The following is a 144,179-nucleotide window of genomic DNA, read 5'->3' as shown; positions in this document are numbered from 1 at the left end:
GAATAATTCACTAAGTGTATGGATTTTGCGTAATTAATTTTCATTAAGTGAATCAACAGGAAAAAATCAATAACATATGGTTAAGTATCTGGCTTCTGTATAATCCATTTCCCAAATAAATAAAATCTCATTTCTTTGTTAGTATCTATTTTTAATTAGTAACAATTTCTCTCAAAAAAATCATTTTTTAGTTATTCATATTCACCTTTTATTGTCCAAATATGCAATTTATTTTATATACATTATTCTATATAGGACATTTTTCTATACAGTCTCCAAATTCACTGGTTAAAATTTAAAATAACTAGAGAGGAAAAAAGAGTACAAATATTTCCAAATCCTAAAAAAATTAAAAGATATATTAAGGGCACTCATAACACTTCAAAGCTAGCTAAAGTTTGAAAGCATTAGGACATATTATAAGTCTTGAATAATAGTTTTTTGTTCTTTGAAACTTTCTCAAAAGTCCCTTAGAACTTTTCCAAAACTGATTCTTTATTCCTCAGGTGTCAAGATGTCTGCTACAGATTTTAGCTCCAAAGCTTTCCTAGTTTTAGGCTGTATTAAGATTTATATTTTTTTATCCTGGCTCTGCTACTTATTCACTGTTTGACTTGGGGATAGTCAATGCCTCAGTTTTCTCATTTTTAAAATGTAAATAACAATTCCTACCTCATAGGGTGGTTGTAAGGATTTGAAGAAGCATATTTATAAAGTGCCTAGCACAGGGCCTGGCCCACTGTGGCAGCTGTGGTGGAGGTAGAGTTGATGGTGGTGTTGGCTGCTGATTGCCCACAAAGGAAAACATAGACAGTATTTCCTAGGCTTCACTAATTGAATGTGGGAAAGGGCTTTAAGTGGTAGTGTACTGCTGTTTGCTTGGTCTGGCTTGGAGTGCCCACTGGAAATATTCATTAATTTTTCAAGCTTGGCAGTTGTAGAAGCATTTACACCATGGGGAATTGTCAAACTCCACACCAGGGCTGCCTCCCATCCCCCTCAACCCCTGGTACTACCCCAGCAAGTTGCCTGCATAATGCCAGCTCTAAGCCTTGTTTTATGGAGTTTATTTATTAAAGAAACTTGCCTAAGCTCAGATTGTTCTTTCTTTTTTAATATTTATTTATTTATTTATTTATTTTGGTTGTGCCAGGTCTTAGTTGTGACAGGTGGAATCCTTAGTTGTGGCTCCAGGGTTCCTTAGTTGTGGCTTGCAATCTCCTTAGTTGCAGCAGGCAGGCTCCTTAGTTGTGGCATGTGAACTTTTAGTTGTAGCATGTGTGTGGGATCTAGCTCCCTGACCAAGGATCGAACACGGACCCCCTGCATTGGGAGTGTGGAGTCTTATCCACTGTGCCACCAGAGAAGTCCCCCTCAGATTGTGTTTATGGCCACATATTTCAATAGATCCTTTATTATTCATGATTTAAGCTTAATTTATGGGTTGCCCCAAGGAATAAATGCAAACCTTTTAACCCTTGTTTTTCTTTTCTATCTTTTCCCTTTTTTTTTTTTGGCTGCACCACACAGCTTGTGAGATCTTAGTTCCCCGACCAGGGATTGAACCTGGGCCCTCGACAGTGAGACGGCAGAGTCCTAACAACTGGACCACTAGGAAATTTCCCAAATCCTGTTTTTCAATATTCTGCTCTGCTTCTTCAGCCTGCTTAATAATGAACTGCTCTTCATTTCTCTGCGTCTTTACTCTCTATTTCATGGTTTTCTGTACCAGGAATCTATAGGTTAACACTCAAGGAAGCAGAAAGGAAGAGAAAAATGAAAAACAAAACAACCCTCTGCAACTTCCTTTTTAAGCCTGTATTTCTTTGTGTTCATACACTGTGGCAAAGACAATACTATGTGTACACCAAACTATTTGCATTTTCCTCCTGGACACACAGGAAGGTTACATTTCCCAGCGCTCTGGCATCTGGGTGGGCCCATATGACTAGTTCTGGCCTAATGAATGTGAGTAGAAGTGATGTACAGCACTTCTAAATCTGGTCCTTGACAAAGTTCTCACACCTTTTCTTCTCTCTCTCAATCTCTCTCCCTCTCTGTCTTCCTCTGTTTCCCCATGTACCAGCCTAGACATAGGACTCCAAAATGGCAGAATCACACAAAAATAGCTCAGATAATTGAGGCCCCTCTGAGAAGAGGTGCCTGATCTGCCCCAAACACAAGTGAAAATAAACTTACACTGTGTTTGTCACTGAGAGTTCAAAGACATCTTATTACAACAAAAAGAAACACATAAATACTATCAACCCTCCTTGTTTATACACAAAGTCTTCAGAAAGAAGGGGAGGGCAGAAGGTCTACATTCAGGGAAGACTAGACTAGTGTTATTTCCGTTCTCTATACTTGGCTTGTGTTTTAAGAATGTTCAGTAGAATAATTTTAATGCCTAGTTTACTGTAGAACTCTATTGTTTAACCATAGTCATTTACCCTTTCTGAATCTCAGTTCTTCACCTAATAAACTGAGAAAGTTTGGAGTAGATGATTCTGTGTGATTCTTCCCAACCTCAAAATGCTATATAACCAATAGTATATTTAGAGTCTGAAAAATAACTCTTGAGAAATATTGAATTTATGGGCTTGCTTTTTTTTTAACATATCTTTTTAACTTGCTTTGGTAAAAGTATACCAAAGTCCTTGATCAGGCACATATGGAGTCTGAGAATTATATTGCTCCCATGCAGAATACAATCTAGTTTGTAATAATTCGTTTTATAATATGGTTTCCTGAACTATTGATATAATGTGTTGAAAAACAGTCTTTAAAATCACCCCATATTAATAAGAAAGTAATGCCAAAACATTTTATTTCTGATTGTGCTATGAATGAAAGTAAAAGCACTGCCTAAAAAGTCTGTTTTTTTAAATTAATTAAAATACATTTTTAAAATTGAAGTATAGTTGATTTACAATGTTTCAGGTATACAGCAAAGTGATCCAGATATATATTTTTTTCTTTTTCAGATTCCTTTCCATTATAGTTGTTACAAGATATTGAATATAGTTCCCTGTGCTATACAGTAGCCCCTTGTCATTTATTTATTTTATATATAATAGTGTGTATCCATTAATCCCAAATTCTCAATTTATCCCTCCCCCCACCTTTCCCCTTTGGTAATCATAAATTTGATTTCTATGTCTGTGAGTCTATTACTGTTTTGTAAATAAGTTCAGTTATATCATTTATTTAGATTCCACATGTAAGTAATATCATATATTTGTCTTTCTGTCTGACTTACTTCACTTAGTATGATAATCTCTAGGTCCATCCATGTTGTTGCAAGTGGCATTATTTTCTTCTTTTTCATGGCTGAGTAATTTTCCATTGTATATATGTACCACATCTTCTTTACCCATTCATCTGTCAGTGGACATTTAGGGTGCTTCCATGTCTTAGCTATTGTAAATAGTGCTGCAATGAACACTGGGGTGCATGTAACTTTTTGAATTATAGTTTGTCTGTATATATGCCTAGGAGTGGGATTGCTGGATCATATGGCAACTCTATTTTTAGTTTTTTTTAAGGAATATCCATACTGTTATCCACAGAGGCTGCCCCAATTTACATTCCCACCAACAGTGTACAAGGGTTCACTTTACTCCACACCCTCTCCAGCATTTATTATTTGCAGTTTTTGAGGATGACTATTCTGACTGGTGAGTGTTGTTACCTCATTGTAGTTTTGATTTGCATTTCTCTAGTAATTAGTGATATTGAGCAACTTTTCATGTGCCTCTTGGCCATCTGTATGTCTTCTTTGTTGAAATGTCTATTTAGGTCTTCTGCCCATTTTTGGATTGGGTTGTTTGGTTTTTTTTATATTGAGCTGTATAAGCTGTTTGTAAATATTTGAAAATTAAGCCCTTGTCAGTCGCATCATTTGCAAATATTTTCTCCCAGTCCGTAGGTTGTCTTTTCATTTTGTTTATGGTTTCCTTTACTATACAAAAGCTTTTAAGTTTAGTTAGGTCCCATTTGTTTATTTTTACTTTTGTTTCCATTACTATAGGAGTAATTTTTGAAGAGTTAATTAATTAAAATACACATTTTTAAAAATATGCCTACTTTTCAGGTAATTCATGTGTAATTTCACATAATTTCCATTATTCTGAAGCTCTACTAAATGGGAAATGAGCCAGTAGAAAGTTCAAGGATAGACCTGGGAGTTACCCCAATTCAACAAATATTTGTTAAGAACCTGCTATGAGTCAAGTCCTGTTTTGGACACTGTATGAAAAGATAAAACTATGGATAAGATACTCCTGTCCTCAAACACAGAATATAAAACAAATATATAATAACTATAATATAAGGCAGGTCATAAGACCTGGCAAAGCCATAAGCTAAAGGTGTAATTCAGAAAAAGGAGGGGTCACATCCAAACAAGAACAGGGAGGGCTTAATCAAGAATTTGGTACTTGGATGCTTCATGAAGACAGATAGAATTTTGGCAGATGGAAATGGAAAGAGAGTATTCCTAGTAAAGGGAACAGCAAGAGCAAATGTGCAAAGGTGAGAAAATGTGGCATAATTTTAGAAAAAAGCAAATTGATAGGTTTGACTGAAGTATAGAAAACTGCATAAGAACTCATGAGAGGTTATATTGGGAAAGTAAATTATGGAGGGCCCTAAATACCAGGCTGAAGAATATGTATGTACTCAATTTGAAACAGGCTTGTGGGTCACGAAAGATTTTGGGTGAGAAGAGTTCAAGATAATGTCAGTAGCTTAAGAAGAAGTCAAAATATGGGGGCTGTCAAATATCAACGGAAGCAATTAGACATGGACCACAGGATTTCTGGTAGGTTAGATTCAAGTTTCTTGAACTTTTTCAAGGTCCCAAATGCTCTTAATGGATTCTGTGGGAGAAGCTGCCCTGCTGGCCTCATAGTGTTACCCTAAATGCCTTATTTTCTCTGGTAGCTATCAGAACTAGGAGTTGCCCAGTATATTATAAAGATTAAAATTTTAAAATTGTTCCAGATATGCCTCATTCCCAAAGTAGATATAATTCCCCGCAAAATGTGGATAAATAAACGTTTGAAAGATCAAATTGTATTCTGTATGCTGCAAAACAAAAGATCATTTTGTACGAAGAAACACTGTTCACAGTTTGTTTCTCAAACTTCTTTTAAACCTGTTGCCCCTTTCTAATAGACCTAAAAATCTCAGGCCCTTTAAATTTAAAACCATTTAAATTTAAATGTTATTTGAAAGTTCAGTGTAAATAAGTATTAAGAATACACCAAAATAATTATACAATTAAATACTTTTTAAAAACTAAATATGTTTGTTTGCATTCTGATGTCACCACCCACTACCTCCCAGAATATACCTCCCCCCACACACACCAAAAACATCTAAAATATTTGAAAAAACAAAACACTCACTCTAAAACAGTGCCATTGCTTACAAAAACAGCACTTTGCTGTCTCAGAGCTAATTACACACTCAAAGGAGGGCAAATTTATTAGTTAAACTTCCAAATTATCTACACTAAAGGAGGTAACTAAAGACAGAAAGAAAAAATAACAATGAATAATCCAAAAGTCATATATTTCTTACTTTGGAATGCTAACTGGTATACTTTTCTAATACTGTTTAACCTAATCTATTATTGTATCTCCTATTCCCATACTAATTTATAACGTAAGAGAGACTTAAAACAGTGCTGATTTGAAGAAGCCACTGGAAGTTCCAGAACATGTCTGAGTAATCCATAAAACATATAACCCATATACAGAAAGTTGAGAACCAAGATATTATAAGGTTAGTGACTTAAAATAGATGCAAATGCTTTCCTTTGTAATTTTTTTCTCATCTTTTAGGTTGGTAGTATTACATTACAATACAGTTGAAAACATCATTCTTACAGTTTTGTAATTTTCCCTTATTTGACATAATTTCCCCTTGCTCTTACCTTTCTTGTTCCTCAGCTGCTCAGATGCTCTCCCACCTTCTGATGTGCCCAGACACTATCCATCAACTAGATCGTCATTTCTCAGGGAAGCACTGAAGCAAAAAAGGAGGGGAGACACTAAATGAGCCATCTCCATTTTTACAGATGAAAACACTGAGCTTATAAAGGACACCTTCTTGCACTTTATACTTTTTAAAGTGTATTATTTTATATGTATTATTTCAATTTGTTTAACTTTCATTAGAGTCTTCCTTGATCTGAAAAAGTGAGTTCCTAAAGGCAGGGGTGGGATATGTTAAGATTCATGTTTATGATACTTGGATTAAAATTTTTTCTTCACAGGTAAATACAAAAATTAGGGGTAAAAATGCTAAGAAAATGTTTGTTTTCTTGGATTTTGTTAAGCCATGCATTTTTATAAAGTTACCTATCTATGAAATTGTTTGTATGATTTTACATATTACAGTCTTAAATCAAGCAAATGTTTAGCCTTATGTCCAGACTAAAATAAATGTATACAAAGGAAATTGAGGCTAAAAGAAATTGCTGTTTCTTTCAGCCATCTCCATAGTAAAAGTTCATGAGGACTTGTACGGAGTCTCAAATTATTTGAGCACATTTTGCTGTGGCCTACACACAATATTTTGAGAATTGCAATACCCAACACAATACTTATGCATAGAGAATGTGTCCAAAAAAAGAGGTGAATTTGTAAATGAATAAGTTAAATTGTATAGGGCGCAAGAGAATTGGTAACTATAATAAGAACAACTGAAATGGAAATAAAAGTGGGACAATTTCAGTGATATTTTATAATAAAGTGACAACTGTGTAATATTTAGATTCATTTAACTCATTTATGTTACTTCTACTTCATAATTCATTTTTGTATTTTTAAATTCCAAGAGCATTTAAATAAAGGTAAGTCTAAAGTTATGTCAAATTTGTTTTTCTATGCTAGAAATTCTAAAAACGATATTTTGTATTACTTGTTAATACAATATGTTAAATTGTTATATTTTAAGAGAAACTGTCACATTAAAATTAAAGATTTGTTTCTATTATAACCTCAGTGTATATTGGATATTCTTGCACCCTGTGGCCCACTCATCCATTTTTGTTTTTATTTTTGTTTGTTTGTTTTAGTATTCAGTGATACACTGACATAATTTAGAAAATGAGAATTTTCATATTTTATTTCTCAAGCATATGAACAAATTGCATTGGAAAGTATAAAAACAAAGTGTACAAATGTCTTTGAACAGAGCAATGAATGCCCTCTAGTGTTTCTTGCTAGAATATCAGTTTAACAATAGCAAAAGTGAATATGTATATGATATTTTCATAGCTATTTAAAAAATTAAACTCATAAACAATAGACTCTGAATGTGTATGTTTTAAATGTTACCAAAATACGGAATAGCAAGGCATTTCATTAAATGTTGTCCTACCTAAATAATAGATATTATTATAATGTATACACAAAGGTAATAGAAATCAGAGCTGTTAGTTTTTCAGATATGGGGCAGCTGACACCCCTGAAAAACACATACTGTCTTTCTAGTACTACCTTTCTAGCAAACTGCAAACTAAAGTAGTTACAGGAGGCCTTCTTAAAGCATCAATATACAAGTAATAGTCACCAAAGCCACACTTTTTCCCTGTCCACTGGTATACATATACAGAGATTCTACCTCTAGAAGACAAAACACTATTTCCGAACTAGTTCCGGGAAGATGGCGGAAGAGTAAGATGCGGAGATCACCTTCTTCCCCACAGATACACCAGAAATACAACTACACGTGGAACAACTCCTACAGAACACCTACTGAACGCAGGCAGAAGACCTCAGACCTCCCAAAAGGCAAGAAACCCCTCACGTAGGGGTAGGGCAAAAGAAAAAAGAATAAACAGAGACAAAATGATAGGCATGGGACCTGCACCAGTGGGAGGGAGCTGTGAAAGAGGAAAGGTTTCCATATACTAGGAAGCCCCTTCGCGGGCGGAGACTGCGGGTGGCGGAGGGGGAAAGCTTCGGAGCCGCGGAGGAAAGCACAGCAACAGAGGTGCGGAGGGCAAAGCGGGGAGATTCCTGCACAGAGGATCGGTGCCGACAGGCACTCACCAGCCCGAGAGGCTTGTCTGCTCACCCGCCGGGGCGGGCGGTGCTGGGAGCTGAGGCTCGGGCTTCGGTCGGAGCGCAGGAAGAGGACAGGGGTTGGCGGCATGAACACAGCCTGAAGGGGTTAGTGCGCCACGCCTGGCCGGGAGGGAGTCCGGGGAAAGGTCTGGAGCTGCTGAAGAGGCAAGAGACTTTTTCTTCCCTCTTTGTCTCCTACTGCGCGAGGAGGGGGGATTAAGAGCGATGCTTAAAGGAGCTCCAGAGACGGGCGCGAGCCGCGGCTAAAAGCACGGACCCCAGAGACGAGCATAAGACGCTAAGGCTGCTGCTGCCGCCACCAAGAAGCCTGTGTGAGAGCACTGGTCACTATCCACACACCCCTTCTGGGAAGCCTGTGCAGCCCACCACTGCCAGGATCCTGGGATCCAGCGACAACTTCCCCGGGAGAACGAACGGCGCGCCTCAGGCAGGTGCAACGTCACACCAGCCTCTGCCGCCGCAGGTTTGCCCCACACTCCATACCCCTCCCTCCCCCCGGCCTGAGTGAGCCAGAGTCCCCGAAGCAGCTGCTCCTTTAACCCCATCCTCTCTGAGCGAAGAACAGACAGCCTCCGGTGACCTACACGCAGAGGCGGGGCCAAATTCAAAGCTGAGCCCCGGGAGCTGTGAGAACAAAGAAGAGAAAGGGAAATCTCTCTCAGCAGCCTCAGAAAAAGCGGATTAAAGCTCCACAACCAACTTGATGTACCCTGCATCTGTGGAATACATGAATAGACAACGAATCATCCCAAATTGAGGAGGTGGACTTTCAGAGCAAGATTTGTGATTTTTTTCCCCTTTTCCTCTTTTTGTGAGTATGTGTATGCTTCTGTGTGAGATTTTGTCTGTATAGCTTTGCTTCCACCATTTGTCCTAGGGTTCTGTCTTTTTTTATTTTAATTTTTTTTCTTAATAATTATTTTTTATTTTAATAACTTTATTTTATTTTATCTTTATTTTATTTTACTTTATCTTCTTTCTTTCTTTTTTTCTTCCATCCCTCCTTCCTTCCTCCCTCCCTCCCTCCTTTCTTTCCTTCTTTCTTTCTTTCTTCTTCTACTAATTCTTTCTTTCTACTTCTTTTCCCTTTTATTCTGAGCCGTGTGGATGAAAGGCTCTTGGTGCTGCAGCCAGGCGTCAGTGCTGTGCCTCTGAGGTGGGAGAGCCAACTTCAGGACACTGGTCCACAAGAGACCTCCCAGCTCCACATAATATCAAATGGCGAAAATCTCCCAGAGATCTCCATCTCAACACCAGCACCCAGCTTCACTCAACAACGAGCAAGCTACAGTGCTGGACACCCTATGCCAAACAACTAGCAAGACAGGAACACAACCCCACCCATTAGCAGAGGCTGCCTAAAGTCATAATAAGGACACAGACACCCCAAAACACACCAATAGACGTGGACTTGCCCACCAGAAAGACAAGATCCAGCCTCATCCACCAGAACACAGGCCCTAGTCCCCTCCACCAGGAAGCCTACACAACCCGCTGAACCAACCGTAGCCACTGAGGACAGACACCAAAAACAGCAGGAACTACAAACCTGCAGCCTGCAAAAAGGAAACCCCAAACACAGTAAGATAAGCAAAATGAGAAGACAGAAAAACACACAGCAGTTGAAGGAGCAAGATAAAAACACACCAGACCTAACAAATGAAGAGGAAATAGGCAGTCTACCTGAAAAAGAATACAGAATAATGATAGTAAAGATGATCCAAAATCTTGGAAATAGACTAGACAAAATGCAAGAAACATTTAACAAGGACCTAGAAGAACTAAAGATGAAACAAGCAATGATGAACAACACAATAAGTGAAATTAAAAATACTCTAGATGGCATCAATAGCAGAATAACTGAGGCAGAAGAACGGATAAGTGACCTGGAAGATAAAAGAGTGGAAATAACTACTGCAGAGCAGAATAAAGAAAAAAGAATGAAAAGACCTGATGACAGTCTCAGAGACCTCTGGGACAACATTAAATGCACCAGCATTCTAATTATAGGGGTTCCAGAAGAAGAAGAGAAAAAGAAAGGGACTGAGAAAATATTTGAAGAGATTATAGTTGAAAACTTCCCTAATATGGGAAAGGAAATAGTTAATCAAGTCCAGGAAGCACAGAGAGTCCCATACGGGATAAATCCAAGGAGAAATATGCCAAGACACATATTAATCACTCTTATTCAACATAGGTTTGGAAGTTTTAGCCACAGCAATCAGAGAAGAAAAGGAAATAAAAGGAATCCAAATCGGAAAAGAAGAAGTAAAGCTGTCACTGTTTGCAGATGACATGATACTATACATAGAGAATCCTAAAGATGCTACCAGAAAACTACTAGAGCTAATCAATGAATTTGGTAAAGTAGCAGGATACAAAATTAATGCACGGAAATCTCTGGCATTCCTATACACTAATGATGAAAAATCTGAAAGTGACATCAAGAAAACACTCCCATTTACCACTGCAACAAAAAGAATAAAATACCTAGGAATAAACCTACCTAAGGAGACAAAAGACCTGTATGCAGAAAATTATAAGACACTGATGAAAGAAATTAAAGATGATAGAAATAGATGGAGAGACATACCATGTTCTTGGATTGGAAGAATCAACACTGTGAAAATGACTCTACTACCCAAAGCAATCTACAGATTCAATGCAATCCCTATCAAACTACCACTGGCATTTTTCACAGAGCTAGAACAAAAAATTTCACAATTTGTATGGAAACACAAAAGACCCCGAATAGCCAAAGCAACCTTGAGAATGAAAAACCAAGCTGGAGGAATCAGGCTCCCTGACGTCAGACTATACTACAAAGCTACAGTAATCAAGACAGTATGATACTGGCACAAAAACAGAAAGAGATCAATGGAACAGGATAGAAAGCCCAGAGATAAACCTACGCACATATGGTCACCTTATCTTTGATAAAGGAGGCCGGAATGTACAGTGGAGAAAGAAAAGCCTCTTCAATAAGTGGTGCTGGGAAAACTGGGCAGGTACATATAAAAGTATGAGATTAGATCACTCCCTAACACCATACACAAAAATAAGCTCAAAATGGATTAAACACCTAAATGTAAGGCCAGAAACTATCAAACTCTTAGAGGAAAACATAGGCAGAACACTCTATGACATAAATCACAGCAAGATCCTTTTTGACCCACTTCTTAGAGAAATGGAAATAAAAACAAAAGTAAACAAATGGGACCTATTGAAACTTAAAAGCTTTTGCACAGCAAAGGAAACCATAAACAAGACGAAAAGACCACCCTCAGAATGGGAGAAAATATTTGCAAATGAAACAACTGACAAAGGATTAATCTCCAAAATTTATAAGCAGCTCATGCAGCTCAATAACAAGAAAACAAACAACCCAATCCAAAAATGGGCAGAAGACCTAAATAGACATTTCTCCAAAGAAGATATACAGACTGCCAACAAACACATGAAAGAATGCTCCACTTCATTAATCATTAGAGAAATGCAAATCAAAACTACAATGAGATATCATCTCACACCAGTCAGAATGGCCATCATCAAAAAATCTAGAAACAATAAATGCTGGAAAGGGTGTGGAGAAAAGGGAACACTCTTGCACCGCTGGTGGGAATGTGAATTGGTACAGCCACTATGGAGAATAGTACGGAGGTTCCTTAAAAAACTACAAATAGAACTACCATATGACCCAGCAATCTCACTACTGGGCATATACCCTGAGAAAACCATAATTCAAATAGAGTCATGTACTAAAATGTTCATTGCAGCTCTATTTACAATAGCCTGGAGATGGAAACAACCTAAGTGTCCATCATCGGATGAATGGATAAAGAAGATGTGGCACATATATACAATAGAATTTTACTCAGCCATAAAAAGAAACGAAATTGAGCTATTTGTAATGAGGTGGATAGACCTAGAGTCTGTCATACAGAGTGAAGTAAGTCAGAAAGAGAAAGACAAATACCGTATGCTAACACATATATATGGAATTTAAGGAAAAAAAAATGTCATGAAGAACCTAGGGGTAAGACAGGAATAAAGACACAGACCTGCTAGAGAATGGACTTGAGGATATGGGGAGTGGGAAGGGTAAGCTGTGACAAAGCAAGAGAGAGGCATGGACATATATACACTACCAAACGTAAGGTAGATAGCTAGTGGGAAGCAGCCCCATAGCACAGGGAGATCTGCTCCGTGCTTTGTGACCACCTGGAGGGGTGGGATAGGGAGGGTGGGAGGGAGGGAGACGCAAGAGGGAAGAGATATTGGAACATATGTATATGTATAACTGATTCATTTTGTTATAAAGCAGAAACTAACACACCATTGTAAAGCAATTATACTCCAATAAAGATGAAAAAAAAAAAAAAGCACTATTTCCATGGGCATCTTCTGCCTCTGTTGCTATTAGCCATGATGAAAATAGAAAGCAATAAAGGAACACAATTTATTTGGACGTGTCAAAACTGTGATGTACCAGTATGCCTTGCCTTAACTTTACACAATGGCAATCACACCAAGAATAAAAAATGTCAGTGCCTCAGTGGTCAAGAACGAGTGCCTGGTCTATCTACCGGTCTTTCCTTAGAGAGAAGCAAGGGCACTAAAAAGCATGTTCGTGAATATCTGAGCTTGTCACAACTTAACAGATCATCTCAGTAACTATGGAAAATGATTGTAACTATCACACACACAAAAAAGCATTAGAAAATATTTGAGTTGAATACATCAAGTAGCAGATATTTGTTATCTTTTCTTGCCCAGTATCCTTTCACTTTCTTTTAGGGCACCTTCCCTCTTCTAGTGCATGGAATTGGTATTGAATGGAGGGCACTTTACCTTCTCAAGACCACAGCGTGGGCATGGAATGCAACCTTGGCCAGACTTTGAGGAATATAAATCTTGAACAGAGTGGAGAAGATGAAAAGTTGCTCCCTAGGGCCCCAGAGCTGCCTGTTCCTGCACATCCCAAGGCACAGACATTCAACTTTTCCTTGGAATCTGTGTGATATACCAGTTGTCTTATTATTTTCCCTTTTTGCTTAAGCTAACCAAAATAAGAATGCCTAACTGAACTACTTTATAACAATGACATTACACTGATTACATTTTGCAGTTGCATAAAATATGGAGAATAAAAGGAAAAAAAATGAAGAATAAAGTTAAATGATATGATTATGTTGTCTTTTAATTATAAATGAATAATTTATGGACAATATTTTGTTATCTTAGAATAACATTGTTAGCTACCATTTTAAAGCAGAATTTGTGGAGATAAGTTATATTATTAATATACTTTCATAAAAACCTCCAAAAGAGCACAATTTTTAAAAGTATTAGAGCAAAAATATTTTTTACTTCTTATGGTTACAGATAAATAAAAATGCCTTCTTTCATTCTTTGCTCTAATTGTCAGGTAGGTATAAGTAGGTTTCCCATCCGCCACGACCATCCAAAATTGAAGGGAGAAAATTGCATTTCTATCTCATCCAAATCTTTCATTCAATTTAAATTTATACTCATTTTTGTTTCCATTTTTAATCTTTCAAAGCATAGTTAAATGATAAAATCTTTCTCTTTATTATTAAACAATTCATATATTTTATATGAAAGATACAAAGTAAAATAAGGCCAATTTTGTTTATGTAAATAGTTGTTTCAGAACATCTTTATTTAAGAAATGTCTTAGCATGGACTATGAAATCCATAACTCCTGTAAAAGGTCAGAACACCTACTTGCTTCTTTAGCAGATAATTGCATTAGAAATGCAATTAAACAATGACAATGTAACCTGAATATGCTATGTGCTTTAGTTAACAGAAATGTTTTTATGTGGATTATTTCCTTTAACCCTAATGATTGTGTGAAAGAGTCAAAGATTTGTATCCGCATCTTACATATAGGGGAACTGAGGCTAAAAGAGTGTAAGTGGGTTACCCAAGGCCTTGCGGTTTATTACGTAGTGAAGCCAACTCAAATTCAGGTAGTTTATCTTCCAGGTTATGGTTCTTTCCAATATACCACACTACAAAGTAGTGTGAAGTTTTATTTTCCTAGAGTTGTATTACCTTTCAGTGTAAGTATCAGTGAGACAGAAGTAAACTAAGAACATAGCCATGGTGCAAGACCCCTGGGCAGTTTCCAGGACTTGTAAGTTACTGGAGCTCAAGGTCCTTCTATCAGGAACTGCAAAGTGTCTTTTACTCCACGACATTGATCATTTTCTAGAATATTCCAATGTACATCCCATTTCAATGATAAAGCCAAACAAATCTGAACCTGCATTTGACTCATCAGCAACACTTAATATTTAAATGTAATACTGAATATAATTTATTGTGTTTGTACAAATATGACACTAAAGTCCCTCCCTCCATACATTAAAAAAAAAAAAAAATCCACAGAGGTATTTTTCTCGAAGAGGCATTGGATTTGCCTTGATTCATCATCACTCTTGCCAAATGCTCTTTTGACTGGTACAAACAATAAGATGGTTAGCTAAGTTAGGAGTCCAACCTCTGGCCACGGAGCATCAGAGCCCAGTGGCCTCACAGGACACATGTACTCTTCCACACATGCACTAATTAGCCAAGCTAGGAGAGACCCAGACCTGAGTTTAAGATGTCAAAATCTAATTTAATGCGTACGAACCAGATATTAGTTAACCCAAATATTAGAAAATAAGACGGATGTCTCCACTTTCACATTTTCCATAAAACTTCCGGAACGGTTACTGTCGTTAGTCTGAGATTTCTAAAAAGCAGGATCTCTACCAAGACAGGATTAAAAATGCAAGGATTCTATTAGAAGAAAATGCCTGTGTAAAAAGAAATGGGTGGGGGGAGGGTGATGGGAAGGGCTGGGAGAGCTGTCAGACTGCATACAAGTCTAATTTGCAAGAATAAGAGATTGAGAGACAAAATGAATGGACGCATCTGAGACTGCTGTGCAGTCTAAGGAAGGTTTGGCAAAACAGTGGGGGAAGGCCTGGAGCCAAACTGGGCCAACAAAGGAGTCCCACCTGTCTTCCAGGGCAGGGTCGGCCTCAGTACATCACTGCACTCAGTCCCTGGTGGGAGCCGCCAATAGGAGGTACGGCCTGGGCCAAATCAAGGGGTGGATGGATTTCAAATCACAGCAGCTGTGGCCCTCGGTCTCTGAAGAGTGTTCTTACTGCTCCACTGCATGGTATGAAGGGAAGGTGTAGGGGAAAAACTTTTCCAAAACCCTTTAAAACGTTAAAGAGGCCTGTTTTTATCAGAAATGCGTTAATTATTTCATAAAAGAACCAATTGCACATAATTTGGGCACAATATCAACAGCATTACTATAAACAGAATACTGAGAAAAAGCATTCTGAATTACACCTTTTATGAAATGAACAATTCTAAATCATCAAATAAAAATCATTCAATAGTTTTGCTCAACACCAGGTGGAGCTCTTTTGCTTTTTAAAACAGTGAAAGAGAATATAATTTTCTTAATTTAACACAGGTTTAGGCTGATTATTTCATAGCTCTTAAGTCATCTTTTGAAATCACTTTAGTGCGTTCCCACCATATTTGTCACCATTGTAAACCTGATATTTTTTCCAGATACCACGAACTAGATCAAACTGCAATGTTAAAATAAAACCAAGACTAAAAATATTGTTCAATCTTTAAAAGTTGTAAATGTCTACATTCTTCTAAAGGAAAGCGCAAAGAACCTAATTTAAATCTCATAGTCAATCATAAAACAAATCAACAACTACAGAAAATGCTCTCCCAAATCTCTAATTTGCTCTATAATCATTCTCTTTTTATCCAAAATACCTTCCCTATAGGAAAGATATTGTTGTAAAAACAGCTCTCAGGTTATAAAGTATAATGCTTTTGACAATTTTTCTGTGCCAGTTTTCAAAAGAAGCTAAAGGATTAAATTTAAGAATGTGTATAATGTAGACATGCTTTTCTACAAGTAAGTCGTGACTATGGGAGTCGTATATTCTGTGCCTCTGCTTCAGTGTTCTTTCATTCTCTTTGCAAGGAGACACATACAGATACAAATACATAAATTTTTATAATCGAAAAAACATTTTTTTAAATGATAGGGTTGACATACACTTAAAGGAACATATTTAATGGAATAGTTTGAATACCTATTTATTCTTTCATTCATTCGAGAAATACTTACAGAGAGCTTGCTTTTGCTGAAGAGATAGGAATGAATAAGGCAAACACTGCCTGCCCCCCTGGAGCTTGAGAGTTCAGAAAGCATACAATGATGCAATCAATTATAATAAAGGCTATTGTAATTAAGGAAATACAGGGTACTGTGGGAGCACAGCAAGGAAACCTAATAGCTGTCCTAATCTAGGAGACAGAGAAGACCTTCCCAAAGAAGTGAATTTTTAGCTGAGACGTCACAGTAGGAGAGAATGAGGTGAAAAACAAAAAGCAGGGTGTTTAAGGTGAAGAAACAGCTTTTATAAAGGCCTGGGGGTGAGATAGAGTAGGCCAAATTCTAGAAAGCAAAAACATTTCAACATAGCTAAAATACAGGGTTCTAGTGGAAGGGAAAGAAATGAAAGATCAGGAGATATTTGTGACCACCAGAAAGCAGAGGATCTTTTGACTGAATTTAGAAAATTGAATTTTATCCAACAACAATAGGAAGCAGAAATCAAGGTTCTGAGTTAAAAACTGAAAGGCTGTGGTAACCAGCTTAAGAAACGTTCAGTGTCTATGGATGAATCATCAATGTCTCTACTAAAATAAACTGCTTAGACGTGGTAATTTCAGTTTTCTTATCCATTAGAACAATAACATTGAAACATAGACTCAATTTGTATAATTACTATTGACTTTGATGACTTTGAAGAGTTATACTGTCTTTCAGATTCTCTCTTTTTCTCTTGGTGTAATTATATTTATACCCCAAGCACCCGAATTAAATTCACTGTTAAAGTGAAATTTCAACATTACAGTTTCAGAAAAGGTTAGTCACCAATGTACCCAATATATTTCTGGGCAGGAAATTTCTAATGAGGAAATTTGAATTGAGCTCCAAGATTAGATGATCCAAAATATTTTGCTAAGCAGACCTATCTATGCCAAGAGATCTAGGCTCTGCAGGTTGTGGTGCGCATTGGCTATTTCCATGTGTTTATCTTTTATTTTGCTCTAAAGGTGTTTTTAATTGCTCTGTCTTCTTAAGTGCAAAATAATCATGAGCCTCCTTAAGGTTAAAAACTGGTAAAGATCATGCAGAAGGAAGACTGAACCTTCCAAAGAGCGACTCCTTGCACCCTCTTCCACCACCCACTACCAATCATCTCTTTCTCCTTTGGAAAATATAAGAAATCTTCATTATGTTACATTTTACGTACAATCTGAATTTACTTCCTTTCACATTTTGTTTATTACATTAGTTACATCATTCAATTGCTGTATGTTTTTCCCTGTGAAAAGTGTTTGGTTATCTTGAGTTGAGACGGAATACATTGTCATCTTCCCCTTTAAATTCACAGAAATATTTTTAAATTTATGGCATGTTTTTAATGCGATGGTATGGTTTTCAGGAATGAAATAATGTCACCAGTCAAGGAATAGGTGTCCATCAAAGGACAGAGTTGAAATAAAATATTTGAGACATGTCAATAAATGTAAATAAGCTTGCACAAAATAAGAAATTATAGGGACTTCCCTGGCGGTCCAGTGGTTAAGATTCCACACTTCCACTGCAGGAGATGCAGGTTCGATCCCTAGTCAGTGAACCAAGATCCCACATGCCATGTGGCGCAGCCAAAAAGTAAAAAAAAAAAAAAAAAAGAAAAAAGAAAAGAAATTATAAAAGAGAAATAACCATTAAAACAGGATATTTTTAAGTCATAAGAGATTACTTTGTAAATAAATGAACTGGATAATTTCCCAGGAAAAAGCAATTTACTAAACTGATTCCAGTAAAGACAGAAAGTTTAAAAAGATGTATAGAAAAAAACAGAGTTATTAAGAAAACAAACAGACATACTACTCAGATAAGAAGAAGTAAAACAATTTCTACATGCAGATACCATGATAGTATACCTGCTAGCCCAGGAGAATCACTAATAAAGCTAACCCAAACAATAAAAGTACTCAATAATATAGCAAAAATCAATGGCCTTTATATAGTCAAACGATAGCCAGTTAAAAGAGCAACCTTGGGCTTCCCTGGTGGTGCAGCAGTTATGAATCCACCTGCCGGTGCAGGGAACACAGGTTCGAGCCCTGGTCTGGGAAGATCCCACATGCCGCGGAGCAACTGGGCCGTGCGCCACAACTGCTGAGGCTGTGTGCCTAGAGCCCGTGCTCCACAGCAGGAGAGGCCACCACAATGAGAAGCCCACGCATCGTCACGAAGAGTAGCCCCCGCTCTCTGCAACTTGAGAAAGCCCGCGTAGTGCAGCAGCAAATACCGAACGCAGCCAAAAATAAATAATTTTTTTAAAAAATGATAAAAAAAAAAAGAAAAGGGCATCCTTGCTTTGTTCCAAGTCTTTGTGGGAATGACTCTGGTATTCTTCTATAAGTAAGAGGCCAGTTTTAAGACTAAAGTGTGTAAAATTAGATTTATTTATTTTAGAGATGAGAAGGTCAGGTATGAATATAAAATTTTGTTGAGGCCTTTTTAAGCTTTAATGGGAGGGGAAATTCCAGTTAAAAAAGCAATTAAAAAAATATACAAAGTACCTAGGAATAAACTTACATAAGGAAAACTTTTAAACACTCCTAAAGAACACAAAAATAGACCTGAACTAATAGAAAGACTTGTCTTTCTATTGGATAAGATAAATAAGATGATTCAACATAATAATGATATCAATTCTTTCCACGTTAATACATAAATGTAATGTGAACTCAATAAAAATGCCCAAAGTTTTCTTTCTTTTTTTTTTTAGCACTCAGATATTTGATGCTAAAGCTTATATGGAAATATAAACATGGAAGAATAGCTAGGAAACCCTGAAAAGTAAGAGCAATAAGGAGAGAATAGCCCTAACAGAAACTGAAACTTTCAGAAACCAAAAGCTCTAGAATGAAAAGAACATGGTGAGAGTGACAAGTAGACCAGTGGAATAGAACAGAAATTCCAGAGATAGATCCAAGTACACATGGTAATTACTTTGTTACTGTAACAAAGGTGGCATCTCAAATCACTAGAGAAGGATGAGATTCTTAATAAATGGTGGCCTGGATAATCATTTGGAAGAAGATAAAATTAGATCCACACTTCTCACCATACACCAGAATAAAGTCCAAATGGTTAAAGACCTATCAAATGTGAAAAAAAGAAAGAAAGAAAGAAAGAATGAAAGGAAGGAAGGAAGAAAGAAAGAAATGAGAAAGAAAAGGAAAAAGAAACCATAAAAATAGTAGAAAAGGGCTTCCCTGGTGGTGCAGTGGTTGAGAATCTGCCTGCTGATGCAGGGGACACGGGTTCGAGCCCTGGTCTGGGAGGATCCTACATACCACGAAGCAAATAGGCCCGTGAGCCACAACTACTGACCCTGTGCGTCTGGAGTCTGTGCTCCCCAACGAGAGGCCGCGATAGTGAGAGGCCCACACACCGCGATGAAGAGTGGCCCCTGCTTGTCACAACTAGAGAAAGCCCTTGCACAGAAACGAAGACCCAACACAGCAAAAATATATTAATTAATTAATAAACTCCTACCCCCAACATCTTCTTAAAATAATAAAAAATAGTAGAAAAATTAGGTAAATCCCTTTATAATCTGAGCATAGGAAAAGCTTTCTAAAAATGATTTGAAATCCAGATGCAACAAATGATGTTAAATAAATTTGATTGCACAAAGAGAAAAATATTTTGCATGAACAAAAAAGCAAAACACCATAAGCAAAGTCAAAGGATAAATGACAAACTAGAAGAAAATATTTGAACAGATATCATACATAAAGGGCAGATCTAACATGTAAAATAATCATAAAAACTAAGGGGGGGGAAGTCCCCATCATGAAAACCATGACCATAACGGAGTAGCAGAGACTAGATTACTCTCCCATCTTAAACAACTGAAAAAGCAAACAAAACACATGAAAGAATTGTTTTTAGACACTGGATCACAGGCAGCTCGGCATAATCCTTGAGAGAAGCAAAACAAATGAAGCCATGCCTTTGATGGCCCCAGATTACTGCCTGGAGAGAGTTTACAGGCCACAGCAGAAGGACGGAAGAACTCAAAGCCAGGCTGTCTCCACTGAGTTGAGGAGACAGAGTTAGAATTTGGGGGAGGTTAGAGTGCAGCAGAGCACAAGAGAGAGGAAAGATGCTCAGAGAGGAGAGAGCTAGAGAGCTAAAGAGGACTCCTCTCGAGTCAGCTAAGCACTGGTAAGAACACGCATGTGAAGGAAGCTCCTGAGGCCAGAGAAAGAACCACTGGAAAGGAGCAGACGGAACAAATCTCAGAGTGTACACAGTACTGGAAAGAGTTTATTTCCCTCAGCCAAAGTGGGGAAACCTCAAAATATTGAATAAATGGGAAATCTGGTAGAATATGTATCTGTAACGACAGAAAAGAGGTCAGTGTTTGCTTAGGGATGGGAGTGAGGGAGGAAAAAGAGATGGATTACAAAGGATTCAAGGAAAACTGGAAGGAATCAGTATGTTCATTACATATGTTAAAGCTCAAAAATTGTGTATTTTTAATGTGTGCTATTTTTTATATGTTGATTATTCCTCAGTATAAAACTGTAAGGGCAAAAACTCTTTGAAAAAGTAAGAGGGAGAGAAAAGAAACCAAAATCCCAATAGAGAAATGGGAAGACAGGAGCAGACAGTTTAAAAAAAGATAAATACCCTTACATATACAAAAAGATGAAAAATTTCACTTATAATAAGAGAAATACAAGATACTTGCCATTGTTTTTACCTCTCATACTGGCTAAAATTCAGGAGCTTTTCACCACACACTTGGAACTATGGAGAAACAGGCATTCTCAAACTTTCCAGGTAGTTGGTAGTGCAAAATGGTGTAATCCATTCAGTGGAGACTGGCAATATCTACCAGAACTGTACATGCATTTATTCTTTGTTCCAGCATTCTCACTTCTTGGAATTTACCCTGAAGATAAACCTACAAACAAAAGTTTATACAATGTGGCATTACTGATAATAGCAAAAATAAGGAATGATCTAATTGGCCATCCATAGAAGCCGGTTGAATAAGTTATCGAACATCCACACAACTGAGTATTCTGTAGCTCTAAAGTTGGATTTTAATAAAAACAAAAGGACCTAACTATGTATCGAATTGATAACATAATTACAGAAAAAGAATTAAAGTATCTTTAAAGTACAGTAATCTGACTGTATCCTTAGTGTGACATACTCAAAGGACAAAAAGAACTGCATACAAATATTGAACTTTACTTAGAAGATTTGGCTTTGGTAGTGGCCTTGGCATAATAATTCTAATTAAAATTTATGTGAATTATAAGAAAGAGCAAAGGAATGAATATGTTGATATTTTGGGAACTGAGGTTCTCTGTGGGAGAAAAGAGATGTAAATAATGGAGAGGAAGAACCTTGTTGGGAGGGAGGGAGACTCAAGAGGGAAGAGATATGGGAACATATGTATATGTATAACTGATTCACTTTGTTATAAAGCAGAAACCAACACACCATTGTAAAGCAATTATACTCCAATAAAGATGTAAAAAAAAAAAGAACCTTGGGGCATTGTTCTGGAATAGGAGATATTAGTATATCAAAACATGTTTTTAAAAAGTATGTTTTCTAGTTCTCTCCACTGTAAGGGCATAGAATAAGTGAACACACCTATTTCTCAGTGTCAAAAACTGTTCGGGGTCTGAGATTTTATTCCACTTGCAACCCAACAAGCCAGAGTTTCATGAATGCTAGCAGAACACAAGGAACTTCTGGGTCAGCAACAAAGAACTTTATTATTCATGGAAATAGCAGTCACCAGAGTATTATTATTTGTGCCAGCTCCCAAACCCCAGTTCCCCAGGGCAGTGTGAAAAGGGCCAGGTGACGTCTGGACATGCAGTGGGTTCTGTAACAGAAGGATCCTGAACTTAGGGAACCGGAATCTTGTAGAATGGGAAGGCTGTCTGACATTTGCCCCAGAGGGAGACATTGTCTTTATTATACTGGATGGTAAACAAACCTGTCCTTGGCTCTGGAGGGAGACATTTTCTCTATCTTCTAAGGCTGTTCACTAACTACGCAAACATCTTTGAAAAGACAGTCCAAAACAAAGGGCAGTTACTGCATCACTCATAAGATGTACAGAAACATGAGAGAACCAGCACCTAGATCTACGTGTCTAAATACTATTTCCCTAGTAAAAAAAAAAAAAAAAAAAAAAAAGACTCCTTTGATAAATGGCTGATTATAAATTTGGAGCAGGGAAAGTACAGGTGAAACTGGCATAACTTATGATGTCAGAAAACAAGGGAATCCTTAAAAACTGATGAAGACATTCAAAGGCACACAGGAGCTAGAAAAATTTGAGCATCAAAAAGAATAGCTATGGAATGGATTATAACACATTAAATATAAAAAGAATCCACAATACCACAGTAATCCTTTAAAAGGGTGAGGGAGGGAGTTCGTCTTTACAGAAGAATGCCAGCTAATACGTGAAGAAGCAATGAAAGAATGAGAAAATAAATACGGATCATCAATGAATGCCAAAACTCTTAGTTAAAAAGTTGTTGGGGAATACAACCTTGACATCACTCCAGAGATTGTTTATTGATTGCAAATGAAAAGAGTTACTTTTATAGAGGAGAAATCTGACAAGCTTCACCTTAACGAAATGTTTAAACTTTACATCAGCAATGATGAGGCAAATGGACATTATCAGGCTCCCAATGCCATGCACTGAAAGCAATAAGTATTCATATCAAATGCTTAGTCTGAAATCAGTCATAAGGAAATTAAGATAAATCCAAATTGTGGACCATTCTACAAAACAACTGACTTGGACTCTTCATAAATGTAAAGTCAAGACCCCCACCAAAAAAGACTGATAGTGCGTTCAAGATCAAATATTAAAGAGACATGATAACTAAATGCAGCAAATAATAATTGATTAGCTCCTTTTTTTTTACAAAGCTATTGAAATATTATTGAACAATTTGGAAATTTGAAAATATAACTTTTTTTAATAGATAATGCTTGTTGGTATATCAATAATGGTATTGAAGTTATGTAAGAAAATGTCCTAAAGTATTAGGAATAAAGCAACATCTGTCTGCAACTTATTTTCAAATGATTTGGGAAAACAGAGTATGAATGTGGAAAAATGCTAATTGATTAATTCTAAGTGAAAAGCATATGAGTGTTCATTGTACTGGTCTTCCAACATTTCTGTAGGTTTGGCATTTTTCAAAATAAAAAAAATCAAAAAACAATTAATAAATCACATTCCTTGGCCATTCTTTCCAAACTGTAATCCTAATTCTAAACCCAAACTGTAAACCCTAATCCAATTTTTTTTGTCCATTCATATAGTTATCAAGTTCTTCTTATAGTTTATCCCACAGTAATTAGAATTCCCAAGATAGTTTAGTGACAAGTGATATCTTCAAGTATAAAAATGACATTGCCCATGCCTGCTTTCCATTATTTATAAATTGTTAAACCTATCCAGCCCTAGCTTTGGTTTTGGAGGCCCCTACTGTTCACAATTCTCTTCCCAGAGACTTTTTGTTTTATGTTTCTAATATTATTCTTTACACCTTTTAAGTAGTCTACCCTCCTCATCACTTTACCCCATTGTAACACTGGAAACCTCATGAAAGACTTTTTGAATGATAAAAGATTATGCATCATTTCTGTATGTCCTCATTCATATATGTCCCCCAAATAAATATGAGCCAGACGTAATAACCTTAAATTGTGCTGTCTTTCCCTTATAGGAAACATCTGTTTAAGTGTTCTAAATTCCATTTAGTCCACTGAGGTCAGAACACGGACGTTCTGTGCAGCCGTTGCCTTATTTCCTTTCAGGTTTCATCTCATGCCCTTAATGCTCATTTATGTGGACGCATCATCCTTATTTTTACCACTGCATTATGTCATTGTTTATATTTGGACCACGTCAGACTGAAAGGTACTTAACAAAGGCACAGGGGCTTTGTAGCTCTTCTGTCTATTCCCACCTCTCACACACGTTCTTACACATGCTTATGGCTTGCCTCACTTTTATCTCTGTGATGCCCTCAAAGGTTCAGTGAAGGTGATACAGTCCATTATTAAACTGCATTATTATCAGCAGCTCACACAATCACACAGAATCTAGGAGAGTGTTCAAAACATGTTCCTGTATTCTATGATTGAGTTGTATCTTCCAACTCAAAAATTTAGGGGTGTTACCAGTGGTCTCTATGCCACTCAACTGATCCCGGCTCCTGAAGAAGCTGGTACATGCCAGGGAGAGGAGTTGGTGGAAGAGCCCTTTCCCCCTATTTTGTTCTAAGGATTTACACACAGAAAGAATTTAGATCCAGGCAAATAAAAGTTTATCCACCTCTCTGCCTATCATTCTATCTATCTATCATCTATTTACCTATGTATCCATCACTCTACACATTTATTAAATAGTAGGATGAAAAAGCCTGAATGTAGGTTCAGTGGCCTGGGTAATGACAAGGGTGTATCAATAAGATATCAGATCATGGGGGTATTAGACGCTCATGTTAAGTGTCAGTGGGACAGCAGTGGGAAGATCCTGAGACAGGGCAGAACCTAGAGGGTCAGAGCTGAGAGCCAATTCCTGAGGAAGTGACCAGCGTCCCTGGCCTTATGCAAGGCTTAAAATCAAACAAGATGCCCCCACTGGTTAGGAAGATGGAACAGGAACCAAGTGATAGAGGGTTTTAAAAGCTCTTTTAATGATAACACAGGAATGCATTTAAGAGTACTCATTAAATCATTGTTAAATAAATATACATGAGAAAAACTCAGAAGTGCTAAATTGTTATAACCTTGTCATTGTGCCCCTTCAGTGTCTGGAAGAGCATACAAACAGGCATAGATCATTAGCAGAAAGAAAACAATCTTACCAGAATTCAATCTTAAACATATTTAGAGTCCATAGGGTCCAAAATATTTATTTACTACCTATATTACATAGGCTGGTGTGTACTCAGAAGTCCTATTTCTCTTCCTCAATCCTCTCAGCCTCCCTCACTCCTCCCACTTATTACAACTTGCCCCTGCTGGGGAACCCATCGCTCTGGTGTCTTTTGTGGTCAAGGCTGTTCGAGGTCTGTTTTTGGTTCCATTTGCTGGTGCAATGGTGGATCCTCAAATTCTTCGCAAAGGAGCACCTTAACAAATGAAATCCTCCAGATTATTGATAATAACTTTAATCTACCTTTAGGCTAAAAGAACCCCCCTAAAAGATAAGAAACTGAAAGAAAACTGAAGGATTACCTCTCTAGGTGTTGAGTAAAGACTAGATCAAGATACTTCTATAATTTAAAAAAATGTAGGGCTTCCCTGGTGGCGCAGTGGTTGAGAGTCCGCCTGCCGATGCAGGGGACACGGGTTCGTGCCCCGGTCCGGGAAGATCCCACATGCCGCGGATGGGCCCGTGAGCCATGGCCGCTGAGCCTGCGCGTCCGGAGCCTGTGCTCCGCAACGGGAGAGGCCACAGCAGTGAGAGGCCCGCGTAACGTGCAAAAAAAAAAAAAAAAAAAAGTAGACATCCTATATATGTATTGTCCTGGGAGGTAGAAGGACAAAATCAGGTCTGATGTGTGAAGGGCAGTAAATTATTAAGACTCCACTCCATGTTTTCACATTGTTACCTTTTTCCTAAAGCAGAGAGTCCACGAACGGTCACCACCTCAAAGCTGCAAGGGTAGAGCAGTGCTGAAGCAACCAGAAATGTTAGAGAAGGAAAAGCGTTTTGGAAATTCTCCAGACACTCACACTCCACTTCATTTTTCTGTTCAATACTGGATTCCACTGTGCAGCATCCTTGCCAGGTCCTGAAACCTCTGTTGATAAACTCCTTCAATGACGGAGAGCCTCAGCAGGCTGGTGAGTCTTCTTTTGTATTGCGTTAAACGCCATGATGTACCACTCCAATCCCTCTTCGCCGCACCCTCCCTGCCCCTTTTATGAGGGAGGCATCCCTTCTCCATCCTGCTGGGAATGTTGACAGGTGAGGCTTTCAGCTGAGTCTCTCTCCAGGAACTGTCCTCAGCTGAAGAGAGTCAGTTTGCCCAACATTACACCTCTTTTCTAGGTTGAATTGATAAGAAGATACAAAGGCCTGTCCTTCTTGCCTCAACTCAGGACAGCTCTGCAGGGTCATCCCATATCAAGCCCATGGGATTGGCTGAGGCCTTTGTTGAGACTGCACTACCATTCAGCTTTTCACTCTGCTCAATCCTGGTCCCTTCACTCTCCCCACAGTTGTTGACTCCAACAGCACTTCCTGATAAACTTCCTTAAAGTCAGTTTCCCAAGGAACCCAAGTTGTGGTATAAAGTATAAATCTGCCTTCGTATAAAAAAGTCCACTTGTCCTAATTTTGACCTCAGAAGCTGTACTGGGTAAAGCAATTTCTGTTCTACGTGATGGCCTTTCGGATGTTTGAAGGCAGTTATTATGTGCCTGGGGGAGTTTGTGAGAAGGAAGAGGCACCAGACAATGCAATATGACTTTAGAGCCAGAAGAGTGTGGTGTCTTGGAAACCATGCCTGCATCAGAGCTGCCAAGCACAGTTAGAGATATTCCCACCCACAGGACCAGCTGTTTCCATAAACAGTTTCCCATAACCAAACTTGAAGACAGTCTGTATTAGTTTTCTATTATGCAAACAGTTCCTGCATAAAAAATACCACAAATGTAGCGGCCTTAAACAACACCCACTTATTAGCTTACCATACCATAGGTCACAAGTCCAGGAGGGCTCCACTAGATTCTCTGCTTAGGGTCTCATAAAGGCAAAATCAATGTTTCAGTGGGGCTAAGGTCTTAACTGAAGGGTCTGAGGAAAAACACTCTCCCAAGCTTGTTCATGTTGTTGGCAGAATTTAGCTTTTTGCAGTTGTAGAACTGAGCTCTCCATTTCTTTGCAGACAGGCAGTCATGGACCACTTTCTGCTTTTCGAGGCCCTTCACACATAGCCCTCTCCATCTCCAAACCAGTGATGTCCTGTATGTTTTTCTCATGCAGCTCTCTCTAACTTCCTCTTCTTCCATCAGCCAGAGTAGGCTTTTTGCTTTTAAGGGCAAACAAGTAGCTATAGATACATCTCACTTTATGAAAATATGACACATGTAAAATCCAGATTTATTATGAAAACACAACTGAATAGTGATCTATAATATCATGGGTTTTCACAAAATTTAAAGTCAGAAGGAAAAGTTATCTAATCATTTCAAACAAAAGATAAATTATGAAAACTTAAGGTGAAATAGTAATTACCTGAAATAGTTACAAAATAACTTCTGTATATAAAATATTTGTAATGGGCTTTCTTTAAAAAGCAGGCTACCCATGTATCCTTAAATGATACAATATGTTGCAAAACCACTTATGTACATCTGAGAATGGAAATTATAATGGATAATAATTGAAAGTTTTCATGTGCAGAATGCCAACTTCAAATTATTCTTTTTACATATTTATATTTGAATACATCCTGATTCTAAAAGTAATATATATTGTTTTAAGTTTTGAAAAAAAATACATAAAGGAATAAAGGAGAAGATAAAAATCACTCATTTCTACTTCCAGATGCAGTCATTTTTAAGATTTGGTGAATATGCATCCAGTTTCCTAACTGAACGCCATTAAGCTTTCTATTTAAACTTCATTTTAATAAATACATATTAGTTCACTGTATGAGTGGACTTTAACCTACTTAAGTATTACACTAATTTTGGATATTTATACTTTTAATATATTTGCTATGATAACATACTGGGATAAACATCATGATCTACATTTTTTACCATTTCCCTGGGATTAATTTCGGTTTCTTGAAACTCTTGGACTCAAGGACACCAGGCAGAATGTAGGGCAGTGGTGAGGTACCTTACTGAAAACAGAAGTGTTAGGTAAGGGGCTTCCCTGGTGGCACAGTGGTTGAGAATCCGCCTGCCAATGCACAGGACACGGGTTTGAGCCCTGGTCCGGGAAGATCGCACATGCCATGGAGCAACTAAGCCCGCACACCACAACTACTGAAGCCCGCGTGCCTAGAGCCCGTGCTCCGCAACAAGAGAAGCCGCCTCAATGAGAAGCCCACGCACTGCAACAGAGTAGTCCCCGCTTGCCGCAACTAGAGAAAAGCCCGCACAGAGCAACGAAGACCCAATGCAGCCAAAAATAAATAAATAAATAGATTTATTTTTTTAAAAAAAGAAAAGAAGTAATAGGTCAAAGTCTATGTATATTAAGAGATGAGACCCTCATTAATCACCCTCTTCACCCGCTTGGCTCCCAGAACACTGGCAGCCAGGATTCAAGAAACTGACCCAAGAGAAATGTCCTACAACAATGACATTTGGAAATCCTACAATGAATAGCTAAATCCCATCTAATAATCCTACATTTTAAAATTAATCTATTACTCTTTATATCTGTCATCTACAACCAGTAGTACCTTACAACTCAAACTACATTTTCCAGTCTGCTCTCCATTTGTCCACCATTATAGTATCCTACAGAATACTTTTCACTGCCCTAAAAATCCTCTGTGCTCTGCCTATTCATTCCCTCCGCAGGCAAACACCAATCTTTTTACTGTCTGCATAGTTTTGCCTTTTCCAGAATGCTGTATAGTTGGAATTATAAATTATGTTACCTTTTCATATTGGCTTCTTTCACTTAATGTTCCTCTATGTCTTTTCATGGCTTGACAGCTCATTTATTTTTAGCAGTAGATAATATTCCATTGTCTGCATGTACACAGTTTATTTATCTATTCACCTACCGAAGAAGAACACCTTGGTTGCTTCCCAGTTTTGGCAATTATGAATAAAGCATCTATGAACATCTTTGTGCAGGCTTTTGTGTGAACATAAATTTTCAACTCATTTGATAAATACCAAGGAATGTGACTGCTGGATTGTATGGTAAAAGTATGTTTAATTCTGTACGAAACTGCCAAGCTGTCTTCCAAAGTGGCTGTACCATTTTGCATTCCCATCAGCAGTAAATGAGAGTTCCACATCCTCACCAGCATGGTGTTGCCAGTGTTTGGATTTCAGCCATTCTAACAGATGTGTAGTGGTATCTCCTTGTGTTAATTTGCAATTCCCTAATGACATATGATGTGGAGTATCCTTTCATATCTTGTTGGCCATCTGAATATCTTCTTTGGTGAGGTGTCTGTTCAGGTTTTTTGCCCATTTAAAAAAATCAGGTTGTTCCTTTTCTTATTGAATTTTAAGAGTTCTGTGTATACTTTGGATAACAGTCTTTTTTCAAATGTCTTTGGCATATATTTTCTCCCAGCCTGTGGCTTGTTTTCTCATTATCATCAAGATAATCAAGCATCTTCGCAGCGGAGTTTTTAATTTTAATGAAATCCAGTTTATCAATTATTTCTCTCGTAGACTGAGCTTTTTGGTGTCATATTTTAAAAGTCATCACCATACCCAAGGTCATCTAGATTTTCTCCTGTGTTATATTCTAGCGTCGAGTATGTTTTTAAAGCGAATAGAGCCCCAAACGAAAATAAAGGGTCCACACTAGGCAGGTGAGCCACCACTTCTTATTTATCGTTGTTATCTCCAAAGACTAAAACTCAGCTTGGCACATAGCAAGTAATCAATACGTATATGTTTACCTGGATGAATGAATGTAAATGGCCTTTTTGGTCAGCATTTAAATTCCCACCAATAACGGACGCCCAGCTCGCCTCTCTTGCTCCTTTCCTGGCCTTCCGCGGAGCGGCGGGGCCTCGGAGCCCCTCAGTACACGCTCCACTCTTGTTCGTGGCCCTCCAGGCTGCAGGTGGTAGCTTCCTTTGCTGGGGGCGGTGCCTGGACACCGGTGTCCCTCGCCTGGAACAGCCTTGCAGCCCAGAAGGAAGAGTGAAGAGCACTAGGCGGCGAAAGAGCGCGGCTTCGGGCGGCCGGGCTGGAGGCGCTCGACGGCTCGCCGCGGGCCCCCGGGACCCTGCTGAGCGCTCGACCAAGTTGGAGAGGCGGGGGGGCGCCCAGCCGTGGAAGAGGGGCACTCTGAACTGGGCCAGCCGCGGTGCGGTGGCGGCCAACAGAGCGCCCACCTGTCCCGGTCCTGCGGCGCCAAGGTAGCCGGGCCGCCGGCCGCGGGGTTTCCGAGATCCGCGCGGCTCGGACCGAGGGCGAAGGAGAGGGAGGGCGGTCGCTGACACCGCCGCCCTTCAGTCCCGGGTCTCTGCGCGACCGAAGCTGGCAGGCTTTTCCTTCAGCTCTCGGTTTCCCGGCGGCGGCCGGAGCCGTGCCGGAAGCAGGCGGCGCCACGGGCGCCGGGGGTGAGACCTCGCCGTCCTCTGCGCCTGTTACCTGTTGCGCGCCCTTGCCGCCGAGTCTCAAGTGGGCATGTTTCAGGTGGGCAGGTCCAGCATCCCCAAACCTGCCGCCCGGAACCTGGAGGACCTGGACTCTGTGCAGCGCGTCCTCTTCCACAGGTCAGTGCTGGGCCGGGGAATCCGGGAAAAGACAGACCTCAGTTCCCGGGGATGAGGGCGAGGGGAGGGGCGACCTTTCTTTCGGGCATCTTGCGGCGAAAAGTCTCGTTTGGGATTCTCCTTGGGCCGGTGCTCGCCGCGGCAGGGTAGTGGGGACCTGCCCTCCGCCCTTTCCAGAATCGGACGCTCGGGATTCACCCGCTCTGGTCGCTCCGAGGCTGGCCCCGCGCGGGACGGGGTTACCCATCCCACTGCAGAGAACACCACCTTCTCTAGAAGAGATAGAACAATTAAACAAAGCTGTGTTTTAAACACCTCTAGACTTTCTCCAGGAAAACGAACTGAGAGGTTTGTTTGGATTGGGGCTGTGATTGGAATTAGAAGGAGGCACTTTTTAACAAATCTAAATTCTATCCCCCTCCCCAAGCACACACTCAGGTACAGTCACGCGTGCGCATCCACACACGTAACTACACAAAAGAGATTTAGGAGTGCCACTCAGAAGGATGAGAATCCCAACTTGCCGTAAACTGCTACTGTATTCATTTACTCTGTCAAACCTTATACTTTATGGAAAATAACAAATATTAAACCCCATGGTAACGGTTAGAGGTTTATGGAAGAAAAAGAACTAAGAATCCACATGGAGAGCAAATTCTATTTCCATTTTAAGATTAAGAGAGGATGGTTGAAACGCCAGGCAGCTTAATGCTGCTTTGACTCTAAGAGAGCCTGGCCTTCATAATACGTGATCTGGGAAAAACTCGCTTAGAAATATGTCAAAAGTATCTCTTGAAAGAGTAAGTGGCGCTTGGTAAATATCTGTCAGGGGGAGGCTTATGTGAGTCCTCTCATCTGTAAACGTTTCAAGTGACTCTTTTAAGTCTTTGTACAAAACCATATGAGCTGTAGAAATCCTGTTCTGTTGGAAGTGTGAATAGAGAAGAAAGGCATTTCTGTATTTGAAGAAAAAGCAATATTTTGAAGGAAAAAAACAATATTCATTTTTAGCCTATAAATAAATAGTATCCTGTTTTACTTATTCTGTTAGCCAAAGATAAGGTTGGAAATGAGAAAATTGGATAATGCTTATGGATTTAAAAGTATTAGACAATGGTATTCGATTCTGAGGAAATAAAGGCATAAATGGAAAAAATGGCTTAGTACGTAAATAGAAAAAATGAACTTAGTAAAGAATGACATTTAAAGGTTTATACAATCCTGTTCTGTTGGAAGTGTGCAAGGAAGAAATCCGGTCTCTTCAGTTTAAAAACTGTCCTCTGAAACCTGCAATTTTCCACAGTTGGTTTCCTTCCCCTCTCTCCCCAAGAGAGCCCCTGCCATATACGATAAAATATTATCAAATGAGCAGCTAAAAGGGGATTCTGCTAAATTCCCAAAGACAGTTCTCCCTGCATTTGAAAAAATTACAGTCCATGAATAATCCCCCAATTTATTAACTAGAAACTCATTCACAGCATGACTTTGATAAAGCTGGGAGGGGTGTTTGTTTTAAATGCTTAAAACCCTGATGCAACAGAATTTCTTCATGTTTTAAATGTCAGGTGCCAAAAAATTCCAAACTGATTAACCCTGCAGGGTTTCACCTCCAAAGCACAAACCTGTCTGAATGAACCAGGACAAAAGAATATGTTTAAACTACAGCCATCAAAACTGAGATGATTATTTCAGAAGTAAGTAGTGGAGTGTTTCTGGAATAAACCTGCTCAGTATATGAAAAGCTACTTTATCTGAATTACAAATAACTGCACCCACATGCTGTGGGAACCAATGGAATCTGAAACTTCAGTGTCTTTGTCAGTATGATAGCTACAATTCTCTATTTTTAACAGTATGTGAAAATCTTTTTGCTTTTGCAATGCATTATTTTTATCAGTGGTTATTTACTGTTCAATGTTTTCAAACACACTTACTAAAAAATTGGAAACATCTATAGAGTTTTCTGTTTCATTTCATTAAGATAGATTTTCACACAAGTTCATATTTAATCAAATGCCTTTTGCTCATATATGTAAAGATTTGTTGAGACATAATGTAATAGAAATTAGAGAAAACAGATAACCTTTAAACTGCACTCACCTACTCATCATTGTTCTCAGGCTCTAGACCAGTGCATGGCTTATTTTTTTAATGCCAGTTTTACAACATTTTCATGTTTTTCCTTTAAAACATCCCTTGTAAGATATCCACAAAATTTTGGCAATTACATTAAAGAGACCGGTAGCCTTGAGCCACAGAACATTTATAGACAAGAAAGAATAGCAGACTATTCTATTTTTATATCTTACTTTAATGGATAACCCTCGTGAGTGTTTATTTTTTAATTACTTGTATATTTTCCATTGTAAATATGGTTTTCAAAATGTAAAGCATTAAATTGCTGTGCTCTTGAAAAAGATACTTCAGCCAAACCAAAACTGAAGCAAAGTTGCACATTTTTTTCTGCATGAGGTGTTAGCTTCAAAATATGTCAATATTAAAATAACAATAGCTAAGCTAAAAACATTCAGCTATCCTACTTCTTTTATTTTTAGATATTTTATTTATTTATTTATGGCTGTGTTGGGTTTTCGTTTCTGTGCGAGGGCTTTCTCTAGTTGCGGAGAGCGGGGGTCACTCTTCATCGTGGTGCGCAGGCCTCTCACTATTGCGGCCTCTTGTTGTGGGGCACAGGCTCCAGATGCTCAGGCTCAGTAATTGTGGCTCACGGGCCTAGCTGCTCCGCGGCATGTGGCATGTGGGATGTGGGATGTGGGGTCTTCCCAGACCAGGCCTTGTACCCGTGTCCGCTGCATTGGCAGGCAGATTCTCAACCACTGCGCCACCAGGGAAGCCCTATCCTACTTTTTGATAAAAAAGTTACATATAGGTTGTCTGAGTCAGGGAAAACTTCAGTATTGCATTTCTCAGTTATTTTTACTTAAGTAAATCAACAAATATTTGTGTCACTCTTGATTATAGGAAGTACTCAAATAATATTAGCACTCATTAGAATTTTGCAAAGAGTTTTCAAAAATTTATGCACTAGGTTACTGCAATTTAATCATTCCCTTGGCGTCCTATTCTGTTGCATACTGCATAGTTGTGGGATTTGGCAAGGTTTAACTTGTCTATATTTTCCTGTTCATTCTATAATAAAAAGGGATAATACCCACCTCACAGGATGGCGATGTGAATTTCAGGTGTTATTTAAGTGCTCTATAAAAGTAAAGTTCTCTGAAACAGAAGGGATTATATTTACAACTGTCCTAAAAAAAATTAAAACAAAACCCAAAAAGACAGCTATTCCTAAAGGCTCTGAGAAGATTCAGCTAAGTGACATTTGCCCAGAGCCTAAAGGCTAATGTATGCTTCTGGTCCAGGCTAGCGTGCCGACATTTTGACACCTAAGCCAGCAGAGAAAGTGAGCTAAAGGCGAGTCTCTTAAAATGTTTGATGACCTAAACTTCATGCTTTTGGCAACAGCAAAATAAGCATATTTTAAATACCTCAAATATCCAAAACTCTCAGGGGTAAAGGTGTGCCCCATTAGATAAAATTCCTGATGAATAAAATATCCTTTTAAACTCAAAAAGTAAGATCTAAAATAATAAAATCAAAGCTCTTTGAAAATATGGTATATATCACACACTGCTCTGTTTCCTAACGTGTAAGACATCAGATTTCAAAGGATATCTCAGGGCTTCCCTGGTGGCGCAGTGGTTGAGAGTCCACCTGCCGATGCAGGGGACACGGGTTCGTGCCCCGGTCCGGGAAGATCCCACATGCCACGAAGCGGCTGGGCCCGTGAGCCATGGCCGGTGAGCCTGCGCGTCCGGAGCCTGTGCTTCGCAAAGGGAGAGGCCACAACAGTGAGAGGCCCGCGTGCCACAAAAACAAACAAACAAACAAAAAACAAAGGTTATCTCAGTTGGTTCTTAGCAAGCCTGTAGAGTAGGCAGGGACTATCATTGCTGTCTTCAGATGAAGACACTGATCTTGTTCCCGGTCACTTGGTTATTAGTGACAGAATCAGGATGAGAACCTGGCTCCTCTGACTGGGGAATGCCTGGCACTTACAGATTATCAAGCATTTTCATAGTGGTTATCAAATTACTGTAGAGTTTGACAAACATAGTGGGGTTTTTTTTAGGTGCTTCTGAGGCCGCTTGACACTAATTTATAAACTATGGTTTTTGTAAATCTCACGTGTGTCCTACTGTTTTCTTCATCAGCAGATTGTCAGGCATCAACGATTTTTGCTGCTGTGTATTCCTGTTTTAAGGAGCCTTTCCTTCCTTTTGGTTGGCAGCTACTGATCTGTGGCAGTAGAACAGTTTACCAAATTTGTTAGAACTTGTAAATGAAAATATAAAATGAGGATAAGTAAGAGTAAATGAATTGGGTTTGGGGCTTAAGCTCTGTGCCATTTACTTTAGTTACTTTTATGTTTGCTTCTGGATTCTCATCTATATTCCGTTATTGTTCAAATGCAGCATGCATGATCTTATTAGAACAAGTTCCATACATTTTTACGAGTAATTCAATTTTTATATAGGAAAATGAGAATTTTCAATCATAATGCAGTTCTATAAACATAAGATTGCCAAAATGTTATTCTTACATATTATGACTCTATCCCAAATTTGAAAAATTCCACATAATGAAGTGTTTTTAAAATGCTATTTTGCTGAGTCTACCAAATTAATTATTCATGATTTTAAAATAACTGCAGTTGTCAGTATTACTACATAGTTCATGAATTATTATTTCCATGTGCACAATTAAGGCACTATGAATTAGTTCCTAACAAAACTCTGTGACGTGAATTTCTTACCTTGCAATTAAATTTTTCTTAATGGACATGACCTCCTGTGGCCCTGTTTTCATTTAGTTCTCATTGCTAGCTTACATTACTATTTAGGAAAGAGCTCTTGAACCTGCTAAAGGTACTAAATATTTAATTATGCTCTTATCTGGTGTATTTAATGTCAGAATTGTATTGTTTGCCTAATTGAGATGGTAATCAATGGAAATAAGGACCTTATGTCTCATATATATTAAACTAAACATATGTGGGCCTCAGAAGATGGCTGGCCATTTGTGCAGTAGAAAATAGAAAATAAGAATATACCCTGGCCTGGAAGTTCCCTGGTGGCCTAATGGTTAGGATTCTGGGCTTTCACTGCTCTGGCCCAGAGTTCAATCCCTGGTCGGGGAACTGAGATCCTACAAGCCATGCTGTGCAGCTCCCCCCCGCAAAAAAGAATATACCCTGGTCTCAATCTTTTAAATTTTCCTGCAATTGATAATTATGAAACAGACAGACAAAGTCAGTATTCTTATAAAGCTCCTGAAAATGGCATTTTATTCTTTTCCTTTCTTCATCCTCTCCAGTATATCTAAGGGTATCAAATATTAGTTTACTTAGTATAAATATGATATATAAAGTTAGAAATCTGGAAATCAGATTACCATACCCTGAAAAATTAATTACGAATTTAAAATGATTGCTATTATTTCTTCTTTTGTGAAAGATCAAGCAAAGGTGTAACTTTTTCTGGGGGCAGGGGAGGAATTTTGTTCATTAAACATATGGAAATAAAGTTGACATAACTCAGAGGCTTATCTAGTGTGAAAGGACATTTTTGTTTTTTTTTTTTTTTTTTGGCCGTACTGCGTGGCATGCGGGATCTTAGTTCTCCGATCAGGGATCAAACTGGAGCTCCCTGCAGTAGAAGAGCAGATTCTTAACCCCGGAAGTCCCAAGGACATTTCTTAAAAGATATACTTTTATGTGGCACTTCTTGCTCTGGTTCAACTTTGTGTAAGATCAAAGACTGAAAAAAAAAAAAACCACGGTCATGTCTTCTAGGAGTTGTCATTTGGTAGCGAAGATAGACACATTACTAAATAGTTTAGATACTAGGCAGACTGGCAGTTAATTATACCAGAACTTTATGGGATATGTTATGAGGGGAAGATGGAAAGAGGAATTCTTACCATAAGGTAGGAAAAGAGTCTGGGAAGACTTCTTGGAAAAGGTACAGCTTAAATTGGGACTTGAAGGAAAATGTAGTGTTTCGGATAAGCAGTGCTCCACAGACAGGGAACTGTGTGAGTAAATGATCCACAGAATAGCTAATGTTTTTTGACACTTTGTATGCTAGGTATTTTACGTGCATCAACTCACTGGATTCCAAACAGTCCCGCAGAAGAGGTACCAATATCCTAAGTCGCAGGTAGGAAAAGTGAAGCTTGCAGAGATGGGTGCTGAGGCAGGGAGAGGTCTGCCTGCCAGGCTTAAAACCAGGAGGTGGGAGTGGGTTCCAGCCTGTTTGCGAAATGGTCAGTGGGACTTATAGGTATGAAGCATAGAACTGAGGTAAGGCTAAGGGCAGTGTTTCCCAAGTTTGCCTTTGAGGATCACTGGGGTTACTTTTTAAAATAAGGATTTCCAGGCCCCTCCCCTGGAGGTTCTGATCCTGTTGAAGTGGGGCAGGACCCTAAAGTCTGTATGTTTAACAAGCACCTCAGGTAAGATATTTTGATTAGCAAGTTGGACACACTTGATTAACTTAATTAATGCATAGCAGGAAATAAGGCCTCTGATTCCTAGTTGGTGCTCAATTATTTGTAGAATTGGCAAGTTTTTTTAACAGACTACACAGTTTGGATTTTATTCTCTGTTTAATGGGGTGGCATTGAGACTTATGGGCAGGGTATGAAATTATTAGATACTTATAGAAAAAATGAAGTGTTATTTATAGTAAGAAAATGTGGAGTTTTGTTAAAATTTAAAATGTCTTTTTTCTTTTTTTACTTCCAATAAGTTGCTTTTAAAATGATGAAAGGCTAAGTATTAAAGAGGTGCCTAAAGCATTTTAATTTTAGAATGGAATCTTAGGGATTGTGGTGAGAATAAGTATGTATGTTTTAACGTGAAACATAACTATTAGTGATTCCACCTTTTAAAATAATAGTATCTCTGATTTTAAAAGTAATACGTATTTTTGGGGGGGACCTCAATACTGATGGAAATATTTGTTTCTCTTCCTTCCTGGTTCCACTGTCTTCAGGCTTCTGACCCCATTACTTTCCCCATCACTTTTAGCTGGCAAGGTTGCCTTCTACTTACCAGAGAAAATAAACACCATCACATGGAGCCTGCCTCAGCTTCCTGAGTGAAACTGGCAAGTCAGCATCCACACCGGCACCCTCCTTTGGGTATCAGCTTCAGGGAAGAGGTGTTAAGCAAGGTCATAGCCCTCCATCTGTTCCTAGGGAGCCATATCCTCCTGCCACCTCAAGAACCTCCTTTACCATTTATGAACTAGTCCCCTGTTCTCTAATTTGAGTGGTATATGGACCTCTCTTTTCAGGAAAGATTCTTGCAGATTTCCAGGGATGACAAACTTTATTATAATTTTAAATAAACAGGCATAAGCTCTGTGCTTTATAGCTCTTATATAAGATAAAAGCAATTTTATAAATTAATACAAATAAACTACAAAATAAAATTCAATAGCTAGTTTACAGTTATAAAAAAGCAAATTTAGAAATTAATACAAATAAAACCGTAAAACTTAGGATATTCAAATACGTAGTTTAATGTGACAAATGAAACTAAATTGCAGCTTGAAAGTTTAAATATTTGATGGCTACTGCCCAGGTTCTTTTGAGTTCTTCATGCATATATCTCTCTGGGCCATGGGGTGACTCATCTTCCTCATCTTCACTACTCTTCTCTGTTTGGAACATAATATCCCGTAAGTTAAGCCTTCCTCTAAGAAATCTGCTGCTGTGGCCCCACATGCCCTAGTTTGTTTCCCTTTGGGTATTACAGTAGAACTCTGTATTTATCATAGGACACTATATGTTATAAGCTGCCCATTCACCTTTCAGTCTCTACCATCTACCCATGTAGTTTAAGTTGAATCCCCAGCACCCATCCTTTGAGATCATAAAATAACATTACATCCTTCTCTTACCTGCTACAATAGGAACATTTCCCCATGCATTACTCTTTGAAAACATTTCTATTCATATCATAATATTCATCATACTTTATACATAAAGGTGTATTTAACTTTTCCCCTACTGTTGAATATTTAGATTGCTTTCAGCTTATCACTTTTACAAATTTTATAAATTTTATTTATATCCTTTAGACGCGCAGGCCCAGCGGCCATGGCTCACTGGCCCAGCCGCTCCGCGGCACGTGGGATCCTCCCGGACCGGGGCACGAATCCGCGTCCCCTGCATCGGCAGGCGTACTCCCAACCACTGCGCCACCAGGGAAGCCCCATATATCCCTTATTTTCTTAAAATAGATCTCTAATAGTTGAATTACGGGGTCCTGAGGAGTAAATATAATCTAGTGGTTAACGACTTCAGTTCTCTGTTGGCTTTGATGCCCGCTAGCCATGTGACCATTAACAAGATGAATAAACTCTCTAAGTTTCAGTTTCCTCATTTTAGTATAGGGATATTTAGTTTATATATTTATATACATATGAATAGAACAAGTAATTAGAACAATGGCGGAATCTCAATAAATGCTATTATTTTGTACTTACAAAAAATATTTGATGTAGGTATTCGCAAATGACAGGTAAATTTTATCTGTTTACACTTCCAACTTCAGTGATAACACTTCATCAAATTATAAAATTTTCAGTTAGAAAATGAACACGCAGTAGATTTCACAATATGGGCACCAGTTTGAAGCACCTCTACAACATCTGCTTGGGAGAACTGTTAAAATGTTTGCCACTGCGAAACAATAAGAAAACCAAAGAAACAATGGCGCGTATTTACATCAACACCTAGAAGGCATTGCTTAAAGGCGTCCATTCCTTGCGCGTATGCAGTAGTAAAGGGTAGCTTTCTTTACCTCAAGGGAAACTCAGGCGGAGCGCCTCTAAGGTTTTGGAGAGCTGTTCAGCGTAGAAACAAAGTGCAAACTGCAAGAAAACAAAACAGTGGGCCTCCGCCAGTTTTAATAAGTTACGCTGCTCCAAAGGAGTGTTTAGGAGAGCGGAAATGGTTAAGTTTCAGCTTCTTCCATTCCTCCAGGATACCCTCCTGGAAATTCGAGTTCATTGGCTCCTTTCAGTCGTCTCGGTTCTCTCAGGGAAGCTTCCTCGTCTCCCTGGCAACCTGAGCTGCCACCAATTGAAGCTGAGGATTGGTGGTCACGTGTCCCCTATCCTTTCCCGAGCGGAGGCAACATGGCGGCCCCGGTAAGCAGTAGCTGCGAGATTTGAATTACCCTACTTGTAGCTGCTGCGTCCCTGCTGATGGCGTCTCCGGCGTTGTGCGGTTCACGTCAGAGCCCAGAGGGACTCCCTGGAGACCCTTCCTCACAAGAAGAAGATGAGGATTGTGATCCTGAAGATCCGGTCAGCGACTCGGGTTCATACTCCTCTACAAGTACCGATTATGAGTAAGGTTCTCGAAGAGGGACAATTAAATCCATTCCTTCTGCCTCGAGAGTGTACACGTGGGCTGGGGGGAATTCGAGAGTGTTGGCGTGGTAGAGACTGAGTGTTTGAGGTTCTATAATAAGTGGGGTTTATTTGCACCACGTTTCAATTGTGTGATAATGTGAGACGAAATGACTGCCATTCTTTGTTACTTTAGGCTTTTGTGATTTTCAGCGGAGGAGGTTCTCTTCTTTGTGGTGGGTTCTGTAATATATGAGAGTGTATCTATCTGTTAGAGTGTTCATAAAATTCTGTTCTGTCGCAGTGTCTTCTTTGGTGTCATGATCTTTGTGACTTTAACCTCAGTGTTTAGAGTGAAGTGACACCCTCCACGTTTTATGTCAACTATTTAAATTATGTAGATTTTTCTGGTTATAAAAATGAATATATATATAAAAGAAAGAAAATCCACCCTAGCCTCACCATCGAGAACAACCTCTCAGCATTTTGGGGGGTATTTCTTATGTATTTTCCTATACATTCCCATGGTTTTCTTGTTTTCTATTTTATGTTATAATGTCATTTTTAAATACAGAATATCTAAGTGTTATTTTCTACTTTCTTATCCCTAAAAATAATGAAAAAGTTACTTTTATTCACAGTACCCAATGCTACTTCAGTTTTGAAGGAATTTATCCCTTACTGCTATGGACTAGAAAAGTCAAAGTAATTAGCTGTAGCTTGAAATGACTAGCATTGAAAAGATTCTGGTGCCAAAACATCAATCAGTGACTGCCATATATAGTCATTTTTAGGATGACATTTTATGTGTATTTAGAAATAACAGTTACAGGTATTTAATGTGTATTTAGGAGTATCAGTTACTTGGCAATTATTTTCACCCATAGGTATGTAAAACATTTTTATCATTATCTTTAAAAGCACAAGGGAGAAAACCATCACTAATGGCTGCTTAATTATATTCTAGAGGCTTAATGAGGACAGATTATATTCTGGAAGACTTGAACAAATTTAAGGATCAAATACTTTGTACAATCTTCTACTGTGGTCGTTTAAAAAATAATTACAAAATTCATGGTTATCAAGCAAGGCTGCTGGAAGGAAGTATGGATTATGTAGAACCTTATTTGGTCTTGCTATGGGAGCCATAGACAGTGTGAGATTCAAATTCTTGCTTTCTCTACATCTTAGAATCACACGTTTTTAACCCAGAGAGAATCTATAATATTCCCATGGTCACACAGCCGAATGTTATCAGTGGAGAAATTTAAGAGACCTGATTTCAAATAGGGTGCATTGATTTTGATGAGTGAATAAATGAGCTAGTCCTTTTTTCTAGGAAATAAGCAAGCTGAGAACTCGAGTTAGAAAACTTATTTCAAAGTATTTTGTGATTTGGAATACATGTGTGCGTATATATACATATATATATATGTATATACACACACACATATATATAATATTTTAGTTTTTAAAAAAATGGGCATTAAACTTTCTATATCAGTCATTCACTGATCACTCCACATATTCCAGTGTCTTTATCATCCTAATAATAAAAGTACAGGAAATCTCGATTGTAAACTGTTTGGCTGGTCTATATTTCAAGTCCTACCAAGATTCAGATTTTGTGGCTGTCGCTTCTTGGTGTTTAGGACATGAGAGTTGATATACAATGACCAGGTAGGCTTCTGTTCTGTTTCTTCCTTATGGTATTTACTTCCCTAAGCTGCAGTGTCACCAATGCAAAAGGTGGGCTTCCCAACATGGACAGGACACTGGAACATGTGGATCCAAGGTATAGGGAGGCGAACCTAAGCTTTCTCATCAAAGCTAAGAGATATGAATTGCCTGTTGTCTTTCATTGCCTACATGGAGGTTATTAAAGAAGTTATGCTACTTATTCACATAAAGTATCCTGAACTTTCAGGGTTCTAGTTAATTTCTGCATATTCTTTCTGGAAATTATCATTGTTTCTTGCATGCTTTGAAACTGAAAACCAGTTTGAGCTGCAAGTGATTGTCAATATAGAATTAATAAGTTTATCATTTTTTAGATAAAATGTCTTTAGGGTAATTCTGGTATAGTACTTTTAATAGGGTTGTTTAAGACTTATAAGAGAACATTTTTAGATTGGTGCAGTACATCTTAACCTGGCATATTGGCAAGTTCCTGTGGAAGCTTCAGAGGTAATACTGGAGGGTGGGTTGGGTTGAGGAAACCGTTGACTAGTTTCAGTATTAAAAAAAAAAATTATTTATTTACTTATTTGGTTGCACTGGGTCGTAGTTGAGGCAGGTGGGCTCCTTAGTTGTGGCTCTCGGGCTCCTTAGTTGCAGTGTGTGGGCTCTTTAGTTGTGGCGTGCAAACTCTTGTGGCATGCATGAGGGATCTAGTTCCTTAACCAGGGATTGAACCTGGGCCCCCTGCATTGGGAGCATGGAGTCTTATCCATGGCACCACTAGGGAAGTCCTGACTAGTTTCAATGTTGAAATAACAGAAATCATACATTTACTTGCAATAATGCCATGCTTTCTTTGCTTTGGTTTACAATTACCCAACTCATTGAAGCCACATTGGTTCATGTTGGCCAAAGTCATCCGTTTTATGACTTAAAGTTTTGATTTTTCAGAGTGAATTGTTTATTGTTGTGAGTTTTAAAGCCTTGACTGATGGAGAGAAAAAAAGGATACTTTAAAAAGAGAATTTAGCTATAAAATGCTAAGGAACTTCCACTGACAATAAGAATGACTGGAGAAGAAGGAAAATATGTCCTTTAAGTTTTTTTTTCTGGGTTTTTTTAACAACTTTACTGAAGTATAATTGACATACAAAAAACTGTACATATTTGAAGTGCACGGTTAAGCTTTGATAAGTTTTGACATGTATATGTCTGTCAAGATAATGAACATATCCATCTCGTCCAAAAGTTTCCCTGTGTGCCTCCCTCATACTACTCATGCCTGCCTCACTCTTTATAACCACTAATCTGCTTTCTGTAATGATAGCTGAGTTTGTGTTTTCTAGAGTCTTATAAAAATGGAGTTATGTAGTATGGACTCCCTTTTTTGTTTGGCTTCTTTTAATCAGCATAATTATTTTGAGACCATTCATTTTGTTGCCTATATGTTGTTCGTTCCTTTTTATTTCTGAGTAGGATTTATTTCTGAATAGGATTCCATTTATTTCTGAATAGGATTTCCTTTTTATTTCTAAATAGGATTCAGCATAATTATTTTTTTTCTTTGTGATTATTCAGCATAATTATTTTGAGACCCCTTCATGTTGTTGCCTAGATGTAGTTCTTACCTTTTTATTTCTGAATTGGATTCCATGGATATATCAAAATTTATCTTTTTCTTGGGTTTTAACTTGGGAATGTGCTACTCGAAGAATAAAAATATTTCATTCAAAGTTGTGATGCAATATATTAATATCAATTTAGTATAATATTTTCCTTTTTCTCTCCTGCTCTGAACCTTGACTTTTTCCTTTTAATTTAATTTTTCTTTTATCAAATTATATAGATTAAAAAGTCAAATAGTATGTAACTAGGTTTATGATGAGACATGGTAATTCTCTGCCAGCACCTCTGTATGCTTCCAGCTCAGCATGTTTGAAGAGAATTTATTGTCTGCCTTGTTTCTCCTCTAGTGTTGCCCATCTCATTTGCTGACCTCACTCTCTTCTTACTCAGGTCCTCAGATCTAGTAAGTCTCCAGTCCTGTTGACTTGCTTTTCTGATATCCACCCCACCACCTCCTCCTGCTTCTCACAGGCACTGCCTTGCGTCTCCCATACACCAGTTGTCTAACTGGTCTGGGTGCCTCTAATTTCTCCTGTTTTCAGTCTTTCTCCCGTACAGCTGCCAGAGTTTGCTTTCTAAAATAATTTTTCTCTTAGAGAACCTACTACAAAAAGGTATAATGTGGCAGTTTGGATCAAAAATAGAATTAAACACATGCATGAATACTACCAGCGAAGCTAACTAAAATGAAGTAGATATCCACGTGCTTAACCAGGTCATCCCTGTGATCAGGAGGAGAAGGCCAAGATTTAAAAACTAACAGTAATACTTCAGGTTTGTTTGCTGATGACTGTATTATTCAGAGAATTCAACCACTTCAGTTACAATGGAATGTCTTTATAATGTAGCCTGAAATAACTGAGACTTTTGAAAATGAGACTAATTCTGTTAGTATTCATAGCACATTTGCAGTGTTGGAATAATTTTTTCAACGGATTATTATGAGAGGCATCCTGGTACAGAGTAATAAGTACTAGATTAAGAATAGGAGTCAGAAAACCTGAAAGTGTTAACATTTTCGTTTCATCAAGTTTTCTCTGGTCTTGAGGGATTCAGAATTAGGAGAATTCTTGCTTATAATTTACTGTTTTACAAGATGTCTCAAGACTCCTATATACTAAGGGGCAAGTACTTAAAGAGAAAGGCTGAATGTGTAAGCATTTCTACTTCTTTGGAAATGAAGTCTTTGTGTAGATGACCTAGAAAAGACATGCTTTTCTTTAACACAAAAACTATCTTCCTGGTACTGGGAAACTTGATGGGCCTTCATCTATTTTGACTTTTATTTCAAAATTTAAAATATTAGGACAATTGTGTTAGGGCAGTGGAACTGTATGATACTATATGATACTATAATATCATATAGTATCTGTATAATACTATACAGATACTGTATGTATCTGTATGATACTATAATTATACTATAATGGTGGATGATACATGTCATTATACATTTGTCCAAACCCATAGATTGTACACCATGAGAGTAAACCATATTGTAAGTTGTGGATTTGAGGCGATTATGTTGTGTCAATGTAGGTTCATCGATTGTAACAAATGTACCACTCTCGTGAGGGATGTTGATAATGGAGGAGGCCATGCAACTGGGGGGACAAGGAGTATATGGGAAGTCACTCTACCTGAAACTGCTCTAAATATGCTGTGAACCTGAAACTGCTCTAAAAAAAGAAAAGTCTTTTAAATCATTTTTCTACTCAAAAGCTTGATGGCCTCCCAAATAAACTCCAGATTCCTTAGGATGCTTTTTAAAGCTCTTTTAGATCTGTCCCTAGCCTATCTGATCTCATCTTTGATGATCTTCCTTTAAGTCACCTGTATTCCTGTTTGTCTTAGCTCTGGGCACTATTTAAAAAACATCCAAGGGAATTAATTCCCTGGCTGTCCAGTGGTTAGGACTCTGCACTTCCACTGCAGGGGGCATGGGTTCAATCTGTGTTTAGGGAACTAAGATCCCACGAGACGTGTGGTGTGGCCAAAAAAAAAAAAAAAAAAAATCCTAGACTGAGTGGCTTATAAACCATAGAAATGTATTTCTCACAGTTCTGGAGGCTGGAAGTCCAAGATCAGGATATCAGCATGGTCAGGTTCTGGTAAGGGCCCTCTTCCAGGTTGCAGACTGCAAGTTCTCATTGTGTTTTCACATAGCAGTGAGGAGAAGCAAGTTCCCTGTGTCTCATAAGGGCACTAATCCCATTTGTGAGGGCTGCACCCTTATGACCTCATCCAATTCTAATTACTTCCCAAGGGCCCCACCTCCTAACACCATCCCACTGGATGGAAATGTTTCAACATATAAATTCTGGGGGAACATAAACATTCAGTTCATAATATTACTACACTGAAATATTCACCCATTCTCATTCCTAACATTTTCTTTCATACCTACACTTATACCTATTGATACTTTGTTCTCTGTTTGAAACACCTTTTCTTCCTATCTCTGATTCCTATCACAATCATTCAAGTTTTCATTTAAGTGCCACCTTCTCGTAGGACCTTATTTGATCCCTCTTAGACTTAATTTCTCCAATAACAGTTTTTCTCCTATAGCAGTTTTCATTCCTCACTTTTGTCACTTGCATTTCAGCTAGGTGATGCTCTCTGTCCATCTGACATCTTTAAAAGCACAATAAAGCCCTATCAAAAAATGATTTGCTGGTCTTTGATTTCAGTTCTACCAGAGTTAGATCGTATCCTTAACTTAGTGATGTGTAGACATGCCCTGTTTAGCAGAAGGGCTGGGGTAGGGAATGGGGTCATTATTAGCATAGTTCTAGTGGAGATGTGTTCCTGATGTAAAAATTTATTTCATGCATTGACTACACAGTTAGTAATTCACTGGCTGATCCCTTCTTCTCTGACATGCTCCACATTTGTTCCAGTGGTAACTTGCTGGGCTAGAAGCAGCATCTTCAGCTCCCACCAGGTTCCCCACCTCCTCAAGCTGCTGTAACAGCTAGCATAGATTTTAACTCTTAAAATCATGGTTTCCTTTTAGAAAACAATCAAAAGACTTCAGGGATGAAAATTAGATATTGCTGGTAGACAGAACACAGAAATGAAAACACAGAAAAGCATTAGGCAGACCCGTACTTACTGAACAAGCCCCAGATAGAATCCATGATAATTTGTCATGGTGTTTTTATTTTGTGTGGTTTGTCTCTGTACCTAGGATTGTCCTGCTGTACCTATTAGCACTATATAACTATGTAACTACATGTGTTGGCCACTTTGGTAAAGCACATTGTGCTTTCCCCACTAAAACGAAAAAAAAGAAAAAAAAGTATTATAACAGGTTTGAAGTAGTAGCAAAAGTCTGTTTTCCTTAAGGGAATGTGCCATGAGGGCTGGCTATTTTGTTAATGTTTTTCCTTGTGGTGGCCAAGGAAATTGTGATACTACATTTGGTGAAAAATGCTGACATTAACGCATCTAAGGACCTCAGAGATTCAATAACTTAGAAGAAGAAGAAAAGATTTAGTATCAACATAGAATTTTGAAACACCCGAGAAATTGAGAAACTTAAAAGCATTATCTGAAGTTCATTTTCTTTAATATACTGTTAGAGCTTATGTAAGTGAGCTTGTTTATTTGCAAATTAGCAAGTTTTTCTTTGGTAAGAAGGACTCTGCTCACATTTACCACATCATTTAGGGCCTTGAGGCCAATTAAAGTGCCGTCAAACTTTGCAGGCAGACTATAAATATAGTTATTTCTGTTTAGAGCAAAGTAGAATGAACAAAATAAAAATCTCATTGAAAGACATTTGCACAATGACAGCTTTGCAGCTTGCACCATAGGCTCTCAGAAAAAAATGAAAGAATATTTATATTGATTAATGTAACCCATGTATTATAAAAATCTTAATTAAAACTGCTAGATTTAATTCCTTTTTAAAAATAAATATTTTAGACTTCCCTGGTGGTGCAGTGGTTAAGAATCCGCCTGCCAATGCAGGGGACAAGGGTTTGAGCCCTGGTCCGGGAAGATCCCACATGTGGCGGAGCAACTAAGCCCGTGCACCACAACTACTGAGCCCACGTGCCACAACTACTGAAGCTCACATGCCTAGAGCCCATGCTCCACAACAGGAGAAGCCACCACAAGGAGAAGCCTGCGCACTGCAACGAAGAGTAACCCCTGCTCGCCGCAACTAGAAAAAGCCCACGAGAAGCAATGAAGACCCAACGCAGCCAAAAATATATAAATTAATTTTTTAAAAAAACTTTAAAAAATATTTTATTTTGGAATAAATTTAGATTTACAGAAAAGTTGAAAAGATAGTACAGAGAATTCCTGTAAATTCTTCACCCAGTTTTTCTCTGATGTTAACCTTTTACACAAATAGGGTACATTTTTTAAAACTAAGAAATTAACATTAGTATAGTACTGTTAACTAAACTCTAGACTTTATTCAGATTTCACCATTCCTCTACTTATGAACTTTTTCTGTTCCCGGATCCAATCCAGGGTATCATATGGCATTTAGTCATCACGTCTCCTTAAGTCTCCTCTGGTCTGCAGTAGTTTCTCAGTCCTTCCTTGTTTTTCATAACCTTGATCACTTGGTTAAGGTGATGTCTGCCAGGTTTCTTCACTGTGAAGTCGCTGTTTTTCATTTTCCATACTCTGTTCTTTGAAAGCATGTCACTGAGTCCAGTCTACACTAAAGAGGAGGAAAGATTAAGCTCCATCTCCTGGAGTGAAGAGTGTCTATATATAATATTAATTTCATTATTAATAAATAGTTACAATGAAAAGTTGGCAGTTTTGTTTTATTATTGTTTTTAATACACCCCCTCCATTCTAATAGAACTAGTTTGAGAGTACAGTCTTTCCACCTCTGTTAAACTTTCTGATACGTTAATCAGTTATGCTCTTTGATGTTTTTCTAAAGAGGAAGTAATCACCTGTAGTAGGAATAAGGAACCTTTTGGGAATCCTGAACTGTGGCCTTAAAGGCAGTATCTAGTTTTGGTTCATATGTTACCAGCACTTAGCCTGGAATCTAGTAGAGATCATTGGAGGCATCTTCATTTATTGCTAGGTGTTGGAAAAGTGCAGAAGTACAGGAGCTACATCTAATAAAGGTGTAAATTTCTCTCCATTTCTGACTGTGGTGCAAGAGGATGGGAACTGTCATTTATTTGGCCTTTACCATGCCAGGCACATTATTTTATTTGCTGTTGATAACAGCCCTGTGAGGTAGCTATAATCTGTTTTCTGGAAAAGGAAACCTAAAGCTTAGAAAAGTGAAAATCTCAATAGAACAGTGTTTGAACCAAGGTCTGTGACCTCTCAGGTCATTTTCTTTTTACTATATGTTTTGTCTTCTTTTACAGTTTCCTATGTTCATTTCCTTGTCTTTATTCCTGTCTCTTTTCTCCCTTCTTTTAATTTCTCCCTTTTTAAAAAAATTTCTTCTGCTTAAAGTGAAATATTTTTTAAACATAGAGCTTAAGAAAGTAGATCTCATTCATTGCTGGTGGAAATGTGAATTGGTATAGTTTTAGGGTAAAGACACCTACCTATCTATCTATCTATCTATCTATCCCCCTACATAAAAGAATGGTTACTGGGCTTCCCTGGTGGTGCAGTGGTTGAGAGTCTGCCTGCCGATGCAGGGGACACGGGTTCGTGCCCCGGTCCAGGAAGATCCCATATGCCGCAGAGCGGCTAGGCCCGTGAGCCATGACCACTGAGCCGGTGCGTCTGGAGCCTGTGCTCCGCAACGGGAGAAGCCACAGCAGTGAGAGGCCCGCATACCGCAAAAAAAAAAAAAAAAAAAAAAAAAAAAAAGAATGGTTACTGTATTGTTGTCCATAGGGGCAAAAAAAAAAAAAAAAAAATGAACACAAAGCTTATCATTAGGTGAGTGACCAAATGTGCTACATCCCTCATGCTACATCCCTTAATGTAGCCATTAGAGGTTTTTAAATTGTTTTTTTTAGTGATAAATGATAAAGGGGTGTGTATGTATAGATTCCACTCACTTTTCCAAAACAAACAGTAACAAATAACCCTATATATGTTTTATATGATTATAAGAACACAGATTAAAAAAATTTTTTTATTGAAGTATAGTTGATTTACGATGTTTGTTTTTGATATACAATTATATTCAGTTATACATATATAACTGAATATATATGTATATGATTCAGTTATACATATATATCTATATTGTTTTTCATATTATTTTCCATTATTCTTTATCACAGGATATTGAATATATCAGTAGTTCCCTGTGCTATACAGTAGGACCTTGTTGTTTAGAACACAGATTTTTAACATGTCAGTGAAAGGTAAGAAGGGAGAATGACATGTATGATAATTACATGCCCATTTATATAAAATGAGTGCGTGCTTATGTGTACATGAAAGTACAGTCACCAACTAGAAATCTAGTCAACACCAGTTCTTTCGTCTCCCTCATCATCGCATCTAATCAGTCTCAACGTCCTGGTGATTTTCAAGCATTTCTCAAATGTTTTTCCTACTTTCCATTTCCTCTACAATTGCCTTAGTTATCATCTTTGCTTGGACTATGGAAACAGCCCCCTAAATGGCCTCTTATCTTTTTTTTTTTAATTAATTAATTTATTTATTTTTGGCTGAGTTCGGTCTTCGTTGCTACATGGGCTTTCTCTAGTCGCGGCCAGCGGGAGCTACTCTTAGTTGTGCGCAGGCTTCTCATTGTGTTGGCTTCTCTTGTTGTGCAGCATGGGCTCTAGGCACGCGGGCTTCAGTAGTTGTGGCCCACGGGCTTAGTTGCTCCGCGACGTGTGGGACCTTCCCTGACCAGGGCACAAACCCATGTCCCCAGAATTGGCAGGCGGATTCTCAACCACTGCGCCACCAGGGCAGCCCCTGGCCTCTTATCTTGAATCTTGTCCACCTCAATTCCTTCTTCTCTTGTCCTGTCAAAGTAGATCTATTCAGGGATTTCTAACATGTAAACCCCTCTACCTAAAACTCTTCATTGATACTCTCTTACCTACACAACAAAACCCAAACCCTTTGCCAGAGTCCAAAAGGGCTTGCAAAATTACAACTTGCAAAATTAGACTTCTCCTGTCATTCCCCACCTCACCACCTCCACTCTGGCAACCGCATACTAGCTTTAGTTATCCACGCAGGCCATGGGGACTACCCCTCAAGGCCTTTGCTTGTGCTGGTACTTCTGCTTGGGATTCTCTTCTTGTCTTCCCCCTCAGCTCCCCAAGCCCTCCTCCCCAGACACTTGTTGCTTTAAAACTCACCTCTGGGGTCTCCTCTACCAGAAAGTCTCCCTTGACCTCATCCTCAACCCCAGGCTAAGCTGGATGACCTCTCTTTCGCACCTACCACGTGTATTGTCATGAATTCCTTCTCAGTTTCTCTTCCCCACTAGACAAGGGAAGGAACTGAGGTTTTCATCTTTGTAATTCCAGTACTGTCCACCATGCCTGGCACTGTTTATTTGTTCTACAACTGAATGCCACCCCCTGTGGCACCTCCACCTGCAGGGATCTTTAAATCATAACCAAAAAGTGGTTTCGCATTCATATTTTAGAGAATAAGTGACTTCCCTGGTGGTCCAGTGGTTAAGACTCTGCACTTCCACTGCAGGGGGCCCGGGTTTGATCCCTGGTGGGGAGCTAAGATCCTGCGTGCCACACCACACTACCCAAAAAAAAAAAAAAAGTATAAATTCCAAATTTTAGAGAATTAGGTGAACCATTTTCATGTTTAGCAGAGAGGGAAAAATGTTTCTTTGGCATCACGTATCTCTCATACGAACAACAGACCAGATTAAAAGGGTGAGATTATAAAGCAAGTAAATTTCATTCATTTTTCTAATTAATATATATCTTCATAAGTAATTGTGTTTAATTATGATATTTTCATTGTGCCATTTTATTTTATTTTATTTTATTTTTTAAATAATTAATTAATTTATCTTTTGGCTGCGTCGAGTCTTAGTTGTGACAGGCGGGATTTTTTGTTGCAATGCGCAGGCTCTTCCTTGCACTATGTGGGCTTCTCTCTAGTTGTAGCATGTGGGCTCCAGAGCATGTGGGCTCTGTAGTTGTGGTACACGGTCTCTCTAGTTGTGGCGTGCGGGCTTAAGTTGCCCTGTGGCATGTGGGATCTTAGTTCCCTGACCAGGGATCGAACCAGCGTCCCCTGCATTACAAGACGGACTCTTAACCACTGGACCACAGGGAAGTCCCTGTGCCATTTTAAATTATGGTACATTGTTATCTAAATTTTTTATGGTGGGGACACAGTTATTTAGACTCATCAGAGTAAAACTACAGAGATATTAAATACTGATTTCTGCAGGTACAGACAGATATAGTCAAAACAACTGATAATGGTGAATAATCCACAGTAAGTGGTGCTAAGTGCCTAAAATGATGCCACACACTGGGAAGCAGCAAGTGCCAAAGAAATGTTAGTTTTGATATCTGGGGATAGTTATGCCTTTTTTTTTTAACCATTCATATATAGTTGAAAATTCTATGTTAATTACCAACTACAGACCAGCGTAGTGGTTCGTTTCTGATTAATAGAATAGTGCATTTTTTGGATGAATTTTCACAGTATTTAGAAAGAGACACTTGACTTTTAAGTTAAAAGAACCAAGATTGCTAATAAACACTGCAGAAAACAGACGTCTTCTAACTGATTGAATGATTAGAACACAAATTATATCGTGCCAGGATATTACAGCTATGTTTCTGAAAAGTCTCTCCACATGTTAGTTCTTCCACTGTAACCAGTTTTGCTTTAAAGGATAGCAGTTTGAAAGGTAAAACTGTTCGTAACATTGAACAGGGTAGAGTTTGTGGTTAGGTCTGTTACCCTAAGATGGGTATTTTTGTTTTTTAATGCTCTTTGAATCATTTTAATAATAATAATTTTGTTTTTTTCAGTGGCCTATTTCCCAGTTAAAAATCACATGATGAATCATGTCATGTGTGGTTTACTCTTCTTACTACAATTATTCATTAAAAGGAATTTTATGAAATTATAGGCTACAGAAGTGATTATTATTAACTGTGATTACAAACTAGTTGTTTTCAGCAAAGATTTTAGTTCGTGGTGGGTGAATGTTCCTTTTTTGAAAACTTATTATATACACAAAGTCTTTTAATACTGGTAGGCTTTCACTTAACGTGTCAGCCATGCTGAATAATTTCTTTGCAAATAGGATGTTTTTATGTGCAATTTCTGAATGTCTCACATCTGTGGATATAATTGTATAATCAACTACTAATGTAAATCATTGTCCAGTGAAATTGTCTAGAGTGAACAGTAACCACACAGGGACTGAATTAAATTTAAAAAACAAAATAGAACCTTAGATTCTAGAAGGGGGCCATCTCTTTTTTAATTTGTTTTCTTTTCTATCACTATGCCATTTTGATTCCATCTCCTCCAACCCCAGTTCTTCAAGGCTCTACAAAAACCGTTCTACAGGGAATAATGTTGATGCTCACAATAAATTAGAATCAGTGAGGAGACTCTGAAATAATCAAAGAAATTTCACCCTTCCCGTCTCCCCGCACCCCAACCCCTACCCTCACCCGCCTGCTGGAAAGGCATAACTGTTTTTCCCATGTTTGGCTGCGATTTAGATTATCTTTTCTCTTTTTCACAGTGACCTGGAGCCTGAATGGCTGGACAGTGTGCAGAAGAATGGAGAGCTATTTTATTTGGAGTTGAGTGAGGATGAAGAAGAAAGCCTTCTTCCTGAGACACCTACTGTGAACCATGTCAGGTTCAGCGAAAACGAGATTATTATTGAAGAGGATGATTACAAAGAAGGAAAAAAGTATGAACCCAAACTCAAGCGGTTTACCAAGATTTTAAAAAGTAAAAAACTTTTACCCAAGCGCTATAATAAAAAAAATAGCAATGCCAGTGGGCCAGTATCCATTCTAAAGCATCAGTCCAATCAGAAAACAGGAGTTGTTCAACAGCGGTACAAAGACGTGAACGTTTACGTGAACCCCAAAAAGCTAACCGTCACCAAAGCCAAAGAGCAGCTCAAGCTTCTGGAAGTACTGATTGGGATTATCCATCAGACCAAGTGGAGCTGGAGAAGAAGTGGAAAACAGGGCAGTGGAGAGAAGCTTGTGGTCCATGGCCTGCTGCCAGGAGGATCTGCTATGAAGAGTGGTCAGATATTAATTGGTAAGTCCTGCTCGTGAGCATCAGTCCTTGTTTGCAGGGTTAATGGTTGATGATGCTTTGTGAGGAAAGTGATCAAAACAGAATTATACCCAGTGTCTCAACCAATAAAGGACTGCCTGACGATATTTGGGACAGTAGTGAAATTGGAAGGATTGTGTACTGCAATGCACAGCATTCTTAAGACAAGCACTTTAGTGCATTGAATACACATGGGTGCCTTGTTAGGGAACAGCTTAACTAATTTTCAAGTTTTTATATAATTTTATTTCATCTTGGTTTTCTTTGCTGACAAGAAAAAGAAAAGTTGACTGTACAGTGATAATTTAGGTTTGAATGACCTATATCCAATAACATGATACAAAAATATATAATTTATGAATAAAAATACTTTAAAATTGTATGTTTGCACTTAAGTGCCCCGAGTTCTTGGAGTAGTTTTAAACTGTTTCCTATGGCATATGTAGCAACATTGGTGTTATACGTAAATTTCCTTTTAAGGGCGCTTGTCATAAAATATCCCACCAATTTTGAGGGGAAAATAAGAAGTCCACAAGTTATTCTGAATATATGTTAAGATGAGCATTTTGTGTTGCTGATACATTTTAAGCTGTTGGGTGTGTATGAGTTAGTAGCAGAGATAGATTAGTTACCTAGAGATAGATTAGTTACCCAGAGATAGGTTAGTTACCCAGAGATAGATTCGTTACCCAGAGATAGGTTAGTTACCCAGAGATAGATTTGGTACCCAGAGATAGATTACCCAGAGATAGACTAGTTACCTAGAGATAGACTAGTTACCCACAGATAGATTAGTTACCCAGAGATAGGTTAGTTACCTAGAGATAGATTATTTACCTAAAGATAGATTAGTTAAAGATGAGAATATGTTGTTAACAAAACTTACAGGTAGTAACAGTTCTCCAGGCTGATGGTCTTAAGTTGACCCAGCCTGAGAGATTTTGATAAAGGAACTTTTATAGATTCTTTAGAAACATTTCAAAATATTTCTTTAAGTCCAAATTTTTTGTTCATTGATTCATTAGATAATTTTTTGAGCACCTGCTAAATGCCAGGAGCACGAAGATTACTCTAATGATCCAGTTACTCCGCCTAAGGAGCTCACGCTGTAGTGGAGCTCACGTAGGGTCAGAAATAAGCAGACAGTTTCCCACAGTGTGATAAGTGCCATGATAAGGGTTTGCAGGGAGGAACCCTGTAGGAAGGGCATCTGTGCAAAGCATGTATTCCACATGGTTGCAACAAGATCTCCACATTCTCTTCTTACAGCGTGATGTTGATACTCCTCCCATGGAGAGTTGTGGTATGTGTGTGTATCTCTGTGCCCCACTGCCCTGGCCTTGAATCTGGGTGGGTCTGTGATCACAGCTTAATTGGTACTGTACACACAGACTTAAGGAGCGGGCTTATAAAAGGGGATGCACCTTCTGCCTGTCCCCATTCTGTGAGGAAGGCCAGGCCACTTGAAGAGGCCCTGAGTCGTAGCATTCTGGCTGATAGCCCCAGCTGAGGCCCTAGCCACGCTCAGGAACAGCCATCAGACGTGAGTGAAGAAGCCGTCCGGGTAACCCCTGCCCCAACCGTCTGGCTGCAGCTACACAAGGAACCCTGAGTGATAACCTCAGCTGAGCCCCATCAACCAACCCCAGAACCGGGAGAGACAATAAATGGTGGTGCTTGTTTCTTTCGTTTTTGTTTTTGTTTTTAATTGAGATATAATTGACGTATTACATTACATTAGTTTCAGGCATACAACGTAATGATTTTATATTTGTTTATCCTCCGAAATGATCACTGCAGTAAGTCTAGTTAACATCCATCTCCACACATAGTTGCAAAGGATGGTTGTTGTTTGAAGCTACTGAGTTTTTTGGGTGATTGCTTATGCAGTAATAGGTAACTGGAACAGGAGCTAATGCATACTTACATTCTCTCAGGTCCTCACCTTCCTTTTTTGTCAACTTACAGAATTGGACTAAAATATCTCTAAGGTTTGTTCTTTTAGTTCTGTCAAAGGAGACCAGAATTCCTGCTTATGAAATCCTGCCTGGTTGTTGCCCACCACCATAACTGTATGATCCCACATGCTGGGAAACCTCGGCTACACATTCTCCTTATACTCACCTGGGGCTTCTGCTTGGAATGCCTATTTGGACCGAGTTATAGACAGATCTCTAAAATTCTTTTTACCCTTTTCTCTTGAAACCTAAGGGAGTGGTGGTTATGACCAATGAGCCTCCTATTCCATATTTCCTTTCCCCTGATACTCCAGTCTGCTGAACCTTCTAGGAATGGCAGTTACCTCTGGCCGTGATCTTTGCACCATCTGTATGGGAGGAAAGAGAATGAACCAGAGACAGGAAGACTACCAGGGTGGTCCCACTGTTTATCATTAAAGTAATTTAAAGATACACAAGATGGGGACTTCCCTGGTGGTGCAGTGGATAAGGCTACGCGTTCCCAATGCAGGGGGCCCGGGTTCGATCCCTGGTCAGGGAACTAGATCCCACATGCATTCCGCAACTAAGACCCGGCACAAACAGATAAATAAATAAATAAAAAATTTAAAAAAAAAAAAAAAAAAAAAAAAAAAAAAAGATACACAAGATGCTAGTTGTCTACCTTTTAACCTGAGTGAGGTAACATGGATGTGTTCACTTTGTGATAATTCATTGTATTGTACTACAATTTATGCACTTTCCTGCATGTGTATTAAATAGCAATAAAAAGTTAGAAAAATGAGGCTCATGAGTTCAATTTTGTAATAGAAAAGATTATGATTTACTAATAAGTAGAAAGGAAATTTGTCAGAATAAAATGATTATTTCATCTTTGATGCGTAGCAAAATGGTTGGCTCATAATAAGCCCTCAAAAACATTTACTGAATGAATGAATAAACCATGTAAAAAAGAATACATACAAGGAAAACAATTAGAAGTTAATACAGCAAAATGCTAATAGTGTTGGATTAGGGTGGGGGCATTATGGGTAATTGTTATCTCTCCTTTTCTAAGTTTTTAATTTTATGATTATGTTCCATATTTTTTAATTATATAATTTTGGGACTAAAGAATGGATGATTTTTTTTCAGCATTAAGTTTTAAAAAATTCTCTGAGCAGTCACAGGTGTTAAGCTTATAAATAATGAATATTATCTTATGCCCCTTAGAGCAGAGATATAAATCGCTGTTAGGAAAGAGACTTCGTCCTTGAATACTTCATCGAGCAGTTGCTCTTGTTTATCAAGATCAGAAATCCTATTCCAAGTTGGGTATGTGTTCATACCCATTTGCAAGAATGGACGATTTTAATGTCATGGTGGGTTTGCTAATCGTACAAGGTGCTTCTGTGGTGGTAATTTCTCACTTGCTTCTTTCATAGCGACATTTCACACTGCAGTCACCCCACAGGCAGGAAGATCGTGAATGCTTTGTCCAGATCAATGCAGTTTGCTCAGGGTGACTTCCCCTGTTGTCTGGCTGGAGGGTGACCCACTGTTGACTAAAGTCCCGTGACCAGCACAGTGAGACGGGTGACTCTTCTTTCCTTTTATGTCAGCAGAACTCTGTTCTATTCTCATTCTTCTTTGCTGGATTCTTGGGGGTCTTGCTACATTTTTTGGTGCCATTTTTGCTGTTCCTGCTGCCAAGGGCTTGCATGTTTATTTTTTATATTTCTACTTTTGCGTTTCTGTTAAAGTTTGACAGTTGATAGCTCCTGGACTACCTGTAGTCAGCCTCTGACTCAGTCCAGAACAAATAGAAGTTCCCCTTTTATCTACATCCTAGAAACTGCATATCATCTCAGTGATTTATTTTTGTCTTCAAGATTACCCTTTTTTGGTCATCTTAAACTAGATGTTTTTTTGAGGATTGGAAAGGATAGGGTTAGAGAAATTACACATTGATATTCTTTTTTTTTAATTAATTATTTATTTTGGCTGCGCTGGGTCTTAGTTGCGGCATGCGGGATCTAGTTGCGGCATGCGGGATCTTTGTTGTGCCATGTGAACTCTTAGTTGCAGCATGCATGTGACATCTAGTTCCCCAACCAGGGATCGATTTCAGACCCCCACTGCATTGGGAGCATGGAGTTGTACCCACTGGACCACCAGGGAAGTCCCCACATTAATATTCTAGACACACATACCCCTGGAAACTTTTTCTGATGAAGAATAAAGTTTTTATTTCAAGCTCTTTTTGTGTCAACTTCTAATGTTCTCACATGTGATCACTACAGAGATTTGTTTTGTATAATACTTGTGCTAAGTTTCTCTTTTAAATTTTAAAAAATTTTGGAAGTATTTTTGGATTTACTTTTAAAAAAATCATTTTAATTGAGGTATGACCCATAATATGCACAAATCTTAAATGTATACTCAGTAAATTTTGACATATGTTTGTCCCTGTGTAACTACCACCCAGGTCAAGATATAGAATGTTTTTGGTACCCAGAAGGCTCCATGGTACATCCTCCTAGTCAGTACCCCCTCCCAAAGGTAATCTTTTAAAAGTCAGAACTTTTCTATCAAGAGAGTTGATTTTGTCTCTTCTTGAACTTCATGTATATGAAAGTATATGGTGTGTATTCTCTTGTTTCTATTATATTTTCTTTAGCTTATAATCTATGAGAAATATCCATGTTCTCACTATGTAGTATTCCGTTGTATGAATACATACTATTTATTTTTCCATTCCACTGTTGGTGGACATTTTGGTTATTTCCAATTAAAATATCTGAAGTGCTCTTTTGAAAAGACAGATTTGGTTTTTATGAACACATAACGTATGGTTTTATTCTCTAATATTTTGCAGACTATTACTTGGTATACATTTTTATTTTCTCCTCTAATAGGTGTAACATTTTGATATTCTTAATGAAAATAACTCTACTTCTTTGTCTCTCCCCTCACACGTCATTTTTTCCCCATACTTCTCCCCATGGTACTTGAACCACTAGTAAAGGAAAGACACTGAAGCAGTGTGTTCACTGGAAAGACAGAATTTTAGAGTTTTTAGGCCTTTGTTGAGAGCGTCTGGTTGTTACTTCCCCTTACGGATGAGCACCAAAGGAATCGCATGACTTACCTGAGAGCAGACAGCCAGTCAGTGATACAGCTGAGACCCATGGGTTGTGAATTCCATTCACAGAGCTCTTTCACTTGCCAGGTTGCTCACTTGAATGGGTGGGGAAAGTGCCAAAAGATTTCTCTTTGAAACAAAAATGAAAAGATTTAATCCTTTCAAAATGTAATTGGGAAATAAGTGTTAAACTACCACAATGTACTGTTTAACCCAGTTAATTCATTCTGAGACATTTGTCCTAAAGAAGTAATCTAAAACACATCTGCAAACCGCAGCCGGCAGATCAAATCAGGCCCACCACCCATTTTTGTACAGTCAGCAAACCAAGAATGGTTTTAACTTTTTCAATGGTTTTTTTAAAAAAAATCAAGAGTGATATTTTATGACATATGAAAATTATATGAAATTCAGATATCAGTGTTCATAAGTAAAATGTTATTGGAACATAGCCACATTCATTTGTTTATTGCTGCTTTCAAGCTACAATATCAGAGTTGAGGAGTTGCGACAAAGGCCATATGGCCTGCAGAGCCTAAAATATTTACTGATCTGACCCTTTACAGAAAAAGTTTGCTGACCCTAGATGTAAAAACAGGAAAAGCTATGTGCACGAAAACATTTATTTGAGCATTCTTTAATAATGATAAAAAGCATGAAAATGTCAAACCAAGAGTCTGATTATTTAAATTATAATTTAATAAATTTGTATGTTATTTGACTATTAAAATTGTAATTCTAAAAACTGTATACCAGCATAAAAATTCTTATTACTTGAGAAGTTTAAAAGGAAAAAAATCCTTGATGCCTCATTTGTGTGAACAAATGTAAAGACTAAAAATAATTTGCAGAAACAATCATGGCTATAATGCCATCAATAATTTATAGCTATCAATAATTTTTACAACATTTCTGCAATATTATTTTCTATTTTAATGAGAAATAAAAACCTGGCACTAGTTTCTTACCCATCATCTTCAGAGAATGTGATGTTTTACTTAATATTCTGAATGGTAGTTACAGTAGATGAGCTATCCTTATTCAAGGAATTCTAAAATGGTAGGTTGGGAGGGACCTTAATTTTCTCTGGTTTAGTGCTTACATGTTATAGTTGAGGGATTGATATTGAAGTTAAAAAAATACAATAATTTTTATTCTCTCAAAACTTAAGAATTTGTCAGTAAATGCATTAACCTGAATGTATAAAATGGCAGTATGTAACTATGTTTCAAAAACCATATGCTTTCCCCTCTGAAGTCAAATTCAGCTTAATTTAAATGATCTATTTATTTATTTATGTAAATTTATTTATTTATTTTTGGCTGTGTGGGTTCTTCGTTGATGTGCACGGGCTTTCTCTAGTTGCCGCGTGCAGACTTTCTCTAGTTGCCGCGAGTGGGGCCTACTCTTCATTGCGGCGCGCGGGCTTCTCATTGCAGTGGCTTCTCTTGTTGCGGAGCACAGTCTCTAGGCGCACGGGCTTCAGTAGTTGTGGCATGCAGGCTTCAGTAGTTGTGCCTCGTGGGCTCTAGAGCGCAGCCTCAGTAGTTGTGGCACACGGACTTAGTTGCTCCATGGCATGTGGGATCTTCCCGGACCAGGGCTCAAACCTGTGTCCACTGCATTGGCAGACAGATTCTTAACCACTGCGCCACCAGGGAAGTCCCTAAATGATCAATTTAAATGCACAATCTGATCCCACCCCACTGTCTCATACCTATTTCCCAGTCCTCTTGTATGTAAATACCAGATTCTAACAAGACTGATTTATTCTTTTTCCAATGACTGCCAAGTGTACCTTGTATATCCTTTTATTCTTTAGCATTCATGGTCCCTGACTCTCACTTGGTGCTTAGCCAAAGTTGCTTTGTTCTGTTAAGCGGGTATATTAATTTTCTATTGCTGCTGTGACAAAGTACCACAGACTTAGTGATTTAAAGCAGCACAAATTTATCATCTTGCAGTTCTGGAGGTCAGAAGTCTAAAATGCGTCTTCCCGCACTGAAATCAATGTATCCACAAGGCTGCATTCCTTCTGGAGGCTGCAGGGGAGAACCCCTTTCCTTGGCCAGCTGCTGGAGGCCACCTGCATTCCTTGCCTTGTGGTCCCTTCATCTTCAAAGCCAACAGCGTAGTATCTCCGTGTCTCTCTTTCTCTGACTCTGTGGTTTTCCTGCCTCCTTCCTATAAAGGCCCTGTAATTACATTGGGCTCTTTTGGATAATCTCCCAATCTCAAGATCCTTAACTTAATTACATCTGAAAAGTCTCTTTAGCTATGTAAAGTAACATTCACAGATTTCAGAGATTAGGATGTGGACATTTTTGGAGGACAGTTATTCTGCCTACCACAGTGTGTGTGAGTTTTAATTTTTTTCTCTTTGCAGTAGTAATAATTATATGCTATGGTAGACCATTTAGAAAATGTAATTAAACAAAACAAAGAAAAAGCCCAATCACCCAAAGGGATTTACTTAAGCATTTTGATAAACTGATCTCCCCCTTTATGTTTTATTTGATTCTTGAATGAAATCTCTTGATAAACTTGATAAATTTTCCCTCTTACTTCTACCCAGCAATAATTCTCAGACTATTTCTTATTTAACAATTCAAATCAATTCATGCAGTTCATTTCCTTTCAGCCTTTGAAATGGGACCCTGCATACTAATGACTCCCATGCACTTGTTGAGAAAGAACTTTCCTGGAGTGCAGGCTGCCCACTGCAGTGATGTGATGTCCAGGAAGCCTGCCATCTCTGAGTCACCTCACAGAGGGGCTCAGAAAAATGTGAGGAAAGCAAGTATCTGGAAAATGAGAAGTGGATGTACCATTTCTTTTATAGAAAGAGACAATTTTCTACTAAACATTTAGAAATATTGTGTATATACTACACTTGTTCTAAAATTTATTTTCATATCTTTTGTGATGATACATGTCTCCTATTTTTAGAGGTTTGTTGGACATGATGCTTTTAGATAATACTTCCTACAACACTCAACTACAGAACTGTATTCATTAGGGTTTGGAGGGGAAAGAAAACAGAGTCATTTGGGACATTATCCAATGGAGTTTTAGTTTAAAGGAGAAGGGTTTAAATCTTTTCACCATTTGGGTGTCCTGAGGATAGAATAATCTATAGACAGTAGAACTCATGGTTGGTACGGTCCAGAAGGGATTTTGTTTTATCAATACATCAGTACTTCTATATTGTGTTCACCTCCCTCCCTCCCAATCTCTCTCTCTCTCTTTCCCTCCCTCCCTTTTTTAAAAAAATGTTTATTTATTTATTTATCTATTTATTTGGTTGCACCAGGTCTTAGTTGCAGCAGGTGGGCTCCTTAGTTGTAGCATATGAGCTCTTAGTTGCAGCATGCATGTGGGATCTAGTTTCCTGACCAGGGATTGAACCCCGGCCCCCTGCATTGGGAGCGCGGAGTCTTAACCACTGTGCCACCAGGGAAGTCCCCTTCCTTCCTTTTTAAAATCAAGATAGCTATAAATAATTTGATATAGTACACTTGTTTAATCTCTTATTTAAAAATAATTAGGGGAGTATGTTGCTTTTTCATTTTTTCAAGTTGAATTGAAGTTGGAAGCTTATTTTAGTTTGCAAGTTCTTACTCTTTTCTTCCAGTTTGATTGAGATATAATTGACATACAGCACTAAGTTTAAGGCATACAGCATAATGATTTGACTTACACACATCATGAAATGGTGACCACAGTAAGTTTAGTGAACCTCCATCATCTCATATAGATTAGAGAAATAGAAAAAAAAATTTTTTCCTTGTGATGAGAACTCAAGATTTACTCTCTTAACACCTTTGTTATATAACAGACAACAGTGTTAATTATATTGATCATGTTGTACATTACATTCCTAGTACTTACTTATCTTATAACTGGAAGTTTGTACCTTTTGACCACCTTCATCCAATTCCCCTCTTCTCTCCTCCCCCGCCTCTGGTAACCACAAATCCAATTTCTTTTCTGTGAGTTTGCTTGTTTATTTTGGAAGTATAATTGACCTACCACCCTATGTTAGTTCCTGTTACACAACATAGTGATTTGATATTTCTATACATTTCAAAATTCTTTTAAGAAAAGTTACCAGGTTGCTCAAAGTGCTGCAACAGCGGACCATCATATAAGGCTTGGTGCCCAAACCTGAGGAACTCTCAACTGAATAGCATCTCTTGAGCATTTGAACCTAGTGTAGGTCATTGCAGGCTTTCAGAGGGCTGACCTAAGAAACTCATGCTCACTCTGCACTTAACCCCTTTCCCATATGATACACATCAGGGAGAGCAAGGAATGAAGGGACGGGGGTTGGTGAGGAATAGCAGTAGCTAAAGTAATGGCAGTTTCACCTGTTCCCCAACCCTCATTCCCACAGGGCGTCATGAAAAGGGCCAGGTGACCCCTACACACATAGTGGGTTGCATTAAAGGACAGGAACTTGGAGCTTAGGGAACATAAATCTTTTATAAAGGACAATTATTAACAATAAGATATTGTTAATATATCTTATACAGTACTTTTTTTTTGCTGTTATTATACTGTACGTTTGCTCTGGAGGGAGACACTATCTCATCCAAAGCTGTTCGCTATACAGACAATCTTGAAAAGATAATCCAGAACACAGACTTTCAGTGCCTTGGCTTTTAAGATATACGAAAATATGAGAGACCAATGGAGAATTGTCTACCAACACTATTTTGTCTATATATATCAATATATATTTATTATCTGTTTTCCCCAAAGAGTATTAAGCTCCATGTGAGTAGAGTTTTTTGTCTGTTTTGTTCAATTCTCTATCTGCAGTGCCTAGAACAGTGCCTGGCATACAGCAGATGCTCAATAAGTATTTGTTGGATAAACTAATGAATGGATGAGTATGAATTATTTAATCAATTTCCTAATGATGGGAATGAGGAGAAAAAAATAACCTTGGTATGTGTATTTCTATTAATATACTGACTGGTGTTTAGGTATTACTTTTATGTTGTGAAAGTAAATTTCCATTTTAACACTGATCTTTATTAAAGCCACCTGATTTGATAATATACACATTTAAAGAAAAGCCATGGAAAAGGAGATTTTTTACCGAAACATGCTATAGGTTTTATTGCGGTTGGGGGCTTTTGAAACAAAGACGTGTGTAGGCACATATCAGTAATAACAGTGAATGCACAGCATATTGAGTTATGATATACCACATGGATTTAATTAAAATGTCAGCTGCATTTTTTTTTACTGTGAGTCTAAGTGGTTAGATTCAATTTTGTTAAGTGCAATATTTGGCTACGAATTTTCCATTTGTCCCTTGGGTTTATGTAATTCTCCCAATTGTATCAAAAATGAGAATATTCATCTCTCTAAATATTCATAGGCTGTATTAAGTTATGGTGCAATGTTGGGCTGTGTTATAGTTTAAGAAAGAGTGGGGTGGGAGATTAGTTCTGCCACTAATGAGCTTTATAACCTTGAAAAAGTCCCTGAATGTCTGTACCACATTTTCCATTGTACTTTGAAGATCAGAATAGATGCTTTATAATGTTCCAATTCTAGATCTTTTTCCATTTTGGATACTCACACAACTGTCTTTTATTGTGATTCTGTTTTCAGGTGATGTCCTTGTTGCCGTGAACGATGTAGATGTGACCTCTGAGAACATAGAGAGAGTTCTATCTTGCATTCCTGGACCTATGCAGGTGTGGACATTCTTTTTCTGTGTTTTAGGATGAATTACATGAAATAAGTGTTTGTGCTATCTTTTTATGAAATTCTGAAAATAGTCATGTATAATGGGCGAGTTATACTTAACATGCTAGGATATTTCTAAAATTTTAGCTCTTAGAGATTGTTCCAAAAAGAGAGAAATATCTACAAGAACAATAATAACATACATAATGACCAACTTGCCATTATAAGTACCATACCTGCTGATGAAAATCCAATTCCTAGGAAAGCCATTTAAAATAGTCATGGAATTTTCTATGTTCTGACTTAGTAAAATCATAATTGCTATAAAGTTTTTTATTGTGGTTTTGTTTATTTTAAAAGCTATACTATTTTCTTGATTTTTTTTCTTTTTTGTTATCTAGTTTAGCCTTACTCCTGAGCTTTTAGCTTAATGAATTATTTTTCATTCCTTGTAGGTAAAAATAAATCTCTTTCATAATAAGTTATTTTGATTCTCTAAGCATTGACATTTTGTATTACAGATGACATTTTTATGTCATTAGATGTATTTTTTCTTTTTTCGTTTTGTTTTTTTAAATTTAGTTTTATTTATTTTTTTATACAGCAGGTTCTTATTAGTCATCAGTTTTATACACATCAGTGTATACATGTCAATCCCAATCTCCCAATTCATCACACCACCACCACCACCACCCCCTGCCACTTTCCCCCCTCAGTTTCCATACGTTTGTTCTCTACATCTGTGTCTCAACTTCTGCCCTGCAAACCGATTCATCTGTACCATTTTTCTAGGTTTCACATACATGCGTTAGTATACGATATTTGTTTTTCTCTTTCTGACTTACTTCACTCTGTATGACAGTCTCTAGATCCATCCTCGATTAGATGTATTTTTAAAATGCTATACCTCCTGTTTAAGAATGTTCTGCTCTTGTTATCATCAGGAATTGGCTTTCTCTCTTTCGAGGGGTAGGGACGGTGATATGTTTTAGACAGGTTAGAGACTCCATCAGGCAGTGAGAGGATGAAGCAAGTTTCAGATTGATCAGGATGAAGAACAGAATGCCTGATAAATCAGAATCATATCTGCATCTGATTTGAGATTCTGAAATAATAGGACCCATTATGAAATTTCTTGTTTTCTAAGAAAAAAGACTCCTGTTATGTTTACTTCCTTCTCTTAACACACACACACACACACACACACACACACACACACACACAAACACACACACACACAGATGCTCTGTAAATTTAGCTATCTTCAGAAATGCAAAATGAAAGTGCTAGAATAACTATGGTAGCCAGTGACTAGCAATGTCTAGGAGTGGATAGAGAGATGGGGATGGAGGTGGGGTGCTGTGTGAAATAATAGCAATCAGGCGGACATAGTGCTTCAGTAGGGTGTGCTGGTATCCCCTTTAGTTGCTAGATGAGGGGAGGAACAGGGGTGGGCCAAGGTACTAGGGCACCTTAAGGGGTCCAGACGGCAGCTGCTTGCCAGTCAGTAATGAAGAATCACAGTATTTTAATGACTGAAACAGTGTCACCCAAGTAAACTGGCTGCGTTATCAGCCCCAAATGAGGGCTCCTCCTTTCTTGCCTATGTCAGTGGCAGGTGTCCTGTCAGTACTGCCAAAGTTCAACCACATCTGTTCTGTCTTCAAAAAAAGAATTATGTTTCCAGTGGAGTCACATTATACTTATATTTAATTAACATTTGTAAATTCAGCTATGCACCCTTGGCAGAAAAAGAAGAAAAAGAAATAATGATTTAAATATTTTTGGACCAATTTCATCCACCATTTCCATGTCCTCATTAAGCATGAAATAGCAGTGTATCTGCTGTCTGCCTGGTTTGCCTTACAACTGCATTAAATGTGGTTCTGTGCTTAAACATATACCCCCCCCCCACACACACAAATATATGTATTTGTATATATATTTATATTTATTTTATATATATTTTTTAACAACATGGCTCTTAAGTGCCAATTCTTACATCTCGTGCAGAAATGAGGAAACAGCAATTTGTTTTAAAGACGGAAGAAAAACTGTTGTGAGTTGGAATTAGCCTATTGAGAGAGTATGTTGTACCCCAGCACGGCCTTGCCTTCCTACTGCAATTTCAAGGGGATTTTGACTATATACAACCTGAGAATTGGGAAGGGAACTAGTGTTTGTATGTGCCATCAAGTGTGTCAGTGCTTTGCTAATAGCATTCCCTTTGATAATTTCATTTGTTCCCCATAACAATCTGTAAGAATCTGATAATTTGTATTCCTATTTTATATATGAGAAAAAAAAATCTGAGAGAGAGTTAATGATTTGTCCAAGGGTGCAGAATTAATAACTCAGAGCTAGAACTGAAACTGACTCCAGAGCATGTTACTCCCATTTCACATACAACCTGGGTGGATCTTCGTGTCTGCATCCCCTTGTTCTTGTTGGGCCAGAACTAACTGCAGTGGACTTGTCTCAGAAAAAGCTGTTCTACCTGGTTTGAAGAGGGGAGAGGAATGCTGGTTTATAAAGAATACCTTAGCAGACTTAATATTTAAATTTGGAAATAGCCAACAGTACCATTTTAAACTTAGAGTATAAAAATAGCCTGAAAGCCTTCTTGTCATCCAACAGAAGATGCCCTGGAGGAGAGTATAATGTGGTAGAAAGGTCACTGAGGAGAAGGAGGGCAGATCTCTATTTTAAACCTCGCTCTGAGCAAGTTTCCACACTCTTCTGGGTTTCAGGTTCCTCATTTATAATCAGAGGGGATTTGAGAGAATAAATCTCTGAGCCCCATTCCAACTCTACAGTTCTGTGTTTGAATTTTAAATAAGTTCTGTTATAAATAGTTTCAGAACACCAGGATGAAATCCAGAGGCAAAGCCTATATACTACATGAGGCACAAAGAGCCCAAATCATTTCTTTTGAAGCCAGGTTTTAAGATTCTGCAAAACAATTATCTTAGATTCTTCAAAAATGTTAATGTCATGAAAGAAAAAAAGGCTGGACAACTGTTTTAGACTAAGACAGACTGAACTAACTCAGAGCTAGAACTGAATACAGACTTTGATACAACCAAATGCAGTGACTAATCCTTTATTGATCCTGTAGTGCAGTTAGGAACAGCTGTATTGGGATATTTGGGGAAATTTGAATACAGCCTTTACTAGAGAATAGTATTGTGTTTAATATTAAAATTCTTAAGTATCATAATTGTATTTGGTTTTGTATCCTTAGGAGACATGGACTAAAGTACTTAGCAATGAAGCGTTAAAATAGCTGCAAATAATTCTCAGGTAGTTCAGGCAAAAATTTTTTTTAAATAGAGAGAGAGGGTGAGGATGGAAGGAGAGGGGAGTCACACAAGCGAGAAGAGAGGGAGGAAGCAAATGTGGCAAAATGTTAAAAATTGCTGAAACTGCGTGAGAAATATATGCATAATTGTACACTTCTTGCAACTTTCCGTAGGTTTATCATTTTTTGAATAAAATGTTGTGGGTTTTAAAAAAAATGTTTTAAAAATTCAAAATGACAAGAACAAAGGTGCAAGTACTTTTCTAATTACTGACCTTTGTGACCTTGACCTGTTGTCACAGCTCTGTTCATTCATTTATTCAACAAGCACATAATGATGCAGTTATGCCATCCCCTCCCCTGGCTTGATCAGGAAACTTGGGTGCAAACATTGCAGTTGACCGGGATTGATTGCATTAAGCCCTGGGCCATCACCGTGTTTCCTGGAACTTTGGAGGAAGCCAATTCCTTTTCTGGGAGATCAGCCTGCAGAACATTCATCTTAGACTCTCAGCTTTCAAGTACTTCTTAGGCCTCAGAGAGAGGAGAAAATGCTTCTTAAAGGAGATGACACTTGAGTAGAATATTTTAATTTTTATTATTTCTTTGTTCCACAAAAAGTGGTGCTCATATATATTGTGGAAAGATTAGGAAGTAGGCAAATTTTTTAAAAAGTATTTGTAAGTGTTTTTTTTATTCTCAGAGCCCAGAAGTAACCAGCTATGTCAATGTTTTAAAGAAGAAGACTGATGTGATCAGATTTGCATTTAGGAATATATCCCTCTGGATGGGACTGGAGGTTGGGAAACCAGGTGGTCAGCTTTCCAGTAGTTCAGAAGAGAAGTGGTGAAGGCCTGAGCAAAGGCCTTGGCTGTGGATATGGAGGAAAAGGAGTAGATTAGATTTAAAGTATGTGGGAAGTAAAGAGGACAGTACTTCCTGCAGGAGAGAGCGGAGTCCAAGATGCCTTCCAAGTTTTGTCTTGAGTAATCTTGTGAGATCACCCGAAAGAGGAGGATGGAGGAGAGAGAATTTGCTGAGCCACGTAGACTCAATTCCTTCAGAGTTTTCACTAAGGAATATTCAGAGCATCTGCCAGAAAGGAGAAAAGATCAGACACATGGAGAGCAACGAAGATGTTGTGAGAGAGTGCAGACCATGGGGCAGAAGTGAGAGTGTGGTCTGGCTCTGGAGCTGCTTCAGATTCTGACAGCCTCCCCAGGTCCCATGTGTGAAGAGGATGGCATGGTAGCTAATGGGGAAAAAGGATCAGTTGGTTGGTTTGGCAGAGGCTGAAGAGACATTGCTTGTCATGTGGGGTGGGTTGGAGGTGGGAGTAGAGAGAGGATATAATTAAAGCAACAAGATTTTGGCAGTGGTGAATTATAGAGAGCATATCCCTGGACCTGAGGTAAGACATATCAGCTCCTGAACTGAGGGGCCAGGGTCGGGGGTGGGGGGACCGAGGAAAGAAAGGATGGGGAAATTGCACAAATAAGAAAACCTTTTGAGGGAGACAGGAGATGATGAAACTTGTCACCAGTTAATGTCCATGGAGGAACAACAGAAAACACTTTTTATAAGAAGCCTCATACAAACCCAACAGAAAAACCCTCTTTATAAGAACCTTCATATGAACTCTTATAAAAACCTTTTTTTATAAGAAGCTATAAACTATCTTATATCAGATGCTTCTTAATAAAAGTTTTTTCCTATAAAACGCATAATATCCTTAATATTTACATATATCAACCCCTTTTTAAAAATGGCACTTAACTCTTAATTTGGTTGTCTGTCTTACCCATTTATCATTTTATCAAGACAACCAGATTTCCTGACATTTATGGCTACTTAACATGTAAGCATTTCAGAATGTCTTGTTAAAGTGTAGTTATCTTTGCATTATGGAGCCAACTTTACTTAAATCAGAAGAATGGTGGCTAAGATAGTTCCTTAAAGAATGTTAGTGGATGGTTCTGTAGTTTATTTGTTTGAGTTTTTGTCATGCTGAGGGGAAAAGGTTCTTGCCCCACAGAAAAGAAGTTCTGACGTTTGCCAAGTGTAGCATTAAAGTTAGTTTTCAAGTGTGTCGCTCTTCACCAAGCATAGCAAACCAGTCTTAAATTTTAGGTTGCCATTGCTGCCTAAAGTAAAATTGGTAAATTTTTATTTTAAGTCTACCAACTCATTTCCTTTTGTCATTCTTGGTGAGTCATACCCTATCTTTTGACCTCTCCACCCACAAGAATCTCAGCTGGAGAAGATACCCTCCCTTCTGTCTCTTCGGACACATATTTCTTTCTCTGAGGACCACTGGGGTGCACAGCTCTCACAGACGTTCCAGCCGACGCAGACTGCCTCTGTGACACCTGCTCCCCTAGGATGTCACTCATCTGCTTCCTACAGTCAGATTTCTCACCCTCCACTCCATTCATATACCTAGTTCCTCCCCAAAGCCCAGTGCTGGGGACAATCTTCAAAGCTCCCCTCTATATTGGTACAAAGTCTGCACTCGGGATTTCCCCCAATTCGAAAGATTTCTCACATTCCCAAGGAACACCGTCAAAGACTCCCATATATTTTCTTCTGGACACTCCTAAATCCTCCTTCTCAAATGAAAGAACCCCCTGAGCTCCAAGCCATTTTTACTTCATTGGATCCTTGTTCAAGGATTTAATATATTTATGCTTATGCTTATATTTTTACTTATGTATACATATATTGAGCATTACCCACTAGAACAGATGCCATCCTCAGAACATAGTCTTTCAGGCCATATAATGCTTCCATGTTGCTTGTTTGGGTCAAAACCTCACACCAAATATTCTTTTTCACATATTTCTAAGATTATGTTGGAAACAGTGTCTCTTCATCTCTCCTCACCTTATCCTTATATTAATTTTCCTCAGATAACTCTTGATTGTTCTCATATAGGATCTCTAACTTTTTATGTTTTTGTTTAGCTTACTTAATATTTCCCCCCCAAATATACTAGTGTTCTATTAGCCTTTTTAGATACAGTGTTCTAATAATACCAAGGGCCCATTTTTCAACATCAAGTTTACAGAAAACATTAAAAATTAGTAAAGGTTGATATTTTCCGCTTGGAATATTAAATGTTTTGTAAAGAAACATTATCATTTGGCCTCAGAAAAATTTCATGAGGAACTTCTCTCTTCCTACTCTCTAGTCATGATCTGGTTCATCTTAACTCTGAATATATAGATAGATAGATAGATAGATAGATAGATAGATAGATAGATAGATGAATTTAGACCTCATGTCTCTTTTCTACTCGTTAATAAAATAAAATCTGAAACTTTATTTATTTATTTATTTATTTATCTGGCTGCGCCAGGTCTTAGTTACAGCACGCAGGATCTTTAGTTGCGGCATGCGGTATCTTTAGTTGATATGCGGAATCTTTAGTTGATATGCGGGATCTTCTAGTTTCAGCATGCAGGCTCTTAGTTACTGCATGTGGGATCTAGTTCCCTGACCAGGGATTGAACCTGCGCCCCCTGCATTGGGAGCATGAAGTCTTAACCGCTGGACCACCAGGGAAGTCCCAGAAACTTATTTTAGAAAATATGTTTATTTAACTAAATTCACTTTAGGTAGACAGAGATAACTTAGTGCCTCTGAAGCGCCAGACAGCTACAGATAAGCAAAATTGAATACAACCATAAATAGTCACTCTTTGCCAATCAAAAAAAGCAATCTAGATATTTCTTCATTTGAAAGCTTTTATTCATCAGGATAGATTTATTTTACAGTATAATACTAACAATAGTTAGATGGGCTGATGGGATTATGAATGAATTTTTTAAAATAATACGCTTAACATTTTTGATAAAAATGTATAAGTATGTAAGACTCATTTTTTAAAGGAGTGATAGTAACATATTCATATTTATCATATAGTTAAAGTTGGCCTTGAAAATAGTACCTCTTTTAATAAATTATTAAAAATAGGTATTGTTTATTATTGTCTTGATAATAATTTTTAAATGTTTCCTCTCAAAATGCAACTTACTGCATACAAACAATTTTATCTTCTTTTAAATATTGACATTTCCTTTTTCCCCCAGTTTTTTGAGGTTTGATTGACAAATAAAAATCATATATGTTTAGGCTGTACAGTGTGATGATTTAATATCCTATATTGACCAGACTTCTTTATTCTTGATCAAGCATGAATTTATTTTTTGACTTTTAAAATTTAATCTAATTAAAGGAGTCATTGCACTTTAATGTCTAAATTTAAAATTTTATAGGTTGTTACAGTTAGAATGTCCTGTCTTACTTATCTGTATTCTGATAAGACTTTAAACATTAGGAACATTTTGTGCCTATATAGCTTGTGATGATGTCCTTGCTACACAAAATTAACTACATTTAGTGAAAACTTCTTTTAGTCAAGATACACACTGGTGCTTCTTTGAAGTAAGCAAGTTATCTTTGGCCAGCTGGCATCTAGACACATATCTCCTTTTTCAAGGAAAGTTAATTGAGAAGTGGAAGCTACCTTTCAACAACTGGAAAATGGCCACATTCTGGACTCTTACCAATCTTGTTTGACATCAGGCCATGAAATTAAAACTATCTTGACAAAACTGATAGATAGTCTTCTTAGGGTCATGGTTCAAGATCTGGCATGTTGATGGTTTTTACTGTCCTTAGCCTTTATTTCAAAGGACCACAAAGAATGTCTAAGAGAAGAATATTTGAATATCACCTCACTTGAAAGGAGAGCTAATTCTGGTTGTATGAGGTTGCTTTTAATCCTGAATCTCTTCCTTTTACCTTCCCCAGATGAGTCAGTGCTATTACCGTTCTTAATGTAATGTTACTCTCTATTATGCTATCAGATCATACTAATTTTTGTTTTTCCATGGCATTTCTTGTATTTGTTGTCAGTACTTGGAATAAAATGATTAAGTTTAAACTAATGAACTTATATACAGAGAATTATATATTCTTAATAAATATTTGTACAAATATGTGCCAGATACTGTCTTAGGACCTGGAGATATAAGTAGAATACACAGTCCCTGCCATCAAGGAGCCCATACTCTAGGATGATTTTTATGCATACCGTGCGTACCTGAGTGAATGTGCATGTACAGATCCTTTGTGAAAACCACAGCTGATTTTCCCTTGTTGAAAAATCAACACGTTTTAATTTTTTAAAGGTGAAACTGACATTCGAAAATGCATATGCTGTGAAAAAGCAAACAACTCAACCAAGACAGAAGAAGGCACAGTCAAACACAAGTGATTTAATCAAACTTCCATGGGGAGAAGAGGACAAAGATACCCAGCAGAATATTCTAAACACTCCTCACATCGTTATGTATCTCACACTACAGCTCGACTCGGAAACATCAAAGGAAGAGGTGAGTGTCTGCTCAAAAGTGCAAAGGAAAAAAGTAAGGACCTTTTTATAGTCTTCCAAATGATTCTCAGTCATTCTGTGTCTTATGTTTTTGGTATGTCTCTTACACACAGCAGTCTTCAAATTGACAAGCTCAATCAGTCCATTTATAGAGATTACTGAAATATTTGAATTTGTTTCTTCTACCTTCTTTAAAAATTTCTATTTGAATTGCTTTTTCCATGATATTTTTTAAACTATACTTGATTGCTTGCATCATTATTATTCTTGCTGTATATTCTTATTTCTGTTTTCTTGTGATTACTCTAAAAATTTTATCATGATATTTCTCTTAACAGATTCTAAAGTTAAATACTATCTTAACCCCTTTTCAAAATAATTCAAGGCCCTTAGTATACCTTAACTCCAATTTTCCCCTCTTCACCTACATGGTATTGTCATCAGTATTTCAGTGGTATCATTTTTTAAAATTCCACAAGTTGGGCATAATTATACTACTAGTACTACTACTTATTATTATCATATTTTATACATTATAAACTGTATAAATTATATATCATAAAATGCATATTTTGTACATCGTATTTCGTACAGATGAGTCATCTTTAAATTTACATATATGCTTGCCATTTTCTTTATTCACTGTTCTTAAATCTCAGGCTGACCTTATTTGATCATTTTTCTTCTTCCTAAAACATATACTTTAGGCATCTCTTTTTTTTTTTTTTTTTTTTTTTTTGCGGTACGCGGGCCTCTCACTGTTGTGGCCTCTCTTGCTGCGGAGCACAGGCTCCGGACGCGCAGGCCTAGCGGCCATGGCTCACGGGCCCAGCAGCTCCGCGGCATGTGGGATCTTCCCAGACCGGGGCACGAACCCGTGTCCCCTGCATTGGCAGGCGGACTCTCAACCACTGCGCCACCAGGGAAGCCCCTAGGCATCTCTTTTTAATGAAAATCTGTTGGTGGTAAATTCTTTTTGTTGTTATTTATTTGATGTCTTTTTCACCCCTTCTTGAAAGGTAGCTTTATAATTATACATTGTGAGAATAGGCCAGTTGCTATAACAAATAATCCTAATGTCTCAGTAGCTTAACATAGTAAAAATTTATTTCTCCTTTCAATGTACATGTTCCTGGTCAAATGGCTCAATGATTTGAGCCCTTCATTCAGTGGTTCCATTATTCCCAAGGACTTCAGAGTCCTCTCTTGGATCTTTTCCATCTAGTTGGCCAGTGAGAGAAGACAGAAAGCATGCAATATCACATGGGACATTTCAGAGGCCTAGCTTAAAAGTAGGAACATCACTTCTGCTCATGTTCCAATGCCTAGAACTAGTTATATGGTCTCTCCCAATGCAAGAAGGTGAGAAATATAGTCTTCCTGTGTGGCCAGGAAGAAGATGAAGTCAACACATAGCATTACTTATGCCAACTAGGTAGAAACTTATTTTCTCTAATCTGTTCGAAGATAGTATTTCTTTGTCTTCTGACTTACAATTGCTGTTAATAAGTCTACTGTTGGTCATTTCTTTTAATGAATCTGTCTTTTATTTTCTTTGTTCAGTTTCTTGCTTCTGGTATGTTCAAACTGTTTTTTAACCTCTCCATAGTGTTTTTTTGTTTGTTTGCTTAAATATTCCTATTTTTATTTTTAGAAGTTCCTGAAAAGTTTTTAACTAATCTACATGCAAATCTGCTATGCTATTCCTAGTAGTCTGTTGTTTCCTTGTCTTAGTGATTCTATACTTTATTTCTCTAAGCATCTCATACATAGCTCTTCTTCATTCTATATCTTCCCATTCTAATATCTCTAAGTCCTAATGGGGACTCTGACTTGTTGTGGCTTACCTTGTTATTTCCTTGGGTATCATTGACTAAACTTACTGCTTGATTTTATCTTTGGGAGTCCTGTGTTTCTAAATGGGAAATGCCTTCCTTCAAATAGAATTTGCTTCTTCTGCTTCTATCACTGACATAGCACACTTAAGCCTCACTAAAGGGTCTAGGTTTAAGGCAGTGGTCCTAGGCCCAGCTCACCTACCTAGCCACTGGCCCAATGCTCAGTGTCCTGACTGAAGACACTGTAGATATCAGCCCTCAAGACAACCTGCCTCTGTCCTTCTGCCCACTACTCACCACTCCCAGCTGAGGCCCCAGCTTGCTTTGCTGTGCTGAGGAAGGGGGTTGGAAAGGTATGGAGAAGATGTCATTGGAAACCTCTCTACTTGTTATATATCCAGCAGTTTAACAAGTATGTTTTGGCCATGAATCCAGTTGTTTTACAGCACAAGGGTCTCAGAGCATCTAGTTTACCATAATGCTTTGAGCAGAAGGGAGATCTAAAAAGTTTTTACCTAGTTTACATTTCTTTCCTTTTGAAATCTTTGCAGCCTATACTCTCAATGCCAAACCCATTTTATCCAAAGGGTGTATTTCCTTGTGTTGTTTCTTCATATGTCATAATTTAGCCAATAATTGAACTGGAAAGGAAGGGATTTACTTCTACATATATTTATAATTTTCTGTGTTCTGAAAAATACATGGAGACCTAGAATTGATAATTCTAATTTCTTGCACGTTTTACTAGTCCTTTGTATCTTTAGAACAGTAAGAAATTTAACCATGTATTAAATAGAACACACAACATATTTCTGGGATGGTAGCATCCTGAATCTTCCAAGGTCATCTTGGAGTAGGATAGTGCTGAGGCCTTTTGTCATCCTTGCCTTTCTTTCCATGGGAAAGTGTGTAGATATTTCTTTAATGAACAGGTTTCTGTCTGTCGACAGCCCTGTATCAACACTGTAATTAGGAGAGGCTTTTTATTCTTACTGAATAGAGTGGAAACTGCTGCAAATGCATGCTACTAACGAGTGCTTTAAAATACAGCTAATTAAATTGGGTAGGAAGTGTAGAGCTTGCCAGGTCTTGCATTGTGAGGCTTTCTGGGCTGGTCACAGCAGAGGTTGGAATAGAGACTTTCTCAAATGACCTTTGTATTCCGGTATTACTTATTTTACAATTAAATGTCATAGGGTCATTTTGTTTTCATGTGAGTTACATATTTAATAACAGCTTGTTTTCTTCAAGTTACAAGATTTGGACATTTTAAAAAAAATGAATCAAAGACTATATAGTTATTTGTTTAAAGTGGTATTTGGTATTTGGCTAAATACAGTACGTTTATTTACCAGTTAAGGTTTAAATTTATTACGTAGACATAACAGAAGATCTTCACTGGTGTTTGAGTTAATTTCTAGAGATAAAATGGTTTATAATATTTTTACATTATTACAGAAATTTTGAGTTGTTAGGCAGACTGTATTTGGCCACATAATTCCATAGCAATTTTCATATACTGAATGTGCTTAATAAGTATAAAAAACAGATGTGTCCAGTTTGTTATTATTTATATTTTATCCTAATGTAAAAGTTGCGAAGGCATGGACTCCAAGTCACATAATTATTTCGTGTAAAGAGAGACCAAAGCAAAGTGTAGAATGCTCTTTAGAGAGAGAACCAAAGAAAAGATACAGTATTTTAAGAGTTTGGGCTTTCGATAATGGCTATGTTAATAGTTATGAATATTGTTATTAAGTAGCATAACTGGAAATTACTCTGAATTCTCTATGGTTTCTATCTAGAAATTTTAATTTTGCCTGCTTTTAATTTGTCTTGTGAGAAAACTAGCATGTTGCTTTAAGTAATAGCAAAAAAGTGAATCAGAGAATGATTCAATCCGTCATGTAAAAGTACTAGCAATGCACATCTTGATTTTGCAATTTATAAAAATGAAATTTTTTAAAAACTGTGTGTTTCCTGGGAATATACTCTTCGTGAAAATAGAAAACTATTAAGCATTTTGTGAATAATCTTATGGATTTAGTATTTTCCATAATTTAAAATGTCTCTCTTTTAAAGTTTGAATACAGATTAATTTGTGGTGGGCAAACGATTTCAAATTTAAACAGAAGATTTTATAATATCATAATACTTCTTTCTTCCTATCTGCATGACTTTAATTTAATTTTGTATTCTCACTCTGTAAGTTTAATTGCAGTCTTGTCTTGTGTTTAAATAAAGATTTAATGGTTTCACCAAAGATGAAGCTTATCTTAAAGACTCCTAAAATTTACATGTGGTGTCTGTGTGCACATGCAACCACAGGAGATAAGAATATCTATATAACGAACTATAAATATTTTAATTTGTTGTAAAGGGAGATTAATGTTTGAAACATTGTTTGCAATTAGTTGTAATTATTCCAACTAATCACTATCCTACTCAGTACATGTATCATGACTAATTTTGACAGTCTCTAACTTATTTTCAAATGTGGTATTTTAAATACTAGGTAATGTGTTAAAATTCCAGGCATACTCCTCTCCTTATGTTTGAATAAACCTCCCACTGAAGCTGAAAGGAATCTTTTTATTTTTTCCTTAATTTGAAGTCTGAACTTGCCATGAAAAATATAACGGTTGGAAAATTTGGGGGGAATTGACATTTCTATTTCTTTTTATTTAACAGCAGGAAATCCTATATCATTATCCAGTATCTGATGCATCTCAGAAACTTAAAAGTGTGAGAGGGATATTTCTCACACTCTGTGACATGTTGGAAAATGTAACTGGGACACAAGTTACTAGGTAATAATTGATTTTTATTTAGCTTTAATTCTCTTTCTCCCAAGTTCTTTACCTTAATTCTGACAAACAAAATACTAATACAGGTATCTATTATACGAATATATTTGTATCTATAATGTAAATATTTATATGGCAGATATGATATCTGCAGATATTTTGTTTCTCACCTAGGTTATTTCTACTAATCATCTATTTAAAATGTAAGTTCTGAGAACAGCTGTAGATCTAGATGTTTTGGACTTTCACAAACTTGGATTAATGACTCTACTTTAGAATTTCTTCATGAAGGCAGTCTCTCTTAAGCACAGCATTATGATGAGTTTGGGCTTTTTTATGACTTTATCTTGATTATTAACTTGCTTGACAATAGCTTTGTGGTTGATAAGGATGACTGAATACTGAATTTTTCAGGTAGTTCAAAATATTTTGTTCTGTTCTTAGAACAATGATAGAAAACACACAATACACATACGCTCTAGGAAGAGTATTCAGAAGGCAGTATCATCTGTGCAAGTTCCCTCAGTGATGGATAAGCAAACTGGTGTTAAATAACTTTGTGAAAGTCGATTATAGAGCCACACATCCCATTCCATGTTCATTTATCAAGTCTTGACTTTGAAATATTATAGTTAACTTATGGAAAAGGGGGGCTCAAAGTTTATTGAGTTTTGTTTTTGCTTTATTTCATAAAATAAATCTATAGATTATAAACCATCTTTCTTCCTTAATATTTCAACAATTTTAGACTTTACCAAAAAAGTTTATCTCAAACTTTAAGAGCTCCTTAATATTGATAGAATACCAAATTGGATTTTCTAGGCTTTAATTTTTCTTTTCCCATCTTCTGATTGAAATGACACCTCTAGGATTTTATTATTATTTTTTTTGAAGTATATAGTTGGCTTACAATGTCGTGTCATTTTCAGGTGTACAGCACAGTGATTCAGTTACACACACACACACACATATATATATATTCTTTTTCAGATTCTTTTCCCTCTATAATAGGTAATTAAAAAATATTGAGTGTAGTTCCCTGTGCTATACAGTAGGTCCTTGTCTAGGATTTTAATAGATGGGATCTTCAAGATAACGGGAAAAATTTCCTTGTTTTTCTAAATGAAAGTGATGTTTAACTCTGGGAGTTTTAGTATAGTGTATATAGAAAAGATTAGTTCATTTCAGAATACTAGTAACCAAGGCTCCATTTAGTCTATAAATTCACATTTATAAAAGCATGTGATAGGCCTTTAAAAAATTTTTTTAATTGCTTTATTGAGATATAGTTCATATATCATACAATTCACCCACTTAAAGTGTACAATTCAATGGTTTTTATTTATATATTTGAAGATATGTGAAACCATCACCAGAGTCAGTTTTAGAACATTTTTTAATCTCAAAGAGGAACGCTGTATCTTTTAGCTATCAATGCACCTACCCCACCCCAAGTCCTAAGCAACCCCTAATCTACTTTCTGTCTCTATAGATTTCCCTATTCTGGACATTTCCTAAGAATGGAATTGAAATATGTCGTTATTTGTGACTAGCTTCTTTCACTTAGCATAATGTTTCTAAGGTGCAGGACTCGTTTTTAATCTTATTAGTAAGAAAATGTGTTTAAGTTTCCCCATGTGGATTTTATTTTATTTTTCTCCAAAGTATAGATATTTTACTTCACATTTAGACCTTGTTAGCTAAAATATGGGTTAGACATATGGAAACCAGTAAATATAGAGAGAAAAACATTTTTGTGAAAGAATATGAAAATAATTATTATTTCAGGGATTCCTTAGCAACATATCTTTTGTTGCATACACTGTTTTGAAGCTATAGTGAAATGAATTATGACTATAAAGGAGTCTAATATTTGTCTAAAAGTATATGCATTTTTAAAACTTTATTAAGGCAGAAGTAATATCCCTTTTAAAAAAATGTATTTAGCAATTCATATTTAAAATCCCACACACTTATCTACTGTAGTATACAGGGTACACTATATCCTAGGACTCAATAGATAAAGACTGATGGGTGTATTTTAATTTCAAAGAAAACACTAAATATATATATATTTTTAAATTTTTTAAAATTATGTTTAATTTTAAAGCAGTTTTATAAAGAAGTATCTGATCAGTTAAGAAAACATGGAAAATATAAAAACAAATGGAAAAAATTAAAATTACCCCAAAGTCTACCACTCAAAGATAACCACCACAGATTCCATGAGGCAAAGAACTTGGCTGATCTTGTTCATTTCTGTAACTCCAGGGCCCAGGCATGTAGTAAGTGCTCAGTAAATATTGCTAAATTAAATGATAACTTTTCACTTAATTTTTTCCATCTATTTTATGCAAATGGAATCATGCTCTACCTACTGTATTGTAACTTTTTTTGTGTGGCAGTATATCATTGAACATTTTCCCAAATCAATAAATGTTATTTTACATCATATTTTTATTTTATCTTCTTCCCACCACCTACCCACACTATAAGAAGGAATCATGTTCTCTGTATTTCCATAGTTTATTGTTGTATCTCTCTTTTAGAAAACATTTAATTTGTTTTCCAACTTCATTGAAATATAATTGAAGTACAGTAAGTTGCACACATGAAAATGTATAATTTGATCATTTTTGACATTGGTATAGACCCTGAAACTATCACCATCATGAATATAACCATCACTCCAAACATTTCCTTGAGAATATGTTTTAATCTGACTTATATTTTGGTTACTTGTTTACGTATCTGTGTCCCATACTGAATGATCATCTTTTGAGCTGGGACCACATCTTTGTTTCTTCGTAATCTCTTTTAGTAAATCATGTTCATAAATAGACAATCAGAAAAGATTTGTTAAATTAACACACTGGGATGGAAGCTTTCTTTTGAAAAAAAAATTGCATATAGTCAGTTAATGTTAGCAAAAGAATTTCAACATATTTTTGCTGTAATGGGTCTACTTTTGTTTGACCTAGAGTTTTTTGTGAGTTTTTATATTTCAGAATATGTTTTTGTTGTACAATTCCTTGCGTTTTCTGTGTGGCAGGTATATGCCAAGAAATTTGCTGATTAAGCGTGCAGTTCTTAAATCATACCATATGTAATCTTTTATGAATGACTGTTTATAATTTTATGACATTTAAAGATGTTCTAATTTCATTTTGACTCTGTTTCTTCTTAGCTCATCCCTTCTTTTAAATGGGAAACAAATTCATGTAGCTTATTGGAAAGACTCTGACAAGCTGTTGTTAATTGGCCTGCCTGCTGAGGAGTAAGTTGAGATTTTTGTTTACTTTAAAATCATTTCTAAAACACTGCTAACAAAGTCTGTTTCATTAAAATGATGACATTTTTGTCAAAGGTAAATTCAAGAAGTTTTACAGTTAAAAGGTTTGCTGCACTAGTATAATGGCTACCTGTGTTCATTTGGTATGAATAGTACAGAAAGGTACCCGGAAGGCCCAGCTAGACCAATTAGTAAGGGTGGAGGCCGCCAATACACTTTCCTCTGAGATATGGCCAGTACAGAGGTGGCTGAGAGATGAGCTTGTCCTCTGCTCAAACTTTTGACAGTATCGTGGTTTGGATTTTGCATGTTTACAGTTTTTTACTGTTGGTGATTTTAGAGAATTAAGGGTCAGCAGAAAGGTGTTTTGCCTTGACATTGAGCTCGTTTGACCAAATAATGAATATTTATCTTTAAGGTGACTTCTCTAATGGTATGTCTTATATTATCATGGTCTCCTTCTTAACTTTTTTGCAAGTATTTTGAAAAATGTCTTATTTTAATAGTTGGAGGTAAGAGCAGGGCTGACCATTTATACATTTGGTAGAAGTGAGTTACTAAATCCAGCCCATACTCAAGGGGAAGAGTATCAAACAATTGTGAACTTGTTTTAACACCACAAAGAGGAATTCCAAAGGAGGCTGCAGTGAAAAATATCAAAAATTATTATGTTTTAAAGTGGTCTTTAATTTTGGACAGAGATATGATCTATCATAAATGTGGGATTCAAAACTTTTAACATGAGGGGATAGTGGTGCCATCATATATGTTAAATGATGGCTCTCTTTTACCAGCTGATGTGCATTTTTCTATCTAAAAACCCTGCTCGGAGACTGCCCTATGCCAATGGGTTGGATCGTGAAAAACTGAGTTGTTTTGAAAGAACAAGAATCGGAGAACATCCAGAATAAGATACCTTAGGGTGTGGTGGCAGGGTGAAACATCTGCCTTTGGACTTTCATAGTAGCCCAAAACGCGAAAGACAAGACACAGATAATACAATGGTGAGATAAGGTAGTGTGGGCAGTTAGACAGCAGAGAGGAAGGCCCAGCTAAGGAACTGAGCAGAGGCTGCTTCCCCACTTTCTGATGCCACCAGCCAGATTAGTTAGGCAGACAGAGACAGTTTCCAGGAGACGTTTTACCCTGAAGCCAAAAAAGGACTGTCACTGCTGAGCTCTGGATCCAGGTTGTGCTGGTTAGGGGATGCTGTAGCCGATTTCTCAACCTTTGTTTCCCGGGGTGGGAGTGGGGAGGCAGGGTCTTCCCTAAATACTTATGTCATCCCTATCCTAGAGAACTTGGCTTGTTAAGTTGGAATGAATTCGAAGGTCCTCCTCCTTCTCTGTCCTGGGCTTCAGGTCAGAAGTAGCCCTAGCCACCTCTTTACCCAGTTCTCTTACTGCTCATAGCCACCACCCCGTACCAAACTCTTTTCCTTATTGCATGAAAGGTAGTTATGATTATTCTCCTTTGTTTAGACTGGGAAACAGTATTGAGAGGTCATGCACAGGCACCTCCTCAGTGTCAATTTATATGTCTCTGTATCTCCAGCATTGTACAGATGGTTTGCAATTGAACTCTGGCAGCCCTGGGATTGTTTTTCCCTTGTCTGTCTTAATGCCACAGTCTGTCCTTTTCTTTCTTCACCACTGTGCCTTTTACAAGCAGGATGAGAAAAGTGTTGCCCCATCCAGGATACAGTGGAGCAGATACTCCAGGAACATGTGTTTTCACGGGGGGAGATCATCTTCCTGTGACAGCTGCAGTCAATAGCGGGGACCTAACCAGGAAGACAGCGTGAAGTAGTGGAGAGAGTAACCTTGGAGCTAAGGAAATGAATGCCCACCAGCAGGTTCTATTCCCTGGGTGTGCCTGTAGAAGTTGCTTAACTTCTTAAACCTCAGTTATACCCACTGGTATAATGGGAATAAAAGACCTGCTTTGTAAAATTCTTACAAGGCTTCAATGAGAAAATGTTAAGTTCATTTCTTTCCTTTCTCCTACTTTCTTTCCTTCCTCTTTCGTTTAGGGGTGTCTTTTTGTCACAAGAATTAGAGGTTAAGTGGAGATCTGGGTATTACTGGAAAGTGTCAAGAATTTTAACATTTCTTTCTATAGGTCCAGATACTGAACCAGCTGCTTTATATGCATTAATTTTATTTAATCCTCAGAATGAACCTGAGAAGGCTTAGTGATTATGATCCCATTTTACACATAAAGGAAATTGAACCCTAAGGGGGTTAACTAATCTCCATATAGATGGTGATATAAAAGTGCCTCCTTGACCCATGTTAGAACCCCAGATCTAGACATCAAACTCTTTAATTGCTAATGCAGGAAACAACCATTATACACAGCTATACTCACAGTTAACACACATGCTTTTCATATTCTTTACATATAAAATGTAAAGATGATCTGCTTCTTTTATATTATGAATCAATTGATTATGTTATTAATGAGCAGATGTATTTTTGCTTCTTTCTAGAGTTCCTCTTCCTCAGCTAAGGAATATGATTGAAGATGTTGCCCAAACCTTAAAATTTATGTATGGTTCTTTAGATAGGTAAGTACTTCCTTGAATTGAACCTCAAGTTTTAAGTATATGATTCTAAATCACTTTTTGGCACTTAATAGTGTTCCTTGGTTGTCAAGTTAGTTGTTTGGGTTTTTTCTTATTATTATTATTTTCTCATCCTTCATGACTGGCGTTTATTTTACAGCTCCAGGCAGTTTTTCATAGGATCCATTGCTTTTTCTTTTTTGGTCTCATATGTTACTTTTGTGAAATAGTGATGTAACCACAATTATATTCTGATCTGATGTATTTTTGTAGGGGCAAATGTAAGAGCATTTCTTCAGAACAGATACAGAAAAGAGTAAGAAGTTTTCTGTGTTTTCCTCTGATTATAACATTGTCAAATTCACTATCCTAAAATGTGATACTTTTTCCTTAAAAAAATTTTTAGTAAAAAAAATGTATGTGCTATTAAAATAAGTAAAAGACATGGTAGAGAAAGTAATTGTCTATTTAGTTTCATGTATATTCTTCCATATATTTTCTATATAATATGAATATACATACTCTCTTTTTTTACACATGTGGGCTCATATTATGCATATTTTTCTGCTTGCTTTGTTTTTATAAACTTTTTAAATATAAATTTATTTATTTATTTTTTATTTTTGGCTGCCTGGGGTCTTCGTTGCTGCACGTGGGCTTTCTCTAGTTGCGGCGAGCGGGGACTCCTGTTCGTTGTGGTGTGCGAGCTTCTCACTGTGGTGGCTTCTGTTTGTTGCAGATCATGGGCTCTAGGCGCACCGGCTTCAGTAGCTGTGGCTCGCGGGCTCAGTAGTTGTGGCTTGCGGGCTCTAGAGCGCAGGCTCAGTAGTTGTGGCTCATGGGCTTAGTTGCTCCACAGCATGTGAGATCTTCCCGGACCAGGGCTCGAACCCGTGTCCCCTGCATTGGCAGGTGGATTCTTAACCACTGCACCACCAGGGAAGCCCTGCTTCTTACTTTTTTAACCTTGCAGTATGTGATGTATCTTTCTTGATCTGAAAGAGGAAATTTGGGGTAACCGTTTAGTATTTGAACATGTAAAATTATGGATGGAAAATCGATGTTTGTAAGTCCCAGTACTTCAGAGGGCTAAAATGATGCCTTTGCTTTCAAAGCTTTAAGAGTATATCAATATAAAGATTCAAAGAAAGTTTATACGTTTTTCCAAACCATAGTAGTATCCCATCTCTGTTTATCTAGAGTGGATCTTTATTGTCACTGTTCTCAAAGCCGCCTAAAGGAATTTTTTATGATGAAGCCATCTGGGAAAAGTGTCTAATTTGCAGTATTTTCCTCCAGGAAAATACAGGCACCTCCCTCTCAAGCCCAATTACTTACTAGCATTTTTCCAAATGTGTGAACTACAAAAGACTGGGCAGCCATATACAGTGCTTTTACCTTTTACTAATAAGAAAAATTTTAACCAATGAAGAGTATAAACTCTTAAGGTGGTTATAAACTACCTCCTTAAATTTATAATAGATGAGCAAACCTTACTATGTTTTGCCCTAATTGAAGCTTTCTATTTTCATAAAACTAGAGATAATCAAAGATGAAATTCCTGTAATGAATTCTGTATATGAAGATAAAGCAATTGGAGTTGTTCTGCAAATTCCAATGGAGTAGGTTGGGGGCAGAGGGACTCTTAATTTCTCTGAATTTCATTTTGAAATTTATCCATTGATTTGGAAGTATCTCCAAGTTGACAGCAAATTTAAGTAGTTTCTTCTTGCCTAGGTGGGAATTTGAAAGGCAAACTAAGATAATAAATGTAAAGATCCACTGAGTTCTTAACACCAAGAAGCAGTATGGATCCAAGATATTGTTAATAGTCATTTTACAATATTTTTTTTAATCATAAGGTTTTTTTCTGATTATGAAAGATATTAAAGGCCATTGTGGAAAAATTATGAAAAGACTAAAATGTCCAAAAACTTAAATTATCTTTTTCAAGTTGTGAGCTGGTTAGTTCCCTGTGAGCCACAGAAAACTGATTATACATTAATAAAGTTTAGTGTTGTGATCAAATTAAAGATATAAGTATCCTTCATCATTCCCAGCCAATCCATCAGCAAATCCTAACCAGTCTGTCTCCAAAACACATCTCAAATCCATCCATTTCTCCCCATCCTCACTATTACCCTGTCTACTGCCATCTCTCACTACTACAGTAACTTCCTGATCTCCTTGCCTCCATTCTTGCCTCTTTAATTTCCAAAGTTACAGTGATCTTTCTACATTATTATCTGGCTCCCACATACCTTTCTGATTTCAGATCTCAATCCACGCCGCCCCTCTGTATTGTTCTGCAGGCACCCTGGCCAAACTTGTTCCCACCCTGGGCTTTTACACTCTTCCCTCTCATTAGACCTTCTTGACATCGGGATCTCAGCTTAAATGCCCCGTTCTCAAGAGACCCTTCCCTAACCATTTGATCCAAAATAGCCAACCAGTCACCTCACCCATTCAGATAGTCCTGTTCTCTGCTTAGGCCTTTGTACAAGTTCATGTTTTTACTTTGTGTTCATTTGTTGTCATTCTCCAGTATATTGTGAGCTCCATGGGAGCAGAGACCTTGTCTTTTGTCTTGATATTTTTACTGCTGTACTTCCATCGATGAGAATAGTTCCTGAAACATAGTAGGCACTCAAGTAATTAGTTGAATGAATTGGTGAATATTATTCTGATATATTAATGGTATATATACCAGTTATTGTGTTATCCAGTACTTTATACCAGTGAATGGTTGTAGGTAATACTATATGCTACTTTTACATGGCTAAAACCAAGTTGTCTTTTTTTTTTAAGAGTTTTTTTTTTTTTTTTTTTTTTTTTTTTTTTGCGGTACGCGGGCCTCTCACTGATGTGGCCTCTCCCGTTGCGGAGCACAGGCTCTGGATGCGCAGGCTCAGCGGCCATGGCTCATAGGCCCAGCCTCTCCGCGGCATGTGGGATCTTCCCAGACCGGGGCACGAACCCGTGTCCCCTGCATCAGCAGGCGGACTCTCCACCACTGCGCCACCAGGGAAGCCCCTTTTCAAGAGTTTTAAAATAGTTATGCCTTCATTACTGAAGAGGGGAGGAAATAGGCTAATTATATATTTACTGTATACCAGTAAGTAATAATCATAATAAGTACTTACTATGTACTGGTACTTTGCATGAGAGTTAGATTGTATTACCCCCATTTTTACAGAGTTGGGACCAAAGTTCAGAGAAAGGTTAAATGATTTCCCTGCGAGATCTACCTAGTAAAAGCAGTGATAAGATTTAAAGTCAGATCTGTTCTATTACAAAGCTCAAAATCTCTTTGTTATCCTGTGTTGCCGGAAAGATACTGGGAGTTGTAAATGGTTGAGAGATAGAGGTAAAAGCGAGTTACATTTTTTGCAAAAAGGGAACTTCAGCCCATTCTGTTATAGATATACCACTTGTGTTAGCCCTTTGGTTTTCCCGTAGTACCATCTGCCCTATGTATTTGAGAATAGGCTTTAGGGTAAAAAATATTGACAGGGTGAATTTCTTAACACACTCCATCAGTAACATAGCAGTAATTCTTTTTAAGGGAGGAGAAGTAAGGAAGAGAACCTATGTACTTAGGAAAGATCCAGTCCCCTTAGGAGCGTACAAGCAATGACTACCATTTCTGTGTGTTGTTCTAACTTTACAGCTCTTGCTTTTCCAGTGCCTTTTGCCAGGTTGAGAATGTTCCTCGTTTGGATCACTTTTTCAGCTTGTTCTTTCAAAGAGCACTTCAGCCTGCTAAACTACATTCCAGTGCCAGTCCCAGTACACAACACTATGATGCTTCCAGTGCAGTACTTTTAGACAGTCTCCCTGGAGTTCGGTGGCTCACACTTCCACAGGATATTAAGGTAATCTTAGGTGCCATAAATAAGAATCAGAGCCAGTTGCCTTATATATTTTTTTTTTTTTTTTGCGGTACGTGGGCCTTTCATTGCTGTGGCCTCTCCCGTTGCGGAGCACAGGCTCCGGACGTGCAGGCTCAGCGGCCATGGCTCACGGGCCCAGCCGCTCCGCGGCATGTGGGATCCTCCCGGACCGGGGCACGAACCCGTGTCCTCTGCATTGGCAGGTGGACTCTCAACCACTGCGCCACCAGAGAAGGCCGCCTTATATTCTTTATCTTCTCTCTCTGTTTTTTTTCTTAGGCTTTTTGTTATTTTCAAGGTTATGGGTAAGAGTTAAAGGGGCAATTGGTTGATATGGTAGGAGGTTCAGTGCAGTGAACTTTTTCTTTCTAAATAGAAATTAGCTCTCTCATCTTACTTTAACATTTAAGCTTTGTTCAAACTTGGAATACTTTTCAGAAATTGTAATTATATGGTGTGTCTTACTTTTGAATTTTGTGATTTAGATTTTATAATGCAGGGTCGTCAAGTCAGGTAGATGAAATGACTGGCTAACAAATTAATAATAGCAAAATCTTTGTTTACATGAACATTTGTAATTAGCTTTTGCCCTGTGCCAGAGATGGATCACTAAAGGTAAGATTCATGGTGGTTGAACATTATCAATGTGACTTCAGTCATTTCTGTACATCCAAAATAACTTTACTGTTGAATGACTGAAAAGCTCATTTCAGACATTTTCATCAACAATAATGTATTTAGCCACAGCATTTGTAATAGTATTAATGAGGCACTATGCCATAGCAGTTCCCTGCCCGTGAAGTAACCCAGGTTATGTTGTAGTAATATCCCAATTCAAGATTCTGCTCTTCATGGAATTCTACAGTATATGATCAAACAAATGCCTTTTGAAGTTTAATAATAATTTAAACAGATATATCAGTCCCTTTGCTCAGTTTCCTCATCTGTAAAATGGGAACAATAATACTACCTACTTCACAAAGAAGTTGAGTTATCACACATAAAATGCTTAGAATCGGGGCTTCCCTGGTGGCACAGTGGTTGAGAGTCCGCCTGCCGATGCAGGGGACACGGGTTCGTGCCCCGGTCCGGGAAGATCCCACATGCCGCGGAGCAGCTGGGCCCGTGAGCCATGGCCGCTGAGCCTGCGCGTCCACAACGGGAGAGGCCACAACAGTGAGAGGCCCGCGTAACGCAAAAAAAAAAAAAAAATGCTTAGAATCATGCCTGGCACTTTGTAGTTTAATTATAGCTGTGAGAGTACTATTATATAATGATCTTTGGAGGGAGTTGAGTGGTTAAAGCATATTTAAAGGAAACTTTACCTTCTTATATTCTTTTTTTGTCCTTGCCTTTGTCAACTGCCCCCTGCTGCAGTTTGTTTCTCAGGCCAGTGATTATCATTTTCCTAAATCATATAAAAACTAAAAAGTATGAGATAAAACTAAAAGTATGAGATATATAATTCTACTCCCATCAGTGTTTTCATAAGAAATCATAAGTGTTCAAAATAGACAGAATTTAACTAGATAACCTTACGTTTAAGATAGAAAGACACTGTTTCCACAGTCTGTCTCATGCCCATTCTGGGGTCTTTTTCTTCTGAAAGACACAAGGCCGCTTTTTGTGAGTCAGAGTTGCCATCTCATGAGGCCTGTCGGTCTGGTCTTGCCCAAGTTCTTTCTCCTGTCTCAGAATCTCTTCACTAAAGAAATCTCTTCCCTCAAAATATATAGTCTCTTCTGTGAGATTAGAGATACTTAATGTTTTTAGGGGCAAAGTCTTTAGACTTTGGATATATTAAGATTAAATATTATTTTCCTTCTAAGAGTTCTTGTTTAAGACATTTAAAATATAGCCTATTTTGGTCTTATAAATTCCATATGAAGGCTACCTTCTGTATTCAGATTTCTTTTTTATTGGCGTTTTTTTCCCTTAATTTGACATATATTTGATTAAAAGGACTGTATGCTTTTATTTCAACCTAAAAGAATATCAATCTGAGAAATCACTGTGTGAATTCTACTATATATATTTTTTAATCTTTTGACTTAAACCATACCTGTTGCTTATCTCACCAAAGCTCTGGTTGTCTTTGTCCTTGTTGAGTTGGACACTACTGTGTGCAGATCAGCCTTCATTGTGTCAGGTACTCAGATTTGTGCTGTGCTTTGGGAATCCAGAAAAGTCCTCTGGATGCTCACAGTTTAGTTGAGTAGGTGGAATTAATACACAGGAAAAAATGAGGATATAGCTTAGACATTTTCTATATTTTGTGTTCTGGTTAAGAGAATTAAGAACAATATTTTTGCAAAGAGATAGATATCTTCTGATAAAGTGATCTAAAAGTCTGATGAATGTAAAGTTTAAAATATATAATAACCCTTAAAGTTTTTGTTTTTGTTTTACCAGCAAACTCAAAGAACTCATACACTTTCCTTTTGCCTTTGAGATTTCTTACTGTGCGAAAAATAGTAGGGTTTATTGAATATATATATTCTAATGGAAAATATTAAGGAATTTTATGCCTTGAGAAATCTAGTTAAAAACATATGTGTGTGTAAGGTAATTTGTGCCCGGTAAATTTTAGGTGGAAATAGTTGTTTTTAACTTGGAAAAAAATGTACTTGTTCTGAGTTTAGTATATGATGAAGTCACACTTCTGTTTTCTTTCCCAGAGAACTTCCTTATTTTGTTTGTTTGTTGTTTGTCAGGTTTTTAAAAAAATAATTTTTCCTAAGATACACTGGAATAATAAAGAGAAAAGATATTTTACTTTTTCTCTTAAGGAATATGAAGAAGCAATTATAGTAACCTTGTATATTAGCCTGTAGAGTTCAGTAGCAGGAATAGCAACCTGTTAAACATTAATGTCTCTGAGATCGAAAATCACAAGTAGGTAATTTTCCTTTTGTCCTGTAGTCTTTCACAAGGGAAACTATAGCCACAAAAAGGAGAACATGAAGTATTTGCTAGATGCAGAAAAAAGTAGGTCACAAATGAGTAATAAGTCATACCATATGAAAAGCATTGAAAGGCATGACTAATGTTTCCACAGCTTTTGTCGTCTCAGTAAGACACATTTGTGAAACAGTCCTGCAGAAAGTGCCTTGGCCTTAAAAAACAAAACAAGGATTATTTTTCACAAATACCGTATATGCTACAAGCTTCAACTGTCAATAGTTTCCAATTTATATATATGCATTACAGATTAAACTGCAAATTAAATTTATTCTGTTTTTAAATTTTGAATGCTTCAGGGAGGGACAAATACATGAAAGAGTTCAGGCAAATTCCATAGAAACGAAAGCTAAATCCTAAGTAAGAGATTTTTCTAATAACTCTGTAGGGTGGTTAAACTGTGCCAGATTCCAGGGGAACACTTGCCTTCATGATTTAATCCGTGACTAAAGATGAACAGCCTTTTTATACAGAACATAGGAGGGAGAGAGGGAAGAATGTTGGATTCTTGGATTTTCCAAGAATCCAACTGTTGAAAAATACATAGGAAATAGAAAAATTAAAACAATTCATAATACACTGGCTACATTCAGATTGATTGTTTTTCCTCTTAAGATTTTTAAAATGTTAAAAATTTTTCTAACAGAACTGTAAAGCAGCTTTTTAACATTATAAATTAGTTTGCATTGAGTACAGAGTGAAGCCCATTTTGCAATAATTGAGATTTAACTGAAAAATGCCTATAGGTTAAAATACATTAATTTTTTTTTTTTTGTAATCGCAAAGCTTAAAAGCAAGATGTTCCATTTGAGGACATTTCTTAAATAACACAAAGGAGAGAGATATATTTATTCAATTCTTCAAGTAATTATTAAGCAATTTTATATGGTCATTACTAAAAAGTAAGTAATATGAGTTAAATGTTTGTGTTACTCTTTTTCTTTTCTCACATAGGTGGAATTAGACACAGCATTGAGTGACTTGGAGGCTGCAGATTTTGCAGAACTGGTAAGAGAAGCAGTGGATTTTAGGAAAGGTTCATTGTTGATTTCTTGTTTTGTGAATCAATCATTATTCTAAGTATTTTCCAAGGGGGCATGTAATAATCTTGGAATACATAACATTAGGTTTCTATATTGAAATGGACAAAATCTATTTTGCTTGCCTTAAGATTTTCTGTTCAGTTAAAAATATTTGTTACGTAATGTATACGTAATGATTAATTACATTACTACCGTTTGGAACCGGGCTTTGAGAGAAAGGATACACATGTAATATTGGCTGGCAGTATGGTTTTTAATCTTTTTAAAAAACTATTGATATATTTCCTAGCTCTGTCCACTAGAGCACCACTATCACCCAGGCCATGGTGTATAAATAATATTTCTCGCTAAAGGGAGCCAAGACTCCTATGAGAAATGACTGATTCCAGATTTAGGGCTGACAGTGTACAAGATAAGCCTGGCAACATCTTGTTATATCAGACATTCAGGAAGCTTTCAAAAAGTACTAGGGTTAATTTAGGGTTCAAGTAATCAGGAGAGACCTTGAAGGGGCTCCCTCTTGAGCATCTATAAGGACAATAACTGCATTGGATTGAAGCACATCAGATACGTCTAAGTCCATGAGTTCATAATGGTACTAAAGAAAAAAAGAAAGTTCTTGGTCAACTTTGGAGGATGCTAAGGAACTAATTCATTATTGTGAAAACTGGTAATTAAGGAGAAAGAATCAAACATTTATCTGCCTTTCCTATCTGAACCATACCTCAAGGTTACCAAATAGAGATGGGGGGGGGAGTTTCTCTTTATGGAAGTGGTCTACCTAACATATCAAGAAAGAATGACAGAATTGGAATACCATCATTTTTCAATTCCCCTCAGTAAGTTAATGGATCTAAGCAATGATCATCAGTAGCTGTTATCACAAAAAGAAAGTCAGCCAGATAGTATGTGGTTCCTGATGGAAGCACACAAACCACCTATGAAATATACCTGATCATGCCTCCAGGTCTAACTACCAGTTTACAGGAAATACAGGGGAAGAGGGGCATGTTAAATGACCCCATTTGGGGGAGGGGGATTGCAGTCAGCAAAATTCAGACTAGACACAACAGGACGGTTTCTTCAACAAATAAATTTGTTGAAGAAGGTGAGGGGGTGGGCGTGGGGTTAGGAGAAGCTGAGAGAGACCTGTCAGTCATAAGAGACTCAAGAAACATCAGCCAATTTCAGTATATGGACCTTACTTGGATCCTGATTCAAGCAAGCAAAAATTTTTAAAACATCTATGAGACAATCAAGGAAATGAAAACACTGTTAACTAGATATTAGGTAGGAATAATTCTCTAGATGTGGTAATGATATTATGGTTATGTATTTTTTTTTAAGTCCTTCTGTTTTAGAGATGCATTCTAAAGTATTTACAGATGAAATGATATAACATCTGGGATTGATTTTGAAATAATTCACCAGGGAGAGGGAAGAAGGAGAGAGGGATAGAGATGAAACAAGATTAGCTATGTACTGGTCATTGTTTAAGCTGGGTGATTATGGGCACATAGGAACTAATTATACTATTCTTTTTTTGTATATGCTAAAATTTTCAGTAATAAAAGTCTTTAAAAAGTAAATGGGGGCTTCCCTGGTGGCGCAGTGGTTGAGAGTCCGCCTGCCAATGCGGGGGACATGGGTTCGTGCCCCGGTCTGGGAAGATCCCACATGCCGCGGAGCGGCTGGGCCCGTGAGCCATGGCCACTGGGCCTGTGCGTCCGGAGCCTGTGCTCCGCAACGGGAGAGGCCACAACAGTGAGAGGCCCGCGTACAGCAAAAAAAAAAAAAAAAAAAAAAAAAAAAAAAAAAAAAAAAAAAAAAAAAAAAAAAAAAAGTAAATGGGAAGTTAGGAAGTAGAAGCAGTGAGGCTGGATCATTCTTCAGCAGATTGCTGGTAAATGTAGGGAGAGAATATTAGCTTAAGGGGTGGCTTAGTCTTAGCTAAGATCCTGAGCAAATGGAAGGGTATTCTGTTTGTAAAAATAGTGGAAATTTAAGCAAGGTGAACTCTTCATAGGTCATAAATTTTGTCACTAATGGAAAAAAAATTAGCTAAATACTAATCATTAGGAGCAGTTTAGATCTAAAATATCCAAATATCTGGGTTTTTAGGAACCTATATCCAATAGATTTAATTAAAACTCTTAATTCCTGCCTTTATGGAACATCATTTTAATGAGCAGTGAAACTAACTATGGCTAGAAAACGACCTATTGGGATTCCTTGCATACAACGTCAAGACACAGTACATAAAAGAAAAAAGTTGATAAATTGAGAATGTAAAATGATACATTTACTTTGGAAAACAGTTTGGCAGTTTCTTAGTAACGTAAACATACACCTACCATATAATTCTGCCTTTCTATTCCTATCTAATTACCCAAGAGAAATGAAAGCTATGTCAGTACAAAGACCTGTAAACAAATGTTCACAACAGCTTCATTTCTAATAGCCAGAGACTATTCAAGTAACTCAGGTGTCCATCAACTGGTGAATAGATAAAACAAATTGTGGTATATTCATGCAATGGAATAATATTCAGCAAGAAAATTGGCAGGGGGTATTGATGGAACTGTTCTATATCTTGATTTTGGTGGCACACAGCTGTACCCATTTGTCAGAACTTGCAGAATAATTCACAGTGAGTTTACCTTAATTTAAAGAAAAAGAAGGATTATTCTAAACTTTTTGTGAAATTAGATTTAAGATTTAATCTTATACTTTAATTCTGTGTTCTTTTCTTTAGTTGTTTTAAATTATTATTAAGGTATAATTTATATTCAGTATATTCTTCTGTGCCCTTTTATAGTCAGTCCCTCTCCCTACCCCCAGCCTCTGGCAACCACTGATCTGTTTTCTGTCCACATGGTTTTACCTTTTCTGGAATGTCATATAAGTTGAATCATATGGTAGATAATATTTTGGGTCTGACTTTTTTTTAAGTAGGAAGTTAAAATATGTATTTTTATACAAATATTACATGGGTACATTTTTAGGGAAAAGTACAAACATAAATCTAGCATTTTGCTTGGCCACTCATATATCAAAACCAGCCCAATTCTTAGAGTTAACCATTGTTATCAGTTGATATATATTCTTGGTAACCTTGTATTTATGATCATACACTGAAGTAATTTTGTCTGATAATGTTCAGTATAGATGATGCTTTCACACTGCTAGTAGGCATATAAACTGATGCAACCTTTCAGGAAGGCAATCTGGCAAAATACATTAAAAATATATATCCTCTGATCTCGGAATTCAACCTCCAGGACCTTATCAACTAAGGAAGATATCAGGGATATACACAAAATTTCTTTATAGGAATTATCTGCACAACACTATTTATACCCTGAAAAATTACTGGAAACAAATTAAAATACCACATTATGGAATCTGTTAAATAATACATCCATTAAAATCATGTTTAGAAAACTGTCTATTGACATGAAAAAATGTTCAAGATCATTTTCTAAGGAAAAAGCAGGGTCCAAAACTATACACATAAAACAGCTTGCCCACACCCATTGGGATGGCTACCATTAAAAACAAGCAAACGAACACCCCAGAAACACCAAGTGTTGGCGAGGATGTAGAAAAATTGGAACCCCCATGCACTGTTGGTGGGAACGCAAAACTGCAAATGCTATAGAAAACAGCATGGTGGCCCCCCAAAAAATCAAAACCAGAACTGCCGCGTGACCCAGCAATTTCATATACTCAAAAGAATTAAAAGCACAATCTTGAAGAGATACTTGCACACCCACATTCACAGCAGCATCATTCGCAACAGCCAAAAGGAGAAAGCAACCTGTGTCCACCAACAGATGAATGAACAAACAAATAGACAAATCCATGGGAAATACACACAATGGAACATGACTCAGCCCCAAAAAGGAAGTAAATTCTGACATAGGCCTCAACGTGGATGAACCCAGAGGACAGATACCACACTAGGTGAACCAAGCCCATCATGAAAAGACAAAGTAGGGACTTCCTTGGTGGTCCAGTGGTAAAGAATCCGCCTTGCAATTCAGGAGACACAGGTTCGATCCCTGGGCACGGAACTAAGATCCCACATGCCACGGGGCAACTAAGCCCACATGCCACAACTACTGAGCTCATGTGCCTCAACTAGAGAGCCTGTGTGCCTCAAACTATAGAGCCCACGTGTCCTGGAGCCTGTGCATCACAGCTAGAGAAGAGCCACAACTAGAGAGAAGCCCGCACACCACAATGAAGAGCCCGCGCGCTGCAATGAAAGATCCCGCATACCTCAAGAAAGATTCCGTGTGCCACAAGTAAGACCCGACGCAGCCAAAAATAAATAATAAATAAATCTTAAAAAAAAAAAGACAAAGTAGTGCACAATTCCACCCACAGGAGATGCCTAAAGTAGTCAAACTCATAAAGACAGAAAGTAAAAGAGTGGATGCCAGGGGCTGCAGGAAGGCGGCAGGGGGGGGGGGGGGGTGGATGGACAGTTGTTTAATGGATACGGTGTTTCAGTTTTGCAAGAGGAAGAGTTCTGGAGATTTGGCTGCCCAACAGTGTGAATGTACATAACACTACTGAGCTGTACACTTAAAAATGATTAAGATGGGCTTCCCTGGTGGTGTGGTGGTTGAGAGTCCGCCTGCCGATGGAGGGGACACGGGTTCGTGCCCCGGCCCGGGAAGATCCCACATGCTGCGGAGCGGCTGGGCCTGTGAGCCATGGCCGCTGAGCCTGCGCGTCCGGAGCCTGTGCTCTGCAACGGGAGAGGCCACAACAGTGAGAGGGCCGCGTACCGCAAAAAAAAAAAAAAAAAAAAAAAAAAGATTAAGATGGTAAATTTTATATTATGTGTATTTTACCATGATCAAAATTTTAATTAAAATAAAACAATTTTTAATTAATTTCTATTTCATGCTTTTTTAATATTACTGAACACCCAGTTAATCGCATTCCAGAGAAGGGTGACATTTCTGGGGCACAGAAAGAATGGTATTCACAGCTATTTCCCCAATCACATTTACTACCATGACCCAAGAACATCCAATTGATTGCTTAAGGGAATGTATCTCACCTGAAATCCTCTTGGACTGCATGCATAAAATAAAATTTTTAAAAGCTTACCTATGGTGAAGCCAATCAGAGCTTCCAGACCCTCAAAAAGCTTCCAGTGAACTTAATACCTTGTTCTTAAATATGAGGACAGTAAAGCATCACAAGAAATATCTTTGACAAAAAGGCAGTCAAAACAAATGAAAAGCGGTGGGCCTGATTTCTTTCACTTAGCATAATGCATTTGAGATTCATTCATGTTGTCTATATCAGTAGTTCAGTCCTTTTTATTGCTGATAGTATTCCATTGTATGATGATATCACAGTGTTTATCCATTCCCCAACTGAGGGATATTTAGATTTTTTTTCCAGTTTTCAGTTTTCCTTAGGTTTTGTTGTGTTTTGGGGTTTTTTCAACTTACAAAAGTAATTCATGCATATTGGTTAAAAATAAATGCAAGCATGGCTATTAAAAACAAATGTCCTCCCTCCTCATCGCTCTCCCCCAGTTCCATCCTCAGTTACAACTGTTCTTACAGTCTGGAATATATTCTTCCAGACCCTTCTCTATACACATACATACCCTCATACAAACCAACACATATGTATATACATACATGTATATAATTGAGGGTGCTGTTTTTAACAAGACTTAGATCATAATGAATACTTTGTTCCACAGCTTGCATTATTTGCTGAACAATGTATTCTAAAACCTTTTGTGCTTGCTCATATAGATCAACCTTATTTTTTAAACAGATGTATGATATTCTGTGATGTGAACATAACCTTATTTCCTTAACCATTTTCCATTGTTGAACTTTCTCTCCAGTTTTTGTGTATTACAAATTCTACTCTTAACTTTTTATACAAACATCTTGAATCTCTTATTTAAGTATTTCTGTAGATTTCTAAAAGAGGAATTACTCAAAGAGTATGTGTATTTAATTTTTTTTCTTTACATACTGCTCAGTTGCTCCCAAATAGGTTGTACCAATTTGTACTTTCAAAAATAGTATATGGTAGTATTGGATATTTTAGGTGATGTCCAGTAGAAGCATTTTGTCTTGGTAGATTTCTTTCAATCCCTCTTGGGGTAACAAATCTTATGTTCTACTCTTAGATGTCTCTAATCAACATTATCTTACAAGAATCAAAAATAAGATTGTTCTCAGTCAAAAATAAATATATAGGCACCTTATGTCTCACCCCAATAGACTAGTATATTGATTTCTAAAGAAGGCACTATGAAAACTTCAGTTACTACAAGGACCTGCTGTTCAGGGAACTATATTCAATATCTTGTAATAACCTATAAAGGAAAAGAATCTGAAAAAGAAGGTGTGTGTGTGTGTGTGTGTGTGTGTTTGTAACTGAATCACCTTGCTGTACAACTGAAACACTGTAAATCAACTATACTTCCATAATAAATAAATAAATACCAAAAGAAGAGATAAGTTACTTAAGAATGTAATTTCCATTTTAACTGTTGTAGCTTAACTAGGATTTTTAAAAATCATAAAAATATATAAATACATATATTTACATATATATAAAATTTTATATATATATAAATCCACTGTGGTTTTTCCCCCAGTCTGAGGATTACTATGACATGAGACGGCTATATACAATTTTGGGCTCTTCTCTATTTTACAAGGTAAGTTGAAGCTTGAAATTTTTATATATGTCATACTGCTATATGAACAGACCTAAAGTAAATTTTCTCAAATTGTTACAAACATGAAAAATACAGTTATCTCTTTTTCTGTGAATGTAGGTACCATAAAATTAGATCTTAAAACAAGACTTGTACCTACATATTTACAAATACAATAAATATTTCTGGTTTCATTATATTTTAAAGCATTTACAAACGTGTAAGAGAGAAACAGTACTCAAAGAACCAAGTGTATATGAGAGAAGAGCAATACTGCTTTGTTGATTTCCTTTTGCAGTCATGTGTTTTTTTCCCTTATCTTCAGAAAGTAACTATGCATCTTTCTGGTAAATTTTCTAACATTAAGTAGTTGACTTGCATGTAAAGCAAGTTAAACATCAAATGAATTTAAGTATTTTAATTTTTAAAAAAGATTTTTAAGCACAATATAAAACATATCTAAAGAAGAATCAAACAATACAGAACTGTAAGCAGTGAAAAGTAAGTCTCTCCCCACCTTGACTCCTGCTTCTCCACTTTTCATCTTCAGAATTCAGTGCTTTGGTAATTTTGCCAAATTCTCAGGCTAGTGCTACTTAGAGGTGATCTTGCTTTATGCTAAAGTGTACCTATTATAGACTTAAGTTATCCCAAATACTTGATGTCTAGTTGAAAAAAACATCTATTTTTACTATGTCTTCATTTATTCCATTTGAAACTGGAATATTTTAAGCCAACTGAAGAAATACCTATAAAACTCTTAGAACTATATTATAGGATTTTTGCTTTATGTCACTAGTTGACTTTTATTCTCTGTGGTTAAATTCAAGGGTTATTTGATATGCAGTCATTTGCCTAAGGATGATCTTATTGATATTGCTGTATACTGTCGCCATTATTGCCTACTGCCTTTAGCAGCAAAACAAAGAATTGGTCAGTTGGTTATATGGAGAGAAGTATTTCCTCGACATCACCTCCAACCTTCTGCAGACTCAAACACTGAAGTCTTTCAGGAACCTGAAGGGAGGTATTTTTTGCTAATTGTTGGCTTGGTAAGTTTACCTTAGTTTTTCTTGGGATTTTTTTTTTTTTTTTGCCATTTACAGACTAAATAAATACACAAACAAAAATGATAGTTTAAAATTATAAGCATGTCAAATAGTAGTATTCAAACAAAATGTTATGTGCCCTTATTTCTTCTCTTTTGTATCCATTTAATACTCATAGAGGAATATTAATGAAACTCAAGATAAGATTTTAGCAGGTTCTTAAGATCTTCTGTTCCCATTTCTATAAAAACAGAGGTTTTATCTTCTAGTTTGTTTTGGGAAATAGAGAGAGACATGAAAAGAATATAAAACCAGAACAGAATAAATATGTGATTGTAAATGAAAGGACTACTAATTATTGAGGCTCTCTGAAAACTACCTTAGGGAATTCCATGTGCCAAAAGTGGCAGTTGATGGTATATCAGGATAAGGCAATGTGAGCTTTGTTTTCACGGGTTATCAAGAAGCATTGAGGATAACTAAGAAGGGGAGGGAGGATTTTTCAATAATCATCACACGATTATGCCACATGCCCATATCTGTTTAGTATTCATAAATATATACACGCATGTTACATACAAATATTTTCATGTAGCTAAACCTATATTAATTTGTTTTCTTATAGAGACATTATATGTTGTGCGTACTATTAGAAGCTGGAGGCTGTGCATCCAAAGCTGTTGGGAATCCTGGACCTGACTGTATATATGTGGATCAGGTCAAAACAACTCTTCACCAGCTGGAAGGGGTAGATTCCCGCATAAATGAACGGCTAGCCTCTTCTGCAACCCCCTGTTTGTCTTGTGCTGACTGGTTTCTTGCTGGATCACATGAAAAATTAGATAATTTAACAACCTCACCTATCCTCAGTAGGCTACAAGGTACTACCAAAGTAGCAACCTCTCCAACATGCAGAAGAGCTCTTTTTGGTGACTATTCCCTAAAGACACGTAAGCCCAGTCCATCCAGAAGTGGAGGATCTGACAGTGGTTGTGAAGGTGGAGAAGGTGTTGGCCTGAGTCCCCACACTACAGCATCTCAGGGTTCTGATGGTTCAGAAGAAAGTGGGGCCTTGCTTAAGGTGTGTGTTCATTCAAGTGTGTACGTTCTGGGAGCTAAGCTGTCTCTCCAGTCCTTACTTATAATTGCAAGAGAATTTTTAATGGCAGATACTTCTTCATTTGTACTAGTGGTTTTAGTCACTGTTGGCAAACCAACGATTTAGGACCAAAGAAAGAAGAAAATGTCAAGTAATAAAACATTAGCCCCTTGACAGCTAGGACATCTACTTGACAGTAATTACAAGTAGGGAAACTCTTTAATCCTGCTTTCCATGTTCAGCTCTTTCTTTTCTATTCACAGCGGTAACAGAAAACATCCTACTTGTGGGGCATTTGGTGGCTGATCTAATTAAATAGCTAGAAAGTGTTCAGTAGAAACAAAAGAATCAGAAACTTTAAAAAAATAGATAGATAGGTAGATAGATAGATAGATTCGATCTCCTAATTCCAAACAATAGAGCACTCTTGGAGCCCTAAGTGGGTATATTTAGGAAGTACTCAGATTGGTGGTACTCATTATCCAAGTCTGCGAAATTGGTAGGAAATACAGGAGGAGGATAAGATAGGATTTGGATAGACTTAAAGAGCCCTGAACAACTCCTAAAAGAAACTGAATTAATCTCTAAGATTCAGCCATTTAACAGATATTGATGGAGCATCTACTATGTGCCAAGGGCTATGCTACACAAAGGAGATAAAAAGATGAGTAAGACGCAGCTCTTGCCTTTGAGGAGTGCAGAGTCTAGAGAGGGGGACAAGTGTGCATACATATAAATTGTAACAAAATTTGGTGATAGCTCCATTATGGCTCCAGTAGAAGGTTTACAGGGAGAACTGTCATGTCTTCCCATGACATGGCTCTCGGGTCACTGTTAGCATAGGATAATCCAAGAAGTACAAGTTGGCATCAAAAATATTTAGGGCTTCCCTGGTGGCGCAGTGGTTGAGAGTCCGCCTGCCGATGCAGGGGACGCGGGTTCGTGCCCCGGTCCGGGAGGATCCCACATGCCGCGGAGTGGCTGGCCCGTGAGCCATGGCTGCTGAGCCTGCGCGTCCGGAGCCTGTGCTCCGCAAACAGTGAGAGGCCCGCATAGCGCAAAAAAAAAAAAAAAAAAAAAAAAAAAAAAAAAAAAAAAAAAAAAAAAAAAAATATTTAAAAGAAACATTGCAAGATAGTAAGTAGTTCTCTTAGAAGGATTTTTAGTTTTACGTCATTTCTCCTGTTTGATTCCATTCTTAGATATAAACAGATCTACTTAATAATACTTTTTAGGTCACTAAAAAGAAGTCTGCTCTTCCAAATCCATTTCATTCGGGGAACCTGAAAAAGGACCTTTCAGAAAAAGAATTGGATATGTATAACACAATGAAGTAAGAAACTTCCTTGTTTTATTCTTTTTCACTTAACTCTATGTCTTCGAGGAAATGTTGCAATGAAAAAGTGCTATTCCATAATATAGAGAGATTTTATTCAACAAATGTAATTATGATATCTCTTACATATGAAAGGTAATAGCTATGCTATTTCTTTAATATCTTTCATTATACATATAGGAAACATACTCACAAGAAATAAAAAGCATACAAAGTAATACTTCAAAATATGAAAGTTCCCACTTATGTCTCTTCCACAGGTAACCTCCCTTTTGTGTGTCTAGTTTTTACATTAGAGTTTACTATTTTTAGACTCTGGTGGATGCTCTGTTTTTGCAGATGGTCCTTAGCCCCGGGTACTCATTCCCAGTGCTTGAGAGTGATGGCTGCTAATGGCTCATGCATGGCTGAGTCCCTCCCCTGGCCTTGTCCTATTTGGAAGTTTACTGACTCCGCCAAGGTTACAACCTCTCTCTAGGAGTAGCCTACATCTAATGACTAATAGATAAGTAAGTACAAAGGCTTGGCCCCTACTTAAATTCAGGACAACTCTAAAAGGCCATCCAAGCTTCAGCATTCCCAGTGGTATCTGTTGAGACGTCTGTCTCAACTGCGGCACGGTTCAACTTCTCCCATTGCTCAGTCCTTCAGTCTTAACCCCCACAGGTGTTGTTTCCAAGCATCCTCCCTGATAAACTTCCTCCCTGCATATCTCCTGATCAGAGTCTGGGGCCAGAGAACTGAGCCTGTGACACCCTCTTTAGAAAATAGGTAAAACCTCAAATTTACAGTAAGTAGGGAATTCTGGTGTAAAAGGAACCAAGTGAGAGGAGCATGTTTAACAGCTTAACTATTAAAATATGAAATGTTACATATTTACTTCTTGTTGGGCAAGAACAAGAGCACTGTTATGTGGTGACAAGCTGGTCTTCCTGAGCTTCATCTGCTATTTAATTACGATGTCATGCATGGTATCAACTTGTGTAGAAAAGTCAATTGCACACTTTTTTTTTTTTTTGGCCGTACCACGCAGCTTGTGGGATCTTAGTTCCTTAACCAGGGATTGAACCCGCGCCCTCAGCAGTGAAGCGCAGAGTCCTAACCACTGGACCACCAGGGCATTCCCTCAATTGCACACTTTTATTTGAACAAGTAGACATATACAAATAGAATTCCCATTAAAAAAAAGAAGTTCAGAGCTACCGCCTTCTTGATCGTTGAAACATTTTATAATAAGTTCAAATACATACCTCACAGAGTTGTCAGGAAAAGGCTTTTTCCTGAAGTCAGGGCAAAATCAAGGTAATTTGTCTACGTAAAATAATACACTGGAAATATTGATATAATGTGTTAAAATTTGGAATTTAATGCCTTCCAATATGATGTTTAATTTTTTAATAGTTAAAAATGTTTTTTAATCAAGGAAATCTAAATCAAACCTTTGTTGGAAGCCTGAAATACCTTCCACAAACCCTAGTCTTCCATTTAACAAAAACTACTGCTCTGAATTTTTATTACCTCCATATCTTATTTCTTAAATATATATGTGTGTTATTTGGGCTTTATCTCTAGTAAAAAAAAACCTCTTTTTCCAACTTTATAACTTAAGTTTATATTATAGCTTAACATAAATGTATAATTATGTTAAATTAAGCATAAAGTAATATGTGATGTAAATCATAGGCTCTCCTATTTAAAAGGATGCTACAGATGCATATTTATTCTCTCTATTAACATGGAAAGGTCTTCAAACTATGTAGTTAATTTTAAAAGTGTGATATAAACCAGTGTGTAATATATTATCCTAATTTGTACTTGTTTTTGTAAAATAAAAATATATAACATACTAAACACAAAAATATACAGAAAACATTTCATTCAGTAACCAAATCCTATCCATTCTGCATGGATTCAACCCCTAATGATCCTACCCTAGATCAAGCTCCTATTCTCTCACCTGGTTGTATTGCAATGGGCTCCCAACTCCCAGCCTACCCTGAATCCATTCTCTGCTGTAGGAGTGACCTTTCTGAAGAACTAATCTGATTTAATCTACATTTTTTTTGAACAAATATTTGTCTTCTCAGTGAGTAATTCCTTGTTTGATGATTTTTAAACTTTTGGTTTATACACTGAGTGAGTTAATATACACTGAGTTGATTTATGGTTTTCAAGCACTAGACCTACTCATTTTGTCATGGGGTTGTTTTCAGAGAAAATTAAAGAAGTTAACACAAATGTTAATTCTAAACTTCCCTAAATAGGAATCTTATTAATTAATGATTCCTATTAAGAATTAATGATTCTTATTAAGAATCATTTCTGTTCTATACCTTTTCTTGAATTTGGTGACCTCAGGGTTAAAATGTATGTTTTAAATTATTTTCCTTTTTGAATAATTATAATTTTTTTCATTTTGATTATTTTTTACTTGATTGAAAAAATATCCGCCACCAGTATTAATGAGCCAAACACCCTACGGAAAAGTATGAGAAAAATTTGTAGATGACCTCCTTCCCTGCCTATCCCTGGTCTCTAAAGAGAACCAAGAGCATTAGTTAGTGATCAAAAGTTATTCTGATCTTGCTCCCTAATTAACAGCTTAACAGGAATTTGGTTATCATGGATGATTAAGGCAGTATTTAGGCTAAGAGCTGAAATATGCCTTTGCTTTGCCTCTGTGCTATGGCTGGAAGAAGAATCAACTAAATGAATTTTTTTAATAGACATTAGAATGAGAATAGAGCAGCCTGAGTGAGATGCAGCTGGGGAATTGCTGTCCATATATTTAAAGATTGCCAATCAGGAAAAAGCAAGGTATAGTGGAGCAGAGTCAGTTAAGCTCTGACACTTAGCTATGTGACCTCAAACAAGTTAATCCAAGTCCTCTGAACATTGATTTCCTCACGGTTGAAATGAGGATAGTAATGTTTAATATCTTACAGGGTCATTATGAGAATTAAATCTAAGGTATTTTAAAGCATCTACCCTGGAACATAGAAGACATTCAGTATATGATAACTATTGCCATTATTTCACTGTTGCCATTATTGTTGCTCTTTAGCTCTTCTTACTGCTGGTAGAAATAAGCAGTATTTATAGGTTCTGCTGGCCTGTCTGAGATCTCAGTAGGAGAAGAAAAGATGGAGAAGAAGAATGGAGAAGTGAAAATAGTAAGAGAACATAGAAGAGAAGGAAGGCTGTAATGATAAGAAGTAGTAGAGTACTTCTAGCAATTGCCATGGTATTCTAGAATATTAACTCAGCTTTGCAGTTGGTAATAATAATTTTATTTTTCTTCAGGATCATCAGTTTGACTATCATGGTAAGAGACTTTAATGCTACTAACTGAAAAGCTTAGTTTATTGGAAGGTGTTTTTATTTGTGGTCCACTCTAGACATACCTTGTTTATGGCTTGTAGATATCTGGCCCAGACATGGGCTGAGTTATTCATTACCAACCATGGAAAAAGAGGAGTTTAGCCAGTTTGGGTTGTTTAGCAAAGGGGCGATTAAGTTACTTGCAAACGAATTGGTGTTTGTTTATCCTTGCATAACATGTAGTGTTTGCCTCCATTAAGGGAATTGATAATAACCCTAGCCTGTATTTCAGATAAGGAGGAAGAAGGAATTCAATGTTTGGCCTAGTTTCCCTTCCCTAATTACACTCCTAGTATTCTATTCTAGTTAAAAGCTTATTAGATGTCTACAGCATTCAAAATGAAGCAACATTTTTAAGTTTACTTCTAATATCTTTTTTTTTTCTTTTCAAGATTGACGTCTGGTCCTGAGAACACACTTTTCCACTATGTCGCTTTAGAAACAGTGCAAGGGATCTTTATTACTCCTACCCACGAAGAGGTGGCACAGCTAAGTGGCTCTATCCATCCTCAGCTGATAAAAAATTTCCATCAGTGTTGTCTCTCCATTCGTGCAGTTTTCCAACAGACACTGGTTGAAGAGGTAGGGCACTGCTATAAATATAATTTTCTGCCAGTTTATTTCCAGACCTCTAAATATTCTCTCTAAAACTCTTTAATCAATATGTCCAGCAATGACTATTTTCATTTATTTGTTTTAACAGTCATTCCATCTACCTTGAATGCCAAAGGATTATATTCACTGTACTTAACTTTAAAACTTTAAAACTTTGTTTCATAATTCTGAGTTTGATGTCCCAGATTACTATTTCAGGAAACGGTGGACCTGTGTGTCTTCTGTAGCAAAGTAGAACATAGTTTGTAATGTAAACTTGCCTCCCATATTTGACCCAACCATTTCTCGGACAGTTATCTCTACCACTTGGTAACTGATAATTCTTTAAGTATTCAACCAGCAGGATAAGGTATTTTGGAACAAAATGGAATAAAGTATAGCAGTAGGTGCAATACTGTTATGTTTCAGCCACTTGGTTGGTTGCTTGCTTTTCAATCCAGGATGAAGTTTCATTTAATATTGTACCTCTGGATAAGTAGTAATGTTGTATACAATTAAAGTATCAATTAGATAGTTTTAATAGCAGGGAAAGATAAGTATTGATTTCTTGAAAAGGATAAACATGCAGAAGTTTATTTGTGACTGGTCAAACATCATACTGCCAAAAAACAAAACAAAAAAAAACCTCCCTGAAGAATGATTGGAATGCACATAGCAATACGTGTACTAAGGATGCTAAATTTGTGAAGAATCTAGGCTTAAAGGTAGAAGAACATTGGGCTGGGAGTAAGGAATCCTGGACTGAGCCTTATTAACTCTTCCTATTTTCTCAGCTATAAAGTGAGTGAGCTGAATTATATCATCTCTTAGGACTCATTCAGCAGTAAAATTCTTTGTCTTACAGGATTTCTTCTTCGAGCTATCAGAAATTGGTATTCAACAAAATGTTATGTTTGACTATATATCTCTATGTGCTTTGCATTCTTAGGCTCCTCCTTTCCTATTTAACATATTGATAGATTCTATAAGGTTTATTTCATTAACTTATTTAGTAATATTTGGTAATATAAATTAGGCTTCCCCATATTATTTAAATATTGAGGTACCTACTACACACCAGATACTACTCAAGATGCTGGGGATACAGCAGTGAACAAAACAAAGTCTCTTTCCTCATGAAGCCTGTATTCTAACAGGGGAGGCTAATGAATTAGCAAGCAGTGTAATATATCAGGTAGGGTAAGTTTCAAGAGGAGTAATAAAACAGAGTAAGGTTGAGAGGTGGGGGTAACTATTTTGAAAGATGCCTCTGATCATGTCAAGTAATATTTGAACAGAGACCTGAATAAAGTGAGGGACCAAGCCATGTGGCAGATGTGGAGGCATAGCTTCCAGGCAGAAGGAACAGCAAGTACAAAGCCACAGAGGTAGGGTGGCTGAGAGAGCCCTGTAATGGGCTGAGTAGGGAGAAGACTGGTAGGAGTTGAGATGGCAAAGGTAGCAGGGCCAGGTCATGCATGGCCCAATAGATTAGGGAGTCTGGGCTTTGTTTGGAAGAAGATGGGAGGTTCTTGGGCAGTTCTGAGCAGAGCAGGGACATGATCCTTAGTTTTGAAAGGATCAGTCATGCTACTGTGAACGAGCTTGTAGGGTAGAGAGGGTGGAGGCAGGGACCAGTTAGGAGCTGTGGAAACTCTCAAATCAAGAAGTCAGTGGCCTCTGGATCTTGAATATATTTTGGAGGATGAGCCAAAAGGATTTGCTGATGTCTTAAATAAGTATTTTGAGAGAAAGAGCAGAATCAAGGATCACTCCACTGTTTTGGCCTGAGCTTTACAAAAAGTCTTTATATTCCAAATGAGTCACTGGTTTGCTAATGATTTGATCAGTGGGAAATTTAGAGTATGCTTTAGAGGAAGAGACAATACTGCTTTAAGTATATGTGTTTTAAATATATTACAAAATCATCTATTCATTTAGTAACTCATTAGTAATCTGTTCATTAAGCACCTACTGTGTACCAAGCACAGCTGCTTTCAAAGAATACAAAGATGAATAGCATATTTTGTCTGCCCTGGAAAAGAGATTTTAATGTACTGGGAAAAACAAACCTATAAACTGCTGATATAATATAGTGTAACTACTAATAAGGTAGGGCTGTGAACAAAATGTTCCCTTGGAGAGTCAAGAGAGACTTTATCCGGGAAGTCTCTTTTAGGAGATGGTGTTTCAAGTAAGTATGAGGGGACTTCCCTGGTGGCACAGTGGTTAAGAATTGGCCTGCCAGTGCAGGGAACACAGGTTCGAGCCCTGGTCCCAGAAGATCCCATATGCCGCAGAGCAGCTAAGCCCGTGCGCCACAACTACTGAGCCTGTGCTCTGGAGCCTGCGAGCCATAACTACTGAGCCTGTGCACCACAACTACTGAAGCCCGTGCGCCTGGAGCCCGTGCTCTGCAACAAGAGAAGCCACAGCAATGAGAAACCCGTGCACCGCAACAAAGAGTAGCCCCCGCTCGCCGCGTGCAGCAACGAAGACCCAACGCAGCCAAAAATAAATAAATAAATAAATAAATGTATAAAAAATAATAATAAAGTAAGTATGAGGAAGAATAGAAATTTTCCTGCAGGTAAAGAGAAGAATGTCATTGCAGGCACTTAAAGTATTACGATCAGCCAATTCAAATCTATATATAAAACGTTTTAAAGTAACATTATTAATACCAGTTAATATTAATAATACCTATTAATTTACAGAAGAAGAAAGCACTAAATGGTGGAGATCATTCAGGTTCTACAAATTCAGTGTCTTCTCTTAACCCTGTGAAGGAACATGGTGTATTGTTTGAATGCTCACCTGAAAACTGGACTGATCAGAGAAAAACACCACCAGTTATGGCTTACTGGGTAGTAGGGTAAGTGGAAAAAAATATTAAAAAGTGACAGAAAAGTGGTAATGGAGATAAACATGTTCAGATATAGGCATGGAATTATTAATCTAACTATAATATTTTAATGTATTTTAGAATTTTACTTTATTTCCTAAGTATCTCCTTTAAATTGCTCCCAACTCTTTTTCTGTTACCAAAAAAAAGAAGAAAACTTATTCAGTTATCTTACAAAATTGTATTAGTCATACACTAAAAGGTTATGAGTCCACACTTTCACTGCTATTTCCTTCTCTCTGTCCCTACTTCTTTTTTTTTGTGGTACGCGGGCCTCTCACTGTTGTGGCCTCTCCCGTTGTGGAGCACAGGCTCTGGACTCACAGGCTCAGCGGCCATGGCTCATGGGCCCAGCCGCTCCACGGCATGTGGGATCTTCCCGGACCGGGGCATGAACCCGTGTCCCCTCCATCGGCAGGCGGACTCCCAACCACTGCGCCACCAGAAAAGCCCCTGTCCCTACTTCCTTTCTTCCCTCTCTCCTCCTTTCTTTCCCTCTTCTCTTCCCCTCTCCTTCTCCTACCCCCAACTAACTCCAAGACTCTGCCCTCCCTGGCCCCTGCCCACCTGTCTGTTTCCACCTCCTGTCACTCTCTTCCTCCGTCCACTGTGCACAGTTACATTGGATGGGGGATGGTCTACTTCTTCACCTTTGCATATATGGCTCCTGGATATTCAGACCAGTGCTAGCATGCCATCCCCTGTTAAAGAGACAAGCCATGATCTCTTGCCCACATTAAAGTGGCTACTTGGTTATTCTCTATCACTGCTTTATTCTTAATTTTCTTGTTTGTTTATGATCTTTCTCCCCCTCACTAGAATGTCAGCTTTATGAGGTCAGGAATTGATCTGTCTTGTCCACCATTGGCACCTGCAACAGCACCTGGCACACAGTCACTTGATAAATATGTAAGGATTTAGTAAGTGGAGCTGTGCTTGGCAAAATGTGGTGGTGGGTAGGTGGACTGGCAAACGCAAAGCTAAACACAGTCATTGCATCTGATGGTCTTACATCTAGCAGAAGAAATATGAAACATGCTTAAATACCTATGTATATATGGATGCATATTCTATGGAGATAGAGAGAAAGATACTGGCTATATATAATAAATTAGGTAATACAACCAAACACTCTGGGAATTCCGAGGAAGGGGGGCAAATCTAAGCTGAGATTGTAAAGAAAGGCTTAGAGGTTCCATTGATCTGCTTTAGAAAATGAATTGGATTTGGATAGAGCATCCTAGGAAAAGGATGGGATGAATAAAGATCCAAACAAGGGAAATCATAAGGCATGGCAGTGAGTAGACTGGTTTGCTAGAATGGTAGGGGAATAGCATATGCAAAGATGAAGTGAAAGATCAAGCTGGAAAGCTAAGTTAGGACCACTGCAGAGAGCTTTCAATTCCTGACTAAGGAATTTTGAGGGAAATATTGAGCCACTGACAGTTCTTTGAGTTGCGGGAGAGAATTGGTGGAGGAATGAGCACCGAGTAAGGCGGGACTAATGTTACTGGATAACTATCATATAGTACTAAGCTGTATGACAAACGCTTTACAAAGGTTATCCAAAGCAGTAATTCCCATGTGCTGGTCCACGGGATTTATAATCACCTGAGTCACTTATTAAAATCAGAGATGCCTGCACCCCACCCCAGACCTACTGAACCATAATCTATGGGAGTGGGACTCTGTATGTTTAGTAAGCTCACTTGAGACTCTGATGTGTAACCAACCAAGCCTGGGAGCATCAGCATGATCAAAACTCAGTGTAGTGTGATCAGAGCTGTGCTACTGGAAGATCAAGCTGGGAACAGCATATGAAAACAGTGTGGACACAGGAGAGAACAGAGATAGGAAGACCAGTTAGGCACACATGCAGGTGTACAGTGGAGCCTTAACTACATTCACAATTGGAATTGAAAAAAATCAATAGGTGTTGAATTATGACGTTGCTCATCTATGTAGAATAGAGAAATTTAAGGCAGTCACGCAGAACTACACCTGATTTAAATGGCTTGATTTGTATACATTAGTATTGATTAAATAGACTAAAATTTTAACTCTTTAAGACAATCAAAGTTTCAATGTTAATCCCAATTCAATGTCTAATAACTATTGTACTTAGAATGATGGTACACCATTGGCTGTATTGTAATAATAATGACTACATTTAATACTTTAAAACTGAGGGACATGATTATACATGTTGATAAAATAGGCTTTTTACACTCTGGAAAAATAAACATAATTGACCTAAGGCATATATTATTTATTTTATAATAAATCTAGCTGCATTTCCCCCACTGTAGATTTAGATTAGTGGTTTTGAATTTACTACTTATTCTTTCAGAAACAAAAAAATTAAGTAAAATAAATTGAAGAGTTGGAGTCTTTTTCCTTTGTTTTTTGTTTTTGGAATTTCTGAAATGAGTGTGTTCTTTTCCTCTACAGGAGGCTCTTTCTTCATCCCAGACTTCAAGAACTTTACGTCTGTTTTCATGACTCAGTCACAGAAATTGCCATTGAAATGGCTTTTAAATTGTTCTTTGGATTAACCTTGTAGCTGTGTTCTCTTGTTGTACAGCAGCACTGCACAGACCATAAAGTAGTGTTAGAACTGCTGAAATCCATTCACAAAGAGATAAGGTTTAACTTCTTTCCTCTGTTCAATACTGAACATAAGATTGTTAAAGACTGAGATGATATGCTGCTGGATTTGATGCACTAAATCTTTTTGTGAGACTTTTGAAGAAGATACTTGATCAAAATATGAAGAAGGGATTGTTAACTTATTTCCATTTTGGTATATACCATTAATTTATTTACTAGTTTGAAATACTGTGATGTGTTTTATGTAAAATTAATATAGGAATGTTTATCTGGGAAAAATACCCAATTCGTTGTATATTTTTCTTAAGACTAATATTGATATCTGGCGAAACAATCATGAAATTGGGAGGAGGTGACCAGGTTCTGTAACTGATTAGTGCTGTGACCATGAGCAAGTTGTTGTACCTCTGTGAGCTCAGAGTTTTCATGTACAAATGAAATGATTGCTTTGAGGTGTCTAAAGACCCTCTTAAGTATAAAATGTGCAATTTTTGCCCTCTTGCCTATTGTTTGGTACCTAAATTTGTAATGTTCAAGTACTGATTCCTTCTTAGATCAGATACTTTTCTTTAGTTTAGGTGTTTTAGTAGATACCTCACAGTGGGGGAAGAGAGGAGTGAAAATTAAACTTCTTTTTTTGTTTATTTGATTTTCTTTACTCTTCCAGGTCAATTCTATTTTGACTAGGATATATTTTTTTAAACTATTTGTCCATAAACTTTCATTGTTTTTCTCTTTGTTGAAATATATTCAGGTATACACACACATTTTATGCAAGTTCATGAATTTTGGGAAAGTTGTATGTAAACCTTTTTTAAAAACCTAATCATGTTGAAAACACTGAAAAAGCTGACTAAAGAAATTCTATGGCGACTTTTTTTGTTCAATACAAATTTTTGCCTTACAAGTTTGGATCATTATGTATTGGGTTTTCCCAAAGGGGGACATTTTAATGAATAATAGTTTACTTGACTTTGAGTAGAGAAAGAAAAGTACTAAGATGAGAATTTTCATTGGCTGTCAGAATTTGGTGGATTGAAAGAAAGGAAGAACATGACAATTCTTAATTGACATTTACCCAATGGATTCTATTGAAGTCTCAGATGCCCCCAAGACACTAAAATACTGGGTTCTTTCTCCTTCAGGACTTAACTTTGGAAGGCAAATTATGTCGGCACATCTAAAGCCAGTCCCTTGCCTTTCCCCTACCTCAAACGTGAGACCTCCAGCTTACTCTGAATTAACTGCAAAATGTAGTGAATGCACCATTTGAAACATTTGGTCTTAGGAGAAACACTATTATTCCTCTGTCATGAGTTTAAGAGATTTTCACCCAATCGTTTAAGATGCAAACCACTATACTTGTCCCATTAGTGACTTGTGGGCCTTAATTTTGCCATTCAAAACAGGGAAAGAAACTTTGGTTCTTGAAATGTAGAAAATGGCTTGCAATATCCTCCCCCTTAAGATTATAATATTGATCAAATGGTAGATAGACTCTTTACTACTGTCTTAGGACTGCTTGTGTACATATATAGGTATTGAGGTATTATTTAAAAGTATTTAGTAAATGTCTTAAATTTCTTGATATGTCCTCCAAAACAGCATGAGCTATTTTTAATACTGGGAATTATTTATAAATGCAGCTATTGATCACCTCAGATTTTCAAACAGACTGAACTAAGACTTGGGATTTTACCATCAGGAACTTTTTGTTTCATTTAATGAAATTTTGGTTTGTTGAACTGCTTTCCTGGTGTCAAAGAATCATGAGACCACCATTTAATAACTGAAATAAAAAGACAAAGCAGACTACTGATGGTAATAAGGGCGAAGTCATTTGCAACATTGTAGATGTGCTCTGTAATGACCATGTTGCAGAGACATTACATTTTTAAGAAATAAAACTAAACATTATCTTGGCTTTTATCTCTAAATGGATATCAAAATAAGCATTATAAGTAAACTTAGCTGCCCATTTTTCCATATATGTTCAGATTCACATCTGAACACACATAATCAGATCAGTCTGATTATTAGACAAGAAGTGCCTATCTGCCATTTTATTAAATAAAGAGGGACAAAGAATACTTTAGCAGATATAGAAGCATTCTTAAGTTGGAGTTTATTAGCATCCTGCAAAAGTTCTTTTTTACCAAAGACTGTAATGCAAAAGCCTATATAACCAGCATTAAAAAAAAAAAAAAAAGTCAAGTGCTGTCTTACCACTATCATATATTTTTTAGCCCCACAAAATTACATTTTAGCTTCTAACCCCTTTCTCTTTCTTTATCACTCGTTGTTTCTTTTGGTCAGGTTAGAGAAGAGAATGTTTCTTATTTGTGCCAAGGGACCCTTGATGGTGATGCATGCTGGCAAGATAGTAAATTTGCAGTGCCTGCTTTTTTATATTTGTAATACAAATGGGAAAGGCTATGAAATCAATTTACTAGGTTTGTCCACTTTGAACATTCTTGAAAATAATATTGTGAATAATCATGTGTTGTCTGTGTGATTTCCCTCTAAATAGTGCCTGGCATATGCTATGTGCTATAAAAGTGTTAGCTGCTACTACTACTACTACTACCACCACCATTTATTATTATTATTATTAAATATCCATTGGTTGAAAACCATGGAGTCAGCTAAATCATAGCTTCTACTGTACAAAATTTCGGAAAGCTAAGAAAAAGTATTCTGCACTAAACACTTCTAAAATGATGACTTATACTTTGGATATTTTAAAATATATTATTGAATGTTACTAAAACTTTAATCTGTATACTAAACTGTGTGGAAATAATTTAATTTTGTAGAGTTATACTTCTATATAATTGAAGATATTTTTATACTATATTGATAGTTTTTAATAAAGATGGTTTAGAGGTTTGTTTGCAGTTGTGTTGCCTTTTTGTCCGTTCATCCTACCCTACAAACATTTATTACATTTCTGCTCTGTACCAAGCACTGTTCTGGATGCCAGAGATACAGCAGTGAACAAAACAGCTAAAAATCCCTACCCCCATAGAGCTTATGTTCCCGTGGGGGAGGTAGGCCACAAGTAACACAAATAAGTAACTGTTGACAAAAGCTAAGAGAAAAAAAAAAGTGAAGCAAGAAAATAAGATATGAAGTGTGGGAGACAGGGTGGCCAGGGAAAGTGGTGCTGAGGTGATCCCACATCTCAAGTAAGTGAGGAAACTAACCAAGCTGATTGCCAAGGAAAGAAGAGTGAACAGTGCAAAGGCCCTGAGACTCTACACTTTTAATATCAACATATAAATCACCAGAACTTTTTTCATTCCCTAAATCAGTAAATAAAATACAATGCAGCAAATTAAAATAAACATTTTCAGTTATATCTATTGAAAAGAGCTGATTCAGAGCTCTTAATAGGGTTTAAAAAAAAAAGCTACACTTCTAAGTACTTTCACTTTTGCTGTCTCCTAACAATACATGTCAAAAGTAAGCTAGAGGATATCATAAAGGAATATGCTATGAACATGTCAACTACGGGGTCAAATGTCAGGGGAGAGGGGCAAGGGAGGCAAGAAAGGAAGGGACAGAAAATTGCCCTGGGAAGCAGCAGAAGACTTGCTTTTGCGGCCTCCGAGATACTACGTTCCCTGTGACCAGAGATGGTTCCGTTGACCTCTCTTGGCACCTTAAAAAGACGGTCTGGCTTGGAGTGTGGTTCAGGCAATTCACCCTTTAAATTTCTCCCTAAGTCCTCCGAATTACCTTAAAAGAGAATGAAACATTTCATTTTTCAGATTTTTGCAGATAAAATGCCCATCATTTCTTGAATTTGCAATGGTTTTCACAAAGCATTTTGAAGTCAACACAATGAGAAGACTTTAAATTTTTCAAGCTAGGAATAATTAATGCAATTGCTTCAGAAAGATTAATCTGGCAGCAGCATGTAAAATGTAGAGAGACTCAGGCTGAAAAACCAGTTGAGTCAAATAAGCCACTATGGAAAGGAAGGTAGCACCAAACATGGTACCAGTAGGACTCGCCAACTAGCTTTACGTGAGGTAATCAAAATATTAACAGAATTCCTGCTCTGGAATCCTTCTGGCCTAAATATTTGGTTTTTTATTAGTGACAAGTACTATTAAAAGAGTTCAGACACACTTAAGATAATAAAGAAATGTAACCTCAAGTTCAAAAAAGCCAGTAACTCATCTCACATTTTATAGATGTGTTTCAAAACTGCAAGTCCTACAGAGTAAGAGATGATAAGATGGAATCTTCCTTTATTAGAAACCATCAAACAAGCTGTAAAGATGAATCAGGAATATATTTTATTAATAATACTAAGACATTATTTGCCTCTCACTCATTAGCGTACAGTGGAGTTCTCCACCAGCTACATGTTGTGTGATATTGCAGCAAATGGAATGCAAAAGCAGCTATGTAAATCCAGCTGTCTTTTATTAAGCCAGACATTTAAAAAGACTTTCAAAAATATAAAACAAGGCTGTTCCCACTACGTTTTATTGCTTGAAAATAGTTATTTTTTATTTTAAAATGTTTCTTATGTAGGGGTTTACTATTGTTACTTTAAATGAGTTGATTTTTAAACTTTTCTGTTTCAATTTCTGAAATAGTTAATGTCAACACCAAAACAGAAGCTTCTTTGTGGTCTTCAATGTTAAGAGTGAAAAGATATCCTAAAATCAAAGTTTGTGGACCACTGTCCTCAAACAGGTCATTGATTCTCAGCCCTGCACATTAGAATTACCTGGGGAGGACTTCCCTGGTGGCGCAATGGTTAAGAATCCGCCTGCCAATGCAGGGGACACAGGTTCAAGCCTTGGTCTGGGAAGATCCCACGTGCCGTGGAGCAACTAACCCTGTGTACCACAACTACTGAGCCTGTGCTCGAGAGCCCATGAGCCACAACTACTGAGCCCAAGTGCCACAACTACTGAAGCCCAGGTGCCTCGAGCCCATGCTCCGCAACAATAGGAAGCCCATGGGCAGCAATGAAGACCCAATGCAGCCAAAATTTAATTATTTCTAAAAAAGGAATTAAAGAAAATACAAGGCTTAAAAAAAAAAAATCTAAAAAAAAAAGAATTACCTGGGGAATTCAAATACAGACACCAGGGCTCACTTCTAGATATCCCGATTTAACAGGACCTAAGCCAATCATCAGTTAGACTAAACACTCCCCCACTCCCCACCTTTGAGTGTGCAGTCTGGCTTGAGCACCACTGCTCTATACAGAATTACCAATTTAAATAAAATACAGGAGAAAGAGGAACATCTTGTGTTATGGGGTGCAGTCAGTAAAACCAGACAGTGACTAGACAAACGATCCCTGCTAAATTAGACGAGCAGAAATTAAAGCAATTTCTAACAGAAGGTGTAAGGCAGTGGTCCTCAACCTTTTTGGCACCAAGGCCCAGTTTCATGCAAGACAATTTCTCCGAGGACAGGGAAGCTGGGGATGGTTCAGGCAGTAAGGCCAGCGATGGTTCAGGCGGTACTTCCAGCGATGGGGAGCGGCAGATGAAGCACCGCTGGATAGCCCGCTGCTCACCCCCTGCTCTGCCGCAGGGTTCTTAACAGGCGGCGTCCCAGTACCTGGCCTAAGGGTTACTCTGGGAACTAAAACTAAACTCGGTTAATCCCACACAGTTTGTTTATTGCTCTGTCCCGGTTTGGGCTACTAAATTTCCTTATACAGAACTGGTTTTCCCGCGACCGTTCCCGCACCTTCCTGGGTCAGAACCCACCGGCCTCCTAGCCCTGCCTGCCGCAAGGACAGCCCCGCACCAACACTTGACAAGACACTTTAAGAGACTTGCACCACGCGGAGTAGCCACGTGTCGGGAGTCACGTGTCCGGCGCCGGGTGGCGGAAGGCGGTTGGAGGCGCCTGCGCAGCTCCGCGCCCCCGGCGCGCTGGTTTCCCGGCGTGCTGAGCGCCGCTTTCCAGCCGGGACGACGCTGAAGCGGTTTTTGGCTTCCCTTCGTCCGTCTCTCCCGCTCTCATTTTGAGCTTCTGCTGCCCGATTTTACGTCCATCGTCCCACCATGCAGCATGTACCTCCGAAGAAGAAGCTGGAGAAGAAAGCGGAGAAGCAGCTCTTTGACGCCGCATCCTTTGGGAAGGACCTGCTGGCGGGCGGGGTGGCGGCGGCCGTGTCCAAGACGACGGTGGCGCCCATCGAGCGGGTAAAGCTGCTGCTGCAGGTGCAGGCGTCGTCCAAGCAGATCAGCCCCGAGGCCCAGTACAAAGGCCTCGTGGACTGCCTGGTGTGGATTCCCTGTGAACAGGGTGTGTACGCGAGGACGCCGCGCCAGCCTCTCCCCGCGCCGGGTCAGCTTTCCAGAAAAGCGGGTGGGTGGGTCGGGCGGGGAAGCTTGCGGGCGCCACGGCCGTGTGTGTGTGTGTCGGTGATGAGTTTGTTTTCTTTGACTTCGATAATTCAATTTCTTAACCGGTCTGAGAGGCTCTGGTTTCCCAGGACCAAGAAGGCCTACACGTGACCAGTCCTGGGACAGGGGAGACCACCACCTTCTCTTTCTCTAAATTTCTCCTTCGCAGGAGGCTCTGCACTTCCGTGCACCTGTGGCTGGCTCAGGAGGAAAATGGTTGACTTCCCCGTATTGTGGTAGATGCCATCAGGCCCTTGGCTGTATGTTAATAGGTGCTTTAAGTTGCTTAAACATTTGTTGAAATAATACGTTTAAGAGAAGTATTCCAAATATGGAAGCATTGGGGCCTCTCAGTATCTAGTACGTATTCAGTGAAAAGAGCTTCTGTTTATTCTCAAGAACTACTAAAGATCAGGGCTGAGACCAAGGAGGCACTCACGTATGCCCAAATTTTAGGGGGACGCCAAAAAAAAAAAACTCAGTAGTAGAAACAAATAATATTTTAATGCAGTATTTTTAAAAATCGAAATTAATGCGAAAAACCCATGATGAGCAAGGTACAAAACTTTTAAGTAAAGGCGGGATCAGTATTAATTTTTTTGCGTCAGGCTCTGTTTTTACTTAAAGTTTTGATATTTTGGTTCTTTTCCATTAATATTGAAATGATTTCAAGGAATAGATAATGAAAATGCTTTATTAATCATTCAATGCCCTTTTCTTACTGAACGGCTCCTTAAGTTAGCTAAGTGGATAAATTGATCAGAAATTTTCTGATATAGTTGGATTCAATTGAAACCTCTATATGAACTCTAAAAAGGAAAGAGGTCTATTTATTGTGTATTCTGAACAAGAAGTGTAGTGGCTTCAACTCCAGTGCAGTCCTTTCTTTCACTCTTAAGTCTAGGGCAGGTTACTCTTCCTCCCATAAAAAAGGATTCCTGGGAACTCCCTGGTGGTCCATTGGTTAAGACTCCTCACTTCCACTGCAGGGGGCACGGGTTCAGTCCCTGGTCAGGGAGCTAGGATTGTGCAAGCAGAGTATTTCAGGTTGAGGGTAGACTGTTAAGGCATCATCTAAACTGTGGATTTAAAGTGCCCATCTGGGAGCTGAGTTTAGATCTTTAATGGTAAGTGAGTTCACATCTTCTCACTACCATTTTATCAGAGCAAGCTTCCCATTCCTCTTCGGAGAAGTAGGAGCCTCTTTATTATTTGCTAATCTGCTTTAAATATACAGTCAGGTAAAGTTAAATATTCTGGATAGATTGTGCTGACCAGTGCTAAATCGTTTGATATTTTAAATGTTTTTTGTAGTATTTAAACCTAAATTTATTCCGTATGGCTCTTGTAAATTGAGACTATTATGAATAGTATTCTGGTTCCAGCTTTCTTTAAGCAGAATTTTAAGAAAATGTTTTCTAGTATATACAAGGCCTTGTTATGAGTACACCATGGTATATGCTATGCTAAAAGATTAGTAATTCAAAACAGGGATAATATTGCCATCTAGGGGCATTTTTGGAAACTTGTGAGGAATTTTTTGTTTAACACAAAGATAGAGGGGAGTAATCCTTAATTGCAATGATATGAAAGGCAAAATCCAGGGCTGCTAAACATCCCGCTGCTGCTGTACATGGCCAGTCCTACACAACAAAGACTTGCCCTGCAACCTCATGACTCAGATCTCCCACTGGACATTCACGTAGCAGTAAAACCTGTTTATGATTATCTAAGCCTAGAAACGAACTCCTATTTACCTATAAACACAAACTGTTTGGGGCAGAATCACACAGTGATGCTAGTAATGCAGCTATCTTGTAAGTAGAGGAAAGATTATACTTTGTTTTATTCAGAATTTTACTGAGAGTTGTTCATCACTGTGATAACTCATGTTAGCAGTTCTGTGTGTGATATTTAGTCACTACTTATATCATCTGCATTTTAAACTGTTGAATTCATGATGATTGTATAGATATATTTATTAAGCCCTTTTTTCCAAATGTCAACGTGTGTCTTAAGCACAACTGATTCATTATAAATAGAAGCAAGCATTGGATTGTTGTGTCTATGATGTGATCACGCCTCACCGATTTACTAATATATATATTTTATTATAAACTCTTATTTTCTCTTTGTATATAGCAGAAAGGGCATTATATTGATTTTTTTGAACTAGTGAAGAGGTCATTGTCTTTGAATTCTACTTCTAGATAGTGAAGGAAACATTGTAAAATATTTATTATGTATAGAAGACTTGAACCTGGTAGCGCTGAGAATCACTGTGCTAAATCATTATGGAACTTTACTAGGAAATCATATTCTGAGGCTGTTATTTTCTGGAATTTACCTTCTGTCTCTTTTGTGAAAGTCAAGATACATTACATTCTCAGTGTTCTGAAGTTTCTCTTGTTTTTCCTGTTTGCTCGAGTTTTACTGATAACTTTTCCTTTCTTTAGGCAATATGGAATAAGCATAAGAGACAATGAATTCAGAAGGCACAACTAGATGCTCTCTCACTATCTTCTTACCTTATCTCTTTCTTTACACCTCAAGGAGAGAGCTCTTCGTTCTTCCTCTGAACATAGCTTTAAACACCTCCTTGGGTGTCTTTGATACTTTTTATAAGCTTTCCTTGGCTTATGAAAGCTTCTGGATTTATCCTGACTAATGCTTTTTAAAAAATTTATTCTATTCTTTAGTTGGTATTATGACCTTCCAACTTTGTATGTGTACTTTTATTTAGTACTTTTTAAACCTGTATTACACAAATAATGCATGTTTACTATAGAAAATTGAAAAATATAGAGAAACAAAAAGTTTTTAAAAAGCACTGCTAACATCACCACAGTTAACATTTTGGTGTCTGTGCTGTGATTTTTTTCACTGAGCAAGCTATGCATCGGTAAATATATTTTAATTAATATAATCGTTTTATTTAATATATTGTAACATAGGCTTTTAAAGATGTTATCTCTAAATCTCATGTTTAAGAGCCTACCAGAACTCTTTTCTCTTTTAGGTATTCCTGGCCATGAATTCATCAGCTGTCTTTAACCTGAACTTTTCCAAACATATTTTCCTGAAGGCTAAAGCAGGGAGGTTTTTATATCTTGAAGATGATATTTTGGGGTATGGAAAGAAAATGTTAGGTATATGTGTTATCTAAATAAAATGGGAACATAAACTATACTGATATTTAGCAAATGAATTGGCACTGGCACCTATGGTTGCCCAAATGTCAGTTATATATCACAGGATGCTAAGGTATCCTGAAAAAAAGAGTAGGAGTTACACAGGGTAAAGGGGATAACAGGTACCCTTATTCAATTATTGTATAATGAACATATTATAGTTTATGTTTGCTCAATTAAATGGATTTATAGAGATAAGAAGACTATTTGAATATTTGAAATTGTCAAGAATACTATTTGAAATATAGATTCACATACACTATTTTTAAGAATGGACCTCATCCTAAGGGTGCCTTGAGATAATAGCAGATGATAGTATGAAAACATCATGATTAGCAAGATATCTGAAAATACTGTTTTTTAACTATTAAAACAAATGCTCAGTTGTGCCCTAATATCTAAAAGTTTTTCCCGACCATCCTATCTAAATAGCCCTTCCTCATTCTCCAACTACATATACTATTTTTTTCTTGAACATATTTATTTGTTCATTGTCTGTCTTTCTCAAAATGTAAGCTCCATAAGACCAAGAACTTTGTTCCTACGCACTTGGTACCAAATAAATGTTTTTAAATGAAGAATCTTTTTTTTTTAATTTTTATTGGAGTATAGTTGATTTACAGTGCTGTGTATATGAAGAATCTTTAACTCATTCTTTCATTTCTCTTTTGGAATAGTTTTACAAATGTACATAACAGGGTAGTATAGTAGCAAAGGTATATTATTTACTTTTTTAAGTATGTACATATTTGAGAGTCATGATTACTTTTTTTAACTGATAGGCAGACTGTCAAAGCATGTTGGAACCTGCTAGTCTAGAATATACAGTTGACCCTTGAACAACACGGGTTTGAACTGTGTGGGTCCACTTACACATGGATTTTTTTTTCTCCAGTAGCAAATACTACAGTACTTGATCCCTGGTTGGTTGAATCCATGGTTGCAGAGCCGTGGTTATGGAAGAACCACATATAGGGAGGGCTGACTACAAGTTATTACTTGGATTTTTGACTGCATGGATAATCAGCACCCTAACCCTTAACGTTGTTCAAGGGTCAGCTGTATACCCAAACATGCCTAGCATTTCCATTCTTGGCTAGTAAGTGGACAGTAAATGGCCCAGTAACTTTTTCCCATTTTCCCATCAGTTCTGTATTCTTAATTATTTTCTCAGAATTAAGTTCAGAGTAGGTTTTTCTCACCCTTAAATTTTGAAGAGATTATTTTTACTTAGCAATTAAGTAAAAAAAAAAACTTAGATGTTCTGTTATTAGCAGAGAAATATACCACAACCCCTATGTTTGTCTCTGTCAGTTTTGTGATTATATATTAGGAAACTGTCCTTTTGTTCTGTGTAACTAGAGAGTCAAATACTGCTACATTTGCATCACACTTGCTTTTCCCTTGTTTTATTCTGACCACAAAGTACTACTGTTTTTATCCAAAATGGATTTTTATCTAGAGGCAATAGAGATTTAATAGCTCTAGGTCTGGAGTCAGATAGATCTAGAAAATTCTGGAGTTAAGTCCCAACCTTTCCCTTACCTTGTAACCTTGAACAATTTTTTTTTTTTTTTTTTTTCCATTACGTGGGCCTCTCACTGTTGTGGCCTCTCCCTTTGCGGAGCACAGGCTCCGGACCCGCAGGCCAAGCGGCCATAGCTCACGGGCCCAGCCCCTCCGCGGCATGTGGGATCTTCCCAGACCGGAGCACGAACCCGTGTCCCCTGCATCGGCAGGTGGACTCTCGACCACTGCGCCACCAGGGAAGCCCCTTGAACAATTTTTATTTAACCTCTCTCAACCTCAATTTTCTCAGTTCTATACAAGGTGTAAAAATATTACCTACCTCATATGGTAGTTGCGACGGTTAAACAAGATAATGCCTGTAAAATACTCAGCCACGTATCTATTGCATAGTTAGTGCTCAATAAATTTTAACTCTTTGATCATTTTGAATACATTCCTAAATTTAGAAACATGTATTCCTCATGTTCATTTGTAAATGAATGTATTTGGGATAAATTTGCATTACATGTAGAGTAGATTTTTGTAATCTATCTAAAGAACCTACATAGTACACAGTGTACTTAGAGTACATGTGAATTAAACCTTGAAACCTGGTCCCCAGAAATATTTCTATAGAAGATGCATTCAGAGTTCCACTTTGAGGTTCCTCCTCTTTGCACTCCTACTAAGGACATTGGAGCTCCTAAAAGCATGGTACAGCAGTGAGATGCAAAGAAGGGAATAAGTTTTTTAAGTATGATCTGTGGAAAAAGAGTTTAAAGCAGGGGTTTTTAACCTGATATCTGTAGCTCCAGGGAATCCATGAATCCTGAGAAATACATGCAAAAGTATTTTATGTGTGTGAGATACTTTTTCATATATATAAGAGCTGCCGCTATTATACTTCTAGGGATTTTTTTATTTCTAGATTTTTCATTGAGACATTGACAGTTGTTTTGATGAATCCTCTAGGTTTTTTCATGCAAATACAATTTTGCTAAAAGGAATACGTTCTTCTGTCAATGCTAGCAAACCCCTTCAGTCATAAATCTGTCACTCTGTCATGGTCTCGTTAATTTGCAGATGTCTTTGTCATCAGAATCTTCCATTTATATTCAGTACATTAGCCAAAGTTACAAAGCTTTATACTATTCTTATATTTATATGATACTTTTTGTGAAATAAATATTAATTCAGTACTATAATCATAATTAATTATAACTAATAACTCATAATCTGAAACCTATAATATCTCAATACCATCTAGCTGAATCAACCATTTCCAGAATGACTATTAATAAATAAGAGCCATGTATAAAATGGGAATTCTAATACATTTTTGATACATGACTTTTTTTTTTTGCGGTACGCGGGCCTCTCACTGTTGTGGCCTCTCCCGTTGCGGAGCACAGGCTCCGGACTCACAGGCCAAGCGGCCATGGCTCATGGGCCTAGCCGCTCCGTGGCATGTGGGATCCTCCCGGACCGGGGCAGAAACCCGTGTCCCCTGCATCGGCAGGCGGACTCTCAACCACTGCTCCACCAGGGAAGCCCCATGGCACTTTTTTAAACTCAGTTTATTACTTTGTTTTTTTTTTTAAACAAATGATGGTTTCAACTTAAATCCCATTTGATCAGATTGTAGTTCTTCAGCCAGTATGTTCTTCTTTATCCTTTTAAGATCCTCTGCAAGTAGTCTGTTGTGTTACTATAAAACATGGTCTAGAAAATCAAACCTTATTCTTCAGTATCATTTACACCGTCACATTTTACTTTCAACATTTCTCTTACACAGGTCTGACCTCAGAAAATAAAAATGCTTAATTATGTTATTAAATGTTTTTTATTAACTATGAAGAACTTAAAAATCTCTAAAAATACCTCCAAAAGTTAGATTCACCAACTTCCCTCAGTAATTCAATGTGGCCATAACTAGCAAGAAATATTCCTTTATAATTTGCTTATATTTCTCATGTTTTAAGATTTTTATTTTGCTTCCATTAAAGAAAAATTATTAACCTTTCTTAGTACAGAAAATATTTGTATGATTAAATTATTTATGGAAAAGTATTATAGTTAAGAGACTGAATTATTGAGCCAGATTGCTTGAGTTTGAATCCAGGTCTACAGTTTTCTGACTAGGTGACACTGGGCAAGTTACTTAACTAACTTTTCTCAGCCGTAGAAGTTGTTTTTAACTCAGTTCTTCATATTTAAAATGGAGAGACTAATAGTACCTACATCATGGGTGATTATGAGAATTAAATGAATAAAAAGCAGTTCCTAGAAATTAGTATTATTGTTTTGTTAATATTGCCTCAAAAATTTTTACAGTAATCATTTTCCATTTTTAAAAAAATAGAGCTTTATTTACCGTACTTTAATAATTTTAGGAGTTCTCTAAGATTTGTTTCTCCAGAAACCCAAAGCTGAAGTAGAGCTTTGGAGACAGACAGAAGCCTTGATTCAAAATCCTGGTTATAGTTTCTAAACTTATAAAAGTTTCAGTTTATGCATGTATAAAATGGGTATTATAGGAGAACGTATGTCATAAGCATAGTGTGGTGATGAAATGAAATATATAAAGCGTTTGCCAGTGCCTGGCACATATTAATTGCTCAAGAAGTCGTAGCTATTACGATTATGTGTTAAATGCCCTAGTAATTTATGCCTACAACTGAATGCCTTGTAACTGAATCAGCTATGAGGACTGAGAAGATTTCTTGCTATTAATATACTTCTTAATTGTCTTTGTGCAACTGCTTTATATTTAGCTTGGGATCACCAATATTCAGTGTTTTTTCCCACAAAGTATAGTTATTTAACAAATAAATATCTTTCCCTTTGTGTGTTTATCTAATCTAACTTTCAGTTTCTGAGCACCGGGCCCAGTCAACTGAGATTATCTTCATTTGTATTTTTATCTTTAGAAGACTGATTCTGGGTATCCTATTCTCCCAGCTGGGACTAGAGGTATCATATTCAGAGTAGCAGAGTCAAACCATCTGTAAAAACAACTATGGGTCCTGAAGGGCTAGCCTGTTGTATTCCAGGGCAGCTATGGATTATAAAGGCAGTTTTGAATTATCAGGGTAACACAGTGACTGAATTATAAAGTTTGGTCATTCCATGGAGATTTGAAGTGGGAAGATTATTGACCTTGAAAGTTTCCTACTATCTCTCCATCTAGCCTCTGGAGACTGCCTTGAATTGTAAATTGATTCTTTTTTGGCTAGGTTTTAAAATATAAAGATAAGACTCTTTTATCCCTTTCTCATTCTCAGGAGTGTAGATACAAAACAGTTTTGTTCCAACAGCCTTGTCACCATAGGAATTGTATTTTATGATTTGGAAATGAGGCTAAGGATTACTAGCTTCTCTGACAAATACTAGTAAGCTCTGTTTTTCTACCACTAAAGAGCCCTATATTCAACCGGTAATGCTTTCCATAGGTTTTTAGGCATTCAAGGCTTCCTATTGGAAATTAACAAAATTGAAATGGGGTACGTGGAGTTAACACTGCCTTTTTTCTTCAGTTGGAGACACATGTAAACTTTATTTTTTTTCTCATGAGAAAAGATGTTTTAGATAGTTCGAACAGCTAAGTTTGTTAAAACTATGCAAATTATTTAATAATAATACAAGTTTATATTTAGTGTATTTTCTTTTGTAGGTTTCTTCAGTTATTGGCGTGGCAGTTTGGCAAATGTTATCCGGTATTTTCCAACACAAGCTCTAAACTTTGCTTTCAAAGACAAATACAAACAACTGTTCATGTCTGGAGTTAATAAAGAAAAACAGGTAATTATTGTTTATTTTATTTTGTTATTTTTTAATTGAATGAAAGATTCTTTAAATTATATAATACTTTGCAATTTTCAAAAGTTTTACACACATGATTTCATATTGTCTCATAGTAACCCCTTTTTTCCGCCATCCCTGTCTGCTCCTCCCCCTTCCCTCTCCCCACTGGTAACCACTAGTTTGTTCTCTATATCTGTGAGTTGCTTCTCTTCTGTTTTATTCATTAGTTTGTTGTATTTTATAGATTCCACATATAAGTGATATCATACAGTATTTGTCTTTCTCTGACTTATTTCACTTAGCATAATGCCCTCAAAGTCCATCCATGTTACTGCAAATGGCAAAATTTCATTCTTTTTTATAGCACAATAGTATTCCATTGTTTATGTATACCACATCTTGTTTATCCATTCATCTGTTGATGGACACTTAGATTGCTTCCATACCTTGGCAATTGTAAATAATGCTGCTTTGAACATTGGGGCGCATGTATCTTTTCGAGTTAATGTTTTTGTATTTTTTTGGATATACACCCAGGAGTAGAATTGCTGGGTCATATGGTAGTTTTATTTTTAGGAAAAACAGGTAAGAAGTAGTTGGATTTGTCTTACTTGAGGGTTTTTTTTCAGTTGAAGTATAGTTGATTTATCAATACAGTGTTGGTTAGTTTCTGCTGTACGACAAAGCAATTCAGTTATACATATTTGTATATATATATATATTCTTTTTTAATATACTTTTCCATTATGGTTATTCCAGGATATTGAATGTGGTTCCCTGTGCTATACAGTAGGACCTTGTTGTTTATCTGTTTTCTATAAAACAGCTTACATCTGCTAACCCCAGCCTCTCCCTCCTTCCTCCCCCACCCCCATCCCCCTTGGCAACCACAAGTCTGTTCTCTATGTTTGTGAGTCTGTTTCTGTTTCATAGATAGGTCCATTTCTGTCATATTTTAGATTCCACATATAAGTGATATCATATGGTATTTGTCTTTCTCTTTCTGAGTTACTTCACTTAGAATGATGATCTCTAGTCCATCTTTCTGCAAATGGCATTATTTCATTCTTTTTTATGACTGAATAGTATTCCACTGTATATATGTACCACATCTTCTTTATCCATTCATTACCTGTGGGGTTTTATTTGGAGAGGAGGTGCTCAAATGGTGGAAAAAAATAATAGTTAAAACATAGTAACTGTTAGGGACTTCCCTGGTGGTGGCAGTGGTTAAGAATCTGCCTTCCAATGTGGGAGACATGGGTTCAATCCCTGGTTGGAGAACTAAGATCCCACATGCCGCAGGGCAACTGAGCCCGTGCAACACAACTAGAGAGAAGCCTGTACGCCACAACTACTGAGCCTACCTGCTCTGGAGCCCACGTACCACAACTAAAGAGACCACGCACTGCAGCTGCTGAGCCCGCACACTCTGGAGCCCGTGCACCAAAACTAGAGAAGCCCACGAGCTGCAACTACTGAGCTCATGTGCTCTAGAGCCCATGCGCCACAACTAGAGAAGCCCGCATGCTGCAACAGACAGCCCATGCACCGCAACGAAGACCCAGCACACCAAAATAAATAAATAAAAATAATAAATAAATAAATACCTTAAAAAAAAGATTAATAATACCTGAGAAAAAACATAGTAACTGTTAGCATACTATAATATGTATTAAGTTATAGAAATGACATATGGAAAGCATAGAATTGTATTAACTTTTACCAGTTTCTCTAAACCTCTTAACACAATTTTAATAACTAAGAGATGTTTTATCTCAACACAATATTTCTCTGAATAAATATTAATTTTAATATAATTTACATTTTATAATCCCTGTTCTGCACTAGAAAAATTCAGCATTTAATCTGGTTTTGATAAGCAAAAAAAGCAGTCAACAAATGTGTATTTCCTAATTCTGAAGTAATTTATTTCCTAAAGAAGCAAATTGTTTCTTCTTTATGACTGAGGCTCTATTTGGCTGAGATTAAAGTGTGTAGGAAGATCAAGTCAAATACAGGAAAATGATAAATTTAACTTAGAGAATTCTCTTGTAAAGCAACTATATTCCAATAAAAATTAATTTCAAAAAAGTTAAAGAATTCTTTTTTTTTATCACAAAGGTGCTTTTACTTTTCAGGGTAATCACTCCCTTGGTTATAAAATCTCATTTTCAAAATTTCCTACTTGTATGAACTATGTGTCATTTGTCCTGGTCTTCATTTGTTTTGTTACCTCCGTATACACTAGACCACCTACATTACTGTCAAGATCTTCCCCTCACCCGCCCTTATAAAGTCTCTCTACCCCCTCATCCTTTGTCTTTTTCTCTTCCCCCAGCCAACCAACCAAGCTGTCCTAGCAGATTCTTTAAAAGCAACTATTTATGGAACATTTCTTTGTTGCTATTTCCATTAATTTCCTTTTAGACCCTTTATTTCCTTTATTGAGTGCTTTGCGCTATTTACGTAGTTGGAGGTATAAAGGTAACAAAGAAAATTCTTTACGCTTAGATTCAGAAGATCTGGATTTAGGTCCTGGCACTCAGCTTATTTAGCTGTGTGAATTTTTGAATATCGCCTCTCTGATCTTTAGTTTCCTCATCTGAAAATTGGACATAAGAATACCTACCTCATGAGGTTTAGATGAGTAAGGTTTAGATGAGACTAAACGTGTAAAGACACATAAAGTGCTTACAGTAGTGCTGTGCTTTTTTTTTTTTAAGTAATTGGTATTTTTTTTAATATTATTTATTTATTTTTGGATGTGTTGGGTCTTTGTTGCTGCATGTGGGCTTTCTCTAGTTGCGGTGAGTGGGGGCTACTCTTCATTGCGGTGCGCAGGCTTCTGATTGCGGTGGCTTCTCGTTGCGGAGCATGGGCTCTAGGTGCGTGGGCTTCAGTAGTTGTGGCACACAGGCTCTAGAGCGCGGGCTCAGTAGTTGTGGTGCACAGGCTTAGTTGCTCCATGGCATGTGGGATCTTCCCGGACCAGGGCTCGAATCTGTGTCCCCTGCATTGGCAGGCGGATTCTTAACCACTGCACCACCAGGGAAGTCCCAGTGCTGTGCTTTTATGGTAGGCACTCAGAAAAATGTTTGTCATCTTTAGGTAACACCTCTAATAGTTGGAACTTCTCTTGACTAAGAGCCTATGTCAGAGGGTCCTCAAGACCATCTTCATGTTCAGCGATTCACTAGGCCTCAGAGAACTCAGAAAAGCTGTTATACTAATGGTTTATTACAACAAAAGGATATAGATTAAAATCAACAAAGGGAAAAGGCACATAGGACAAAATCCAGGAGAAACTAGGTGCAAGCTTCTAGCTGTCCTCTCCTTGTAGAGTCACCTGGACAGCACTTAATTCTCCCAGCAATAATGTATGACAACACATAGAATGTGCTGCCAAATAGGTCTCTCATTTGAGACATGGTGGCCAGGCTTTTTGGGGAGTCAGTTCATAGGCATGTGTAATGTGACTGACCTTAGCTACTCAGCCTCCAGCCGCTGCCCCCACCCACTCAAGAGGTCAAAATGATATAGTTTAGCCCAAAGCATACAAAGGGGTGTTCACCGTAAATCAAGGTTAGTATAAGCTATCTGGTGTTACCCAAAGCTTCAGGTATATAAAGACACTCTAATTAGGTAGGATATTCCAAGGGCTCAGACGGTTATCTCAAAGGAACCTTTGAGTTTGAGCAAGGGTGGTCCTGAAGATCTTTTCAGTGTGTATAGGGTTTGGGCAACACAGGCCAGCTGAGTTAACTCTTTATTGAACATTTTCCACCCCATCTCCCCCAAAAGATAATTCCTATAAGACTAAGCCAAATGGAGCAATTAACTCCAGAATTAACCAGAAATTTTATGTTACTAACATCTATCCCTAACAGCGTAAATAACATGGCTCTAAAAGTTTTGAAGTTAACTTTGATCCATGCTAAAATTCTGTAATAAATTTCAAATTAGTAGAGCCTGAGGTAAAAACATTTTTAGTATACCTATAAAGAGCATGCTATCTTATTTAGAATGTAAAGGTATTCAGTCACAAGTAATAGTGTAATGTTTAAATATATATTATTTACTAAATCTGGATACTAATGACCATTTTATTTCTCCCCTTGGACATCAAAATTGTATCCTATCTCTGCTCCCATCCCCCTACCAAGAAAAGTGGGGAAAAAAAAAAGAACTGAAAAAGAAAAGTCAATATTTTTGGTTTCTTACCTGGTCTTAAAAGAAGCAGAGAAGGTAGAAAAAACAAGTACAGTGTATGTGATTTAAAAGTGGTTGATCTACCACAGTGAGGTATCTCTGCACACTTACCAGAATGGCTAAAATGGTGACAACACCAGATGTTGGCACGGACGCAGAGGAGCTGAATCATTCTTACATTGCTGGTGGGAATGTAAAATGATATTGCCACTCTAGAAAAGAGTATGACAGCTTCTTACAAACTGAACATATGCTTATCATACAGTCCAACTCTAGGGCATTTATCCCAGAGAATAAAAACTTCTGTTCACAAAAAAAGCAATGTATACAATGTTCATAGAAGATTGTTTCATTATAGACAAAAATTTGGGAATAACCCAGATTTCCTTCAACAGGTGAATGCTTAAACAAACTATGGTACATCACACCATGGAAGATTACTCAGTAATAAAGAGGAACAACCCTTTGATAAAACAAATACTGTATAATCCCCTTAGGGACCTAGAAAAGGCAAATTCATAGAGACAGAAAGTAGAATAGAGGTTACCAGGAGCTGGGGGGGAGGGAGATTATTTAATAGGTACACAGTTTATATTTAGCATGATGAAAAGTTCTGGAAATAGATAGTAATGATGCTTATACAGTATTGTACTTAGTGCTGCTGAATTATATACTTAAACATGGCTAAAACAGTAAATTTTACGTATATTTTACCACAGTTTTAAAAAAGAACAGACTTTTGATACCTACAGCAACTTTGAATGCTAAGTGAAAAGAAGCCAATCTCAAAAATTATATTTGTTTTCTGATTTCATGTATATAGCATTATTAAGGTGAGAAGATTATAGAGATGGAAATTATAATAGTGGTTGCTAGGAGAGAGGGAGGTGGCCATAAAAGGGTAGCAATGAGGGGTCTTTATCATGGAACTGTTCACCGTGGTGATTGGTGGTTACATGAATCTGCACACATGATAAAATGGCATAGAACTAAATATACACACAAATAAGTGTAACTGGTGAAATATGAATAAGGTAGATTTTTATCAGTGTTAATTTCCTCTGCTATAGTTATGCTAGATATCACCATTGGGGGAAATTGGTTGAAAAGTTTATAAACTCCATATGTATTAGGATGCATGTGAATCTGCAATTATCTCAAAGTAAAAAGTTAAAAAAAAATAACCATGGTAGGGAGGTATGTGCCTACTATATACTGTTTCACTGAATTTTTACCTCATCCTTATTTTTATCCCAAATGTACAGATAAGGAAAGCAAGACAGAGCTTAAAGCACTTACCCTAGTCATGTGTTCATGTCTTTCTAACTCCCAAATTTAGTTCTTTCTACTGCACTCTATTCCTCTCTCAGCTGAGGTGACTAGACTAGATGACTCTTAGCTGAACTGGGCATAAAATATGCCTCTGCCACTCCTTAGCAGCTACCAGCACAACCCTCAGCAGAGAAGACTAGAACTTCCAGCACTCTTCCATGCCCAGACAAACTGTTAGAAAGAACTTTGGTCTCAGGGTATTTGTTCTTGGAGGCATCAAGTCTGTTTATCATCTATTTGTCAGCAGTTGCAAATAAACAGGATTATTTACCTCCAAACCCCCTAGACTCTTTTGTTCTCCTCTCCTTGCCTGATTCTTTTTCATGCCCTCTCCTTTTATAGTATAGTAATATCTGAAATTACTAACTTATAATTAAAAACTCATTTATGCTATACAACCTCTCCTGGGTCTGTTTTATTTTCAGGCTTAATTGTGGAGGGACAGACTTGTTACACAAACACTTGCAGGATTATCATTCAGCATAGATTCTTGCTTCTTATCTCCCTCTCCTTCCTCCCTTCCACCCTCCCCCTTCCTCCCATTAGTAGTTTGGCCATACTGTTTATACATGTTGTGCCTGCCTGCTTTTTCATAGGCCCCACTTTCACTATCAGAGGGGTCCTCATTTGAATAATAAATTATATGATCATTCACCCAGAAAGTCATGGATCTGTTTTCTTTTATCTAGGAAGGAAAAAAAAAAGGTTAAATAGAATTTAAGATATACTTTATAAATCTTTGTGCTGCATATCATATTTGGTTTGGCTTATTTGCTTGTAAGAAACAGAGGCTTAAATTACTTCAAGAAAAATGGGTATTTCTTGCAATGATACACTGGCATTGGAATTTGAACCAAAGACAGCTCTAGGGATCAAACTGTATTCTTTATCTTTGTCTCCCAGGTCACTTAGTCTATCTCTGTCTCTAATGATCTGCTTTTTGTGTGTGTTTGCTCTGTGTTTTCTCATTATTGCTCTTTTTTACTTACCTATATTTTCTTTGTTTCTTTTAAGTTCAGTGTTATCATAGTGATTCCTTCTAACCTTTCAGATGGTGAGAGGTTCTTTACCAGAGATACATGCATGCTTGAGGAATAACTTACACTAAAAGTATATGTTTATATATATGTGATTTTTATTGGAAGAGTATCTATAGGTTTCAACCGTCTCAAAGTAGACTGAAACCTAAAAAAAAAATTATTTAATATCTTTTCCATTTCTGTCCTTACTGATAACTGGCATAGAACTTCTGGAGTCAAATTCCTAAGACTTAAACTATGGCCCAGTTCTACTTTTTCTACCAGGTTATTCTAGACTATGGATTAGCTACCCTGGGGTGAGATTCAACCTTCTGGTCTAATCTCTGTGTGATTAGGAACCGTGGCTACCTATACAGTAGAACTTATGAGTTTCACTTAAAAGGCATGATGGGAGTCTGAGTACCCTTCATTAAACAAATATTTATTGAATGCATTACTCTTACTCTGGGCAAGGCCCCATGACTTGCTTTCTGAAATAAGCAAATGAATTAAGAATCTAGGCCTCATAAAAATGTAGACAACCTAAATGTCCATGAACTGATGAATGGATAAATAAAATGTGGTTGTGAAATATTATTTGCCAGTGAAACGGAATGAAGTGCTAACACATGCTACAACATGGATGAACCTTGTAAACATGTTATATGAAAGAAGGCAGTCACAAAAGACTGCATATTGTGTTATTTCATGTATAGGAAATGTCCAGAATAGACAAATCTGTAGAGACAGAAAGTAGCTTAATGGTTATGTAGGGCTCAGGGGAATTGGGAAGATGGGAAGTGACTGCTGGTGGGTACAGGGTTCCTTTCGGGGTGAAGAAAATGTTCTGCAACTGGTAATGGTTGCACGGCTCTGTGAATACGCCAACAGTCCATTGAACTGAATTCTTGACGTGGGTGAGCTGTATGGTGTGTAAATATATCTCAACAAGTAAAAATAAAAATAATAATTCTGGCCTGAAGAAATTTATAGTCTGTAGAAGACAAGACAGGTACACAAATAATTATAAATTGAAAGTAGAAAGTTATTGTAAATACTATTTTAAAAAAACGAGAATCTGGAACATGTTGACACATTTTACATATTGATCACATGATTCACCTTTAATTCTCTGAGAGATGAAGTATTTATGGGGAGAGGGTATGATTACATACAGTTTTGGGTGGGTTGGGGATCAGAGAATTCGTGGAAGAAATAGAATTTGAGTTAGAGCATAACTTGATAACTTTTTGTTTTTAAAAGATAGGAAGAAAATATTAAAATAAGAAGGGCATTCCAGGCCAAGAGAAAATTGAGAGTTCCAAAGCATCTGAGACTTAAAATTGTTAGAAATAAGAGCTAGAGAAGCAAGAAACTGAGCTTGACTAGCTAGAATGGTTACTGTGGACTTGTACCCTAGATTTTCTATGACAGTTCCAATTCAAATAGTCCTTTCTTCTCCGGTGAGCTCTAGATGTTGAAAAGCAGTTTATTGGACTTAAGCAGGGCACATTTCAAAGGTTTATCAAAAAGAACTTCAACAGCCCACGTGAACTAGTAGATCAATAAGGTCCTACATGCCACTCAACCACATTATAATTGACTTATGCCAATTTACATGTTGGCATTTGAACATAATTATATTTTTGAACTACTTACATTTATTTCTACTAAAATACAAAGTGAAATTGTGGCATTATGATGTATTACTGTCCCTCTCCACTGCCGCCAAGAAGAGGAACCACTAAAGCCTCCACAGATGCCTAACATTTTAGTCATAACTAAAATATGTTATTAACAAAAAACTTTATACAGTCTAAAGAGCAGAATATCTTATGTGGCCTCTTTTGCTAACTTGGGCTACTTTTGCTGGAGGACATTAAAATATCTTGGAATTTTAGTATGTCAGCATCTAAGCTGTATCTCCCAGACCGCCTGGTAAGAAATAAAGGCTGCATGGACATGAAGGGAAGTATTTTGCATGATAATATATGCGTTATTATAGGTGTTCACTTTATAAAAGCAGTTTGTAAATCTGGCTTTTTAACCTTATAAAAACAAGGGTATTTAAAAATCAGATTCTATAGTTTAATAACCATGTTTTAATTAGTATATTTCAGTTCTGGAGGTGGTTTTTGGCAAACCTGGCTTCTGGTGGAGCTGCTGGGGCAACATCCTTATGTGTAGTATATCCACTAGATTTTGCCCGAACCCGATTAGGTGTTGATATTGGAAAAGGTATGGGATTTTTAGAAATACTCTTTCTTCTTTGTGTTTTGAACACTGTATTATCTATTTTAGTTATGCTTATAACAACAGTGTTGTATTCCATCTAAAAATTTTATTCTCAACCAAATGATAAAGTTATAGAGCCTAAAGATTACTACTTTTTTCTTTTCTCTTAAAAGAGGGAAGGGGAAGGCCAATACTGTAATAACAAAAAGAGTAAGCACAGAGACTGCTTATAACTTATTTCCAGTTTGTTTGTTTGTTTGTTTAGAGAGATCCCTAGATCCCTTCATGCACTTACTTTCCTGTCTTGACTGTGGCTCCTCTCTACATTAGGTGTATAACTCTCATCCTAGAGATTCCCTTTTCCTCTGTCCTTACTTATTTATCACATCTTTCTGTGTTTTTGTTACACCCTTGTTTTGGTAGATATGTTCTTTGATAGCTTTCTGAGAAGGGTGGATAGGAGATAAATTGAGATCTTGCATATCTGAAAATGTCTATGTTTCATCCTTTTAATATTTTGCCATATGTAAAATTCTGGATTTAAAATTATTTTCTTTCACAATTTTGAAAGCATTAATCTGGATTCTAGTTTCTAATACTGCTCTTAAGAAATCATTCTCTTACTGTTGATCCTTTTTATGTGGCTTTTTTTCTTTTTAATTACCTTATATCTCTGATGATCTGACATTCACAATGATGTATCTTTGTGTGAGTCATTTTCAGTAATTGTGGAGGTCACTCAGTTGGCCCCATGTGACTGCAACACAAGTTGGAGCCTTGTGTTCAGTTCTGAGGAAGACAGAGGAGTAAGTCACTTGGCTACTCAGGGTGAGGTTGTGGATTTTGAGCATCCGGATGCTAATTTGTTCTCACCACAATAGTACTTAATTCCTCTAATTTTAAGTCTTTCTGTGGTTATTGGAATCAAATGGCTCGCTTCTCAACAATATCTCCCTCTGCAAGAAATTAGGTTTCAACTTTCTCTGCTCCACTTAGTGAGTTACCATCCTCCACCTCCTTTCCATCTTGCTAAAATTTGTGGATTTTATTCTCGTCATGTACTCTTTTTTGCTTATTTGGCTTTAAACCTGTTTTTTCTTTATTATTATTTTAATAGAATTTCTTAAGGGAGCAGAGATTCTTTCAATGAGTATTATTGAGTGCGTGAGGTGAACCAGGCCCTGCTTGATATACAGGTTGTGTATGTGTAATAGACACACACGTACACACACCCTATATTAAACATGGAGCTCCTGGTTCATGTACCTTACAGTCTAGTGGAGATCACGAGTAGTAAAAAAAAAAGAATAAATAGCTAAAATATACTGTCAGCAAAAAAGTGCCATGAAAAAAATTTAGGAGAAGAGAGTGACATCAATTTAGATAAGTGATTAGAGAAAATGCCTCAGAAGGGGTGGCAGTTTGAACAAAGATGGGAATAGGAGTTTCATCTATGATGTTTAACTGGCATTCCAAATTTTTTTGTTATTGTTAAGAAACTGAAAATAACATACGTACCTTGGTTTAATTTCAATTCTGTAGTTTTGTTTTCTCTCAAAATTGGGAAAACTTAGTTTATTTTGAAAGATTGTATTCTATATATAATATTTGTAAAATATCAAGGAGTTCTAGGTCAAGGGAAAATAAAAACAAAACCAGCAAACATTAGAAAAATATGACACCTCATCTAAAATGCCAGTGATCCTTAAAGTTACTAGTTTTTAGCTTTGTCTTTTTGCTTCATCCGTCCTTTTGCTCTTCACCTGAAGCAAGTTGTAGAGTGTTGCATGCCTAAGTATTTTCTGAATGCTGACTAGTAACTTCTCATAATTTTATTGAAATGTTTTAAGCTAGTCAAGATTGCTTGAATTAGATTGCTTTTATAAGAGATTAATATTTTCAGTTAAAATATCTTAAGATACTACTTGACATCTTAATTATCTTTAAATGAATGGAAAGATTTTGACTTGTGCCTTTTTTTTGTTATAAGATTTCTAAATGTTAGTTCCAGATAATTTAAATCTGTAAAATGTTTAATTTACTTTGATTAAAGTGTTTATCTGATATAATATTGCTAATAAATTTTAAATGGCTTTATTTTAGGTCCTGAAGAGAGACAATTCAAGGGTTTAGGTGACTGTATTATGAAAATAGCAAAATCAAATGGAATTGTTGGTTTATACCAAGGGTTTGGTGTTTCAGTTCAGGGCATCATTGTGTACCGAGCCCCTTATTTTGGAACTTACGACACAGTTAAGGTAATTTGGTACTTTAACTAGTATATATTAAATAAATTGTTTGTTTCTTTTTATTCTAATTAGTAATATGTTCAGCAGGTATATTTACTTTTAATTATAGAAATCAAAATAAATGATGACATAAGAGATATTATAGCATTCTGTTTAATCATGACTTTGCCATAACCTAATTAAATTACAATTGTATTATGGATCTGACTTTGGATATAAAGCATAAATATAAACATTAGGTTTTTGTGCTGTTTGCACCGAAAGACTCAAATAGAAAACATGCTGATTAGGTTATATCATAATTAGATCTTTGGTATATAGGAAGGCATCTTCTAACAGAGTTTTTCTGATTTTACATTCATTTTATTATCCTTTTTTTTTTTTTTTTTTTTTTTTTTTTTGGGGTACGCGGGCCTCTCACTGCTGTGGCCTCTCCCGTTGCGGAGCACAGGCTCCGGACGCGCAGGCTCAGCGGCCACGGCTCACGGGCCCAGCCGCTCCGCGGCACGAACCCGCATCCCTCTCATCGGCAGGCGGACTCTCAACAACTGCAGCACCAGGGAAGCCCTTATTATCACTTTTATACATGCATATTATCAGTTTACTATCATCAATGGAAAGCAGGCAAGGCATAATTAATTAGTTAAATATGATAAATGCTACTATAGCTCAGTGATCTATTGGGTACTGTTAGATTTTGTATTGTATTTTCCAGGTTGTTCTGCAATTTGCCTTTTCAGTTCAGATGTAAATAGCACTTCATAAGGTAGGAAAGAGAAAGATTGTAATAATGGCTACCATTTTTTGAGCTATTACTTAGTTTTGAGAACCTTATTAAGGACTTTATATCCTCACAGTGTTCTAGGATAGCTTTTAATATATCCCATTTTAAAGATAAATAACCTAGGAAGAGCTAAGTCATTTATTTATGTGGCAAGCACAGGTCCCGTGCTCTTAATCACTACATCATAATGCTTCTAAAAAGAAGCAATGAAATTAATCCCAGTATTATTTACTAAATAAGATTAAAACTTGAGAGAAATTTTATAATAGTTTTATATATTATCTCTGCCCTCCCTCATTAGTATAAATGTATCAATAGTTGAATGTTATTTTTATTGTGGTCTGGACATAATACTTTTAGTTTGTAGTGTATTTTTTTAGACAGATAAATAGATTAATTGAAATTACAGGATCTTATATATGTTTATTTAATCACAGAAAAATTTATGTTTAATCGCCCTCTGCTTTCCTCTGTTATCACCTGTAGTAGTTGTAAAATTTAGGAATGTTTCTTCACTAGCTTAGAGCTTTAAAGCTGCTTATCAAACATCATCTGTTAATAATAACAGGCATTCTTTCATCTTTTCCAACTCTATGAGGAAGAACCAGGAAGGAACTTTTTTGGTCACTGGCTGCCATCTCTAGTTTTCAGTGCTATTAATAACAAATCTCCTGTAATAGCAGATATGCTATTCTTTTTCAAATATGCTTTTAAAATATAGCCATGTGTGGGATTCTCATTTCTTATTGATCTCCCGCTATTATTTTAATCTTACCACATTAAATCCAACTTTTTTTTTTACTGCATTTTAAGTATAACTGAGCCCTCTTTCATATATTTATAAGAATTATCCTTTGACTTAATGATTTAAGATATTTTGGAAATTTCGATGGTTACTTGATAATTTTTCTTTTCTAGGGCTTATTACCAAAACCAAAGGAAACTCCTTTTCTTGTCTCCTTTTTCATTGCTCAAGTTGTGACTACATGCTCTGGTGGAATACTCTCCTATCCCTTTGACACAGTTAGAAGATGTATGATGATGCAGGTATTTTATATTATTTGTAAGCTTAATTGAGTTTTCCAGTATTTGATATTCAGATGTAATTTATTAAAATTTTAGAGACATTTTGGCTGAAAGGCATAGGCCATTTGTTTTACTTACTAAAATAAATACATAATGTGTTCTGTCTTGTATTCTTTCCTATCCCAAAGCAGCCATCATCCAGCAAAGTTTCTTCCATGTCTCCTATCAGAACAGAAATGTCTTTTACTCCTACAGCATGTATTGTTTGGAGAGTGGAGGGGCATGGCAAGGATTAGATGAGCATGTGTCTATCCTAACTGAATATTATTAGATTAAGTAGAATAAGCCCAGTCATAGGCTACTGACATATGTAATCATTTGTTGTAGTATATTTAATAAAAGTAAATAATTTTTAACTCCAAGGATGAAGACTTGTTTATAATGATGTATGTTCTAAATGTAAATGCCCAAACCAAAATTTTGATAAAGTCAATCTCCATTGCTGTTACTTGTTACATTCATTCATTCAACAAATAATTGAGTGCCTATTCACCAAGCTCTGATGACACAAATAAAATAAGGCAGAACCTGCACCCAAATTCATAGCATAGTATTGAAGGCATACTGTTAATGGTTTAAGTAGAAATGTGCATAGGTTCCAGGAATGCAATAGGGGAGGGGTACCCAAGTGCTTAAAGTGATCAGATATGGCCTCTTAGAGAGCTAAATCTCAGTAAATAGGCTTTTTCTCCAGACAGTGAAGAATACATTCTCAGCATAGGGGTAAAAAACATACCTAGAGGTATGGCTTGAGAAGAATTTCAGTATACCCATATGATAGGTTTCATGAGGGCAAGTGAAAATAATGAGGCCAGAAAGCTGTGTTTATTATGTGTCAGAACTGTCCTAAGCATTTTACACTTTAACTCATTTAATTCTCAAAACTATGCTGTGAGGTGTAGTTATCCTCTACAAAATGGTCCTGGAAGAACCCAGTGGGCCACCTGAAAGGGTAAAGCATATCTAACCTATTGCTTCATCTATCCTTAAAGTTGTTCCTTTTATATCTGTGTTTCCTCTTGATCTATGTCTAGCTCTAGTTTAATAAACTGAAACACTTTTGAAAATTAATTTGCAAATAGACTGTGGATTAAGTAAATGGTCCTGTATCAATGTTAAATTGTCTGATTTTGATAACTGTACTTCGGGTATGTAAGAAAATATTCTTAGAAAATGCACACTGAAATGTTTAAAAATAAGGGGCAATGATACCTGTAACTTACTGTCAAAATAATTCAGAAAAAAAATTGTGGGTGTGGATTTATATATATATGTGTGCATTGCTATATGTATAAAACCGTACCACTGCCATAACATAGTACCAAAGACTGGGTGGCTTAAACAACAGAAATTTATTTTCTAACACTTTGGGACGTTAAAAGTCAGTCAAGGTGTCCAGCAGGGTTGGTGTCTTCTGATGGCCTCTCTCCTTGGCTTGTAGATGGCCTCCTTCTCCCTATGTCTTCTCATGGTCCTTTTTCTGTTTCTTTTCTTATAAGGCTTATCATAATGGATTAGGGCCCACTCTAATGAGCTCATTTAACCATAATTATTTTTATAAAGACCCGGTCTCCAAATTTAGTCACAGTCTGAGGTTCTGGGGTTAGGTCTTCAATATATGAATTTTGTGGGGACACAATTCATAACAGTATTCTTTAATTTTTGCATTTTGATTTTATATCCCACAACTTTATTAAGCCATATTACAAACACTAATCTATATGTATACCCTTTGAAGTTTTCTTTTTGTTTTTACACACAGAGTGATATAATCTGCAAATAATAGCAGGCTTTTTTCCCTTCCTTATCAGTTCTTATGCCTTTTATTCCTTTTCTTGCCTTTCTGCACTGGTTGAGACCTCTGATTCAGTGTTACATTAAAGAAGTAATAACTGGCAACCTTGTTTTGGTCCTAGTCTTACCAGGAATGCCTTCAGTGTTACAGATTACAAAGTTTAATGTTCGCTGTGGGTTTTTCGTAGTTATCCTTTATTATATTATGACTGGTCCTTTCTGTTTTGGATTCCAGTAATTTTGTGTGTGTGTGTGTGTGGTATGCAGGCCTCTCACTGCTGTGGCCTCTCCCGCTGTGGAGCAAAGTCTCCGGACGCGCAGGCTCAGCGGCCATGGCTCACGGGCCCAGCCGCTCCACGGCATGTGGGATCTTCCCAGACCGGGGCACGAACCCGTGTCCCCTGCATCGGCAGGCGTACTCTCAACCACTGTGCCCCACCAGGGAAGCCCATGGATTCCAGTAATTCTTAATCATGAATGGTGGTCATGTTTTTTTCTTTATCGAGATGATCATATTTTTCTCATATGCCTGGGGTCAATCCAGCTTGGTCATGATGTATTGTATTTTGTACCCCTTGCTGGGTTTGATTTGCTAGGTTTTGTTCAGGATTTTTGTATCCGTGGTTTCTGTGACATAAGCTTGTCATGTTTTTCCTTCTTGCGTTATCCTAGTCTAATTTTGGTATCAGGCCTATCTATGCAAGCCTCATAAAATATGTTAGGGAGTCTCCCCACTTTTTCTCTTCTTTGGAATAATTTCTGTGAGATTGGAATTAAATTTCCATTGAATTTTTAATAGAACTCACATATAAAGCCATCTGGACACGTGGTTTTCTAATTTTTGAGAAGATTTATAACAACTGATTGAATTTCTTTAACAAATTTAGTATATTCTAAAGTTTTTTGATATTCTGTTGGTAAATTATACTTTTTAGGAATTTATTTCCTCTGTGTTTTCAAAATAATTGTCATAAAGTTGTTCATAATATCATCTTGCTCTTTCTTAATCTCTGGGTCATCTGCAAAGGTGTTACCTTTGCCACTTCTAATAATTTGGGCGCCTTTTCCTGTTTTTCCTGAAACAGTGTTTCTAGAAATTTGTCAAAGTATTTCAGATAACTAACTTTTGACTTTTTATGCTTTCTCTTGCGTTTATTATTTCCTTTATTTCTGGTGGTTATAGTTACCACTCAAGCTGCGTCTTACAAATTTAGTTGAGTTTTGTGGTTGTTAGTTAGGTTTTAAGTATTTTCTAAGATGTGTTTTTCTTAATACCCAAACGTGATATTTTTCTAGTTATCTTTTTTGTTCTTGATTTCTCTCTTAATTGCAATGTGGTGAGAGGATAAATCATGGTATGTGATGCCAATCTTTTAAAATTTGTTAAGTGTAATATGTGGCCATTTTTCAAGTGTGCCTGAAAAGCATGAGTATTTTGCAGTCAGTGGGAACAATACTCAATATATGACCATTAACTCAACATACTTACTCAACACAGTGTTAATTTTAATCTATCCCTGTTGCTAAATTAAATCTGTCTTATGATAAAAGATGTTAAGATAATGGCAAACTCTTTGTCTTTCTTTGTATAGAGCGGTGAGGCTGAACGGCAATATAAAGGAACTTTAGACTGCTTTGTGAAGATATACCAACATGAGGGAATTGGCGCATTTTTTCATGGTGCCTTCTCCAATATCCTTCGTGGTACAGGGGGTGCTTTGGTGTTGGTATTATATGATAAAATTCAAGACCTCCTTAATATTGATATTGGAGGTAGTTCATCGGGAGATTAAATTGAAAAATGGATATAGTTAACTTATTAAACATACAAATTACGTAGCTGCCATTTGTATACATTTTGATAGTGTGTTATTACTGTCAGTATTTTCTTAAAGTGCTAATTCCGCAGTGAAGCATAGGCTTTTTTTTTTTTTTGCGGTACTCGGGCCTCTCACTGTTGTGGCCTCTCCCGTTGTGGAGCACAGGCTCCAGACGCACAGGCTCAGCGACCGTGGCTCACGGGCCCAGCCGCTCCGCAGCATGTGGGATCTTCCCAGACCGAGGCACGAACCCATGTTCCCTGCATTGGCAGGTGGACTCTCAACCACTGCGCCACCAGGGAAGCCCAAAGCATAGGCTTCTTTCAAGGATTTAAATACTAAAAGGTCAAATAAATGTGGTTTCTTTCCTACTTAGACTCAAACTCACTTTAATGAAGAATTTTACTTAAGTGGTACATGTTATTTTTATTAGTTTAAAATCTTTTTCTTTTGTGATTAAAAAAGTAAATTTTATAATGCTAAAATCTAAGAAATGAAAGTATCTTCTTTTAAAATGATATTCTTTTAATGTAACTGTCTCCCCATCTTTTAAAATCATATGATATGACAAATATTTCTTCAAAGCTTATTAGGAGATGTCATCATGATATCTGTGGGCATAAGTAAGCTTTATTCTACAACATCTCTACTAAAGCAGCTCAGGTTATTACTATGTATTGTGTTTATGGTATCATATAGCTTTTGATAAGCACAGATTCTAGATCTGATCATAAAAAAATTGATAATGACTTTAATGACACTGCAAACTGTCGTTGGAAAGTAAAAGATATAAAAATGGCGTATCTACTAACTTTTATCTATAAAATAAATAAACTCTTGCTAATGTGAATATATCTTTGAACAAAAAATATCTCCTTGAAAATTACTTTGTTTACTTTGTATTGATGATAATAAAGGAAGTTTAAAACTTATTCCTGAGCTTTATTTTCCTTGATTCTAACTTATTAATAAGCAGAGAGTAACCAAATTTTTGTTAGAATTGGGAACTGGCTTAAAGACAGAAAGCAGGGTTTTCAAGGTTTTGTACAGGAGTCTGCCTTGTAGAAGATAGTACATTTGAAATCCCCAAGACTTTAAAGTTTTAGTGGGTAAAGGAATGTTAAGCTAGTGGGGATAAACTATAGAAGGATTTTGTGAGGCTGTGAGTGGACAAAACCAAAATAGGGTGAGTGAACTTACTGGTGCACAGGGCAAAGTATATTTCATGGAAAATAATACAAACTGTACTTTTTAATATACTTGGTGTTATCACTTGAGGATAAAAGTTAACTCTTTTGAAAACTCTTAACATGGTTTCTTGCAGTGGCCAACATAACGCATAAAGTTATGTAACAAGATAGAAGACGCTTCTATACTATCATTAGTTCTGTTTACCACAACAAAAGGAAGATTTAAGATGGCCCAAAGAA

General features: G+C 37.2%; 2 protein-coding genes across 3 annotated transcripts; both read left to right on the top strand.

The window, feature by feature from the left end:
- Positions 1–40,013: 40,013 nt before the first annotated feature.
- Positions 40,014–114,186, top strand: INTU (inturned planar cell polarity protein). 2 transcript variants are annotated; one of them, XM_032633581.1, is made up of 16 exons: positions 40,014–40,215; positions 53,193–53,728; positions 64,457–64,542; positions 73,031–73,234; positions 77,766–77,881; positions 81,066–81,155; positions 83,662–83,739; positions 87,422–87,611; positions 91,545–91,598; positions 98,286–98,348; positions 99,179–99,400; positions 100,023–100,478; positions 101,732–101,829; positions 105,606–105,795; positions 108,525–108,682; positions 111,164–114,186. In XM_032633581.1, the coding sequence occupies exons 1-16, from the start codon at positions 40,070–40,072 to the stop codon at positions 111,273–111,275; spliced, it is 2,799 nt and encodes a 932-aa protein (XP_032489472.1). In that variant the 5' UTR covers positions 40,014–40,069; the 3' UTR covers positions 111,276–114,186. The 2 variants fall into 2 exon arrangements, with proteins under 2 accessions (XP_032489472.1, XP_032489471.1); XM_032633580.1 differs by having other exon boundaries at positions 77,763–77,881.
- A 3,043-nt stretch (positions 114,187–117,229) lies between these two features.
- SLC25A31 (solute carrier family 25 member 31) lies at positions 117,230–142,857 on the top strand. The gene is made up of 6 exons (XM_032632868.1): positions 117,230–117,613; positions 126,088–126,215; positions 134,902–135,019; positions 137,120–137,274; positions 138,968–139,096; positions 142,522–142,857. Exons 1-6 carry the CDS (start codon positions 117,370–117,372, stop codon positions 142,720–142,722), a joined length of 975 nt encoding a protein of 324 aa, XP_032488759.1. The 5' UTR covers positions 117,230–117,369; the 3' UTR covers positions 142,723–142,857.
- The last annotated feature ends 1,322 nt before the right edge of the window (positions 142,858–144,179 follow it).

This window comes from Phocoena sinus, chromosome 5 (assembly GCF_008692025.1).
Source record: "Phocoena sinus isolate mPhoSin1 chromosome 5, mPhoSin1.pri, whole genome shotgun sequence".
NCBI classification, from domain to species: domain Eukaryota; kingdom Metazoa; phylum Chordata; class Mammalia; order Artiodactyla; family Phocoenidae; genus Phocoena; species Phocoena sinus.
The sequence above is the reverse complement of the archived record's forward strand: the minus strand, read 5'-3'. Positions and strand labels throughout refer to the sequence as shown.

What these genes read in the sequence shown, in the direction of transcription:
- SLC25A31 (XM_032632868.1), top strand. Translation starts at nt 117,370, where the DNA reads ATGCAGCATGTACCTCCGAAGAAGAAGCTGGAGAAGAAAGCGGAGAAG. An exon ending in GAGTTAATAAAGAAAAACAG is followed by an intron (nt 126,216 to 134,901) that starts GTAATTATTGTT and finishes AGTATATTTCAG; the next exon opens with TTCTGGAGGTGGTTTTTGGC. An exon ending in GAAGATGTATGATGATGCAG is followed by an intron (nt 139,097 to 142,521) that starts GTATTTTATATT and finishes TTCTTTGTATAG; the next exon opens with AGCGGTGAGGCTGAACGGCA.
- INTU (XM_032633580.1), top strand. Translation starts at nt 40,070, where the DNA reads ATGGCGTCTCCGGCGTTGTGCGGTTCACGTCAGAGCCCAGAGGGACTC. An exon ending in GAGTGGTCAGATATTAATTG is followed by an intron (nt 53,729 to 64,456) that starts GTAAGTCCTGCT and finishes TTCTGTTTTCAG; the next exon opens with GTGATGTCCTTGTTGCCGTG. An exon ending in ATGGCTTACTGGGTAGTAGG is followed by an intron (nt 108,683 to 111,163) that starts GTAAGTGGAAAA and finishes TTTCCTCTACAG; the next exon opens with GAGGCTCTTTCTTCATCCCA.